Source organism: Trichomycterus rosablanca, chromosome 4 (assembly GCF_030014385.1).
Source record: "Trichomycterus rosablanca isolate fTriRos1 chromosome 4, fTriRos1.hap1, whole genome shotgun sequence".
Classification (NCBI taxonomy): Eukaryota; Metazoa; Chordata; class Actinopteri; order Siluriformes; family Trichomycteridae; genus Trichomycterus; species Trichomycterus rosablanca.
Window position 1 is genome coordinate 21,373,714 of NC_085991.1, and position 144,179 is coordinate 21,517,892.

General features: G+C 36.1%; 4 protein-coding genes across 5 annotated transcripts; 1 reads left to right on the top strand and 3 right to left on the bottom strand.

Moving 5' to 3' along the window:
• Positions 1–4,201: 4,201 nt before the first annotated feature.
• myom1a (myomesin 1a (skelemin)) lies at positions 4,202–62,956 on the bottom strand. 2 transcript variants are annotated; one of them, XM_062993953.1, is made up of 38 exons: positions 62,846–62,956; positions 62,638–62,651; positions 61,237–61,454; positions 53,480–53,614; positions 50,955–51,132; positions 49,802–49,959; positions 47,152–47,244; positions 46,938–47,026; positions 45,234–45,266; positions 44,925–45,086; positions 43,960–44,121; positions 43,048–43,189; positions 41,975–42,174; positions 41,817–41,873; positions 41,352–41,476; positions 40,511–40,694; positions 37,324–37,498; positions 37,111–37,232; positions 33,496–33,692; positions 31,727–31,853; positions 30,744–30,919; positions 29,066–29,180; positions 28,812–28,968; positions 28,375–28,481; positions 27,336–27,380; positions 24,157–24,293; positions 23,932–24,076; positions 21,913–21,972; positions 21,746–21,813; positions 21,502–21,627; positions 19,218–19,305; positions 19,071–19,109; positions 17,653–17,758; positions 14,884–15,047; positions 14,675–14,711; positions 13,562–13,584; positions 5,990–6,045; positions 4,202–5,814 (listed from the first exon to the last, which is right to left on the bottom strand). In XM_062993953.1, the coding sequence occupies exons 3-38, from the start codon at positions 61,383–61,385 to the stop codon at positions 5,554–5,556; spliced, it is 4,398 nt and encodes a 1,465-aa protein (XP_062850023.1). In that variant the 5' UTR covers positions 61,386–61,454; positions 62,638–62,651; positions 62,846–62,956; the 3' UTR covers positions 4,202–5,553. The 2 variants fall into 2 exon arrangements, with proteins under 2 accessions (XP_062850023.1, XP_062850024.1); XM_062993954.1 differs by lacking the exon at positions 62,638–62,651.
• Positions 62,957–66,561: 3,605 nt separating this feature from the next.
• Positions 66,562–74,494, bottom strand: bag1 (BCL2 associated athanogene 1). The gene is made up of 7 exons (XM_062993080.1): positions 74,443–74,494; positions 70,047–70,172; positions 69,660–69,742; positions 69,453–69,566; positions 67,381–67,488; positions 67,222–67,284; positions 66,562–67,127 (listed from the first exon to the last, which is right to left on the bottom strand). Exons 1-7 carry the CDS (start codon positions 74,477–74,479, stop codon positions 67,038–67,040), a joined length of 621 nt encoding a protein of 206 aa, XP_062849150.1. The 5' UTR covers positions 74,480–74,494; the 3' UTR covers positions 66,562–67,037.
• Positions 74,495–104,916: 30,422 nt separating this feature from the next.
• On the bottom strand, positions 104,917–117,106 carry chmp5a (charged multivesicular body protein 5a). The gene is made up of 9 exons (XM_062993081.1): positions 117,074–117,106; positions 110,221–110,286; positions 110,024–110,128; positions 109,838–109,884; positions 108,029–108,122; positions 107,470–107,541; positions 105,711–105,819; positions 105,507–105,622; positions 104,917–104,967 (listed from the first exon to the last, which is right to left on the bottom strand). The coding sequence occupies exons 2-9, from the start codon at positions 110,284–110,286 to the stop codon at positions 104,917–104,919; spliced, it is 660 nt and encodes a 219-aa protein (XP_062849151.1). The 5' UTR covers positions 117,074–117,106.
• Positions 117,107–135,941: 18,835 nt separating this feature from the next.
• LOC134311873 (synaptonemal complex protein 3-like) lies at positions 135,942–137,441 on the top strand. The gene is made up of 7 exons (XM_062993520.1): positions 135,942–136,074; positions 136,369–136,447; positions 136,522–136,556; positions 136,685–136,793; positions 136,883–136,961; positions 137,126–137,224; positions 137,298–137,441. Exons 1-7 carry the CDS (start codon positions 135,942–135,944, stop codon positions 137,439–137,441), a joined length of 678 nt encoding a protein of 225 aa, XP_062849590.1.
• Positions 137,442–144,179: the final 6,738 nt, after the last annotated feature.

Below are 144,179 nucleotides of genomic sequence, written 5' to 3' on the forward strand. Positions count from 1 at the left end.
ATAAGTGCAGTGGGGGGGGGGTTCATGTCGTGGAGGCCCCCCCCCCCCACACACACACACCATGGGCCCCAGTGCACCTGCCCCCCCTACACCCCCGGTAGTTACGCCCCTGATGTTCACATACTTTTGGCCATTATACACTACACACACCTATACCCACATTACATAACATAACATTTGGGGACTAACATTCAACTAGAGACTACATGACATGTGTACAGGTGAGTTGTAGCTCCCAGTGCAGATACATAGTAGCGTCTGGTTATAGCCAACATTCATTCATTTATTCATTCATTGTCTGTTTTACCAACACTTTATCTTGGTCATGGTCACTGTGGGTACAATTCACTGGGTGAAAGGCAAAAAACAGTGACAGTGCTACCCATCAAGCCATTGTTGTAGCCGGCATGCTGATACAATATACGCTATCTGGTTAGTAATGCAAATGTAGATGGTGTTAAACTGTTAATAAACTCTCTCAGCTACACCGAAGTGGAAGATAAGTTTTGCTTGTCTCTCTTCACATTTCACCCACAGTTTACATTACTACCTTTATACTACCTTTGGGGACACAGTTTTTTAGAAGATGGTTCAGGACCTGACGGTTACATTGGGCACATGTTCACTACAAATTGCCCCAGAATAATCTGTATGATATTTATGTCTGAATTTAAAATGTCTTTATCATTAAATGAATGTAAATAAAAAATAAAGTAGAAAATAACAAAATAAACAATAAAAAAACAACAGTCTGGGTTTTAGAAAGGATGCTTCATTTAATTTGTTTATTTCATGAATTTCTTTCTGTTCTGTTTTGAAGGGTAGCGTGCAGATACAAGATATTTTTAACAGTTACTTTGCAAACCCTTACAAATTTCATAAGGTCTCTTTTGAACGCTTTTACCTCCTCTGCATCTGATCTCTATGCCATTGCTGAAGGTAAAAAAAAAACAGAGTTCACAATGGAGTCATGTAAAATAGAAGCATAATTTAATAGAAGGTATTTAACACACAGGGCAACTAAACAGTAGCATAAATATCTGTGCTAGTGTATACAATTTGATTATCTTATATTTCAGTTACTGTTGTTTTAAATGTGCTACAGGATAAGATGATCTCGGCATGGCATCAGTATCATCTTTTTCCTCTTCATTAATGGATGATATCAAGTCAGCTGTTGTATCAAGTTTGTATAACAATTAAACTAATACTATAATATGATTATATAAAAACCACATTTACAACCCACCTTCTATTTTGATTTCATTTAGTTTTTTCCTTTAAAATCTGTTAAGAGTTCCTCTCTCCATTGCCATCAATAATTTACTCATTTTAGCAGGCTGAAGTGTTCCCTCTGGCAGCCTGTAATCTGCCAGCTAGTCCACTTTATTTTCCTCTAGATTTAAAACCTTGGACATATAGTGACAATATGCTTTCTCAGTCTTTTAAAAAGACTGGCACCTTTCATTCTCTTTTGCCTTTAATTTGACATTTGTAAAGTGATTACATCGCTTTATTTTGACCCCTGATAGGTATATGGCTATATCTTTATGGAGTGGAGTTTAGTCTCTTGATGTGAATGCAGTTGCATGCATCTGGGACACCTCCACTTTCGCCTGATAAAGAGTATAACATGTTGCTTGTGCTAGGTCAAAGTAAGCATCTCTAGTGGGGCAAATCTTGAACACTCTTTGTGTTGGTATCTGTTTTTTTCCTAGCATAGTTAAAGCTGTTTGTAATCAAGGGCAATAGCTGTGGTACATTTAATTATCTTTCTTTTAATGTGCTTATAGCTCCTGCAGAGATGCATTCATTCTATTTAGCCAGACTCTTCTAGGTTATGATTTGCATCAATTATGGCATTTGATTTCACACATTTTACATTTTTTTGATGTGAATGACCTATTTGAGTGCCAGTGATGAAATGCATTATGAGTTTTTCTGTTCATCGTATGCACAAAAGCTTTCTGAAAGTTGGTAGGGACAATGAGGTCTTCCATCCCTATCAGTGGGATCCTCTTTCTTGTTTCTTGGAAAAGTCTGGCAAGTTCTCTTAATTTTTTGCCAGATATATGTTTACTCTGATCGAATCCAATTCACCAAAATAAATGTTCACCCACTTGCCAAATGTATTTGTTATTTTTACAGTAAGAGAGACTTCATCACAGGTCATACGACAGAGTATATCCTTTAAGCCTTTACCCAAGTTTTGACTTATTGGTGTTGAAAAAGTGCAGAGGGATCATACTTAAAAAGTACTTACATACTTATACTGCTTTATATTCCCCTTGGCATCTTGGTCATCCTTTGGATTCACTGGTATAAGGCTGACCAAGCAACTCAATAACAAACATCCATCGACCTAGATCCTTCTCAGCCTACCTCTGTATTGTGTGCAGTTTTCTCGCTTTTGGATTCATTGGTTCATTTTTATGAACGGTGACTAAATGTCTTGCAATTTTTGTTCATTTTTTAACAGCTGCTTTTATGAAGACCACAACTTCCTCTCTAGGCCAAAGCTTTCTGTCACACTGGTTTGTGGCCCTCTGTAAAAATCAGAATAAAGGAACTTACCAATTTGTTCTGGTGCACCACCAGAACCACTAGCCGAACAGGTGGAGCCCACATGCTAGGGGTGCTCATATTGCTGTCAATTTGGGAAAATGCTATCTGAATAATGTACAAAAGCTGTTTATGATATAAGGATTGTGGGCACTGTGCTAACAGAAGCTTACACTGGGTAAGCGTGGCAAACAAAAAAGGTCAGTGCTAACAATGTTATTTTACCTTAAATTATTAAAGTTCTGAATTTAAGACATTAAACAAATGAAATATTAAGAAGTTAAAATCCTGTTGCGAATTACCTCTAGTCTTAAAGTTCTGTTTTTCTGCTCATTGCACCGCCGCTTGTGTCCGAAGCGTGTTGATTAATTGCAGATGTGCACAATTACTTCAGTAATCATGATATATTGCACTTCAAGTTGATGAAAAACAAACGGTGTTTAGGTAAAAAAAAACCAATTGATTAATTAGAATAAAAATTATTTAATAAATAATAAATCCTTTTTATCATAACAATTGGAGATGAGTGTTTGTCTCCATGTCAAGAGGTACCCATTTTACTGCTGTTTACTCATTTGTCCCCAAAATATGCTGTGCAAGTGCGCACACACACACACACACATTGTTTAGAAGGTATCATAACATTTTGGTAGCCAGCTGATTTTTTTTAAGAAGGATAAATGCACTCAGTGTAGTAAAAGACCTGACGTAGCACCCGGACCAAAGACAAAAGAGACCATCCAGTCCAAAAAAACAGGGTCTGTCATGGTATGGGGCTGTGTAAGTGCCCTTGGCAAAGGTAATTTACACTTCTGTGATGGCAGCATTAAATGCAGAAAATCACATGAAATTGAAAATTTTAAGTAACATATGCTGCTGTAAGTTGACATTTTCTCCAGGGACATCCTGTTTTACAAAACAATGCAAAACCACATGCTGCACACATTACCAAGGCATGGCTGTGAAGAAGAGGGTATGGGTGCCTGCCTGCAGTCCTGACCTGTCCCTAATTGAGAGATTGTGGAGAATTTTGAAATAAAAACATAACAATGACTTCATATTGCACAGCTTAAAATGTGTGCATGAAGAATAAAAGAAAATAACACCAGAAACACTTTAACGCTTGCTATCCTCAGTGCCAAAAAGTGTGAGAATGAATAGAAACAAGTGGTAAATGCTTTACTGTCCAAACTTTTTTCGCAATATGGTAAAGGCCTGAAATGCAGGAATGGATTACTAACATTGATATATTAACAATTGAAATGAAGTTAACCAGACAAACAATCCTGAAAATAATGAAATAATCCTGAGGTTTTACTGCAATAAATTAAAAGTTAATGTATGAAACACTGCATTGTCCGTACTTTCCCAACTTTTTCTTATTTGGTGTTATATACAGTGGCAGTTTGGTATAGTATAGTAACAGCATTAGGTGTGCTGTACAAGAGCAGTACAAAACATTTAAATAGTAAATAAGTAGTTCAGTTTTTACTATAAGATTGTTCTCTTTGAGCAGATTTATGAGTAGACATAACTTAACACATTTAATTTAAATATAACATTTTGTACATATGTAATGCCTGTAGGGTCAACAAGCCCTTTAAACCTGGCGAACTGGTTTTCTGAACAAGAGAGCACATTTTCTGCATTGCTTGTCTTTATTATCGATTGTTGCATCACACTTTGCTTCTTGGAGTCGGTCATTAGAACACACGCAAGGTGACTTTAGACCATCAGTATTACAAACAGATACAGCTTATACATACATTTACATCCAACATCACACTGAAAAAGGTTTCTCACACAAATTGCTGTTGGATTGAAACACAGATTTACAGTGCTGATCTGATTCTACAATGCAGTTACAGAGTTACAAGGCTACACTACTACAGTGTTCTCGCTTTTTTTAACATAATGCAACTGTTTCTAACAACAATATAATAAAACATGTAAGCAAACAGGGTAAGACCTTCCGAGTTGAAATACCGGGGACCTATTAAGTATTTCTGTATTATAAGAAATAAATGGAAAAGATAAGTCTTGATGTCCAGGTTATATTTTTAGTCAGAGCATTTGATGTTTAACTATTTCAGTTATTTTTTTAAAGGTTATTTTCATAAAACCATAAGTAAGAGAAAATAGCTGAGAGTATTATTAAATAAAAATATTTTATTACAATTTGTTCCTGTTTAGATTTATCACACTAACAAATCTGAGTATGAATTGTGTTAAATGGGTGTAAATGCATTAGCAATAATTTGTAATGTGTTCATTCTTTAAATTACAGGTTTTATGCACATGGATTTCTGGGGAATTTCCAGCTGACAGTTTTAACCAACCTAACTAATGTAATGTTGTTGTGACTTCACTAATTCTTAAAATCATATCAAAAAGATGCTTTATTTTGCTGCATTATGTTTAAAATCAAACAGTAATTTTAATGAACTTGTTGCCCAATTAATCGGACCCAGCATGATCTTAACCAGAATGAAGCAGTGGTAAAACAATGTATGTATAAATTAGTAATTTAAATACCTTTCAAATCTTGTTCTCTTCTGTTATTTTAAAGGATTCTGAAATAAAGCCATGATCAATTTAATTTAGAATTTTATCTAACCTAATTACCTTATTGAATAGATAGCAATATGTTTGGATGATTATGGCACCTTGCATTTTAAAATTGAAAAAAAAAAATCTTAAAATAAATGTTTTGATGCAATAAAGTGTTTTTACAAAAAGATTGTATTGTTCAACAATGTGGTGTATGTTAATAATTCCCTACATTATTTTAAGGTAAAATGGTTTAATTAAAAAACAAAAAATGTTTGCCATAATGTTGATCCTGCTATTACAAGGCAATTTGTTGTTTTGATTTAGTGTGTTTATGGCATTCTAAAGCTAAACATTTTTGGAGTAAAATGCTATGGGACATAATTCTTAACTTTTTTTTTTTTTACACATTGGAACCCTTCTTTTCCCCTTAGTCTTCTTTTACTCCTTCTTCTCATTCTCATCCTCTGGGATGTAGACGCTGACTGTAAACTCGCCAGCCTCTGTGCCATACTTGTTCTTCACCAGTAGGGCGTACTTGCCCGAGTCAGTTGTGCTGACTGCAGCGATAGTGATGCTGGCAAACTTGCCATGCTCGAACTTGAGTGTGATGTGATCATCAGCTCTCAGCTCCTTGACATTTTTCAGCCAGCTGACTTCAGGCGTAGGATCGCCCCACACATTTCCGGTGAGGTTCAGAGACTAAACAGGAATTAAGGGGGAATAAATATGAAGCAAATGTGCAAAATGTGCCATGCCATTATTATACACACTGCAATATCTTTCACCATCCTGACTGATGATAAGGCACAATGAAATAATAAACTATAATTTGATATTGAGACTTTGTCATATTGGCTAGTCAGAGGTTTATTACCTTGCCCTCCTGGATAGTCACTACATCTGGCAGACCTCCAATCACACGAGCCCGGTCTGTAAGACAAATGAAGCAGTAATGTCAAATGCATGGCACTAGATAAATCAGTGTCATCTGAAAAAAAAAAAATCCTGCTCCTCATTCTGTCTCATTGTTTTGCCTAAAATAAACATTGTAGTTCCTGTATAAAGACTACTAGAGTGGTATTCAAACTTGACAAAATTTACTAATTCGTGTTTTTTTAGATTTAGTTAGTTTAGGTTTTTCTGATTTTTAACTAGTGGCAAGAAATATAAACAGGCCCTAAAATGTGGTTTTATCACCTTCAAATACCTCTGCTTTATAAATAACTATGTACCAAGCTATGCCTTAAGATCATTCAGTACTGTAATGAACTGCAATTCCCAGTGGTCACCTTCTCTTACCTGGCTGACCATCTACAGCATTAAAAATACCTAAACGCTAATGCCTGAAACTCATGAGAACATAATCAGGGTGCTACTTAAGCTGTCCAATCCTGTCATTAATTTCACAGCATTATCTTTCAATGTATTCTTGGAAGATGTATCCCCCAAGTATTACTTATATTAGTACTTATTTCCACATCTGGTGTTTGTGTAGTTTTGGGGGTGTTGTCTGGTGATGGTTTGTCTTTGTATTCAGTACTGTATTGTTTTGTGTTTACTTTGTTAATAAATACTTGCACTAGTCTTCTTAAACCATGTCTCAGTGTCCTTTGTTCCAGTATGCTGTGCCAAGATGTGACAAACACTGTGAGTATGAAGGACAATACACTGGTTAAAACTGTTGGGTAAGAAACCATTCTGTCTAACAAGAAGCAACAAAAATTACTGCTTCAACAATAAAATGCCCAGATTGTGCAAATGCTGACGAATCTCAACCAGCAATTGCAACCAACCAATCAACCGACAAAGTCCAATACTACAAATTCAGGTGAGGTAAATCAACTCCCTGTTTTTTCCCACTCCTCAATTTTATTTAAACCAGAGAACTATGACGGGACCTTCAACTCCTGCAGATGCCTTTTGCCTCATGTTTCCCTTTTCCTTTCCCTTTACAGGCCCTGCTTCCCCCAATTAAAGAGCCAGTCTGTAGATGGGAGACAACTGAGGTTAGGGTAGGTTCTAGCACCAACACAATAAATCCATGTCCCTATTTGTCATTCAGTCATCTAGATTTCATGGTCTTTAGACTCTCCTTCCTTAAACAGCACAACCCTGACATCTCCTAATCAAAGGGCAAAATAATGGGATGGTTGGAGAAGTTCCTGTGTGACTCTGCAGCAATAGAAAGTCCTGCCAGCTCAGATCTCAGTCATGTTCCTGAAACATACAATGAGTTATTTGCAGTGGTGTATAGTAACGAAGTAATAATACTTCGTTACAGTACTTAAGTAGTTTTTTGAAGTATTTGTACTTTACTGGAGTATAAAAATTTTCGGCAACTTTCACTTTTACTCCACTACATTTTCTAAAGAAATTGTGTACTTTTACTCCGTTACATTCGCTGTATGTAAATTCGTTACTCGTTACTACAAAGTGAAAGTTAAATGATGTGAGATGTGTGTGACGCTGGTTTGGTGACTCTGCGCCTGTAAGTTAGACAGTGGTTAAACACATTAATGCGCATGTGCAAACGTTCTCTAAAGGCTATCGGAGTTTTCTAAAAGTGCGTCGTTCACCCAAAGACCCGCAAATATGGACATTTCAGAAGCTCCAACACACTGATGTAAGTTAACAATGATTAACAAAGTAAAGCTGCAGCATCAGCGGTTTTTGAATATTATTAGCATTAACATTGTTCAGATATCTACCTATATAATCTATATCTACCGATAATTAGTGCTGGACAATAATTCGATATCGATATATATCGCGATAGAAAATGTTTCAATAACGGTGATATGATTTTTAAACAAATTCGATCGATATGCATACGCCACAGTGCGTGATGACGTACGCCACAGGCACGAAGCCAGAGTTAGCGCTCTGATTACACCACCTACAACACGGTGGATATTAGCGGCTAAATGAGTTCAGCAGCTGTGATGAACGAGCATCCACAGTTTAAAAAGAAGCAGTAGAAATAGTTGATAAGAGAGGAAAAGACTCTTTTTTTTTCTGTATTCTTCAAGCACAACACCTGATATAGCAAATTCTGCAGCAACTCTTAAGCACTTTTTTATATTTTTTATCCTGGTTGAGCACTTTTGTTCAAAAAGGTTAACATACAAATAATAATCAGTCCATGTTGTGGACTAAAGTTGGTTAAGACCAGAGGTAGAAAGTAACGAATTACATTTACTCGCGTTACTGTAATTGAGTAGTTTTTTTGTTTACTTGTACTTTTTAAAATAGCTTTCACAGCCTGTAATTTTACTTTTACTTAAGTATGTTTTGTATTAGAAATTGTAATTCGCTACATTTTAAATAAGATCCGTTACTGAGTAAAATAATAAACGCTAAAGAAATCGCGGCTGGGAAACTGCTGCAGTAAATTCTGCAATGGGGAGTCGGATCTTTTGTCTCGGTTCCTTTTAAAGAGCCGTATATATACATAAAGACTCCCAGAATCGCGAATCGGTTCCTTCATTTCAGTTTAAAGGGCCGTTCAATAGATTCGAATCATTCTACGACACATCACTGGTGGTTATACAGTTTGAAAAAGTTTTATGGGACTAAAATGACATTACACATCCCTAAATGTTTTAAATGTTATATCAACATGTTTCTTCTATTATATCTGAATTAAAAACAACTATTGTGAGATTTATATCCACTTGTCCTGTTTGCATTACACAGAAGAGACCGCCCCCCCCCTGTTAAACAAGTAACTAAGTAACGTTTACTCTGAGTAAATTTTAAACGAGTTACTTTTTACTTTAATAGATTTTTAGACTAGTAACTTTACTTGTACTAAAAATTCATTAAAGTAATAGTACTTTTACTTGAGTACAATATTTTAGTACTCTTTCCACCTCTGGTTAAGACATATGTTAATATATTATATTATATATTGTCAAAGCTTATGTTTATTTGAGAATGATGTTGTGTTTTTGATGCTGAATACAAGTAAAAGGTGAAAGCTAATTTATTTGTATTATTATTATTATTATTTCTAAAATATTATGTAGTTGTAAAGGGTGAGATTTCATAGACTTTGCAAATAATTTTTTCAGAGTTTTGCAGTTACAGCCTTCCAATGTTGGTGTTCTTGGCAGTTTTTCTGACATTTGTATTATTCATATCGTTATCGGAATTATATCGTATCGACCGAAATTAGGAGTTATATCGTGATATAAATTTTAGCCATATCGTCCAGCCCTACCGATAATCTATTTTTACCGATTACATTCGAACCACAAATAAAACGTTTCACTAAATTTGTTTGGAATTCATTGACTGCAAAACTCATGAAGACACATCCATTATTTTTAAAAACTCTGCGGACAAATATTTCCTCAGATAACTTCTGTATTAGACCGGCAGAGGAGAGATTCATGATGCTGAGGATAATGCAGCACGTCTTTAACCCTTTAATCATCTCAAGAAAATCAACTTATCCAACTTATTATTAATGATTTTTCAGCTGTTGGCTTCAAGTTAGAAATGGTGTTTTCTTAAAGTAAGAATACCAATATTTTTTTAGTTTAACACATGCCAATCAGGTAGTAGATACAGCCCAAAGAATTGTATTTAAATACAGCTTATTTTACCCAAATATTTTGATTTAAAATAATGGTTGAAGAGATCATTAAAAATAAAAGTGCCACACGTTTTGTTAAACTCTCTTGAGCTTTGCTTTAAATTAATTATGCCAAAATTATTTTTTTCTTATTGAAATATACTACCCAAATAAGAAAATGGGACAGTGTAGAAAATGCAAATAAAATAGATGCAGTGTTTCTAACATTTACATCTAGCTAGTAATAAGTTAAAAAAACAACTAAATAATGTCATGATTTCAAACAGGTGATGTCAACAATGATTATGATCATGAATTGGCACAAATCAGATGAAAGGAAGAAAACAGGTTAATTGTTAAGGTGGTTTACAGGCTTAAAAGAACAATCTTTATATTTAAAATGACCGCTTCCATTTATACTAACAGCATTTACTTTTACTTCTACTTTTAATACTTAAGTACATTGAATATCAAATTACTTTTGATACTTAAGTACAATAAACATCAGATACTTTTAGACTTTTACTCAAGTAATATTCTAAAAGGTGACTTTTACTTCTATCAAAGTAAATTTCTGGTAAGATACTTGTACTTTTACTCAAGTATGGCCTTCCGGTACTTTATACACCACTGGTTATTTGAGGTGTTCAGTTAACAAAGAGCTTCTCAGCTTTCACCTTACAATCCCTGGGATTGTGCCATAGATCTCCTATTTGGAGCTTCTCTTCTCAGATCCTGAGTATACCCTCTTTCTCTAAATGAGACATCTGCCATGAATAAGTACAACTAAGAGGAATTTTTGCATAGGGATGTTTTCAACCTTACTTCAAGTTCCTTACTTTAACCGGCTTCTTCTTCATGGAAAAAAATTAAGGAGGTCTGAGACTACCAAGCAATGAAGTAGTGCTTTTTCCATGACCACCGGCCACTATGAATATCTGGTTATGTCATATGGTCTTGCTAATGCCCCAGCCTTATTTCAGTCCTCTTTGCCCTACTCTATAGGTTTGTTGTATTTTACATCAATGTCACTGTTGGTCATCTGAAGGCGGTACTGAGAAGACTCCAGTTATCACTTCTACATAAAAGCAGAAAAATGCCAGTTCCAGAACTTGCAGGCAGTCCAAGATCTACAGAGATTCCTTTGCTAACTGTTTTCAGTGTTTCGTCCATGACTTCAGCACTGTCACTCTTATCTCCCTCCTCAAGGGTTCTCCATGCCAACTCATCTAGTCATCTGATCTGACCAAGCATTCACATCCCTTAAACAATGACTACCACTCAAATCCTTTACCAGTCTCATCTGAAACTTCTATTTGCTGTTGAGATGGATGCTTTAGAGCAGGGGTGTTAAACTCACGGCCCGCGGGCCAGATCCGGCCCGCCGCATCATTTGATCCGGCCCGCGAGAGCTTAAACGACTGTATGATTGTTGTGATGGTTCGAGTCGTTACAGAGACGCGCTTATAATTTAATGCGCTCCTGCGCCTTTAAGAGACAACGTGACATCGTAGTCATGGCAACTAACTTTAACCTTCGCTAAGAAGCCATGTGACTTTTACGGCAAAGAGAACGCGGGGTAGCGTAGTCAGTAACGTAAACAATAATAAATAAATACAAATAATTATATTGCAATATAATACCCAAGCATTGTCTGTAAGTAGTGGCGTTTATATTCTCAGTTGTTAGTAAATGTTTAGTGAGTATATCACAGCGTTTTAGTTACAAATTTACCGTAATTAAATACTGTTGTTACGTTACTATAGCAATTAGTATCTTTACACACAATTTTAACTCGTTATTTTACGTTTGGTTAAATCTCATATTGTACCAGATGTAACACTTGACTACAGCTGTGTGCTTTTACTGTATTAGGTTCTTTATTGTTTTTATTGTTTGTATTTTTACTTCATTTTAAGTAAAATTTACTTTACCCTTACTTCTCAAAGAAGCTGTCTCATGCTGAGAGAAATTGTGTGGGTAATCAGGAGTTGCTTGCCATCAAGCTGACCCTACAGGAGAGGCATTATTGGTTAAAAAGGTTCCATCATCTGTTTGTAGTACTTACTGATCATTAAAGATACATTAAGAAAGCCCAACACCTTATTCCTTGCCAAGCATGGTGGGGTTTCCTCCTACAGAACCAAAGCCAAAAATGGAAAAAACAACACACTGTTCCTCACACAAGACATTTACATTTTTGGCAAGTAAGGGTAAGGGCCTTGCTCAAGAGCCCAAAAGCAACCAGCGACCTTTTGATTACTAGTCCAGTACCTTACCTGCTAGGCTACAATTGCTCTAAAGACAAATGCTTTGTTTTTGGTTCATCTGTTATAATTGTCCACCTCATTATGCACCAACATCTGTGACTGTCAAATTCTGTGACTTCACAAAATACACGATTATGTGTGTTATTTCTATTTATAAAATGCCTTTGTTTGTCATATATACATATACAGGTATACAGTACAACAACATTTTTTTTCACATATCCCTGCTTGTTTGAAAGTTGGGGTCAAAACGCAGGGTCAGCCAATGTACGGTGCCCCTGGAGCAGAGTGGGTTAATGGCCTTGCTCATAGGCCCAACAGTGGCTGCACAATTTCCAGTGGCTTTTAATTGATAACCCAAAGCTCTACCAACTAGGCTACCACCATCCCATTTACTTTGTAAATATCTTGGGTCACTCTAGGCAAGTCATCAAATTTCAAGTTGGTGTTTTTTCCAACAAGGCAAAACATGGTTCTGCCTTGTTGGAAAAACACAGATCAGCCATAACATTAAAACCACCTCATTGTTTCCACACACATTGTCCATTTTATTGGCTTGACTTACCATATATGAGCATTTTGTACAATTACTGACTGTAATCCATCTGTTTCTCTGCATGCTTTGTTAGCCCTTTCATGCTGTTTTTCAATGGTCAGGACTCTCACAGGACCACTACAGAGTAGGTATTATTTGGTTGGTGGGTCATTCTCAGCACTGCAGTGACACTGACATGGTGGTGTGTTAGTGTGTGTTGTGCTGGTATGAGTGGATAAGACACAGCAGCGCTGCTGGAGTTTTTAAACACCTCACTGTCACTGCTGGACTGAGAATAGTCCACCAACCAAAAATATCCAGCCAACAGTGCCCTACAGGCAGCGTCCTGTGACCACTGATGAAGGTCTAGAAGGTCTAGATGACCAACTCAAACAGCGGCAATAGATGATCGATCGTCTCTGACCTTACTTTATCTACAAGGTGGACCAACTAGGTAGGAGTGTCTAAGAGAATGGACAGTAAATGGACATGGTATTTAAAAACTCCAGCAGCACTGCTGTGTCTGATCCACTCATACCAGCACAACACACACTAACACACCACCACATCATTGTCACTGCAGTGCTGAGAATGATCCACCACCTAAATAATGCCTGCTCTGTGGTGGTCCTGTGGGGGTCCTGACCATTGAAGTACAGGGTGAAAGCAGGCTAAAAAAGTATGTAGAACAGATGGACTTCAGTCAGTAATTGTAGAACTTAAAAGTGCCTCTACAGTATATAGTAAGTGGAGCTGATAAAACGGACAGTGAGTGTAGAAACAAGGAGGTGGTTTTAATGTTAAGACAAGGATTGTTGTGAGGATGTTATTTGTCACATTTATGGGGGTGCTTTGCCAAAACAAGTTTGAATACCACTAAAGTATTTCCAAAACATTAAGACAGGAGACTTATCCCTTATTAATGAACCAGTCTAATAATATCCTATGCAGATGGAACAGTAAAACAGTCTAATATAGCATCTGTATTACGTGACATTATATTTTTGAACAGATCTGTTTTCAGGAAAGAACACCACAATGACGACACAGACAATCACTTACTTCTCTCTGCGATGGCTGCAGCCCTAAGAAAGGAAGCGGATAAGCACACTGTTAGTGGAGGCTGTAAATAGCATTAGAGCCTGCTAAAAATAACACAATGTACTTTCACACTGCAGTGTCAGGAAAGCTCAGAGTCCAGGCTTTCAGAATGATGGAGTATTTTAAGATATTTTTTAATAATATGACTCACATTGTACAGTCTGTTCCAGGATTTTTTCACATACTTGATAAAGTTTGGTGTAACAGTGTACCAATAATTAAAGCAAGTGGTTATGTTCACAACATTTTATTTACAAGTTTATTACTGATAGTAGTTTTAATTTCATTTTTAAATGTTCAGTGTGTTCTTCTGCTAATTAATCAAACAAATAGTTGTATAAGTCTTCTGACCCATCTTTACAAAAAGTGCCAATAAATCTAGAACTAAAGAACTAAATTTACATTAAGCTTCTTTTAAGCTTCATGTGATGGACCACTACCCTGTTCCAGCTCTGAGGCAGCAAAACAGCCCCAAACCATGCTGCTCTTCACAACGCTTTACAATATAAATGAGCTTTTGATGTTGTTGTGCACCCCAACCCCCAAGACTAACATTGTGCAGTTATGTCCCACCACATTTTTTTGTTGTGGAAAATCCAGCTGGTGTTTTGCAAATGTATGTTTTGGAAAAGTGAATAATGTTTTTTCATGCTGTCCCTCCATAAAGATTATTTTTATTCAATTTTTTCCAACATGGTTTACAAGTACAGATCTGTGTTTAGAAATGTTTTATTATTATATTATTATTATCATATTTTAATGTTATATTATTATTTGTCTCTACAATTTGGGTTATAGGTCCTCCTAATTTTAATTAAGACATGGATCACATGAACGAAACATTCTTGAGAAAAGATACTAGAGAGATTCTAGAGAAACTTAGATGCTCACAACTCCAGCCTAGACCACAAATGACTAATTGGTGTGTTTAATAAACACATTAAGTACAGCTGTTTGTGTTTTAGTTTTTAGGCGTAGATTAAAATTAGACAACATGTTTTGGTAATTAAGGCAGAACATCATAATTCCTAGGGCTTCATCTATAATAGATCATCTGTTATAATTAATACTTACTTCAGCCTCTGAAACTCTGCATACGCCTCTTCCCATACTTGAAAAAAAAAAAAAAAAAAGACATTTTAGGTAAATCGTTTATAAAAAATTAAAAATGTTTTAAAAAGGATAATAGTAATTCCATTCAGTCAAAAAAAATAAAGTTACAGAAGAGTGATCCTAACTTGCTACCTTACTTTAAAGTATGCTTGAAACACCTGAGGTCTTACCTTGTCCAGTAAGGTCAAGAACTCTCCTGACGCTGCCTTTTCCATCAAAGATGTCGACAGCATACTTGCCCTTGTCTTTCTCTGTAGGCTCATTGATTTTCAGCCACAGCTGCTCTCCCGTGACTCCACATTTCACTCTTTCTGAGTAGGAGATCTTGGACTCTCTAAAGGGACACAAAATAGCTGTAATACTCAAAGGAGACTACAGAAGCAACCGACCAATTAATACAATTTATAAATCAAATAATAAAAACTGATACAAAATACAGTTTTCATATTAATAATATTATCAGTAACTACATCCAAAATCGCATATTTCCATACTGAAGAGTATGCAAAAGCAGTACACGAGAGCTGTTAGTGTGTCTGAATACATGAAAAAGTATGCGAAAAGTACCCAGATGACCTACTGCATGGGCAGCCATTTTTGAGTATGCAAGCGATGCACACTTACGGACTGATAATCTATCCCATAATGCAACTGGAGCTGCAAAGGCATTCATAGCGAAGAAAAGTGATGTGGAAAGTGGAGTAAGACAAACATTAAACATGTAATGATTTAGTACAACCCTGAATAATGTTATCAGTACCTTTGTAGAGAACGACAACACTAATTTTGTCCGATTTAAAAATGGTTATAACTGTGGCGACGTCATGCATCACATGACGTTGGTAAGATGGCGAACGTAGTATGTATGTGGTTGCGTGCATACTGCACACTTGCGTACTGAAAGAGCATACTGCTTCACCTTGCTTTTATACATATTTGTATTTGTTTGTACCTGGTTTTAAACATATTTTGTTTGTATTTATTTTAGTCTTTAGGTTTTATTTTTAGTCATTTAGAACTGGGGAGAAACTGTGGCCCTGATAAACCAAGGGCTCGTATGTGCAAAATAAAAAAAAGCCTTTCTACCTTACAGCTTAAAAATACAAATAAATGCCATAGCAATATGACTCATTTAGCAGCGCAGCATGATTTATTTTCACTAACCACTTCATCCTGGCTTGGGATGCATTGGGCTTCACAAAACCCATAAACCGTGAGTGCAAGGCAGAAATGCATCCAGGGTGCCAATTTATCACAGGGCACCACACATTCACTCACTTACATCTGTGAGCAATTAAAGAGCAGGCAATCCATCTTCTTTTTATTTTTGGTGGGTAGGAGGAAACCCACACTAACACAATTACTACATGGGAGAACATACATAACCCCTTACAGTTTCCTGAGGTGAGGTTTGAACATGGGTCTTCAGTACGCAGTGCACGGCACTGCTAAGTTGCAATCGCTCTGTTGTGCTAACCTCAGAGAATACAGACAATAAATGTAAATAATTCCAGCTGAAGGGCAATGACTAGTCTGATGTACATTTTACATTTATTTAAAAACAACCTACTATACACCGATCAGCCATAACATTAAAACCACCTCCTTGTTTCTGCACTCACTGTCCATTTATCAGCTCCACTTACCATATAGGAGCACTTTGTAGTTCTACATTTACTGACTGTAGTCCATTTGTTTCTCTGCATGCTTTGTTAGCCCCCTCTCACGCTGTTCTTCAATGGTCAGGACCCCCACCGGACCACCACAGAGCAGGTACTATTTAGGTGGTGGATGATTCTCAGCACTCCAGTGACACTGACATGGTGGTGGTGTGTTAGTGTGTGTTGTGCTGGTATGAGTGGATCAGACACAGCAGCGCTGCTGGAATTTTTAAATACTGTGTCCACTCATTGTCCACTCTATTAGACACTTCTACCTAGTTGGTTCACCTTGTAGATGTAAAGTCAGAGACGATCGCTCATCTATTGCAAATGTAAATGTAAATATTGCTGCTGTTTGAGTTGGTCATCTTCTAGACCTTCATCATAGATCACAGGATGCTGCACACGGGGCGCTGTTGGCTGGATGTTTTTGGTTGGTGGACTATTCTCAGTCCACCAGTGACAGTGAGGTGTTTAAAAACAAACTCTAGCAGTGCTGCTGTGTCTGATCCACTCATACCAGCACAACACACACTAACACACCACCACCATGTCAGTGTCACTGCAGTGCTGAGAATGATCCACCACCCAAATAATACCAGCTCTGTGTGGGTCCTGACCATTGAAGAACAGCATGAAAGGGGGTTAACAAGGCATGCAGAGAAACAGATGGACTACAGTCAGTAATTGTAGAACTACAAAGTGCTTCTATGTGGTAAGTGAAGCTGATAAAATGGACAGTGAGTGTAGAAACAAGGAGGTGGTTATGGCTGATTGGTGTACGTACAATATGAAATGCATGGACAATGTTTTTATTAAAATCCAAATTCAATCTAGTAAACTAATCACTCAACATTCAACAATGAATTTTGAACTAAAGACTAATGTGATTTAATATAGAATGTAATTTCATATGCTGTAATTAGACATCTATTCAAGAGAGATTAACCATTTTAAAAACCTGTTTTGAGATCAGGAAACATTTGATAGACGATTAAACTAAAAGGCATATCATGTTCTCTAAGATGTAGCATGTATCTTCAGGCAGGTTGTGCTGATGTTCATTCTCCGATTATTTTTAGCTTTGTGAGTAAATGTACAGAAACAGTGGCAGTTCATTGTGTATCAGCAAAAACTCAAGCACTCAATGCTAGCAGATGTTTCTGGGATAAGTTAAATGTATCCTGTCTGCAGCCTAGAACTGACAGCAATATTTCAGTAATGAAAGATGATGTCCAAAAATCAGGGAGAAATGAGTAAAACAAGGAAAGAACTTACTTGTGGAGCCAGCCAACAGGAAGCTCCTCAGTGTGGTACACAACAAATGAATGGAGAATAATTCCATGCTCGGTGCTCTGAACCTTCAGCTCAGTAGAAGAGTTGGCTGTAAGGAAGAGAAAGACATGAACAACAATGTCTGTATTAAAAAATCCCGAAACTATGTGGACACCCCTACAACTGACTTTAATATTAAATTAAATAATGTGCTTCAAACTTTGCATTAAAGTTTGGGGAAGACCCTTTCCTCTTCGAGCATGACTGTGCCCCTGTGCACAAAGGAAGATTCATAAAGACATGCAAACCTCATTTATGTAAAAGTTAAAACCGGTGGAACCTTTGTTTAACTGACAAAAATACAAAGAAAATATTTTCAGCATTTTACTGACCATCTTAAATGTACGTAAATATAAACAAATGTATAATTTGATGCCTGCAACACACTCAAAAAAGTTGGGACAGAGCCATTTTTATCACTGGGTTACATTGCCTTTTCTAATAATTCCACATTAATCTTTTAGAAACTGAGAATACTAATTCTTGCAGTTGTCTAATTCTTTTCTAATGAGCAGTACATTTTAGATAGGCATGGGCATGGATGCATTCCCGTACCATAACAGATTTTGGCTTTTGCACCTGTCACTAATAACAAAAATGGTCCTGTTTGTTTTTGACGCTGACATCGTTTGTTTTCTTTTAAAACAATCTAAAATGTAAACTCTGATCACAGCACACATCTGAAATTACCTCGGGTCCAAAACTGTCAGAAGTGTTTCTGCATAGAATTGATGTATAGCTTACTTTGTGTAATAGAGATTTATGTGGGATCTCTTGATGCAGCGGTAGACACCTAGTGACAACACCTGCATACTGTTTTTTGTACCATATAAGACTTTAAACTACATATATATTTTGGAGGGAAAACAACTGTGGAAGATGAGTGGCTAACTCCTCATTTTAATGTTGTTTTTTCCACATTTTATCCTAAAAGTCTTATATGGTCAACCATAACATGTCCACCCTGTTATGTGATATATAAGAAAAAGCAGTACGATTTGATAATTTTATACTTTCATAATTTCATACTAAAAAGCAGAAAATTCTTTTTAAGTTTTAAGGTCCAAAAGGCACCCAATCCCAAGAATGACCCTTGTACATAGCATAACAAGGAGGAATTTGGAGGGCATGCCACAAAGTTTAAATACTACTATATGACTTTCAACCCCACCAAATTGTAATTCTTTAATACCTTTATAGAAACTACTTGTACACTGTCATATGTTTAGAAAAGTTAGTGTTAGCTGTAATACTGTTGAAGTGGTAAAGAAAGAAATTTCTACACATTTCTACCATCACAGAGCATATACTGTCATACCAACCAACACAATGAAAAAAATTAGAAATAGAAATCAACTCACCTATAACTCTGAACATTTCATTGAGCACAGCCTGATACCCTGTTTAAAGAAGTCAAGAGACAACATATAGAACAATTCATAAAACATCATTCTACAGAGGAGATTTTTGCATTGTTAGAACAATAATGAATCAAAAAAATCTTCTACCTTCATTAGTCAGATTCAACAAGGTCTTATCCTTTCCTCTCTCGTCCTGCAGTGTGACCTCATAGACACCTGCATCCTTCTTTGAAAGCTATAAAGAGAATTGGGAGCTGAGTTAGATAAAGACATTGACTATGATCAGATATGGAATCAATACAAATAATTTACAACAACAGAAACAACAATCAGAAAAGTCAAGCTTTTCTCCTGCGCTGGATGCTGCAGGCAAACAGGGACACTAGAGAAGTAGAAAACGACAGCACCACAGATAAAAACACACGTAACGCAACATGGAACTCGGCGATAACTTATAAAGGAAAAGCTTCAGACTTTGGGTTTCTTTGGGCTTCCTTCAGCAGCAGGTTTCTTTTTCACTTCTTTTTCATTCTTTTTAACAAGCTGTGAATTAGACAGATATTGCAGTTAATGCCAGATGTTACTTGCAGGTGTGGCAAATGAGGCTTACCTGCTGTGTTACTACATGCAACATTAATATTGTTTAATTTGTTTTATTGTTTGTGATGGGTAATAGAAATCAATACAACCTAGATGGCATCTGGATCAATCATTAAATGCCTAACCATGGCTATGTAACAGTACATTAAAGACACATTGTATATCAATTTGTATGCCATCAAATGTTGACTGATTTCGGAAAACTGATTTGCTTATAAATCAAAGCAAGGTCCACACACGGAGAAAGCATTTATGTGTAATATATTAAAATGGAAATGGGAAATTAAAGTGCCTTTAAAAAGTAGCAAGCCACCTACATTAATTCTATATTTCATTTTCATATTGCACATTTACAAAACACTAAAATGTGCATTATGTCAAATGATAAACACTTTAACTTTTTAATGTTAACAGTTTACATTTTTAAAATAATAATAAAAAAAAACTATTTTATACTCTGTTTAGACTAGCTTTGATCTCATGGATACCAATTCGCTAAATTGGTTAATAATGAACACCGATGTAAGAAATGTAGTTAGGTCTATCAGTAGAGTAGTCCCCATGCATCAGAATGAAGGGAGCATCAAAAACAATGCAGGGATCAAATAATAGAAAATCATCTGGAAAGAGATACAAGATCTTATAGCCATATAGTCGTAAATAAAAGAAAAAGCTACATTCACACTGCCTTGTTTAGGCCAACATTCCAAACTAATTTACTGAAGTAGAAGGATGCCTGTTAGAAAGGGAATTGTGACACTAACTCTGACAGTGCTGCGTATATCAGGCAACACTTGGATTAACCCCAGTCAAGGTACAAGGGCAAAGCACAAAGCAAAAGAATTACTTGTAACAGGCCCACTTACTTTATAGTTTGGCAGGGAGGTGCGGATAACAGTATCATGCCCACCTGCCCTGCCACTCATAGCTGACAGGCAGGCATGCAGGCACAGATGACTGACAATGCCAGTTTCTTTAACTGATGGTCCATTAAGCATTAATTGTCTTTAGCTGGAAAACTTCCTTTTAAATCATAGTCTTATTGCCATTGTGCTGGTTTTGTTGATCTTGTTGATCTCTCACTGAGGCTGTGATGTTGGGCTTGATTTTTGTTGGGCCAGATTTTTCTAACTGTGAGTATCTTGGCATTTTGGGACAGCTGCCCCCAGGGTTGGTGTAATGACACCATATTTAGTGGACCCCACATAGGAAACCAAGTTGGATGTAAGCAACCTTAGTTAACAAAGTGGCTGTTTCACTCTCTCTTTTGGTTTTCTTATGATACTTCATAACTTTTTTTTTTTCGATTTTGTAATTTAATTTGAGTTTCTTTCTTTTATTTTGTGCCTTGGTTAAGCATCCTGCAAATCGGATTCATTTTCCAAATATTGCAGGTGGCTCTATATTGTGCCTTTGTAGCAAGGCATTACCTGCCCCAGTTACATCAGTAAAGTGGTTTAATATAAGATAAAATCAGTCAGACCCCAAATCTTAACACTATTTAATTAAAATGGCTTTTTTGATGTAAACAAGTTTATGATAAAAGTTTCTAGTTAAACCGAAAGCATTTCTTGGTTTGTAACAAACAATGTAAAACAGGTGGGAGTTAATACTTTTTAAAGCACTGTAAATGTAAACCCTTTAAACTTTAAAAATGATGTAGTACACCAAGGGTAACAAAAGTTTTAAAAATGAATAAACTCTGCTTCTTATAATTTTTAATCCATGTGGTGGAATGAGAGTCAACTTTAGCATTGCAAAGCCTGGAGCATAGCCCCTATCAAAGCTGCTTCCCCCCAAACCCTCTCACAACACCCAGTGACAGCCTGACCTTGCCAATGTTGAAGGACAGCACTCCATCAGCAATGCCAATTTTCTTAGCATCTTCGTCACCCTCTTCGATCTCGATTCCATCTTTAAACCAGATTATCTCTGTGTTAGCTCTAATATTTCCAACCTGTACATGAAAGAGCAAGAGGAGTTCAGTGGAAGAGCAAAAAATAAAATATTAATCAGTCTGACCTGAGTGAAAGTGAGTTGAGATCATTATTCCTCACACCAAAGCTCAGCCTTACCTTGCATTTCAGGTAAACGTCACATTCGGAGGTGACTTCGAAGCTGAGGTAGTCCACAAAGTGGGGACCTGGATGTGAGAACCTAATTGTTAGGGTAGGGCAGCCTAATTGTTTAAGGCATTATGCTTTAATTGTAACAATTTGAATATAAAGAGCAATCGACGCACCTTGTCTCCTGACCCACTCAGCTCTCTCAAACTCAGATTTCTTCTGAAGCTCAGCAAACTCTTCAAAAAACATGAGTACATTACAAATTAATGCAGAATACAGTCAAAGTATAAAGTTAACGCTAAAGCCAGACAGTGCAGGTGGAAAATCTTTATTTTTATGTTTAAATGTTAAAAATGGCATTACAATAAAAGTAGGTGGATCCAGTACGTAGGGTGGTACAGCACAGCATTAGGTTCCTGGAAACCTAAGTTTGAACCAATTTAGAGATCCTCTTGTTATCTTACAGGGAAGGGTTAATAAAATGTATTAGTTACTCTCACTAATTACCTGAACAAATAAATTTTATCCAGGAGTTTTTTTTCATGGTGGTGGTATATTACTGGTAATTGGTGGATTAATGTTGTTTAAAAATATTTTATAAAAAAACATGAATTAATTAATTGTTAATTTAATCAACTGTGTAATTAAGACATTTTAGAAAACTACATGTTATAATGCCAGCAATAAACTGACTAGGGTTGCCAACCGTCCCGTAAAATACGGAATTGTTCCTTATTTGGAAACTAAACCTGGTGTTCCGTACTGAACTGATACGGGACACGCTTTATTCCGTATTTTTATCAATGGGAGAGAAGAAAATATCTGTGGAAGAAAATATCAAATTGACAGTGTACATGTGATATGAAATTCTAACAAAATATAATACAAAAAAGTAACATGCCAGCAAAAGATGCCACACAGTAAAGTTTATTCCAAACAGTGACCACTGTAAACTAAACAAGAATAATACCCAAGTATTTATGAAAAAAGTGTGAGAAATGTTCAGCATTTTTTTATAATACCAGGTCTGTTTTATTTTTTTAAAGTAAAATTGCAAGAATTCATGAAGGAGTAGATGCCCGTGTGAAGATGGATTATGTAAAAATGTTGTTTGTACTATTGAGAAAAAATGTTACATGATGTTCTTCATGCATGTTGTTTTGCCAAAAATATGGTTTTGATTTATTATTATAAAGATTGCAAATAATAGATGTTAAACAGCCTAAATTATGACGGTGTAAGACCCATAATATATTTATAGGTGCAACCCTATCCGCCAACTTGCCAGCCCAGGGTGTTCCTTATTTCCAGTTCTGAAAGTTGGCAACCCTAAAACTGACATCGCCGTGCTTTTACAGTCTGCATAATAGTGAATTTTCATCCTTTTCCAACCATGCCTGTGTGGGCACCTGGCCGTTGGATACACAGCTGAGATTCGAACTCACTGGTAGATTAGTGCATTAGACCAGAGTACAACCCAAGCACCCCAAGACAATTACATTTTGATCAGTTCTGCCTTGGTTAAGCCTCCTCACCTTCAATAATCCAGGGTTACATCTAGTGTCTCTGTCACGAGGGCCACTTTTTCACCTGTTGTGTTTTGGTTTTTGTGCCTGGCTCATGTGGCCTGCTCCAGCCCCACATCTCATATACTTTCAATATGTAGCACAAACTGCTGAACTGCTTCTGTTCCCAATGATTAGAGATAGCTTGTTGCAAAGCTACCCAAAATTCAAACTGAGGGCCTATTATCAGTCAATGTTCCACCACTTAGCTGTAATACCACTAAATACCACTAATGTGGAGAACATCCATTATTGTTTCTCTTTTATGCTGATAATGACCTCAGACCTTAATCCGTTCAGGAAGTAGCAGAAACTTACAGTGAAGGTGGATGATCAATAAAAAGCCTGAAAAAATTCCTTGTTCAATTATCTGTTAATTAAATAATGGGCATTCCTATGGCCATTAAACAGCAAGCCGTCATTATAAGCCCTCACTTCCCGTTGTAAGACTTCTCGTTATAAAAGTTCTTATGATCTTTTCCTGCCATCTAAAGGACATATAGAGTACAGCAATCTCGTCACATGGATATCAAAGGTGTAATTACTATATTAAATAATAATAATATGACTAACGGATAACAATAGTGTGATTGCCTATAGCGATCACACTAACTAGAGAGCTTTGATTACCTTCTCCAATAAGCACCAGGCTGGTTCGACCTGTAGCTTTGCCATCAACAAGGTCAAACGTGAAAGTTCCTTCATCAGTGACCTCCAATGAGTCCATGAACAGCTCAATTATACCGGTGTTCTTGTCAAAGTTCATTGTGTATTTCTGTTAAAGTAGAAACATGAAATGAGTGTTTTGTGTGGAGGAGAAAGTGTTTAGAATCCATGTGAATTTAGTTGCTATACCTTTCCTTGAGTGATGATGTTTTCATTGAAGACGTAATTCACATGACAATTGGAAGTAAACTTGCCAACATGGGCCCAGAAACGCACACGACCCTTCTCCTGAAGCTCAACGGCCATTTCAGTCTTGAAAGGAATAACTGTAAAGAAGAAAGATGTGTTTAACAAGAACATCTGCTTTTTTGTAAGCCATTGATTGTGGAATTTTGCATATACGTCATGAACATATGTTTTTTTAATGGTCTGGTGTCATTAGCTGGAAAAAAAACAATGAAATACCATGACAAATTAGCCTATTTAGCTTGCATACTCCATAAATATCAATACTCCATAAATTTAAAATGAAGCACCTTGTACAAACTAAAATCTGTTATGCCACAGACTGGCCATGGAACTAGCAGTATTTTAGTTACCTAGCATTTTAATAGTTAATAGTTTATAGTTATAGTTAATAGTTAATAGTTTAATAGTTAATAGTAAATAGTTTTAATAGTGCTGTGTCTATAAATCATTTATAAGTGTGTTTTTCCACATGGTATGTACTGGTCTGGTGGTGTCTGCCAGTAAAGCAGAAGAATAACATGTCCTTCACTCAGTGTACATTTACGTTTGTTTTTACAACTTAACTGTCCAAGTCTTATGTGAACACATCCCTGCTGTGCAAACATACAGTGGGGCCAAAAAGTATTTAGTCAGCCACTGATTGTGCAGGTTCTCCTACTTAGAAAGATGAGAGAGGTCTGTAATTTTCATCATAGGTACACTTCAACTATGAGAGACAAAATGAGAAAAAAAAATCCAGGAAATCACATTGTAGGATTTTTAAACAATTTATTTGTAAATTATGGTGGAAAATAAGTATTTGGTCAATAACAAAAGTTCAACTCAATACTTTGTAACATAACCTTTGTTGGCAATGACGGAGGTCAAACGTTTCCTGTAAATCTTTACCAGGTTTGCACACACTGTAGCTGGTATTTTGGCCCATTCCTCCATGCAGATCTCCTCTAGAGCAGTGATGTTTTGGGGCTGTCGCTGGGCAACACGGACTCCACAAATTTTCTATGGGGTTGAGGTCTGGAGACTGGCTAGGCCACTCCAGGACCTTGAAATGCTTTTTACGGAGCCACTCCTTCATTGCCCGAGCGGTGTGTTTGGGATCATTGTCATGCTGGAAGACCCAGCCACGTTCCATCTTCAATGCTCTCACTGATGGAAGGAGGTTTTGGCTTAAAATCTCACGATACATGGCCCCGTTCATTCTTCCCTTAACACGGATCAGTCGTCCTGTCCCCTTTGCAGAAAAACAGCCCCAAAGCATGATGTTTCCACCCCCATGCTTCACAGTAGGTATGGTGTTCTTGGGTTCTTCTTCTTCCTCCAAACACGACGAGTTGAGTTTTTATCAAAAAGTTCCATTTTGGTTTCATCTGACCACATGATATTCTCCCAATCCTCTTCTGGATCATCAATATGCTCTCTGGCATACTTCAGACGGGCCTGGACATGTACTGGCTTAAGCAGGGGGACACGCCTGGCACTGCAGGATTTGAGTCCCTCTCGGCGTAGTGCGTTACTGATGGTCCCTTTGTTACTTTGGTCCCAGCTCTCTGCAGGTCATTCATCAGGTCCCTCCGTGTAGTTCTGGGATTTTTGCTCACCGTTCTCATGATCATTTTGACCCCACGGGATGAGATCTTGACCCCAAGGGAGATTATCAATGGTCTTGTATGTCTTCCATTTTCTTACAATTGCTCCCACAGTTGATTTATTCACACCAACTTGCTTGCCTATTGTAGATTCACTCTTCCCAGCCTGGTGCAGGTCTACAATTTTCTTCCTGGTGTCCTTCGACAGCTCTTTGGTCTTGGCCATGGTTGAGTTTTGAGTCTGACTGTTTGAGGCTGTGGACAGGTGTCTTTTATACAGATAACGAGGTCAAACAGGTGCCATTAATACAGGTAACGAGTGGAGGACAGAAGAGCTTCTTAAAGAAGAAGTTACAGGTCTGTGAGAGCCAGAAATCGTGCTTGTTTGTTATTGACCAAATACTTATTTTCCACCATAATTTACGAATAAATTCTTTAAAAATCCTACAATGTGATTTCCTGGATTTTTTTTCTCATTTTGTCTCTCATAGTTGAAGTGTACCTATGATGAAAATTACAGACCTCTCTCATCTTTCTAAGTAGGAGAACCTGCACAATCAGTGGCTGACTAAATACTTTTTGACACCACTGTATATTTCTGAAAAGACTAACTCAAGCTCTGTTATGGAGAGATTTGAACTAGAAAATTTTAATGTTCAGGTTAACATACAGTGTGTAGAGTGCTTTGCAAAAATCTGGCAACTTTTATCCTTGCATCAGAGATGTATCTGCAGGCACGACATATCTTTACTACTCTTACCGAATACTAAAATCTGTATAAGAAAAAAATGGATTGGAGCATTCACAGAAAATTATTAGGACTGTGCACCGTGGCAATATCATGACAAAAAGATTTAGACAAACTCGACCAATTCTCACAATATCTGCAGGATTCTAAATTCTGGCTGACCACTGAACAATTTTACACTAAATGTGTTAAGTTGGCTGGAAGTGCTTTTACAAATAAAGGTGCAGCTAAATCATAAATAATGGATATATTTGCCAAAAATGTTGCAGAATAATGGTATACATTTTGAGAAATGCAACATCACCTGTATCATGTTGTACCGCCTTATTTGTTTTGTGTTTTTATGCAGTGCTATCAGCCATCATGTTTTTTATTCAATATTCCTCAAAGTGTAATTAATATTTTGTAATTAAAAGACATGCAGTCAGGCCAACTAAAGCTACAAAAAATTGCTGTAAATGAGTATATGCGTGTGTAAATGTGTGTCTGCCATGTGATGGACTGGTGACCCGTCTGGTGTTTTCTGCATTTCGCCCAATGAATCAGACCTAGGATAACCCCGACCAGGATAAAGCGGTGGTAAAACAGACAATGAGAAAATGAATGAATGAGTACTGTAATGAATAAATAGATGAATGAATGAATGAATGAATGTGTACTGAAATGAATAAATGAATGAATGGGTACTGTAATTAATAAATAGATGAATGATCAGAGTGGAAGAGCAGTAACCTGAAAGCTACTTTTAATTTAGAACATATTGAATTACTTAAGAGGATACTTACTGGGAAACTTATGGTCATGGCTGATCTCCAGCAAGCGCTTCAGTTCTATAAAATCATAAAATCACACAATCAGTATTGGGACACCCCCTGCTAATTATTGCATTCATGTGTTTCATCTACAAGAGTTGCTAGGAGAAGTAATAAATCAGTTATATAAAGGTAATTATGTTTCCAGCTTTTTAGCAAGTTTAGGGAAGACCCTTTTCTGTTGCAGCATGACCGTGCTCTTGTGCACAAAGCAAAGTCTATAAGGACATGAAAAAAGCTTAATTTAAAGAAACTTTACAGGCCTGCACAAAGCCCTGACCTCAGCCCCAAAGAACAGCTTTGGAATAAACCTGAACATCAGTTGAGGCTTTCTTGACCAACATTAGTGGCCAGCCATACAAACGCTGTTTTGACTAAAGGGCCACAAATTCCCACAGACATACTGTACTTCAGTATTGTGCCAAGCCTTCAGAAGAGTGGCTGTTGTTTTAGCTGTTATTACATTTATATAAAACAACTATTAAATTGCCACTCCTCTTAAGGCTTTTTTTATTTACATTTTTTCAATTTATTTTAAATTACATTTTTTACACCATTTTGGAATCAAATTTACTGACCCCCTTTAAATAATGGGTCTCAGAAGATTTTAATTTACTGTACCATAATTATGGAGTTCATATTTTTTTTTTAGCTCTGGCTTTCTTCAATGCAAAGCTACTTATACTATTACAGCTAATATTCTGTAAAATATGCACTTATTTCGAGTAGTGCACTGGAAAAATTGAAGTGGAAGTTGTGTTGGGGTCCCAAAAATATTAGGCTGTTGAAATAATATAATTGGTTAAATGTTGGGAACTCCTGTGCTATTTTACAAGACATTATAGAAAACATGTGAAACACATTATGTATGTGCATACGAGTCCTTGACCTATGCAAATTTAAAAGAAGACATGACACACTGGCTTCTAGGAAGGATTACAAGTGCTTCTCTCAAAAGACAGAGGATGGAATATCACTGTCATTAGCCAGAGAGCTGAGGAAAGTGACTCACCCTCCTCTGTTAGTGTGTAGCTGGCAGAAACCCCATCTGTGTTTGTGACCACACAGGAGTAGATGCCCAAGTCCTCAAGTGAAGGGTCATTAAAGATGGCTCTTGATCTGTGGACATATATGACAAAGCAACATAGTACCACTGTCATACTTTACTTGTTCTAATTCAGGTAAGCTATTCTCAATTTAACAGAGATTTTTAAGTAACCACAATAATTAGACTTTCTTCAGCGTTCTTCTTTTATCCTGTCTTTGCAATCGCAGCACATCTGTCAAAACAAAGGTGGCACACGCCTCCTCCGACAGACAGCCTGCCATCACACGTCTTCACACTAGCGCCCACACGACATTGTCCAAACGCGCAAACAAATTGCAAAAACCTACAGCTACCACAAGGCCAGACTTTCTTCAGAAAATAAAGGAACAACTCAAACTCACTTTCCGCCGACTGTCTCGATGGTGAGACGAGAGCTATCGGTAAAGGCCTTGTAGTTCTTGGACCACACAAATTGAGAATCTGCAGCCAGCTTGGAGCACTCAAAGATCAGTGAGATCACGCCATCATCATCAACATCCACAACAATCTCATTAGTGCCTGAGGAAAAAAGTGTGCCATAAAAAAGCATAAACAAAAGCTAGACTGGCACTAAAGACCACAGAAAATGTCATTGCGCCTTTCTCTGGTTACCCACCTGGACGGGTTTGAGTGAGAATGGGTTCTGTAGATTTGGAGGGTCCACCAACACCTGATATATTCTTGGCATGAACACGCAGAAGGTAGGACACACCTTCCTTTAGCCCAGAGATCTGTAGGAGATTTGTAATATTAATAATGCACTTGGTAACCTCTTACCACATAATTAATGTAAAAAAACAACAACAACAACAACAACACTGTAATCAGTAAATAATAATAAAAAATAACTCTGAAACCAAGCGTGGGATACACATGCTGACAGAAGTACTCAAAACAGAGTACTTTAATTCAGCAGTTAGCAGTACTACATTGTCCTGCACTTGTTTTTTTTGTTTTTTTTCCACACTTTTTTCCCCCAATTTTCTTCCCTAATCAAGTCGTGTCCAATTACCCTCTATACTGACTCGACCCTTCACTGCTGACTGAGGACGCCTCTCAACTGACATACACGTACAGTCAGTACAGACTGCATTTTTCACCTGCACGAGTCGAGTTCATACACTGACGGGCACTGTGTACAGAGGGCCACACCCCCATCAGTATTATTCCTCAGCCCTGTGCAGGTGCCATCAGTCAGCCAGCAGGGGCCGCAGTTGCACCAGTTATGAGGACCTGTGATCTGACTTTTTACCCCTATGAACAACAGCCATTCGTTGTTCATGCAGCCGCCCAGCCCAGTCGGAAGGCAGAGCTGAGATTCTATACGATGTATTCGAAACCACAACCCTGGTGTGCTAGCAAACTTTTTACCGCTGCGCCACCTGAGTGGCTGTCCTGCACTTTCTGACAATGTGTTATACAACATAAAACCCACGTGTAGTTAAATATTAATTTACTGTTTCATTTTAGCACCTTCTCATTAAAAGGGGGAAAGGATTACAGTGCCTAAGTAAAAGCAGAAGCAAGGAACCTCTTTCATGCACGGTTTTTAAGCCCATGGCAATTTAAAGCTTGCGTGACGCCATGAGAGCGAAATGTTTAACTTATTTTAAGAAATTGCTGTGTAGCACGCTAAAAGAGCTACACAAATGTGCAGAAAATGGCAGTCACATGCACAGGACTAAAACCTATCTGGATTTATTTAACAGGGAGAGAAAAGCTCCAAGGTCCCCGGCAGATGTTTTTTCTTATACATACAAACCTATCATGAAGTTTAATGTAGAAATTAGTCACTAAAGATTAAGAATAATCATTTTTATAATATTATGGTGATACAACATTCTAGCAACCATTTTTTTTCTTTCTGTATTGAGTTTTTATCTGCCAGTTTATACATCTCATTGACTAAGCTGAATTGTCAGCATCACTACTTTTGTGCTTTGAGGCTGTATTGACTAAAATAAAAGTTATTTGAACATTTCAGGACTGCAATACCGCAACAGTTGATCTCAACACCAATACGGCTACTATATGACTAACGTAGCTTATGGAGATTATTCTTGTCCATGGTTACTCCACGGTAACTGGAACCAATAAAAAGGTGAAAGACCTAGTTTCAGCATAGTTTTTAGACTGCAGATACAGATAAAAAAAGGTGAAAGACCTAGTTTCAGCATAGTTTTTAGACTGCAGATACAGATAGACAGGAAAACTGGGCCTGAGCTTCAAACCATATCAGTGTACTATACTGTAATATTTAATTGCCCTAGCATTACACAAGCACATGCATTAACCTGCAAGAAGGTGTCTTTGGTGGACCGGTCCTGAACACCTCTCCATCTGCCTTTCTCCTCCTTGATGTCCACATAGTAACCAGTAACAGGACTGCGGCCGTCGAATGTAGGCGGCTCCCACAACAGCACCATTGAGTCCTTTCGTACCTCCAGAACATGAAGACCATGAGGAGGTCCTGCATTACAAATCCAAAACACACATCCATAGAATGAAATCCTAAGTGCATATGAATGTATAATTCCTTTTTAAGAAAAAGAAAACATTCACCTCTTTATATTTACCAGATAAGTGGTTTGCCAACAAGGGATTAAGTGTGAACTTATCTTAGAATCCAAGTTTAGAAATTCAGAATTGAAAGTACAGTTTTCAGGTAGCTACCAGGTCAGCCTAAATTATAGAGCACCTTGAGGTATAAACACCCACCAAGTAAACAACCAACACAGAAATAAAGAAGATGCAGTGATTAAAAAAATCAAAGGGTTTACAGTGTAAAATTTATTTTAATTTATTCACTGTGGGATTTGATTCATGCCAAATGTGTAACAGTGTGTCACATTTTTAATAGCAAATGTAATGATGTTGAACCTGCTTAATTGCAGTGTCATTCTAACATATATGCATAAGAACCCACTGTTAAAACAACATCAGTAATGGTAAACCAGTGATGTCCAATGTTTTTAGTGTGAAAAGATATTAAATATGATGAGGACCAGCTGCCATGACTGATTTCATTTGTTAAAATTATTGTATCTTTCTATAACGTGACATTTACAGTCTACCACTGCCATTGCACAATACAATGCTTAATCAGTACAATGATTTTTTTATATTTATACAATTTATACAAGACTTGTTTTGTTTACAGTCATCACTGGAAATATCATAATGTTTTAGATCAATTACCTGTTAAAGGCTGAAATGAAATAATATGTACTACAATAACCAGACTGTTGTTGGTTACAGTTTTGGTTCACTGATTTACCTGGCACGGCGACCGTCCATTCTTTACACTCAAAGGCAACACTGGCTACAGAGGCCTCGCTTATACCAGCCTGGTTAACTGCACGTACTTGAAACTGGTACAGTGTATTCTCCTTCAGGTCCTCTACCTAAACACAGGGAGAGAAATCAGCAAGAGAAAAAGTCATTTTAATTTGATGATTATTGTTTTTGGTTAATTAAATGTTATTATCTTGATGGATTTATTTTAAATTGAATACATAAATATTATCAGAATCCAAAAGAGTCAATATGGAACAGAAGCTTTGACTGTATATCTCAAAAGTTTTTTTAAAAAAGCAACAATATTTAAAGAAAAAATGATTAATTCAGGATTTGTAAGAGTTTAAATCACAAATTGTACTTAAACTTTGTTAATACACATATACTGATCGACCATAACATTAAAACCACCTCCTTGTTTCTACACTCACTGTCCATTTTATCAGCTCCACTTACCATATAGAATCACTTTGTAGTTGTACATTTACTGACTGTAGTCCATCTGTTTCTCTGCATACTTTTTTTTTACCTGCTTTCACTCTGTTCTTTAATGGTCAGGACCCCCACAGAGCAGGTATTATTTAGGTGGTGGATCATTCTCAGCACTGCAGTAACACTGACATAGTGTTAGTGTGTGTTGTGCTGGTATGAGTGGATCAGACACAGCAGCGCTGCTGGAGTTTTTAAATACCGTGTCCACTCACTGTCCACTCTATTAGACATTTCTACCTAGTTGGTCCACCTTGTAGATCAGAGACGATCGCTCATCTGTTGCTGCTGTTTGAATTGGTCATCTTTAAGACCTTCATCACTAGTCACAGGACGCTGCCCATGAGGCGCTGTTGGCTGGACATTTTTGGTTGGAGGACAATTCTCAGTTTAGCAGTGACAGTGAGGTGTTTAAAAACTCAAGAGTTGTTTAAAAATGGTGTGTGTGTGTGTGTGTGTGTGTGTGTGTGCGCGTGCGTGTGTGGGTGTGTGTGTTTTAAACAGCTTGTGACAAAAAAAAACCCTTAAAATATATGTCATATTATTTATTAAGAATATTAGATGAAATTTAATGTCAAACAACTAAAGTTAAAAGTATTAGTGCATATATTATTAATTGTTTTTGGCCTTAAATTTAAAAAGCATAATATTTAAAATTAGACTAGATTATTTGTGTAAAATGAATTAGTAATAACACACCATCCAAGGGCACCCCTGAATGGATGGCATACCATCCACTTTTGGAACCACTGCCTTATACAAAAAGGTCATTGCAAATCAATAGATAAATGTCTGACTAATCACTTTTTAAGATTAAGATAAAAGAGAAATGTTATCCTAATATGATTCCTAATTCTATTCCTGATCAATTTTTTTAGCTTTAATATAAAAAAGCTCTGAGACAATCAAGTTTCAATAATGCTGTTTAATATAATATAGTTAATAATAATAAAATATTAATGAGGATATTAATAATAACAATAATACTGGGCTGCATTCTTGGTGGCCAAAGTATTCCTTTGGTGCAATTGTTTATCATTTAACCCAACCCAAGCAAGAATTCCCTTGTAATATTAGCTTTTGGCACCATCTAGTGGTGGAATATGAAAATACATGTCCTATATAAAATGTTTACTTTTCTGTAGTAGACGGGTGCTGCAGTGCCACCATGATTCCGCCTTAAATTCCACAACCACAAAAAAGTAAAACACCAAATACTTTCATTAGCTTTTATGTATTAATATTAGTAGATAAATTCACCTTATAGGATGTTCCAGTAATGGCCTTGGTGTTGATTTCATGCCACCTGCTAGTGACTTTGCCCTTAACAGTCCTGTAGTCCAAATAGTAGCCCCTGATATCAGCTCCACCGGTTTTAGCAGGAGACTGCCAGCTCAGCACCATGTAGTCACGAACACGCTCTACCAGAGTCAGTGCAGATGGTGGAGCTGGCACCTCTGGGCAAGGAACAGCTCAGGTTAACACTCCACTATAAATGACAGTAATTAAGTATCTCTACATAAAAGGTTTTATTTTTGCTTTGACAGGTTAGTATAATTGGCTAAATTTAGATCTAGTAAAAAAATCATTGTCAATGTTACAAAAATGTGATCTTGTGTGTTAAGTAGATGAAATCTACATTATGCTGCCAACGCTGCACCTAAGCAAATCTAGATGTTGTGTGAAAGGATAATCAGTACATTACTGCATGATTAAATGGCATGATAAGTTTACTGGTGCAGACAGTTTTTTGGACCCTGGTTTGTGCACATGTGCATTATTTTGCTAAAAAGGATAGAAGCTTTCCCAAGCTACTGAAACAAAGTTAAAAGCACAAACCTCTCCAGAATATCATTGCTTGTTTGACAATTAAGGTTTTCTCCTTAGTGAAACCAAAGACTACAGTGCAAACAATGATAAACAGCCACAGATCCTATTTCACCTCCACCACACTTTACAGTCGGTGGAATAGTATACAGCTGAAGCTTTTTTTTCTTTAAATGCTGAATCCAGATCCCTCTGGCCAAAATATCCAAAGTATCCACTGTTTTAGAGTTCAGTTTAGTGTGTGCTTTACACCACTCCAGTCAACTCTGGATGATTAGGGCTTGTTTCTGTGTAGGATGTACACATCAGCCATTTCTTTGAGATCAGTAAATAAATGGACAGTCCATGCATCAAGGGTTTTTATGTTGGTTTAAAATAGTTAAACACATGCACTGTGGTTACAAATCATTTTTCATTTCAAACAGAGACACACACTGATATCTCATCATCATGCTTGTACATACTGTGCTGTACCTGCCAGGATTTTGGGGCAGATCTGGAACCTTTCCCACAGGTTCTAACCATCAGCCAGGTGAAGCAAGGGCACACACCTCATGCCCTAAAGTCATTTATAAAACACAGCAAGATACACACAACGTGGACATACTGCACTGCAAACTGGCACAGTTACACTCTTTCAAAATGCTGTTACATCCTGAACATAAAGCAGGTTAGTTCCAAACTCTCTTAAGCAGTAAAGTTTAAAAAAAAAAAATACTTCAGACTTTAAGGCTTACTATGAATTACAAGTTTAATAAACAGTGGTACAGGATATGTTCCTAAAAATCCAAATTTAAGCACCTTTACAAGCTTATTTTGAGATGTTAAAAAATGTGCCGGATACAAACAAAATATTAACTTATAATAAAATCTTTTACATATAACTTTTATGTTTGTCACTGCCATGGCCTTTAAATTCCTCATTAATGAATTTGATTGACTACAGCCAGTGACTTGTACACAGGATAGTCTTCTCTCGCCAAAGTCACCTTACGCTGGAAGAAAATTTGTCTGCATGATCAGATTTAATTCAACCACCAAAATACGTCTGCCAGGATATAGAAGCTACTGGAACATGGTTTGTTATTGATCACAAGGACATGAAAAACACAGTCCAATAGGTTCTTTTTAGTTTGACAACCTTGTTTTTGCATTTCTTCTTTTTGAAATAATAATTATAAAGACATTATTTTTCTAGTGGATTGTTGGATTGATTCAAAATGTTAAACTCTTCAGTGCCATTTTTTCCATGGGCATTTATGAAAAATCCAAAACAAGTGGGTAATGTTAGTTCTTTATGAGCAGTTAAAGTCTTGGGTTAGATTTTGATGATAAAAAATCTGATTTAATGATGTTAGAGCATGCAGATGCAACTTTCCATGCAACAAACAGTCAAATATGGCTGATGAATATAGACAGTGAAACATTCAGAGTGCAAACAGCACTATTTTACTTCAATCCTTTTGTTTCTGAATGTGAATGTTTTCAAAAGAATAAATAATGAGATAAAAAAGTGCGGTGATACGTGATTAGGAAATGTGGAGGAAAGGGTAGCTCAAAAACAAGTCATGTAGGACAGGGATTCTCAGTCTTGCTTGGCCAGTGACTTAGCTGTTGCCCAACAACATGCCCCAACAGCTCTGTATACTAGTGCATAACTGTAAATTCCACAGAACGTTAGCTTTAGATTTCACATTTACAACATTTAGCAGACACTTTTATTATAAGTGACTTACGATGGTGACTGAATACAATGCAAGCAATTGAGAGTTAAGGGCATTGCTCAGGGGCCCAAAAGTGGTAATGTGGCAGTTGTGGGGCTTGAACCAGCAACCTTTTGATGGCTCATGAGCTAACAATCCCCTGATAAAACTGTATGATCTTATTTATGAGATAAATTAAACCAATTTATTATCATTGTTATTTGCATATGGCATCATATACGTTATGTTTTTCTGTACCTAAAGGTCAACAAGTCATATCAAAGACAGGAAGATTTCACACAAATGGAGGTTTAAATATAAACTAAGTTTAAGCTAATAAAACTCTGGACTAAATTAAACACTAAAATTGGAAAAAAGTTGTAATTGCTACAAAAAATAATATATACCAGCAACAATATAATAATATAAACAACAATGCAAAATAATGCAAAATAAAAAGCAGAACAAGAAGCACTTTGTCAGAAGCCTTACTCTGGAAGTGCTGTAATAATGTAAATTTTAGGCCAGATTTGCAATTTAAATATAACATTTAAATAAAATGTTTTGTTAACAACTTTTAAATAAATTAAAACAAAATTCAAGATTTAATATCTACAATAATATAGCTGACATGATTTTCATGTCCTTTAAAAAATGTAAGAAATGTATATGTATGACATCAGTGGATTACTGATGACACATGACAGAAAACACCTGAACAGGACAGTTAAACATACACACTTGGGGCAATTTAGACCACCATGTCTATGACAGGTGGGAGAAATCAGAAGTACCTGAAATAAACCCATTTCAGACATTGGGAAAAACATGCTGAATATTTTACATACAGTTACCAGAGGTAAGTTTTTTAAACAAAGGTCACTGGGACCGTGGTGCTAAGCAAAACTCACACTACCCGCTGCACCACCTGCTGCTCTCATAGTTGTGGTTAAACTACAAAGTACAAATTTTATTTATTTTTTATATTAATAGTTGCAATTGTTGTATGCTTTCACATGTCTTACAACGAGGGTGCTAAAATAATATTTTGCATTATTATCTGCAGCTGTCCTTGGTGTTATTGACTTTGGTGTTACCACATTTCAAAGTAGCACCAGAGAAATATCTAGATTGTTACAAATCTTACCACATTTTCAGGAGGACAATTTAGCCTATTATAATATGAAAAAACCCTGACTAGTAAATGTATATAAAAGCTATCCTTGTAATAAATAATAAATACATAACTGACACCAGTTAATAAAAATATCATTCTAAAAAAAACTTTTTTGTCAGTTCCCAACAGTAAAATATATCGACTAGATTAGACTCAGCTGAGACTCACCAATAGCAGCTACCACCAGGCAGGCTTCTGACTCGGAGGAGTGAGTGCTGTACCCTGCAGAGTTCACTGCTTTCACTCTGAACACACAGTTATCTCCAGTGTTCAGTCCATGACACACAAACCTGCAAATTAAAGGTTCAAAACAGATCAGTACAAGAGTTTCATACGTACATACGTAAATGTGAAAATAAACACTCAGAAGTTCTGATCTACCTGGTGCCCTTAACTGGTTTGTTGTTGCATGGAACCCACACATTGCTGCCCACCACGCTAACATCAATGTAGTAGCGCAGCAATTTTTGATCTCCTTTAGAGGCCCCCCAGATCACCGTGACAGAAGTGGCAGTGTTCCTGATCGCCACAACAGGCCCTGGTGCTGATGGCAGGTCTAAAAGACACAGATTGGGGGACACAGTGAGGACATCTAAAGACAAACCTGAAGAGTACAAAACCTAGGACCAAAAGTCTTTTAAAAAGTGCCACATTTCTTATTATTTACAATAAAAGTTTTACAGCTGTTTAAATTTCATAAAACAACATTAAGAACTATAATACTTGTGCATTGGTGGTGCAGCAGTCTAATGCGCTAGCCCTTTACTGAAGAAACAGGAGTTCGAATCTCAGCTGTGCTACTGATCGGCCGGGTGTCTACATGGACATGATTGGCTATGTCTGTTTGGTGGTTGGTTAGAGAGATTCCTCATTACTGTTGCAATTATAGCCCTTTGCTGGCTGGATGACAGGGCATGCACAGAGATGCTGAAAAAAGATGGTTGGCAACTGCACACGTGTCAGAGGAGGCATGTGTTAAATAAGGCCCACCTCAGAGGTATTGGGAGAGGCATGTGGATTACACTATATGGCCAAAAGCATGTTGATGCCTCTCCTAATTACTGAGTTAAGGTGTATAAAATCAACTCTATATAATAAATTATATACTTTTTACTTTGTGGCAACAGTTTGGTGAAAGCCCTTCTCTATCCCAGACATCATAAATAGTATACAGTGGATGTATATATATACAGTGTATCACAAAAGTGAGTACACCCCTCACATTTCTGCAAATATTGTATTATATCTTTTCATGGGACAACACTATAGAAATAAAACTTGGATATAAGTTAGAGTAGTCAGTGTACAATTTGTATAGCAGTGTAGATTTACTGTCTTCTGAAAATAACTCAACACACAGCCATTAATGTCTAAATGGCTGGCAACATAAGTGAGTACACCCCACAGTGAACATGTCCAAATTGTGCCCAAAGTGTCAATATTTTGTGTGACCACCATTATTATCCAGCACTGCCTTAACCCTCCTGGGCATGGAATTCACCAGAGCTGCACAGGTTGCTACTGGAATCCTCTTCCACTCCTCCATGATGACATCACGGAGCTGGTGGATGTTGGACATCTTGAACTCCTCCACCTTCCACTTCAGGATGCGCCACAGGTGCTCAATTGGGTTTAGTCCATCACCTTTACCTTCAGCTTCCTCAGCAAGGCAGTTGTCATCTTGGAGGTTGTGTTTGGGGTCGTTATCCTGTTGGAAAACTGCCATGAGGCCCAGTTTTCGAAGGGAGGGGATCATGCTCTGTTTCAGAATGTCACAGTACATGTTGGAATTCATGTTTCCCTCAATGAACTGCAGCTCCCCAGTGCCAGCAACACTCATGCAGCCCAAGACCATGATGCTACCACCACCATGCTTGACTGTAGGCAAGATACAGTTGTCTTGGTACTTCTCACCAGGGCGCCGCCACACATGCTGGACACCATCTGAGCCAAACAAGTTTATCTTGGTCTCGTCAGACCACAGGGCATTCCAGTAATCCATGTTTTTGGACTGCTTGTCTTCAGCAAACTGTTTGCGGGCTTTCTTGTGCGTCAGCTTCCTTCTGGGATGACGACCATGCAGACCGAGTTGATGCAGTGTGCGGCGTATGGTCTGAGCACTGACAGGCTGACCTCCCACATCTTCAACCTCTGCAGCAATGCTGGCAGCACTCATGTGTCTATTTTTTAAAGCCAACCTCTGGATATGACGCCGAACACGTGGACTCAACTTCTTTGGTCGACCCTGGCAAAGCCTGTTCCGAGTGGAACCTGTCCTGGAAAACCGCTGTATGACCTTGGCAACCATGCTGTAGCTCAGTTTCAGGGTGTTAGCAATCTTCTTATAGCCCAGGCCATCTTTGTGGAGAGCAACAATTCTATTTCTCACATCCTCAGAGAGTTCTTTGCCATGAGGTGCCATGTTGAATATCCAGTGGCCAGTATGAGAGAATTGTACCCAAAACACCAAATTTAACAGCCCTGCTCCCCATTTACACCTGGGACCTTGACACATGACACCAGGGAGGGACAACGACACATTTGGGCACAATTTGGACATGTTCACTGTGGGGTGTACTCACTTATGTTGCCAGCTATTTAGACATTAATGGCTGTGTGTTGAGTTATTTTCAGAAGACAGTAAATCTACACTGCTATACAAGCTGTACACTGACTACTCTAAGTTATATCCAAGTTTCATGTCTATAGTGTTGTCCCATGAAAAGATATAATGAAATATTTGCAGAAATGTGAGGGGTGTACTCACTTTTGTGATACACTGTATATGCTGCCTGAACCACAATAAACATCTTTGGCATAACTTGGAATCCCCCAGATGAGTAAAAGCTGTTATAGCTGTAATATAGCTGTCTACTCCAGTTAATGACCATGGATTTGAAATGTCCAACAAGCTCAAGGTCAGGTGTCTATATACTTTTAGCCATATGGTGCTGTGAGAATTAAACATTAAAGATATAACCATGCACATTATTTGTTTTTCAATGTTTTATTATTATTATTTTTAAACTTTTACTTAATTCCTAGTTACGCCATCACATAACGGCTACCAGTTTAACAGGTTGGGGCTAGCAACACCATTTGGCAGCTCAACATACTAGTATGAGCCCTAACTGCCCCATTTATTACACTTAAGTTTAAAGTCCCAAGATTTGAAAGTCCTGACTGTTGCATTCATTCACATTAATGCTGGGGCGGCACGGTGGCTAAGTGGGTAGTACTGTCGCCTCACAGCAAGAAGGTCCTGGGTTCGATCCCCGAGAGGGGCGGTCCGGATCCTTTCTGTGTGGAGTTTGTATGTTCTCCCCGTGTCAGCGTGGGTTTACTCCGGGTGCTCCGGTTTCCTCCCACAGTCCAAAAACATGCTAGTGAGGTGACTTGGAGATACAAAATTGTCCATGACTGTGTTTGATATAAACTTGTGAACTGATGAATCTTGTGTGAAGAGTAACTACCGTTTCCTCTCATGAATGTAACCAAAAGTGTCAAACGTGACGTTAAAATCCTAATTAACAAACAAACAAACATTAACACTAATTCACAATCTTACCCAGTCTGTCTCCGACAGTTGTGGGTTCAGTTTCCTCTGATGGCTCACTAACACCTGCAGAGTTGCAGCAGCGTACACGGAAGCTGTAGGATTTGCCCTCAGCCAGGTCAAACAGGGCATAGCGAGGAGACTTCACAGGCATCCCAGTGTTTACCCTCTGCCAGGTGTCTGCGCCAACCATACACTGAAAGTAGACAGTACATTAGGTATGAGGCTAATGACGATCTCTAAAGATTTTCGTGTATATTGCCTTCATCTTTTTGTTTAACCTACAGACCTGTACATGTTTACTGTCAACTATTTTCATTGACTTGAATTTTCATTGAAAAAACTCTAGCTGACTGAAATTTAGAGAACCATTTATAGTTTGAGGTGTTACTCATAAAAACAACAATTTGAATGTTCAGTGTCTGAGGATTGGGAATGGTCAAAACCCTCTGATGAATTGGTGCCCTGTCCACTTTCTTGACCTCAGTTCACCCTAAATGCTGGTCCTAAGCCCGGATAAAAAGGAGGGTTGCATCAGGAAAGGTAACTGGTGTGACAACTGTGCCACATCAAACATACAGACGAATGATCCAGTGTGGCAGAAATCGTTTATTCATATTTGCAGATTCTGCCGCTTGCCAGATAAAACAATTCATAGTGAGTTTTAAAAGATCCTTTAAGCCAGGATATTATCTGGGTAAGCCAGGGTATTATCAGGGTAATATACATTTTGGTAACACAAAGTGTACAGTAAAAGGGCAGGGATGTTAATGACTTGTTTTTTTAAAATGTTGTTAGACTGAATAGCTCAAAGCTTGTTTAGGACCAAGTACACAGTTTTATATTTGGTTACCTTCTCCACATAGTACATGATCCCCTCATGTCCCCTCTGCACAGGGGGCTTCCAGCTGAGCACCACATAGCTCTTAGTGGCCTCGGTCACAGCCAGATCAGTAGGAGACCCAGGGATGACACCAACTGTGTGAGAGAGGAAAGGTTTATTTATGTTATAACCTCTATTTGCCTTTAGTGCAGTTGCGATTACTTTTATGTTTAAAAACCCTGTACCTCTATTGACAAAATGTGCAAATATTTTGGTGTCTCACATTAGTAATATTGAAAATGAACTAACACATCTATCATCTGCACCCCCATGCCCCCTTTTCCAGACGAAAATGGCAATGCAGATGAACCACATTACAGATGTTGATGACAAAGACAATTTTATATAGAAAAATAAAGTTTATTGAGCATATGACCCAAAATGCCAAGCTGACTATAACAGCCCTTATTGAATCTAACCTTTTTGATTCCTTACCTGTGGGATCCTCCTCAGTGAATTTAATCATACCAGTCCATGGAGCAGAAGGACCAGCTGTGAAACAGGAATACAGATTTGTACACAGGTGTATAAACACAAGGTAACATTTAGTAACATAGTAACATTTATTCTGTTCAGACTCTAATCTGAATCACCTCTCAGACGGGCTCGGTCGGACGGGTCCATGGCAACTACAGGGTCAGACACACGAGAAGGGTGGCTCACCCCAAACATGTTGATAGCACTAACCCGGAAGATGTAGGAGCGCCCCTCGATGAGCCCAGTAACTGGAAAACGGGCATATTTCACTGGGGTGTCATTACACTGGGTCCAGTGATGAGTACCAACCTCACACCTGCAAACAAGTTTTGGTCACATTTCTTTAAATTGCACCCCGCCACAATACTTGTCAAAATGTAATTAATCATCACCCCTGCCCCAATGTTTAATGTAACCCTTGTTCACTATTCAAATCAGTTCTTAGCATTTGAATTATTTGGAATTAACCTGGATTTAGAAAAAGAAGAAGAATGCTTATATTCGTCATATATACATACAGTATACACGTATACAGTACAATGACTTTCTTTTTCTGCATATCCCAGCTTCTTGGGTTAGAGCACAGGGTCATCAATTGTATAGCACCCCTCAAGCAGATAGGGTTAAGGGCCCAACAGTGGCTGCATGGCAGAGCCAGGATATCAACCCACAACCTTTCGATTGATAGCCCAAAGCTCTTCCCACTAGGCTACCACTGTACCATTTCTGAATTACTAAGCTTTTAAATAAGGTTCTATATTCAAGTCTAATTGAAATAATTGACAAATGGTAGTAAACAAACACATTCTGCCACATCTAACAACTAATGATCAGACTTGTTGGAGTTTTGGAATGCTTCTTAGGCTACTTCATAATATCTTAATGGGGTTAAAACCTGGACTCTGACTTTACCATCTTGAAAGAGACTAGCTATTAGACTGCTACTCTGACACTCTACCCTGACATTTTGTGACAAACCCATGTTTTAGGAAATTTTCTAGTTAATTTAAACAATTATTATTTATCATAAAGAGTGAGAATGGTTTGTAATTAACACATAAATTTTACACCCTGAAACCTAAATTATCAATATTTGATTCAACAAAGACATTAAAAGTCTCTTTAACAAAGAAATGGCTCATAGAAATATGCATATACTTAAACTACTTAACAGTACAGAGGCACTAACCTGTCAATAAAATAGCCGAGAATGGGGCTGCTGCCCTCTACTGCAGGCTGTCTCCAGGTCACTACCACATAATCCTTATTAGCATCATGGCATCTCACATCAAGAGGAGCAACAGGGACCCCTTCTATGTCCAGGTCAGCATCTGGCACACACATATTCCATATTCAGGAGTTTGATCATTTGGTGACAGATTTAATTATGGCACTGTACAAGACACATATAGAAGCTTCTCTCTATCATACTCACCCCTGCTCTTCTCAGTTTAAAGTTTCTTCAGACATTACTGACACATTTACAAAATCATTTCATCAGTGCAATCACTAAAGCGTAAGACTACATTTCTTAAATCCAAATATTAAAACATTTTAGCTTTGGACTTCAGCCTGGTTTAGAATCAGCATTTCCCAAAAAAGCGGTATACAGGGTATAAGCCACAGCTTAAAAAAAAGTAATAAATTCCCCACACACCTTATATCTATTTTTAATCCTTCACTGATTTATTAAATACTAATATTGCCTAATAATGCGCTTCCTGACGCAACCCTCCTGTCTCTGTCCATGACTAGGACCAGCCCTGAGAGTGCACTGATATGCGCACCTCCCAATAGCTAGGCTGTTTTGGCCATGTCCAAGCAGATGCATAACTAGCCAACAGCACCACTGAGATTCAAACCCAGGATCCCTGAATCTCAGTGGTAACAGTTAATGCTGCACCACATGAGCACCCTTGACAACTATTAATAAATCCACGTAAATAACTAAAAACATGAGGATGTAAATGAAAGAATTCTGATACTGAAACGCCACTTGTTTCAACCTCTCATAAATGCAGGCTAACACAGTTTATTATCAGTTTGCCAGACAGCGTGCTATCAGAGAAGACAAGCAGACATGACTTTTCCTCAGTCTTACCTCTGACAAACACATAGGCAGAGTAAGATTCAAAGCCTGACTTGGTGTTAACACGCAGTGTGTACAGTCCTTCATCCTCTTTGTTGAGATGGACAAGTGTGAGGGTAGCCCGTGTGCCACTCCAGTGCATCTGTACCCATTTGGAGGGTGCCAGGGCAACATCTGGTAAAAAAAAAAAAAGGGGAAAACAAGAATTGACAGAAGTATGCATTTTAATGAATACATATGTAAGGGTGAATTTGATAACAAGATAAGCTGTTGAGATACCCTTTGAATGGCATTAAATGTTTAAAACTTCTGAAACTAAATAAATATTTATAATTAAATTACATCAAGAGTAATTTAACTTGGTTACAAAAAATAGATACTTACAGCTGATACAGAAGTGTAAAATGACAAACAAGATGTCTAAAGCCAGGTTCACACTGTGTAACCATTTGCCGTCACAATCAAAATTGTTTATTGTATAAGATTTACAGTCTAGGATCTGTGGTCTTAAAATATAGCATTCTCTTCCAGTAGTTAATTTTAATCAAAATCTCACAATGTGATCACTGAGATTAGGCTTATCTAAAATCCACCAATAGGAGGATGACATAAAACTAATGTATGGATTGCTGACTTTGTTTGCTTGACAGTTTTTCCAATGGCATAGCAGCTAACACAATGCCATCAGATGGGACAATATCCTTTCTTACCAAAAGAATGGGCACTGCATGTTGTCCTCTTTTAACCAGCCACAAATGGCTCTTTACATTTCAAATCGTGTTTTATTAAAGCATAACACTGACACTGTTAAAGAATCTTTGTGTACCCTGGGTACATATAATACTGTGTCAAATATCAAACATGATATTTCTGAATAATGTCATATAGTGTGACTAGTTATCTTAGACCATGAGAATATTTGCACATCTACACACCTAAAAACATTATCAACAATTTTGGGAAAAGCTCCTACTCACCGTTTCTGTACCAGACCACCTCAGGTTGGTAGCGTTTCACAGTAGGGTACACAATGACTAAGCAGCCCAAACTCATGGTATCTCCCTCGCTGCCGAAAGCAACTTCAAACTTATCAACTATGGTGGTTCTAAAGGTGACACCATATTCAGGACTGTAACCATCTAGCAATGCAAAATAATTAAGAATGAGGTTTTTTAGCAAGAAGAAAAATTGGTGCATGCAGCTATACAATATGATGTTCCATCAGTTGTAAAAAATCATTCACATCTATGTATATATGTTGGATCTAGATAATAGGGCAAACTTACGTGGTCTGTCAGTTACTTCATCTTCCCTAAATCCTTCAAAACATAAAGGCAAATAATGATCAAACTTATGGAGTCATGCTGACTACAATATGCTAGACTTAAATGTACCACACAACACTGAGGCCACAATCAACAATGCGGTGAACATGTTTTAATCTATCTGATAAAACAAAAGCTGAAGTGCTGTCTAATAACTCTTGCTTGCAATCTTACACCCATTGTTTGTGCATGCCTATTGGGGCTGAGTCTTCTGACCTCTTGACTTTATGACTCCTTGTTTGTTGGTTCTGATGCGATTTGTTTGGTGGATATGCCAAGCCACAGTAAAGACTTAACAACCTGACTGGCTTCTCCTGCTGGCCTTTTATTGATCTTTTCAGAAACTGCAGTTGGATAATGATAGCTTTCTGGTTTTGCAACAGCCTGCACCTCCACCTGCACGAGGTAGGTTCACACAAGGATCCATATTGCGTATGGAAATTCCTCCACACCTCCATCTTCATTATTCTCCATTATTAGTCTCTGTGCAGGCACCATTGACCAGCCAGCAGAGGCCACAGTTGCAGCAGCAATAAATTCCTAAATCTCTCGGCCCGCTCACCCCTCAGACATATCCAATCATGTCTGTTTGGGTGCCCAGTCAGCCAATATTAGAGACGAAATTTGAACTTGCGAACTCATGATCTCAGAAGTGGTGGGCAGGCATGTTTTACTGCTACGCCACCAGAGTGGCCCAAATGACATTTTTAAAGCTAACATTTTAGCATACTGTGGTAGGGTTTTAAAACTAGATAACTAAATAGATAAAAAAATTAATTACATGAATAACTAATTCTAAGTTCCTTGATTTAATACCTACTAAAACTACTTCCTCACTCTTGAAAAGTAATCTAACAGCCCTAATCCTTGTAGCCTTCCTACTGACACAGTGTTTCAATTATTCTATACATCTATACATTTGTCTTATATTCCACAGCTTCATTTTGGATATTATCAAATGTTTGTCCAGTTCTTACAAAAAACTTTAAATACTGCATCACAGCCTGAAAAAAGAACTACATTGATGTAGTCTGAAAAATGACCCTGGTGACCTCTGAATGCAGGGTGCTAAAGGCCTAAAATAGTTGTAAGGTGTCAGCTGTTTGTTCACTTCAGGATCTACTTCAGTCTAATGTCTGTCTGTTTCAAAATAAACTTATCTGGTACATGTAGAAATAAAAACAATAGTGTATCTAAATGACCAGTCATGGTCACAGTCTGGTCAGAGTGTCAGTGAAACCTCTTTATGAAATTTAATTATGTCTTAGATTTAGCACCGTTACATTGCAAATTGTTGTGACAGCAATGGTAAAACTTAGCTCTTAATAAGTTATAATTGTGTCATTTAATACTTACAGTATATCTTACTGTTGCTACAGGCTTCAGTCAATAATTAGCTCTTCTCAAACTGAAATTTGTTTTCATAAATATCGCCAGAAGTACAGTTCTTATTAATTAATGCAGCACTATTTACCAAACACACTTTCAAGTCCTGTCACAAAGTCCTATTGCTCTGTTAATAACATGATAACACCCTAAATTTGGTCTTCCTGAAGTGCTTATAATGTCTTAAGTGTTTTGGGTAAGATGGTAGGCAGCTAAAGTTTCATAACAAAGGCATGTACAAAGCATGACAAGTTTGGATACTAGGATCAGAAAACTTACTTTTAATGATGACAGAGGAAAAGGCAGAGCTCTCGCCTTTCACATTGAGAGCTGAGATACGATACTCAGCCGTATCATTGAAATCACAACTGCAGACCAATAATAAAAGCAATATTACACATCTGAATCTGCAAAATGACTGTCAAAGCAATTTAAATGTCAAGTCTATGTACAAAGAAAATATTAGCACTGATGCTTATGCCAGTAGTCTTACTTCTTAATCTCCAGAGAGTGCATGTTGTAATTGCTTTCGGTGGTGTATTTTTCTGGGTGAGCCTTGGCATCGATGAGCACATTATTTTTGTACCTGGTCATTGAGGAGCAAATAAAGAAAATCAAAGCAAATCCATATTAAAATATCAGAGTCTATGAATATCACAACACAGTAGACCATATTTTAAACTGCTAATTCACCCAGTCATGCATTTGAAAAGCTGAATTTTAGTATGTGAATGTCAGTTTATTGCCTTTTCTTTTAAAAGCTTTTTTAAAGAATTGAATGTAAGTAATTTATTTTCTTTCCCACAGATATTAAAGCCATAGGTGCACAAAGTTAAGATGAATAAATTATATGACATAAAACTGTCCTTGCGCTTATAAGCCTCACCAGTCACCAGGTGACCTGTTTATGGTGTTAGAGGAATATGGGAATATTGGTGATGCTGACTTGTGTATAAAGGCCACTAATGCTACCCTCTTTTGCTAATGTTTGTACACACTTTCAAGTTTAAGGTCTATCTTTTAGTGATTTTTTTATTTCAAGTAAAAACAAGTCACATTTTCAATATAAAACAAACTTAATAGTGGCATTTTTCTGGAAGAGCTTTTCTACATACAACCTCAAATCAGAAAAAGTTGGGACAGTATGGAAAATGCAAATAAAATAAAAATGCAGTGTTTCTTACATTTACTTTGACTTTTATTTGATTGCAGACAGTTTGAACCCAAGATATTTCATGTTTTGTCTGCTTAACTTCATTTCATTTGGTAATATACCTCCATTCCTGCATTTGAGGCCTGGAATACATTCCAAAAAAAGTTGGGACGGGGGCAGTTTAGGGCTAGTAATGAGGTGAAAAAACTAAATAATGATGTGATTCCAAACAGATGATGTCAACAGGTGATTGTAATCATGGTTTGGTACAAAAGCAGCATCCAGGAAAGGCTGAGTCTTTGATGAGCAAAGATGATCAGAGGATCTCCAGTTTGTCAACAAATGTGTGAGAAAATGATTAAAATGTTTAAAAACAATGTACCTCAAAGAAAGATTGGAAGGGATTTGCATATTTCTCCCTGTACAGTGCAAAATATAATTCCTCCAGATTCCTTGAATCGTTTAAATTCAGTCCAGGGGCGCAAGTTTCAGCTGAACACACATGATCTTTGATCCCTCAGACGGCACTGCATCAAGAACCGCCACTCAACAATAGCTGATATAACCACATGGGCAAGGGATTACTTTGGCAAACCTTTGTCAAGCACTACAATACAGAGTTACATGCACAAATGCCACTTAAAACTTTACTGTGCAAAAAACAAGCCTTATGTTAACCAGAAGCGGCGTCGACTTCTCTGGGCTCGGAGGCATCTAGGATGGACCATCACACAGTGGAAACGTGTATTGTGGTCAGATGAATCAGCATTACAGGTATTTTTTGGAAAAAAAAATGGACGCCGTGTGCTCTGGACCAAAGACGGAAAGGACCATACAGACTGTTATCAGCAACAAGTCCAAAAGCCAGGGTCTGTCATGGTATTAGGCTGTATCAGTGCCCTTGGCAAAGGTCATTTACACTTCTGTAATGGCAGCATTAATTCAGAAAAGTACCTTAAGATCTTAGAGCCACATGTGTTGTCTTTAAGTTTTTTTATTATTTGCATTTTCCATGCTGTCCCAACTTTCTGATTTGGGGTTGTAAATAGCTATTACTATTAAGTTTCTTGGATACGTCATTCAAACACATTCAGATAATCACAATGAATAAAACAATCTCAATAAAGTTATTTTGTACACAACATATACAGGTATGTTTTTAATACACATTTTACTGTTCATGTATACAATACAATAATAAGTTTCTCTGTTTCTCAGATTTTAATGTGCAGTGTTGGTTAAATGTATTTGTTTTTAGGCATATTTATATTGAGGGGGGCATTTCCAAAATCTAACCTAAAGCCTTAAAGGCTGGCTCTGTGTCACATGTACACAACTGTAATGGAAATGGGTTTTGTAATTGCAATATTGCAGGTGACAACCATCATACTCGCACACATATGCTTAAAGTACAAATTAAATATTTGCTACTAGTTACTAAAAAGATTAAAATAAAAGTTTTGTCATCCTCAGCTCAGTTGTAATACATGTATGTACAGTATGTTTATAACATTTTTCATAGTGTTTTGACCCAAAACTACCATGTTAAAATGTCAAAAAACTGATTCATTGATGACATTCACTTTATTATTCACATTTAAATCTACACTCAAATAAAAAGATCTTTAAGCATCTCAAGTAATTTAGTGCCTACTTCTATAATTCTATTTATGGGTCGCCACATTTGATCTTGTCAGTGTGCCAGACTTGGCACAGTTTTACAGCAGATGCCCTTCTGACTCAACCCTATTTTTATCCAAGCTTGGGACCAGCACTAAAAGCACACTGACAAGCACACCTCCCAATGGCTAGGAAGTTTCAGCCATCTCCCACCTCAGACATTAGCCAATCAGATGCCTGACAGGCCAATAGCACCACTGAAATTACAGTGTATAATTATAATACTATAGAATAAATGATGATGGTTTGGATGTAAAAGCAAGCTGTGCTAAAATAGAAAAAAAAACCTAATAAAAGAAAGGTCTCTTACCAAGCGGCACGGGGTTTGGGCCAACCGGCTACAGTGCAGTGCAGGGTAACACTCTTGCCTTCCCAGATGGTCTGACCGCGAGGCTTTACCATGAATTCAGGAGGATGAGTTAGACTGTCCCTGTTCATCTTCTTATGGAACTCCTGCTTCTCTACAATCTGCAGTGAAGGTCAATAGATCAAAAGCATGGCACAGCACCTCTATCAAATATTTTGCATTGTTTGCAATACAATTACAGTGCTGCACATTATCAATCAATACATGCATTTCTTCATATGTAGTAACCACTTCAACTCGCTCCAGCTTGAAGTTTTTCTATATATCTCACACTTGCCAGCTAATCTATCGGCAAACCTGTTATTTTTCTGTAATACTGGGCTAGCTCCGGTTTGGTTTTCCACTGGCATACTGCTTTTTGCTCCAGAGGTCATGCGATGTACCTTTTCTAGAGCGGATCATGCCCATAAATCCCTATCTTTCCTTTTTTTTCCCGAAAACTGAGTTGCACATGGTCGGAGCAACCAGTCATATTGTGACAACCAATTCTCTGTTCTGCGCTATCCCTGGTCTACCCACTTTCTCTGTTGCGGAGGTTTTTGTTAGTTGCTTTTTAGCCACAGTCTTAGTTAGTTACTATTAGCTGACCACCAAGTAGTTGAATCAGCTCTACCCCATAACAGACACCAATCCGGAGGGTTAAGGCTCATTCTCAAGTTTCAGTAGAGCTCTAACTACTGGTCCACAAAAGATGCTCAATTTTGCTACTATTACATAAATCCATAAGCCAGGGGTATCCTTGGGAAATGCAGTATATGCACCTGTCAGGGCAAGAATCTAAAGGAACACCAATCTGTCAGAACTTCAGATGTACTGAAGCTTCACTCAAATTCACACTTAAATTCAGAAATAAGGGATGCTTATTTACATTTGGTCAAATAGTATACAGCATATATATTTTCCACATGCAATGAGAGAATTGTGGACTAATGTGTAAACCTTAATAAAAATACATGCACTCGTACATGTCTTAGACAGACAGACACAGATATAAAATCAGACAGATAGACTGAAAAGCAGACAGGCAGATAGTCAGAAAGGTAGATAGACAGACAGGCAATCAGACAGACATACAAAAAAAGTATAGAAGTATAACCTTTTTGCTCAGCGTAAGTTTCTCAGCAGACTCCCTTATGATCTTACTGTGGCTCTTCTTCACTAGTTTAATTTCATATTCAGAGTCTCTGGAGAAGAGGTTCTTCATGACCACGTAGCCCACACCCTCTTCTTTTTTCTCCTGCTGGCTCTCCATCAGCTCCTTTGTGGCTAAATGACTGATCAGACAAAATAACTTGCTTAAGGGTTGCAAAATGAGCACATTACTGTTTTTATGTTACTCCATTTAAATTTTTTGAAGGGTACTTTTTAATGAGGACCTATTTTGTCTCGGTTTAGTCACTGCCAATTTCTACTTATTACCTGTGTCTCCATTACACAGCATCTACAAATCTGAGAGTGTGTTCAAGTGCTTCTTAAACAGTTAAAGCCAGAGACTATTATTTTTTAAAAATAATCAAAATAGGTCAGATGAAACTCACTGGTTTTACACCAGATGTGATGCATGTTTTAAATTAAATTAGCACCATATATCAAGTTTCACCTTTAACAATCTGATAACACATTAACAAATGAAGAACAAATATAAGTTAATAGTAATTTATAGCCAAATGTAATAAATAAAGCAATTATTGGCATAATTAGCAGAGTAATGTATCTTATTAGTGGTGGCCCAGTAGCTTTGGTACCTAGCTACTGATCTTAAGGTCGATGGTTTAAGCCTTACACTGCCACTGTTGGGGCTTTAAGCAAGGCAATTAATCTATTGGTTGTTTGGATTGTATACTGTCTCAGTTGTAAGTTGCTTTGAATATAAAAAAAGTCCTTAGTAAATAAAGAATTGTAATTTTTATTGTATTTGTATTGTAATTTTTTTTTTCTATTTTATTTATGCATTTTCTCCCATTTTCTCCCAATTTAGCGTAGTCAGTTTGTCTTCCGCTGCTGGGGGATCCCTGATTGCATTCGAGGTGGGTATATTGCTGCTCACGTCTCCTCCGACCCACGTGCAGCCCTTAGTGGAACCCTTTTTCACCCATGCATTCTGTACAGGCACCTCTCTATCTGCTAATCAGGGTCCTTACACAGCGTTTGAAGGCCCCACCCACATAGTCTGGTCATCCCGCCCTAGCAGTAACGTGTCTGCTGCAGGCACTGTCAATTATGCCCGCTAGATGGCGCCCAGTCAACCATTGGCAATGCCGAGTTTCGAACCAAGGAGTTCCGAATCTTAGCGCTTTGTATTGTAATTTGTTAATGTATCTTATTTACATTTACATTTTTGGCATTTAGCAGACGCTTTTATCCAAAGTGACTTACAGTACCATGACAGTATATTGTCTAAGCAATTGAAGGTTAAGGGCCTTGCTCAAGGGCTCAACAGTGGCAACCTGGCAGTGGTGGGGCTTGAACCAGCGACCTTTCGATTACTAGTCGAGTACCTTAACTGCTAGGCTACAACTGCCTATTTAAAAGTATAATTTCCATGAAGACCGGCGTCTCAGCAGTGGCACCAACCTGGTCGAGTACCTTACATCACAAATGTTCCTCTGAATTAAATAACACAAATTTACATAGACACACTCCTAATGTGTCTAAATATGATCTTGTTTGTTGTGTATGCTATATGGACAAAAGTATTGGGACACCCCTTCTAATTATTAAATGTATGTGTTTTAGCCACAACAATTGCAAACCGGTGTAATAAATCAATTATATAAAATAATTATATGCATCCAACGTTGAAGCAAGAGTTTAGGGAAGGTCCTTTCCTGTTCCATCATGACTGTGCCTCTGAACAAAGCAAGGTCTAAAAAGACATGAAAAAAAGCTTGGTTTAAAGAAACTCCACTGAACAGCTTTGGAATGAACTGGACCATTAGTTGTAGCTTTCTTGTCCAACATTAGTGACCAGTCATAAAAATGCTCTTTTGGCTGACTGGACACAAATTCCCACATACTTCAAAGTCTTCTTGTAAGAGTGGCTGTTGTTATAGCTGAAAAGATCACCTAGAGGTCACAATGTTTTAATACCATTTGTTTGTGAAATGGGATGTCCAGAAAGCTTATGGTCAGATGTCCAAATACTTTCAGCCATATATTGTATGTGTGTGAAAGTAAAAGTAGCTTTTTACCACTGTTGCAGCCCAGTGTGGTTAAGCTGATTAAAAGATTAAAAATCACCAATTTAATTACTAAAAAGGTTTTTCCATGACATCACACATTAGTGTGTTGTTGTGTTGACCATGGTTGTGCAAAGCTCATTTTATTTTTATATACCAGACCATGGATGACTATCAGTGCATTAAAGTTTGTGTTTAGATGACTAATTAATTTTAACATAATAGGAAATAAACCAAAAGCTTTGACAATTAAATTATATATTGCAACCACTGCTGACAAAATATGACAAATGTGTGTGGATTTACCAAAACATTATCTGAATATTATAAAGTAATACAAACACTTTTTTGTGTTTTAAAATACATTAGGATGTACTAATGTAATTGGCCCATTTTTGTTACTTTTCTGTCAGGTATAGAAAGGAAAAATATAGAAAGTCACCTGCTTTTACAAACAGGTACCACGTATCCTATGACCGCGTCCATTTCATCCAGTGCCAGGCAGGCACACTTGTGAGTCTTGGGTAGAGAGCTAAGTTTCTTCTCCTGCTTCTTAGTGGATGCCTTCACCTTTACCCTAAACAACAGCCACCAGCAGTTAACCTAGACACAGTCTGGTCATCACTTTTATCATACACTGTATCATTATTTAAAATGCACTGGTTATTGTTACTTCGGTTGTTGTTATTTGAATAGAGTGTTAAGGATTTAACATTACATTGCACGTTACATGGTATGTAAGTGTCTTAGTGTTAGCTGGAGCATACATATGATTAATGTTAATTAATATAAAAACAATAAATGGGAAAGTATGAAAAAGCAGTACTAAAAAGCAATAAACACAATTAACAATGCAACATCTAGTAAATGGATTAATACAGCCTATCAAACAGCACATTTATTATAAGCTGCTATAAGCTGGCATTAAAGAAAAATTCAACCCAAATTACTTGCAATGTTAATATGTCCAATATGTATTTCATGACAGATTTCTTTATTTTAATCATTCAGTTTAACCATAATTTATAGGTCTGTTTCAACTTTTGAATACAGTTCCACACATTACCTCAAAAGGAAGCAGTCAAGCTTGCTAAACACCAAAATTGGTTGCAGGCCATGTCTACTAATTAATTTCAACTTCAAAATCTAAATTTGTTGTCTCTTTACTGTATCTCTACATTAGATCTTTGCCGATCACTGGAAACTAGTAAGGAAGAAACTGTTATTATATTTAAAATGTAATGCAATATTTACTGTACTTAAATGTAATACAATATTCATGTTACTTAATTACTTTATTTTAGTTTCCATTTTTGTCATATATTTGAAGATTGAATTTAAAGTACAACTTTAAAAATCAGACCATCAGAAATGTAGGTATTAAAATGTTCTCTTACTTATCACTGACGTGGTGTTTTGTACCTTACATTCTTAACCATTTAACTAAAAATTTATTAATAAATAAAAATGAATAGGCAGAATTGCAGCAGCAATGTCACACAACTGCAGTCTTCATGTGGGAATAACAAAAGCAGCATTAAGCAAGAAATTACAATAAAGTACATCACATTTCAGTAACAAGAATAATTTCAGTACTAATATACAAATGTATTTTAAAAAGTAAACTGCAGGAGGCAAGAAGCTGTTCAGCTCTTTTCATCCATTGCAGTTTTTATAAAATACCTTAAATAATAAGCATTGTATAAAATACATATCAGCTTTTGCCATGGTTCGAAGTTCCTGATTTTTTTTTCAAATGTATTCCAACTCCTGGTGTCCATATGGACGCTGTTCTTCCTATAATCCTGTCTTCTGTTTGGGTCTTTAGGCTTCTTAATGGCCAGTGTTCCTCTGAATGCATCTGTCCATTTAGTTGCTGGCAGTCCTCCTCCACTTTTATCTGAACTCTTCTAGGCATAATTGTCTTTTTCAATGAATTGGTTGTTCTCATCTGGGTTTTGTTGGTCATCTGGGTTTTAGTGACAGATTTGGATCCATTTGTTTGTCTTCTTTGCCAGCACCATAGTTCAAAGGCATCAAAATCCCTAGAGTCAGGTTTTTTTTATTGTCCAGATTTTACATCCTTATAGAACAACAGCAAATACTTTGTTTTGTGATTTGTTTAGTTGGGGAAAACAAATCATTACTTCTGTACATCTTTTAAAGTTCCTTCATTCTTTTTTTGCCGAGTGCTAGTCTGTGTTATATTTTCTGACTGCTGGATCCTTTGCTGGTCATTGATTCAAGTAGACAAAAGCTGTCCACCACTTCTACGTCTTCTTTATCAATGAAAAAGTTAGTGGTTTTTCATATTGTCATGACCTAAGTCCTCATTATATTGACCAAAAGGTTGTTGTTTCTGCCGCCAGTCTTTATGGTTGAACAGAAATAGTGACAGAATACACCCTTGTCTACTTTGCCAATATGAAACCAGTTTGTTTATCCATTTTCTGTTATGACTGTGGCTTGTTGATTGTAGAGATTCCTCATGATAACAATGAGATGCTGTAGTATTTATATATTTCTGAGGACACAATTTTGTGTTGTCAATAAAATTGCAAGCTTTGCTGAAATCAATGAAACACATGTTGACATCTGTCTTGAATTCCTTGGCTTTTTGTCAGCATACATCTGTGATGATTGTGTTATCTTTCAATGTAAGGTACTAGTCTTCTATCTTCAGCATAATTTCACTGCTGTCATATAAAGAACATTTGCTGGCATAGCTGATCAGCAGTGTAACTGAATCTCTTTCAGAATCTCGAAATAGGTTAAAACAATAGGTTGAAATACCTTGAAATAGTCAATGTTCAAGCTGTAATTGTTTTGTTTGCTTGAAAGTTGTGAAAGTAGTGAAAAACTCATTAGATCAAGATTAAGTTAGTCATTCTCCGCCATCATTCCTGTTTCCAACGATGCGTTGTTCAGTTGAATTCTGATTGATGTCAGTCAGTCATTCACAGCACGTTATCCTTCTGTCTTCTTGACATCCTTGTTTAATTTGGCCTAGGATCAATTTGTTCATCTTCTTTGCTGTCCAAAGTACTTGCACCAAAGTTCAAAGGCATCAACATTTCTTTTTTACTGTCCAGATTTCACATCCATGTAGAATGACAGTGAAGACCATAGTCTGGACAATTCTAAACTTCACAAATCATTACTGATTTACTAAACAACTACTGAAGATCTTTTAGTTCCTTTTCTTGTTTTCCCAAATGCTAGTCTCTGTTGTACTTCCTGACTGCTGGATCAGTCATTCACAGAACTGTACTCAATAACAGCTTTCTTGACATCCTTGTTCATGATGAAAGCCTTTTCATTTCTTCTTTTTGTTTTTGAGTAGTAGACAGAGTGTTCCTTTCAATTTTATTTGTGCAGGTTTTAGTCCTTTTTTCTTTCTTGTCAACCTAGAAACTAGGCTTTGCCAGGTCATACACACATGCTGTAGTCTGACAAATCTTAAGCTCTTCATCAATAGCAAGTTAAGTGCCTTCCAACCTAAGTGTCCCTCCATCTGGCACCATTTTGTCATTCTGTTGTTTCTTTCCAATTTTTTTTTTTGGTAGAGTACCATTAACAGTACCATTAAATTACCATTTATGTTATTGCCAGTGCCACCTCTGTGTCCATCTGTTTCTGACATCATTTTATTTTGCTGCTGCCCAATATAGGTGGTAGGTTTATTCTGGCACCTCTGCTAAGACATTTCTGCCATGGAAGACTTTGGCAGGAAATAAAACTGCAAACAGCATAGATCTTTGCTTCTCTAAAGCCCACAAGCCTTCTTGCCAAGTTGTAATCATGTAATATCAAATATAAGAAGTCACAAAATATCAAGACAACAATTTAAGAGCTTAGATCATAGTTGTCTGCTCCAGGTACATTAAATATCTCACTAAAAAAAGAAAAAGACATACTAAAAGACTGTAGAATGTAATGAGGCTACATACAGAGCTTTAGTGATATGAAGATAAAAACAAAAGATCATCTAAACTGGACAGCAGCAGGAGATAAACCTGTGGCATGCAAATGGCTCTGACCAGGCACGTGCACAGATAGACCCCTAGTGGTGCTCAAGCACCTGCCCTTTTGCCCTGGATGAGAAAAGTGCCCTTTCTGTTGGAACCCAATTTTTTTCTACAATCATTAATATTTAAAAATAAAAATTACCCTCTCTGTCATCAATTCCCCCAAAAGTGTTTTACTGTTTTACAAATTAGACAAGGTCACTAGTTTTGTTTAATTTAAATTCTTACTTATTTTGATGTAAAAGCCTGAAGAAAAAAAAGTATGAGCAAAAATATTTTGCAGGAAAATGTCAAGTAGCTCTCTCAGTAAAGTGTTGAAAATAAATACAAACATACAATATTTTATAATTACAGCATCCTGGACAAAACGCTGTGTAGGAAAAGTCACCTTTAGTCAAGGAGTTGTTTTCATGCAAGCATTTATACTAACATTTACATTTTTAGCATTTAGCAGACACTTTTATCCACAATGAGCGGAACATGATGAGCAAGTGAGGGTTAATGACCTTGCTCAGGGACCCAACAGTGGCAGCTTGGTGGTGGCAGGGCTTGAACTGGCAACTTTGTGTTTACTAGTCAGTACCTTAACCACTGAGCTATCACTGGCCTAGACCAATATACAGTGTATCACAAAAGTGAGTACACCCCTCACATTTCTGCAGATATTTAAGTATATCTTTTCATGGGACAACACTGACAAAATGACACTTTGAAAAGTAGTCTGTGTGCAGCTTATATAACAGTGTAAATTTATTCCTCCCTCAAAATAACTCAATATACAGCCATTAATGTCTAAACCACCGGCAACAAAAGTGAGTACACCCCTAAGAGACTACACCCCTAAATGTCCAAATTGAGCACTGCTTGTCATTTTCCCTCCCAAATGTCATGTGATTTGTTAGTGTTACTAGGTCTCAGGTGTGCATAGGGAGCAGGTGTGTTCAATTTAGTAGTACAGCTCTCACACTCTCTCATACTGGTCACTGAAAGTTCCAACTTGGCACCTCATGGCAGAGAACTCTCTGAGGATCTTAAAAGACGAATTGTTGCGCTACATGAAGATGGCCAAGGCTACAAGAAGATTGCCAACACCCTGAAACTGAGCTGCAGCACAGTGGCCAAGATCATCCAGCGTTTTAAAAGAGCAGGGTCCACTCAGAACAGACCTCGCGTTGGTCGTCCAAAGAAGCTGAGTGCACGTGCTCAGCGTCACATCCAACTGCTGTCTTTTAAAGATAGGCGCAGGAGTGCTGTCAGCATTGCTGCAGAGATTGAAAAGGTGGGGGGTCAGCCTGTCAGTGCTCAGACCATACGCTGCACACTACATCAAATTGGTCTGCATGGCTGTCACCCCAGAAGGAAGCCTCTTCTGAAGTCTCTACACAAGAAAGCCCGCAAACAGTTTGCTGAAGACATGTCAACAAAGGACATGGATTACTGGAACCATGTCCTATGGTCTGATGAGACCAAGATTAATTTGTTTGGTTCAGATGGTCTCAAGCATGTGTGGCGGCAATCAGGTGAGGAGTACAAAGATAAGTGTGTCATGCCTACAGTCAAGCATGGTGGTGGGAATGCCATGGTCTGGGGCTGCATGAGTGCAGCAGGTGTTGGGGAGTTACATTTCATTGAGGGACACATGAACTCCAATATGTACTGTGAAATACTGAAGCAGAGCATGATCCCCTCCCTCCGGAAACTGGGTCGCAGGGCAGTGTTCCAGCATGATAATGACCCCAAACACACCTCTAAGACGACCACTGCTTTATTGAAGAGGCTGAGGGTAAAGGTGATGGACTGGCCAAGCATGTCTCCAGACCTAAACCCAATAGAACATCTTTGGGGCATCCTCAAGCGGAAGGTGGAGGAGCGCAAAGTCTCGAATATCCGCCAGCTCCGTGATGTCGTCATGGAGGAGTGGAAAAGCATTCCAGTGGCAACCTGTGAAGCTCTGGTAAACTCCATGCCCAGGAGAGTTAAGGCAGTTCTGGAATGGTGGCCACACAAAATATTGACACTTCAGGAACTTTCACTAAGGGGTGTACTCACTTTTGTTGCCGGTGGTTTAGACATTAATGGCTGTATATTGAGTTATTTTGAGGGAACAATAAATTTACACTGTTATATAAGCTGCACACAGACTACTTTTCATTGTGTCAAAGTGTCATTTTGTCAGCGTTGTCCCATGAAAAGATATACTTAAATATCTGCAGAAATGTGAGGGGTGTACTCACTTTTGTGATACACTGTATGTAGAAGGCTAAATATAATGCTCTATAATATAGAAAAGCATACAAAAAATGATGAATAAATAGGAAAATGTTATTTAGCTGTCTATTTGATTTTATTGGCAGAATAATAGGCCCATTGTTAACATTAACTACCTAAAGTGGGTTTCTGATTTGAAATCAAAGGTAGATCTTAAGTTGAGCTATTTTTTGATGATTATTTAATATATTGTTTGATTATTAAAAAGCGTGCACAGTATGGCCTTGTTTTTGCCTGTTTTTCATTTATTTATGCAATTTGATAATTTGAGTTATTTGATTAGATGTGTAGTGATTGTGATAACAAAAATACAAATATCCTACTGTGTTTTTTTTAAATTATTTTATTACTAATTTTGGCAATGGGTGCCCTTTTTTTGGCTTGAGCACCTGCCCCCAAAAATGTCTGTGCACGTGCCTGGCTCTGACACATTTTCTCAACTGCCTGAGGAATTAGGCTTCTTGTTGATGACATGGTTAACAAATAGGAGCCTGTAATGCACAAAGCTCTGCTCTGTGGGGGAGATTTATTATTCATTTCTTGTATTGTCACAGCTTATCTTTGGAATACAACAGCATTTGGATTTAGTTTTCTTACTGAGCAGGATCAAAGTAGTATTTTTTAAGTGATTAAGGTTTAAATGTAGGGATTAACCACAGAGAAGACCAAATTAAATAGAATAAACTATACATATACTGTAAATATTCAGCAATGGTTCAAGCTATGATGTAGATATATAATGTTACAGAAGAAGAAAAGAAGTAAAGACCATGTGTTTAAAGTAAATACAACAACTGTTTCTGTGATGTTCCTACCCTAACAGTCATATAACACATTATAAGATGAGTAGTTACTTTAATTAAGGCAGTAAGGGCAGAAAACTTCACGTATTCTGCTTAGTACACAGCCAGACTGTACAGTTCCAGTACAGTAACAGGCCTCTGACCCCCTATATTCTGTGTCTCTGCAGCCATAAATACACTGGAAACCATTTATAACCTTGGCGCTTTACAGCAGAGAGGTTAAATTTCTTCTTCCAACAGGGTCATATGGAACAGTGCCCAACAAGCCAAGCTGTTGACTTTTGAGACACTGTAGCTTACATTAACACTTTACACTTAACAAAATTTCACCAAACCTTTCATTTAAAAAAAACATTAATCCAATCCATTTATCATAACAAAGCTATTTATCTTTAGTAACCACTTATTCTTAGACTTAGTAATGTTAGTATTAGTTGGTCTAAAAACAATAAGTCCCTGGACAGGGTGCCAATTCATCACCGGGCATAATATCAGAATTACAAACATTATTGCATCTACAGGATTGTAGCCACATATTAAAATTTGTTTTAGACCATGAAGCATTTTTGTGTGCCTGCTGGCTGTGACACAATAACAACCTGGTTTTCCTGCAACTCAATGTTTAAGATTTTGTCCTAGAATGTTTCATTACAGTGATTTAGGTCCAAAGCTTAAAAACAAGCAAGCAAGACTAGTGTGACAAAGATCCAAAAAACTAAAGAAGAACTACACCCATAAACCATAATTCCAGTAGTACGACTGCACTTAAAAAACAAACCAAAAACATTTGTTAAAATATTTGATTATAGGATTATAGGCAATATATGTATATTCGTTTCAATCTTTGATTAGGGAAACACGTCATACAGCACTACGACAAGTTAGGTATTTTGTATACACAGCATGTCAGGGATAAGGTGTTATTAGGAAAGCAGAATTTAGGTACACTGGCTTGAGCCATTATGAGGCAGGTTAAAGCAACATGATTAAAGGCACTGGCAGTGTAAGATGGCTTTCCAGGATCCTTTGAATAAGTAACTATGGGCTGCATGCTTCATCATAGAAGAGCACAGTGCCAGCTCCTCACTGGCTCTCCTTACCCCTTGCTGGTCATTTGAGTGGCGTAAGACAGGTGGCTAAAGGATGACAGTGAGCTTTGGTGATAGCTGCTCTCATAGTGTGTCTCCAGAGTCTGCCGCTGCTGCAGCTGCTGCTGCTGCTCCTGGTGCACTTTGGTAGATCCTGACATCCTGAGAGGATTGTGGCCAGTCGTTTGATTTCTAATATCCTGTTGGCCCCTTGCCCCCTCGATTTGTGGCTTCAGGTGTAATCACAATTAAAGATTAATTACTTTGTATAAACTGTTATATGTAAAGATGTTATAATTGCACTGTTTTAGGCTATTTCTAAGCTTTAAATATTTTAATATTTTGAAGTCAAATATACATAACCACAAAAAAGGTAGCAGCTCTTGTTTTAAAGTGATAAAATAATGGAAAAATAATATAGACAAATGATTAAAATTATTATTATGTTTAACAAATAGTGCAATGATTTTACTATAAAATGTTACAATGCATTAAAATAAAAATTATCTTTGAGAATTTTGCAAAGTTTAAAAATGTTGTGCACCTAACAACCACATATTCAATGAAAGCAAACATTTAAAAAAGATAAGTGAATTAGGTTAGCTTTAAATACATTTGATTGCTTAATTTTAATTTGAAAACAATATAATAACATGGCAACCTTGAAATTATGTCAATTATTAAGAAACTTCTGTATATTCTAATATTTACAGTATTTTGGTATATTTAAAATAGATGGCAAGGTATTTATTCATGCCAAGGAACACAAGACTTTGATGGTCAGGTTGTATAATCATGTGCATAATATTAAACTTATATTTACAATGTCAATGCATGTGGTAAACATTTGTAAGACGGGTATTTTTGGTTCTTAAATCAAAAGATGCTAGCTGTTTAACAAGCAGGTATGTCATGCTTCTATTTGTATGCAGTAAAATGATGCTGGAGTAATGGGCCTCTGTGAGCATGGTGTAATTTTCTAAACAGGTGAAAGGGAAACAAGTCAGCTCACCTTGTTTTTTTTTGCCAGCTGTTGTTTTTATGTCTTACATGTAATTTAATCCAATTGTATATACCTTTTTGTTATTAAGCTTTTTTAACCTTTAAATTTAGATAATGTGTAAATACACCGCCAGATATTTTATTCTTTAAAAGTTTTGGGTCTTTGACCCAAACATTCACTTAGTTCGCAAAAAGACTGTGGTTTTAAAATAGTGTAACTAACCACTTTAAAAAGGAACATCAATCTTAATGTATAATACAACTTTTATAAGCAGTGATTATAAGTACATTATCCTCACATAATATTGAAAGTACCACTACAATAACAAAAATAGTCCAGTGCTTGATACTGATTGAGCTTCAGCTGTCAATTTAAAAGCAACATTAAGTTATTACTTTATAAAAACTTACCTAAAGATTCCAATCTACAGATAACAAAAAACATATTTGATTATTTTAGAGATTGGGATCTTAAAACCATTTTGGAAAACATCAGACACCTTCAGACAACTTTTGTAATTTACAAAACATTAAACTAAGAAAGCAATTATTCATTCAGTTTCTTTACCCAATTTACAATTATCCAATCGTTCCAATGAATTTAAATGCTTTCTCTTACCAATCTCCAACTTTTGCAGGAGGAAAAAAAGGAGAGAAGTCCAGAAGAGGCTTTAATCCAGGCGGATGGTTGATGAGGAGCAGAGGAGCACAGTGCGCTACTACAGAGGATAAAAATACCGCTGGCACTCAGCAGTACTCGGACAGCCGCACTGAGACCTTGTATGGAGAGCAGCACGTTAAATTTAGCCCCCAGGCTACAGTTGTACACAGGGTTGCCATATTCACCCCCAACAATTTTAAGACAATAAAACTGTTCAAATTGCCTGCATTATGTAGATTTGCATTTAGTACGTTTTAATAACCTGCTTGAGATCCTATTTTCAATACCAAAGCACCTACTTCGAGTCACTGACTCGACTCACCAATGAGAGTCGGTTGTTTCTGCTCCAAAATTGCTTTTAGACCAGTAGTGTCGTCTGTTTGTACACTAATATTATGACTTATAAGCGATTAAAATTCAATGTATAGTAGTTTTTGGTAATGTGGTGTGAAAATCACAGAACCATCACAGAGAATAAGAACCATTCCAGCCTCTGAGAAGCTAACTAGCTATGTGGAAATCCCAAGGAGAAGTATGTCTGCAGTAAAATAAATGTTTCACTACTGAAATCTGGTGACCCAATTAATTATTCATTATGATTTTAACATCATGTCTTACACTTTGGTTTGATTATTATCAGTTCAGGTGGTTACAGGTTACACATGATTTATCATAACTTGCATGTCTTTTGACTGTGGGAGGAAACTGGACCTCCCAGAGGAAACCCACGCAGACACAGGGAGAACATGAAAACTCTATAAAGAAAGGACCCAGACTGCTCCACCTGGGAACCCTACATTAATTTCTACATGATACAGGTAATGACAGAAATTGCTTTGGCCAAAGCCTAAGCATGATTGGTCTTTCTGTGATGCAGTATGCAATATCTTTTATGATTAAATAGAAGCCCTCAGATGCTGAAATGATACTAAAATTATTCAAGCCAATTTAGTGCGACCTGTTTTTTGTGTATAGTTTTTTTTTTTTTATTAGGCCTAATTAGACCTATTTTTAGATCTTCATCTACTTCGTCCATTAACTATCAATATACTGCTTGTAATAATAAAAAAATAAAAAAACAAGAGACTTTAGTAGGGGTGTCTTTAGCCTCTAGAGTGCCCCAAGAATAAAAAAATTTAAATGACTATAATGCAATATCAAAAAATCTAAAACGCAAAGTGGACAATACTACAACAGATAATTAAACAACGAGTTTATTAATTTACTTATTAAGAATAATAACACTGCCACACGTATGAGGATACCAGACCATGAGCTAGTTGGACGCTAGTATGTGCTTTGAATACTGCCCGAAATACTAAAACCCTACGTTACAGTCTTTTTAAGCCAGGACAGTGCTAGCTGGCAGTCACTGGTGTTAGTATTTATATAAAGTCTGATCAGTTTGGCTCTTTAAAACCAAACTGCTATATCCTGCCATATTTAGCTACAAGTAAGTTTTACACTCAGTTTATAAACTCTACAAATTAAGCCCCTTCCTCTTGTTTCCTCTGGAGCCATGACTTAAAATCACATTTATTTATGCATTTAAAATAATGTAGGTTAAATCTTGCCTGGCACAGTAAGGACACAGCTGTTCTGCATCACAACAGATTGTAAAATATAAATAAAACAATAAGTACATATTCAGTTAATGTCAATATATAGCTCACAGATAGTTTATTTGATCTCAAAGCAAAATAATTCACACAAACATGATGCAATGTTTAGGGACCCTTAGTATTGTATCTCATTGTAGTTTCAATGTAAACCGACCTCACAGGTTTCTAGAGGTAATGTTTTAAATATGTTTACATCTCTATGTGATAAAAGTCTTGCATCAGGGTAACAATAAACCTACTACAGGACAAACAAGTTTCCAATAGGTTGTTTTTCCTACAAGCCTGGATGTTTTGCTAGTGCAGCATCAATAGTTATATTTATTCATTTTACACAAAACCATTATACGTTTAAGGATCTGTAAATAATACAACTGCTTATAAAATATTTTAAATGATGTGCCATGTGAATAGAAAGTAAAACTCTGTTTAATAAGTAATTATGGCATTCCCTATTTAACTGGTGATTTGAATATGAAGACAATTAATTTAATAAATGATAATTAACTCATTTTAAAAATAATCATATATGGATGGAAGAAATAGCACAAAATAGCACCTATAATGGATACAATTACTGTTGAAGATTTTCAGCATCTATCCACACACCATGGACATTCAGTGGACGTTCAGCAGTCTAATGTGCTAGCCCATTACCGCTCTTGAGCTTGTGACCGAGTTGTGCTATTGACCTGGCCGGGTGTCGCTTGAGTGTTGACGAGGTTCCTCATTGCTGCTGCAAGTGAGACCTGTGCTTGCTGGTTGCCTGCACAATAGGTAGATGATGCACTATGGTTCGCTGTGAGACTACACCTCTGGCAGGTAAAAACAAGACTTGCAAATGAGAACCAGGAATAACTAGCTTGGACAAATGGAGAAAAGAATATTTGAGGAATGTCTACAATCCGCTAAGCACGACAAAAATTTCAAATTTCCTTGCAAAAGCACCCAGGCCCAAACATTAACATTATAGCTGTTGATCAATGCTGGAACTGGAAATCAAAGATATTTTTTATTACCACACACCAGAATGCTGACACTCCACACACAAGCAAGTGGATTATAAGGATAATACAACTACGATTACATGTGTAATGATACTAGGACGGTGTTTATTCCTACACAAAATCTTTAAAATAACTGCAATCATTGTTGTAATGTTAAGTTTCAAGTCATTTAAATCCGAGAACAAAACTGGCATGAAATATCAGTAAAGCTGCACCGATCAGCCATAACATTAAAACCACCTCCTGGTTTCTACACTCACTGTCCATTTTATCAGCTCCACTTACCATATAGAAGCATCTTGTAGTTCTACAATTACTGACTGTAGTCCTTCTGTTTCTCTACATACCTTTTGTAACCTGCTTTCACCCTGTTCTTCAATGGTCAGGACCCTCACAGGACCACCACAGAGCAGGTATTATTTAGGTGGTGGATGATTTCCAGCACTGCAGTGACAATGACAGGTGTGTGTTAGTGTGTGTTGTGCTGGTATGAGTGGATCAGACACAGCAGCGCTGCTGGAGTTTTTAAATACCGTGTCCACTCACTGTCCACTCTATTAGACACTCCTACCTAGTTGGTCCACCTTGTAGATGTAAAGTCAGAGACGATCGCTCATCTATTGCTGCTGTTTGAGTTGGTCAACTTCTGGACCTTCATCAGTGGTCACAGGATGCTGCCCATGGGGCGCTGTTGGCTGGATATTTTTGGTTGGTGGACTATTCTCAGTCCAGACGTGACAGTAAGGTGTTTAAAAACTCCATCAGCACTGCTGTGTCTGATCCACTCATACCAGCACAACACACACTAACACACCACCACCTTGTCAGTGTCACTGCAGTGCTGAGAATGATCCACCACCCAAATAATACCTGCTCTGTAGTGGTCCTGGATGAGTCCTGACCATTGAAGGGCAGCATAAAAGGGGGCTAACAAAGCATGCAGAGAAACAGATGGACTACAGTCAGTAATTGTAGAACTACAAAGTGCTTCTATATGGTAAGTGGAGCTGATAAAATGGACAGTGAGTGTTGAAACAAAGAGGTGGTTTTAATGTTATGGTTGATCGATGTATATCGTTGCTGCCAACCTCTACAGGAATCAGAATAAAAAAACCTTTATGAAAAAACTTAAGCACCACAAGCTCTTGACCATGCTAAATTGCTATGCTGTTAACATATTCTAAGTGTAATTGTATGGGTAACAAAGTCCTTATAAAGACATTACCTGAGCAGTAATTTTGCAAGGTTAAAATCAATAATTTATGTTTTAGATGAGGTGCTTGGTTCTACCAACTAATATTTATCAACAAGATAGAACATTGCATTGCAGTGCACTGTACGCTGCTGCATTTACTTCCAGCATCTGATGTTCTAATATACTGCAAACATTTCTAGATTGCACATTGTAGGACAGACAGGATAAATAAACCCAGCTGAATCGGCTCCATCATTGAAGCTCAGTGTGATTCTTTATCAGTCGCTCACAGAGCAAATCTTAAAGTAACCACCCGTGTTAGCTTGTCACTAATCTGTCAGGGCTAAATTCTTAGTCTGAATCTTTGCCAAATGATCTGAAATTCCAGCTTCAATCTTGTCACACTGGGCAAGAAACCCCTGTAAAAATACAAGAACATTCATAGTGAGATTTGCCATAATAAAACTGTATCACAAATCAACATATAATTTAAATAAAGATGTACAACTTTACCTGCACACTTTTTACAAGTCCTTTTTTCTTCATTCGACAATCACTGAAATTCTCCGGCACACTCTGCAGATAGTCAGAAAATAGTCCTACTATTGTTAATCCATTAAATCAAATGGAGAATGGTTTGATTAACTATTAATATGGTTTGAACATAATCACAATTGCATCAATCTGCTCAAGAATCTTCATGAGCTGCTCTGCAGCAACCTTCACTCTTTGGTCGAGTTTGTTAAGAGCTTCAGCCTGTAAATCCTTTGCTAAAAAGCCCTGAAAAGATAGAAGCTATTTTAAATAGGGGTGTACAAGCTGGTCATTTTAATATCCTAAAAACTTTAATTCAAAAGTAGGGTGTGACTTTCTATAGCCAATAAAACTGACAAGTAAAATTTACCTAATAATGTCTGAACCTGACAAGACTAACATTTTATTTATTATTATTTATAAATAAATAATAATACATAGTTTAAAAAGTTTTTAATTATTTTTTTAAAAGTCACAGAGCCACTAGTGGGGCTAAATCTTTGTAATAATTCCCATATACAGGGGTTGGACAATGAAACTGAAACACCTGGTTTTAGACCACAGTAATTTATTAGTATGGTGTAGGGCCTCCTTTTGCGGCCAATACAGCGTCAATTCGTCTTGGAAATGATATATACAAGTCCTGCACAGTGGTCAGAGGGATTTTAAGCCATTCTTCTTGCAGGATAGTGGCCAGGTCACTACGTGATGCTGGTGGAGGAAAACGTTTCCTGACTCGCTTCTCCAAAACACCCCAAAGTGGCTCAATAATATTTAGATCTGGTGACTGTGCAGGCCATGGGAGATGTTCAACTTCACTTTCATGTTCATCAAACCAATCTTTCACCAGTCTTGCTGTGTGTATTGGTGCATTGTCATCCTGATACACGGCACCGCCTTCAGGATACAATGTTTGAACCATTGGATGCACATGGTCCTCCAGAATGGTTCGGTAGTCCTTGGCAGTGACGCGCCCATCTAGCACAAGTATTGGGCCAAGGGAATGCCATGATATGGCAGCCCAAACCATCACTGATCCACCCCCATGCTTCACTCTGGGCATGCAACAGTCTGGGTGGTACGCTTCTTTGGGGCTTCTCCACACCGTAACTCTCCCGGATGTGGGGAAAACAGTAAAGGTGGACTCATCAGAGAACAATACATGTTTCACATTGTCCACAGCCCAAGATTTGCGCTCCTTGCACCATTGAAACCGACGTTTGGCATTGGCACGAGTGACCAAAGGTTTGGCTATAGCAGCCCGGCCGTGTATATTGACCCTGTGGAGCTCCCGACGGACAGTTCTGGTGGAAACAGGAGAGTTGAGGTGCACATTTAATTCTGCCGTGATTTGGGCAGCCGTGGTTTTATGTTTTTTGCATACAATCCGGGTTAGCACCCGAACATCTCTTTCAGACAGCTTCCTCTTGCGTCCACAGTTAATCCTGTTGGATGTGGTTTGTCCTTCTTGGTGGTATGCTGACATTACCCTGGATACCGTGGCTCTTGATACATCACAAAGACTTGCTGTCTTGGTCACAGATGCGCCAGCAAGACATGCACCAACAATTTGTCCTTTTTTGAACTCTGGTATGTCACCCATAATGTTGTGTGCATTGCAATATTTTAAGCAAAACTGTGCTCTTACCCTGCTAATTGAACCTTCACACTCTGCTCTTACTGGTGCAATGTGCAATTAATGAAGATTGGCCACCAGACAGTCCAATTTAGCCATGAAACCTCCCACACTAAAATGACAGGTGTTTCAGTTTCATTGTCCAACCCCTGTATATTCTTATATAGAAAGATTAAAGTCACATACAGATATCTGAGGTATTTACATTTTTGGCATTTAGCAGAAACTTTTATCCAAAGCAACTTACAATTGGGACTGAATACAGTGCAAGCAATTGGGGGTTAGGAGCCATGCTCATGCTTTAAAGGTGGCAACTTGGCATTCGTGGGGCTTGAATCAGGGACCTTCTGACCACTAATCCAGTATCTCAATTGCTGAGCTGCCACTGCACCGATAGTAAGGCTGTATTGCATATTTGTGGTTCCTGTTAGCCGAAGGTGGTGTTAAGTTTTTCTGTAATCTGAATTTGCTTTAATATAAATCTAAGTTTTAAAATAAAAGTAAAAAGGTATAAATCAATGCACCTACTTTTTGTAAAAACAGGAACATTTAATATAACTGAATGCATACTTACATTTTTTAGTCCTGTCAATTCACCATCCACTTTTTCAAGCTTCTTGGCGGTCTGTTCCACCGACTTCTCGATTTCTTTAAGCTTTTTTAGTTCAACCTCCTCCTCTGGACTATTCTGGCAAGTAACAGGTTAGATCATACACATTTTTATTACCACTGGTGAAAACTAAATGATAAATAATTGAAAAACTGATTCACACTGTCTTACCCTCTTCCCAATCATCATAAGTTTACAGCCTTGCTTGATTCCCAAACTGGACAGACATTCATCCAACTCCTTTAAGGATTTTCCTAGAGCATAAAAACAAAAGAAAAGCACAATTAATTTAATCAATTATGATGAACTAATTTTTTAAATAATCCAATATGGATGGAAGAAATATCACAAAATAGCACCTATAATAGATATAATTACTGTTGAAGCATTCATCCACACACCATTAAAGTGAGGTTTGTTTGTAGGCATTCTTTTTAAATCGAGTTATTTAAATGTATTACAATTATGTACTCAAATTCATAAAATACTATTTAAGACTGAGACTTAAAAAGCCATGAACACCTGAAGTGCATTATGTTTTATGTCAGAGTGTGTTACCTTTAAAAATGATTTTCTGTGTAGGCACTGGAACTCCTGTTGCTTGTGCCAAAGCTTCAGATAAATGCTTAAGTAAAGGTTCATGTCCATCCTGTCCTGATACTGTGATGTTGTGTTTAATAGCACCTAAGAACAATATAGAAGCACTGTTACTATACATCATGCAAGTACAGATGCAATAGGAAACATTTAACCCTCTAGAAAAAACAAGGATTAATAACTTTTGTCCCAATTACAATTACAATCACCTGTTGACATCACCTGTCTAAAATCACATTATTTTATTAACCTCGTTACTAGCCCTAAATTGCCCCTATCCCAGACAAATATGAAATATTTTGGATTTATACTGTCTGTAAATGTAAGACATGTAAGAAGCTCTTTATTTTTTATTTGCATTTTCCATACTGTCCCAACTTTTTTGTGATTTGGGGTTGTAACATTGGTAACTTAATAACCACCCTTAATTTGCTTCAGCTGTGATATATAAACTGCACACAGAGATTCAAGTGCTTAAGGTGTGTGTAAATCGTCGGGTTTCTGTGAGACTCAGTTGTTCTACTAGACCATTTTTCTAATTGTAAATTTCTGGTGGGATGAAATGGGAGAAATGTGTTTGTGATTGAATCCGGTAAAGTTTATCCAGCTTATGTAATAAGTGCAAAAGGCCTTCTTTGCTAACTAGGGATGTCAATGAAAAACGGTTACCAACAAAATAAGTCAAAGTCTGATTAATGCTGTTGGTTAGATACGTCTTTCCCAACAGATGTGGCTTGATTTCAATTAATAGAGCAGCAAAAGACCTCAAATAGAAAGAGTGCTGATTTGAAACACACCCAATCCACCCACAGTGTGCATGCGCCAGTTTTGCGCCACATTAAAACATTTTAATCCCATCAGGGAAGCTTTATGAATTTACATTATTTAAATCATGAACGATGAACGTGTTAATCTCTGCACATGTGTACCTTGTGTGTAATGTTTAAAAAAAGTTTATATACCCACTGTATCTCATTTTGTGATTAGCATGTTTAATTACCTTCTGCAATGAACTGTAATGATTTGTAAATTGTGGGTCCTTATACGTCCAGTTTTGTGTCCTTCAAACTAGGGCTGGGCGATTTTGCCAAAAAAAAAAAAAAAAAAAAAAAAAAAAAACTCGATTATTTTAAAATTATACCCGATTGTCGATTACGATTTCGATTTTTTTTGTTCTTGTATAATGCAATTAAAATAAGACTCAAATTTCTTTTTTTGCATTGTAATTAAAGGCTGCAGAAGGCAAAAATAGTAACAGCACCACCTATAATTATCCTTTTAAGGGACTCAAACTTTAACAATAACGATATCACAATAATTAACAATAATTAGAACAAAATAGATCTAAATTATCTATATCCTTATCTATCTATATCTAAGAATAGCTCACAAATAACTTTTATTTTAAATAATGTTCAGCAGAACCTCCTTACATTAGGAAAAATACTACAAAAAGTTCTTTACAGGTTTCTTAAAAGGAACACGAGCCTGTACTGTGCTGCTTCCACCACTGAGTGAGTCTGTATCAGTATCTACACTGGGGGGGCATCAAGTGATCACTCAGCTCAGCTTTGATTTTATCCTCTTGTGATTTGGAGGGTGGATACAACATTTTAAACATTTAAGGATGTGTAATGTGTCATTTTAGTCCCATAAAACCTTCAAACTGTATTAACCACTATTATGTGTCGTAGAATGATTCGATTCTATTGAACGGCCCTTTAAGCCAAAATAAAGGAACCGATTCGCGCATTTGGGAGTCGTTACATACATACGGCTCTTTAAAAGGAACCGAGACAAAAGATCCGACTCCCTATCGCAGAATTCACTGCAGCAGTTTCCCAGACGCGATTTTTTTACTCAGTAACAGATGTGATTTAAAATGTAGCGAATTACAATTCTTAGTACAAAACTTACTTAAGTAAAATTACAGGCTGTTATATCTACTTTAAAAAGTACAAGTACACAAAACAACGACTCAATCACAGTAACGCGAGTAAATGTAATTCGTTACTTTCCTGATCGCGCTCATCGGCTCCGTATTTTGATTCAGTTCAGCGGTGTTTGATTCAGTGAATCTTAATTAAACTCTTCTGTTTGTGTCTCGTTTTGCCGATCGTGTTTGCGCTCCTTATTACTGAATCTAACCGTTACCGTGTATAATCCTTGTTGTCTTCCGTTTACTGTTTTGGGTTACGCTGGTTTTGGACTCTACCTGATTTTGTACACTGTTTTCGCCCTTTTTATATTACACTTTCCCACTTTCCTTAATTCATGCGAATTAACCGAATTAATCGTTAAAATCGCCCAGCCCTACTTCAAACTATGTTCAATCAGTGTAAAAAGCAACAGGTGAACTCCAATTAAGTTCCAGACTTATCTCAAAGATAAAGCAAACATGATGCACCTGACCATTTGGAGTGCCACAGCAAAGTGTCTAAATACCTTTGTCAATAAGAAATTTTTGTATTTTGGAAAAACTACAACATGTTTTACCTGGGTGAGTAAATCATTATAGGTGGCCAAATGTAGATTGATAGGTAAGACTGGCAACTATGTTTATCCAAAATCAAACCCAGAACACAAATTGTGCAAAAAGTCAGAGGTTCTGAATACTTGATGAATCCATTGCATATACAAAATAATACAATTGATTAGTTAAAAAAAATAAACAGTTTTAAAATGGTTAGAAGTCTTTTTTTATTTACAATTTTCGTAATTAGGCTTGTGGGTTATTATTTTTTTAAGCGAATATGCCAAAAAAGAAGACAAACCCCAAGCCATCTTGGAAAAAGTTGGTAAACCCGGTCATTCAAATCCAGACTTATCCAGGATCTTCAGTACATGGCGTCTAGAAAATTGCAGCTATACACCGATCAACCATAACATTAAAACCACCTCCTTGTTTCTACACTCACTGTCCATTTTATCAGCTCCACCTACCATATAGAAGCACTTTGTAGTTCTACAATTACTGACTGTGACTTCTCTGCATGCTTTGTTAGCTGCTTTCACCCTGTTCTTCAATGGTCAGGGCCACTACATAGTAGGTATTATTTGGGTGGTGGATCATTCTCAGCACTGCAGTGACACTGACATGGAGGTGGTGTGTTAGTGTGTGTTGTGCTGGTATGAGTGGATCAGACACAGCAGTGCTGATGGAGTTTTTAAACACCTCACTGTCACTGCTAGACTGAGAATAGTCCACCAACCAAAAATATATCCAGCCAACAGCGCCCCATGGGCAGGGTCCTGTGACCACTGATGAAGGTCTAGAAGATGACCAACTCAAACAGCAGCAATAGATGAGCGATCGTCTCTGACTTTACATCTACACGGTGGAACAACTAGGTAGGAGTGTCTAATAGAGTGGACATTGAGTGGACACGGTATTTAAAAACTCCAGCAGCGCTGCTGGTCAATGAAGCTGATAAAATGGACAGTGAGTGTAGAAACAAGGAGGTGGTTTTAATGTTATGGCTGATCGGTGTATAACTAAAGCATTTAATAATTGCATATGATAATTACCCACCTCTTTACTAAGCACTTAAGCTGACTTGTACTTATTTACTAACATCTTGTTCCATCCTTTTCCATTTCCCAAAAAAAAAAAAAAAAAAAAAAAAAAAAAAAAAAAAAAACACTTTGGTTCTAACAGGTTTTAGCAGATTTGTGTTCTTCGACTGTTGTTTACCTAAACTTGAGAAATGAAATGTTTACTTTGGAAGCACTTCTGTAAGTCGCTCTGGATAAGAGCGTCTGCTAAATGCTGAAAATGTAAATTACATATAATAATTACATATAATTAACCTTTATTATTAAAATAAAAATATTTAAACGCAAATCAGTTAACAAGTAAACACCGTGTGTATCTCTTAACATTCAAATACGATCCGCTCTTATTTACCGGTGTAATGTAAGTAAATACAGAAGAAAGTAAAAAACAGTAGTTGGTGAGTGAAGTGAAGATGAACATGCGCTGTATGGATTACTGTTAACTGCATCCTCAGTCCTGATGTCAAACGGGGGTATTGTTTTTATTATTGCAGATTTTACAGGATTAAACAAGTTTGCGTTTAAAATGCAAGTAAGCAATTTTTTCTAGCGATTGAAGCTATGCTGTGTCCTCACACTGACGTACAGATGCAAAAAGAAAAATGTACGGAATATCGTGATCTTAAATCAACACATACTAAAATACAAAACACAAGCTGGTATGTAGGATAATCCAGGTTCAAAAAGCAAGCTAGCACTTAGCGAACACTCGCTTCTTAATATTTTTGTTTACGAATGAACAAACAAAACAACTATATTGTATTAATGTGTAGGAAGACATGAAAGAGTTTACGTTATTTACCATGAGTTACTGTCACTGTAACCGAGCTGTCCGCCATGTTTGTAAAGCCTAGGAAAGGTTGTGACGTAAGAAGGGTTGCTCGCTATCGTTTTCTTCGACACTGCCACTCAGTGGAGAAAACGGGAATATATACATTCAACTACGTCATTTTAACTATTTTTTCATCCTGGTCAGGGTCGTGGTGGCCTTAGGCCACCTGGAAACGGCGCAAGGCTGGAATATATGGAGCTAATTTTGTGCCAAAACTTCGCAAATAAACAGAACGTATTCTGTAAATATGATACGATTTGCAAACAAACACAACACGATCTACAAATAAAAAACACTATTTGCAAACAAACACAACACGATCTACAAATAAAAAACGCTATTTGTAAACAAACACAACACGATCTACAAATAAAAAACACGACTATCTAACGCACACAATGTGATTTACAAATACAAAAGCTGTTCCGCAAATGCCGTTCGTGAATCACGTGACTTTTGGCTGCACTGTTCTGGCGCTTGTGTCACAGTGTCAGATTTTCTCACAAATACATCCAGACTCGTACAAATGCGTCGCACCTGAGCAGTAGGGGCCGCTGTGGGTCCACGTTACAACATGTGAATGAGCGAGAAGAAGCCACTGTTAATTTATCCGAGCATTTGTCTATAATTCTGTGCTACTTTTGCCTGCTTTATTTCTGCTAGCGGTTAGTTAGTTTTAATTTTTATGGTTATAGTTAAAGTGTTTTTCATACAACTAGGGAAGCCAATCGTTTTTAAATAGCTATCTGTGACCTTAACATCACGGAACATTGCAGTTAAGTAGAAGGTTGGGTCTAATAAAGTTCATTACTGACTAAATGTGTTGAGCATTTTTTACGTTATCTTGTACTTAACTGTTTTTATAAGTAAAACTATTTTTGTTGCTGCTCCCTTGCCAGTTCTGTTCTAATTATTTTTCCTTATATCTATCTATCTCTCTCTCTCTCTCTCTCTCTCTCTCAATTCAATTCAATTCAAAAAGTGCTTTATTAGCATGACAAATATTCACATTTGTATTGCCAAAGCGCATTTACAAACTAGATAATAAATGAAAAAAAAAATAATAATAATTGCATACGTAAACATTCATATTAATTTAAAGGATGTTCAATAACCTTAGTAATTAGCCTTAAAAAATTAACATAAACAAATTAGAACAAGTATATAAAGTGTGTATATGTATGTGTGGAAAAAGTATTTGTAAGTGTGTGTGTGTGTGTGCCCGTGTGCGTGCATTTGATGGTGTGTGCGTGCATTTGATGGTGTGTGTGTATGGTGTGTGTATGATGAAGTGTGTGTGCGAGTTTGTGTGAGTGTGTATGGGATACAGTATAAGGTCACTCACTGTCCCTCACCTGGTGGCAGGTGTGTAAGTAGAGAGCTGCGAGTGTGCAGCTCGCTCTGTGCTCCCCCAGTAGGTAGGGCAGCTTGTCAGGGTTTGAGAGAGAATTAAAATTGGGGATAATTTTGTTGATTTTGGTAAAAAATTGTTTTCGAATTTGTGTGTATTTTGTACATTCAGTGAGGAAGTGCAGCTCTGTCTCTATTTGGTTTGAAGAGCAGTGTTGACACACTCTCTCCTCTCTGGGCATCCAGGACTGTCTGTGTCGTCCCGTCTCGATGGCCAGGCTGTGTTCGCTGAGTCTGTACCTTGTCAAGGTGTTTCTGAGTTTTGGATCAGTTATAGTGCTGAGATAATCTGCCACACTATACTGTCTATTTAGAGCCAAATAACATTGTAGTTTAGTTTGTGTTTCCCAATAGGCCAAATAGTTTATCTTTAATTCATGTGTAATTTGATCAGTTCTGATTAGGTTCTGGTCTTGAGTCTTAATAGTGTTAGTCTGTGTTAGTGGTGTGTTAGTATGTGTTAATGGTGTGTTAATGCAGTGACTCAGGACCAGTTGGATGAGGGGACTGGTATCTTTGCTCAGCTCTTGGTATTGCAGAGCTTTGTAATGATACGAGTGTGGGTCGCTCTCTTTGAGATGATTCCAGAATTTTATTGCCCTTTTTTGTATATTAATAATAAGTGGGTATCGGCCTAATTCTGCCCTGCACACATTGTTGGTGGTGTGTCTGTGCACCTTTAATATTGTTTTACAAAATTCTGTGTGCAGGGTCTCAATTGGATGTTGTTCCCATTTGTTAAATTGTTGGTGTGTAAGCGGGCCCCACACTTCACTGCCATACAGGGCAATTGGTTCAATTATTGCGCCAAATATTTTGAGCCAAATTTTGATTGGGATTTCTACAGAAGTTTGTTTTTTTATGGCATAGAAAGCTCTGCGTGCTTTTTCTCTCAGTTCATTCACTGCCAGGTTGTAGTTTCCTGATGAACTAATGTTTAGTCCAAGGTAGGTATAGTTTTTAGAGTGTTCAATTTCATGATGTCCTAATTATTAACTTGATTAGACTCTCTCTCTCTCTCTCTCTATATATATATATATATATATATATAGTTTAAGTTATTATGTCCACATTGAAACTGACAGTGTGGCCAAATATTTTAGCTGTGTTTATGGTCTTATTTAAGTCTAATTTACTATAAAATATGTTTAAGATTATCATGATGTTGAAAAAACAGTAACACTTGTTGACCCAGTCAGGAATGAAGAACATAACAAGCGAAAAATATCTAGAATTTTGCGCTAAATTGTGCTAAATTATAGTTGCTAAACTATGCCTATGTGTTTATGAATTAATATGAATTTTTGTAAAGACAAGGGAACCTTATGACAGCAGGGCTGAGTGGTAATTTAGGACAATGCAGAGAATTTAATCTCATTGTAACTTTATTATTATAACGTTATTGTGGACATTATTTACTGATTTTTTTTTAAAAGAGTGTTACCCCGTGTGACCTCTGCAGTAGATGGGTACATTTTAATGTGCAGAATGTACACCCAAACTACATATGTTAAAATGTAGACACGTCCTCCAGAGACTCAGGATGTGTTGTTGTTAATAAAGCAGTTAATGGACGGGAATGTATTGACATGCGTGGGTTTCCTCCTACAGTCCAAAGACATGTAAGTGAGGTGAACTGGAGACACTAAATTGTTCATGACTGTGTTTGATATTAAACTTGTAAACTGTTAAACCTCGTGTAATGAGTAACTACCGTTCCTGTCATTATGGTACCAAAGTTTAAAACATGACGGTAAAATCCTAATAAATAAATAAACTTGAGATATATGACTGAGATACAGATCAGTGGCTCTATCGAGATCCTATAGTATAAAATAATAATTCATTCAAGAAGGCAAAGCGCTGCATCCACCTAGACTCACAAGCCGGCTGGAGTGGCTTCTTCTCGCTCATTCACATGTTGTAACGTGGACCCACAGCGGCCCCTACTGCTCAGGTGCGACGCATTTGTACGAGTCTGGATGTATTTGTGAGAAAATCTGACACTGTGACACAAGCGCCAGAACAGTGCAGCCAAAAGTCACGTGATTCACGAACGGCATTTGCGGAACAGCTTTTGTATTTGTAAAACGTGTTCTATTTGTTTGTAGATCGTGTTGTGTTTGTTTACAAATAGCGTTTTTCATTTGTAGATCGTGTTGTGTTTGTTTTCAAATAGTTTTTTTATTTGTAGATCGTGTTGTGTTTGTTTGCAAATCGTATCATATTTACAGAATACGTTCTGTTTATTTGCGAAGTTTTGGCACTAAATTAGCACTGCGGTAAAGTTGGTTTTATATTCGACATTCGTTTAACATTCGCCATTCCGATCTATATAAATGGTTGAAAAAACACCTAACACCTACTTATTTTACGAAATCTTGCACAGATTTAAGTAGGCTACATACTACAAAAATTATTTTATAATAATTTTGAGGTTAAATGTGTTTATTTAAAGAAAGATTAAAATGAAACCGCTGATCAAGCGTTAACTTCAGCTAAAGCGTTTAGGGAGCGTCATAAAACTAACAGAAAAACGTAGGAAACATTTACTCTGCACTTATTACAGAGAAAAAAATCCATTAAAGTCTTGTAATGTATTAATGGATTCATGTCAATCTATTTCTTATGAACACAAATTAATGTATCTCACAACCTACAAACCTTGTTTTATAGATAATACATTTATTTTTATTTTCTTTTAATTTAGAATTAAGATCAATAAAACCATGATATTTTGATATTGGAGACAAATGAATCTATTAAACTCTGATATAATTTAATATAATAAACCCAAACTATTTTTAAAATACACATATTAATGTCTCTCACATCCTACAAAAGTTGTTTTTTAAATTATACTTTTATTTTTATTTCATTTTAATTTAAAGTTAGGATCAATAAATCTATAATACTTTTATTTTGGAACGAAAGAAATCTATTAAACTCTGATATCATTTAATATAGAAAACCCAAACAAATTTTAGTATACACATATTAATGTCCCTCACATCCTACAAAAGTTGTTTTTTAAATAATTCTTTTATTTTTAATTTATTGTAATTTATACTTATGATCAATGAATCTATAATACTTTTATATTGGAACTAAACAAATCTATTAAACTCTGATATCATTTAACATAATAAACCCAAACTATTTTTAATATACACATATTAATGTCCTTCACAACCTACAAAAGTTGTTTTTTAAATTATACTTTTATTTTTAATTTCTTTTAATTTAAACTTAAGATCAATGAATCCATAAAACTTTTATATTGGAATTAAAGAAATCTATTAAACTCTAATATCATTTAATATAATAAACCCAAACTATTTTTAATATACACATATTAATGTCCCTCACATCCTACAAAACTTGTTTTTTAAATAATACTTTTATTTTTCATTTATTTTAATTTATAGTTAAGAACAATGAATCTATAATACTTTTATATTGGAACTAAACAAATCTATTAAACTCATTCATGATTTAATATAAGAAACTCAAACTATTTTTAATATACACATATTAATGTCCCTCACATCCTACAAAACTTGTTTTTTAAATAAGACTTTTATTTTTCATTTATTTTAATTTATAGTTAAGAACAATGAATCTATAATACTTTTATATTGGAACTAAACAAATCTATTAAACTCATTCATGATTTAATATAAGAAACTCAAACTATTTTTAATATACACATATTAATGTCCCTCACATCCTACAAAACTTGTTTTTTAAATAATACTTTTATTTTTCATTTATTTTAATTAATAGTTAGAATCAATGAATCCATAATATTTTTATATTGGAACTAAAGAAATCTATTAAACTCATACATGATTTAATATAATAAACCCAAACTATTTTTAATATACACATATTAATGTCCCTCACATCCTACAAACCTTGTTTTTTAAATAAGACTTATTTTTCATTTATTTTAATTAATAGTTAGAATCAATGAATCCATAATATTTTTATATTGGAACTAAAGAAATCTATTAAACTCATACATGATTTAATATAATAAACCCAAACTATTTTTAATATACACATATTAATGTCCCTCACATCCTACAAAACTTGTTTTTTAAATAAGACTTTTATTTTTCATTTATTTTAATTTATAGTTAAGAACAATGAATCTATAATACTTTGATATTGGAACTAAACAAATCTATTAAACTCATACATGATTTAATATAATAAACCCAAACTATTTTTAATATACACATATTAATGTCCCTCACATCCTACAAAACTTGTTTTTTAAATAAGACTTTTATTTTTATTTTATTTTAATTTATAATTAGAATCAGTAAACCCATAATACTTTTATATTGGAACTAAACAAATCTATTAAACTCTGATATCATTTAACATAATAAACCCAAACTATTTTTAATATACACATATTAATGTCCTTCACAACCTACAAAAGTTGTTTTTTAAATTATACTTTTATTTTTAATTTCTTTTAATTTATACTTAAGATCAATGAATCCATAATACTTTTATATTGGAATTAAAGAAATCTATTAAACTCTAATATCATTTAATATAATAAACCCAAACTATTTTTATTATACACATATTAATGTCCCTCACATCCTACAAAAGTTGTTTTTTAAATTATACTTTTATTTTTAATTTATTTTAATTTATACTTATGATCAATGAATCTATAATACTTTTATATTGGAATTAAAGAAATCTATTAAACTCTAATATCATTTAATATAATAAACCCAAACTATTTTTAATATACACATATTAATGTCCCTCACATCCTACAAAACTTGTTTTTTAAATAAGACTTTTATTTTTCATTTATTTTAATTAATAGTTAGAATCAATGGATCCATTATATTTTTATATTGGAACTAAATAAATCTATAAAACTCTTACATGATTTAATATAATAAACTCAAACTATTTTTAATATACACATATTAATGTCCCTCACAACCTACAAACCTTGTTTTTTAAATAATACTTTTATTTTTAATGTACTTTAATTTATAGTTAAGATCAATGAATACGTAATAAGTGTGTATAAGAGATACATCTATTAAACTCTTACATTATTTAATATAATAAGCCCAAACTATTTTTAATATACACATATTAATGTCCCTCACATCCTACAAAACTTGTTTTTTAAATAATACTTTTATTTTTCATTTATTTTAATTTATAGTTAAGAACAATGAATCTATAATACTTTTATATTGGAACTAAACAAATCTATTAAACTCATTCATGATTTAATATAAGAAACTCAAACTATTTTTAATATACACATATTAATGTCCCTCACATCCTACAAAACTTGTTTTTTAAATAATACTTTTATTTTTCATTTATTTTAATTTATAGTTAAGAACAATGAATCTATAATACTTTTATATTGGAACTAAACAAATCTATTAAACTCATTCATGATTTAATATAAGAAACTCAAACTATTTTTAATATACACATATTAATGTCCCTCACATCCTACAAAACTTGTTTTTTAAATAAGACTTTTATTTTTCATTTATTTTAATTTATAGTTAAGAACAATGAATCTATAATACTTTTATATTGGAACTAAACAAATCTATTAAACTCATTCATGATTTAATATAAGAAACTCAAACTATTTTTAATATACACATATTAATGTCCCTCACATCCTACAAAACTTGTTTTTTAAATAATACTTTTATTTTTCATTTATTTTAATTTATACTTATGATCAATGGATCCATTATATTTTTATATTGGAACTAAATAAATCTATTAAACTCATACATGATTTAATATAATAAACCCAAACTATTTTTAATATACACATATTAATGTCCCTCACATCCTACAAGAGTTGTTTTTTAAATAATACTTTTATTTTTATTTTATTTTAATTTATACTTATGATCAATGGATCCATTATATTTCTATATTGGAACTAAATAAATCTATAAAACTCTTACATGATTTAATATAATAAATTCAAACTATTTTTAATATACACATATTAATGTCCCTCACATCCTACAAAACTTGTTTTTTAAATTATACTTTTATTTTTAATTTATTTTAATTTATACTTAAGATCAATGAATCCATAATACTTTTATATTGGAATTAAAGAAATCTATTAAACTCTAATATCATTTAATATAATAAACCCAAACTATTTTTAATATACACATATTAATGTCCCTCACATCCTACAAAACTTGTTTTTTAAATAATACTTTTATTTTTCATTTATTTTAATTTATAGTTAAGAACAATGAATCTATAATACTTTTATATTGGAACTAAACAAATCTATTAAACTCATTCATGATTTAATATAAGAAACTCAAACTATTTTTAATATACACATATTAATGTCCCTCACATCCTACAAAACTTGTTTTTTAAATAATACTTTTATTTTTCATTTATTTTAATTAATAGTTAGAATCAATGAATCCATAATATTTTTATATTGGAACTAAAGAAATCTATTAAACTCATACATGATTTAATATAATAAACCCAAACTATTTTTAATATACACATATTAATGTCCCTCACATCCTACAAACCTTGTTTTTTAAATAAGACTTATTTTTCATTTATTTTAATTAATAGTTAGAATCAATGAATCCATAATATTTTTATATTGGAACTAAAGAAATCTATTAAACTCATACATGATTTAATATAATAAACCCAAACTATTTTTAATATACACATATTAATGTCCCTCACATCCTACAAAACTTGTTTTTTAAATAAGACTTTTATTTTTCATTTATTTTAATTTATAGTTAAGAACAATGAATCTATAATACTTTGATATTGGAACTAAACAAATCTATTAAACTCATACATGATTTAATATAATAAACCCAAACTATTTTTAATATACACATATTAATGTCCCTCACATCCTACAAAACTTGTTTTTTAAATAAGACTTTTATTTTTATTTTATTTTAATTTATAATTAGAATCAGTAAACCCATAATACTTTTATATTGGAACTAAACAAATCTATTAAACTCTGATATCATTTAACATAATAAACCCAAACTATTTTTAATATACACATATTAATGTCCTTCACAACCTACAAAAGTTGTTTTTTAAATTATACTTTTATTTTTAATTTCTTTTAATTTATACTTAAGATCAATGAATCCATAATACTTTTATATTGGAATTAAAGAAATCTATTAAACTCTAATATCATTTAATATAATAAACCCAAACTATTTTTATTATACACATATTAATGTCCCTCACATCCTACAAAAGTTGTTTTTTAAATTATACTTTTATTTTTAATTTATTTTAATTTATACTTATGATCAATGAATCTATAATACTTTTATATTGGAATTAAAGAAATCTATTAAACTCTAATATCATTTAATATAATAAACCCAAACTATTTTTAATATACACATATTAATGTCCCTCACATCCTACAAAACTTGTTTTTTAAATAAGACTTTTATTTTTCATTTATTTTAATTAATAGTTAGAATCAATGGATCCATTATATTTTTATATTGGAACTAAATAAATCTATAAAACTCTTACATGATTTAATATAATAAACTCAAACTATTTTTAATATACACATATTAATGTCCCTCACAACCTACAAACCTTGTTTTTTAAATAATACTTTTATTTTTAATGTACTTTAATTTATAGTTAAGATCAATGAATACGTAATAAGTGTGTATAAGAGATACATCTATTAAACTCTTACATTATTTAATATAATAAGCCCAAACTATTTTTAATATACACATATTAATGTCCCTCACATCCTACAAAACTTGTTTTTTAAATAATACTTTTATTTTTCATTTATTTTAATTTATAGTTAAGAACAATGAATCTATAATACTTTTATATTGGAACTAAACAAATCTATTAAACTCATTCATGATTTAATATAATAAACCCAAACTATTTTTAATATACACATATTAATGTCCCTCACAACCTACAAACCTTGTTTTTTAAATAAGACTTTTATTTTTCATTTATTTTAATTAATAGTTAGAATCAATGAATGTATAATACTTTTATATTGGAACTAAAGAAATCTATTAAACTCTAATTTCGTTTAATATAGTAAACCCAAACTATTTTTAATATACACATATTAATGTCCCTCACAACCTACAAACTTTGTGTTTTAAATAATGCTTTTATTTTTATTTTATTTTAATTAATAGTTTAAATTCATAGTAATAAATATGTAGTAAGTGTGTATCAGAGATAAATCTTTTAAACTCTTACATGATTTAATATAATAAACCCTAACTATTGTTATGAGCACATATTAATGTCCCTCACATCCTACAAAAGTTGTTTTATAGATACTGTTTTTTCTTATTTTATATTAATTTATAGTTAAAATATATTGTAATAAATCTGTAATAAGTGTGTATCAGAGATAAATATATTGCACTCTGATATGATTTAATATGATTAACACAAACTATTTTTAATATACACATATTCATGTCCCTCACATCCTACAAACCTTGTTTTATAGATACTGCTTTTAGTTTTAATTTATTTTAATTTAAAGTTAGAATCAATAAATCCAGAGTAAGTGTGTATCAGAAATAAATCTTTCAAATTCTGATATGATTTAATGTAATAAAGTACAACTTTTTTTTCGTAAACATATTAAATTCTCTGACGTAATACATACTTTGTTTTTAATCTATTTAATAAAAATGATTAAATACTACTAATAAATACTTAATTTTGTACAATATTTTTTGGGTTGATTTCATTCCAAAGTGTGATTTCATTTAATAATGACAATCTATTTTATACACACATCAATATGTCTTACTTACAAAAAATCTACTACATACCTTCTTACCTACTACAATTGTTTTTTAAATAAATCTTTTACTTTTACTCTATGTGATGCTGTCATTTAAAAAAAAAAGAATTGCATCTCAAAGTGTAATACAATACTAGTATTTAAGTTTTTGTCCCATACAACAATAGCAAAGACTGTTATGCACTGAATGAAAATATGTTAAATGTATTAAAACACGAATTTTTATTTCAAAGTTTAAAAACTTTTTACAACAATAAATATAGCTACACATTTTACAAATTTATATATACAAACATACTCATACAATTATTGTCTATGACAATGAACCTGATGATTGTAACATCTGTTATATATGCACACACATACACATTTTTTTTTGTGTGTGCGTAGTCTGTGTAGTCTGTGTCAAGACTTTTATGAGTTTGTGTCCTTTTTTTTTTTTTTTTTACAAAGATTGCAGTGCCATTTATTGCGATTGTTGATTTGCATGCAGGAATCGTGGTACCACCTTTCACAGTGATCACACTGAGTCTGAAAATAATACACAATATAATTATATTTAAAAACACAAACCAGTTTCTACGTACATGGTAATAAACAATTAGACACAAAAAAAAAAAAACTGGTGTAAAAACTTAATTTATTCTTTTTACAAAGCAAATCTAGAGAACTGGACTAAGAGGCATGTGAGAAATAGGATACCAACTTGTAGAGCACCTACTCCATGTTTCAATAAATACTTAAAAAGTTAAAAAGTACAAACCTGGAAACCGCCTTAAGTAATTCAATTACACACAGTATTTGTGATGTAAAAAGAATTCAAAAAATACAACAACAATAACTGTTCACGTTTGTAATAAATGTAACATATCATTTAAAAGATAATGTAATATACCCAGTCAATAAATGTGTCCACTGTCTCTGTGGTTCTATGTAGTTCCTTAAGTCCACAGGATGCACAGTATTCATCTTTTGATACTTAAAAATAAATATAATAAGTACATTATAAAAAAATGTAAACCAAGACAATATTGCACTTTAGGGATATACATTCTCTCTCTCTCTCTCTCTCTCACACACACACACACACACACACACACACACACACACACACACACACACACAGCAACAAAAACAACCGTTATAATACTTTTGTTGTAGTGCAGTACCTGATGCAGTTAGCACTGTCTGTGCAATTTTCTCCCGTAGATTCTTGATGAAGCCTTTACTGGGATCAATATTAAAGCAAACTGGAATTTCAGGTAACTGTTCTATAGTCTCTTTTGCCATCTGTTAGATTAAAATTGTTAATTTCATGTAGATGATTTAAAATATACAGTACTTTTAAAACCACTTTTAGTGTTGTTAGTACCTGCATCACAAATACTCCACAACTTGTTCCATCTTTTTGAACAGTGTGCTGAATTATTCCAGGCTTCCATTTAACGTTGACCCATCCTTGTTTGCCTAGTCTATTTAGACGCATTCTGAAGTAATCTCTGCAAATATTAGGCACTATGAGAGACAGTTCTGACCAACAATTTATAATCATTTAAATAATAAGTAAGAAATATTTTACTGAAATTTTTGAGCTGCATTTCTTGAACCTTCCAAGTCATTCGCAGCAAAAGCTGGATCAATCACAAACACATGGCCCGACAGTGCATGAAGATACTGTTAAGAAGTAATGAACAGTACAGTGTTATGCAAATGTCTAAATTACTTTGGTAAAACTTTATTTTACATAAATTTAAAAAAATATATTGAAAATTTAAAGAATTGTCAATCTTCTGCACCCTCAAGAAAAACAGCCATTGTTTTACAGTTTTTTATTGAGCTGATATTAGTGGAACACATGAGGCCCTTTAAAATTTTGGTTTTCAGCAACCTAAGGCTGGACACCTCTTCACACAGCTAGACTCTCTCTTCACAGAGTGCACTGAAATTTAAAGCTGTGACGCATGGTGAGGGATCTGTGCGTGTGTGTTGAATAGAAAAGTTTTACTTTATTAGGTATTGTAATTTGTAATAGATAGCCACAAACTCACCACAAACTTCCAGTGATTATTATTTATGTTGACAAATGACACAGCACCATCATAAGCACCAAAGTTCACCTGTAATACATTGTTTTATTAATTCCTTAAACTGCTAGTCTTTAATTTAAAATGCACTGACACAGTACTTTCAGTAAGTAAATTTAAACTCACATTTTTTAAACCTTGACGTGCTACCTGTTCTCTTGTCCCATGAAGAATTACACCAGTGATGTAGTGATTTAGTAGAAGTAGCTGCCCAGTCTTGTTGAATTTATTGAGATTAGCTTGAATGTAGCATTCAATTGTCTAAAACAAATGTGATTTAATCCAATTAAAAATGTTAATGCAGTTGGTTAATATTGGTTGATAAACATATTATTTAATAACATTCTTTATATTTAAAAACTTACTTCTCCATTCAACCATTCATGAGGCCGTAGCGTCACAAAGTCTGTGTGTCTCAAAGTGTAGGTCAACTTTCCATCGGGGGATTTTATAACTGAAACGACAGTTTCTGTGATGGCAGTTTTCCATAGGTCCTTTACCTGTAGAAGGAAGTATTTACTTATAATTGTAGATTTACTTAATGTGTACAAGTTATTATGACTGAAATAGTATTACTTACTAACATACAATTTTTAAGAGATCTGTGGTTTGTGTTTCCTTAATCTTGGACTTGTGGGTGTGGACAGTCCCTCTTGCAGTTTGTTTTGGTATTGGATCTTTTTTTGGAGCGTCATAGAATTTTGTTTTCCGGACAATATGTTTTGGTGCTGGTTCTGCCCTTTTAGCCCACTGCTCTTCTGTAATGGCCACTTCCTTCATGGGTCTCACAGGTTTAACCAGGAGGTCTGCAGGCAGGTTGTGCGACATTATGTGTTCAAAGTATCTTCCTTTGAGTGAAGAGTACATAATTCTAATAAATTCTGCAGGTCTAACATTTCTTTTTTTCAGAAGAATGGAATTCTTTACTATGCCAAACCACTTCTCAACGTGACGGTGTCCCTTGTTTCACCAGAAGTAGGGTTGTCGTCTGTTCTTTTATCAGATGCATATTTTTTAAGATCCCCTAGCATTGTCCCACTCCACAGAGGAAAAATTCCAAGGTAATTGTCCAAAAGAACTTTCAGGATTTCAGGACAATGATAGGCATTTTCCTCATCGTTTTCAGAATCCTCCATTTCCACTGAGGTTTTGACATCTTCATAAACTTTTCTGAATACTTTGGAGTATGGAGATCTGCCCACAATTGTCTTTGCTGACATCCTCTCAGTTTCATCATCCCAGACTTCAGGCTTGTCTTCATCTGTGTGATACTCAAGGAGTTGTGATTTTTCCTTGAATATAAGGGACTTGAGAATTTCAAGACTGTTCTTCACTCTTGCATTCAGCTGCTTTGCCAACAAAACAGTACTGAAGTGCTTGAAAATCTCACAGGCTTCATCCAAAGTGACTGTATTCTGCATTCTGGCAAAAACATAAGTGGCGAAATCTTTAAGTCCCCGGTCATCAGTTTTCTTTGCAATAACAGAAACAACTGACTTGATAATGTGGGCAGAGCAAAGATGCAAAACTGTAAATGACTTTATTTCTGCCCATGTCTTGCACTTCTTGGTGATTGCATAAGTTTTATCCAGGTACACATCAATGCGCTCTCTGTTAAAAGCCAAAATAACAGCCTGCATCAAAGCCCAGCTGTAATCAGTCTCTACCTTATGAACTCTAAGGCTGGTATACTTGGACAATTTGAGTACAAACTGCATCAACCAAAATGTTAATGGTGGAATTGAGTGCTCATTTGTAAGCAGTTCACAAACTGGCAGAGGAGGAGCATCTCGACCTTTTCCAGGTAAGGTAAGGGAGTAATACAGGATTCTTCGATTTTGTTTTGGTATTTTAGACACCACACCTCCTGTTGCATCCAAGTACAGCAATACAGGTGTTTTTCTTCTAAGATGATGTACCAAGATGCTGATACCCTTTTCTGTGTAAAGGTGAACTCCAAAGGGGTTGACCTGCAAATGTTGTATGTAACCTGGTGTACTACAAAAACTGGTCTCGCACTCATTCATTACTTGCTGTGTGAGGTGCAATTCCATCAGAATGTTGTCATGTATCTGGATGGATTTTCTTAATTCTGCAGCAATTGTCTTCATGATATTTTTATTGAGGCTTTGTGTTACATTTCCAGACACCAGTTCTTCTACTGGTGTTGTTCTTAGTTGTTTGTAGTACTCCTGGCTAACTCCATGAAGCACTGCTCTTCCAATTTTACCTCTACGAATGTTGCTTGCTGGCCTAAATTTTGTCTCTCTTCTTAGATGTCGAATCGGTCCATGACGGCGAACAGTTACTTTAATGCTTGTCTGAAGTGGGTTGGGCTTATTTCTTATTATAAATAAATACCGAGCTTTGCAGGATGAGAATTTGCATATGGCATGCACTCTCATGTAGGGGGCATGCTTTTTTCTGCTGCCTGCAAGACGTAGATGTTGATATGTGAAATGAAGTGCACATGATGGATTGTCCTTTTTAAATTTGTTATAAAAAATGTGGGTCCATGGCTGTCGTAATTTATTGACACTTCCTTTCGGTGCAATTCTCCTCCACTGTTTTCGATCAATAAAAAAGACAAATTTCTTTGGGGTAGTAGGTACATTTCTATATGTGCTGCTGGAGGTTTGTCTTTTTTCTTCTTCCAAGTAGTCCTCTTGTTTAATTTTTTTTCTCCTTTTCGAGATTTCATGAAAAACTGGTTCCTCAACAGAAAACGATTCCAATGAGTCACTCTTTTTTTCCTCTGATGGTTCTTCAGATGGTTCTTCAGATGGTTCTTGTATGTCTTCAGTGTATACTAAATTTTCTTCAGAAACTTTTGTTTCTGTAACTTTTTCTTCATCCAACATTGCTTCTTTTAACCGGCTTTGTTCCATGACCTTTCTTTTCACATTTCTTCGATTGTAGCTCCATGAAACATGCAACCAATCCTTGTTTTTCTGTCTGTCATTTCCAAAAATGTCCACACTCAATCTTGTCCAAACAGCAGAACTGTATGAGGTGTCTTGATTTAAAATATCAACTGACATGAATCTTTTAGCAACAGATTCTATTCCTCCAGCTAGTGTCCATAGGTCTGCTCTTGCAGCTCCTTTTCCTTTACGGGACTTCGGCATTGTTCTAATGTGAATATGACAGACAGATACAAAAATTATTACATTAATAGTGACTAAGAGGTTAAAAGTACAAAAGCATTTGCAGCATTATTGTTTTGCAAATTGTTTAAAATGAATAGAAATCAAACATTATAAATATATTTATATAGGAATAGCAAATTATTGAATGTATATAAATATTGACACATGAGCTGTAAATTAATTGGAAAGTGTGTGTGACATTTATACCAACAGGTATAATGCTTATATAAGAAGCATTATTCCCTGTAAATCTAATAGCAGTGTGTGTAACAGACAAACCACATTTATTTGCTAACACAGAAAGGATAGGGTAGGGAAGAAATAAACCCACCCCCACACACAAACACTAAAAGACCCTGGTACACATTACCCACAATCCCCCACCAAGCAACTTCACACCTACATGTGAGCTGCAACTAGGCCAATAGTGGAAGCCTTAAGTTGTCATGTCATGTATAATTAATGTGTATTTTGTTTAAAATATTTAATTATCTGATTAAAACAAAATATAAACTGTAATGCCATTTCAATTTATTAAAGAGTAAATGATTTTATATCATTTGTGGCTACAAAGTGTGCAACCTAGAGTAATCTTACTTTTTACTTTTTTATAAATAAATATTAAACTAAATATTTGCAATTTCATTTAAATAAAAAAACAAAACAAAGAACAATAGTGCAATATTACCTTTATCCTTATTCTACGTAATAGAAATGCACTTTAATTTATTTTTACATTTTTTGCTGGCAACTGAAGCAGCCAATCCATTTATTATTCTAGCGTTAGATTATCAATCTTGATATAAACATGCAATTATGATGATTCATAGCTACTTATTCAATTGCAATAATTTATATTTATATTGTCAAAGTATTTATGTTATGTATGTATTACATTTATTTATCTAATATTTATATTGTTTCTTTACTAAAAGTTTTGACCAGGCCAAAATACATTGCAATAGTGTAAGCTGCACCGCAAAGAAAAAAAAATACTATAAAAAAACAATTATGAAAAGTAATAACACATAAATAATCGTTATCAAAATTTTCCTTACCTGCAATGTATTTCTTAAGTTAGCGAGCTTTTTTTGAAGATTCAGCTGTCCTTTATACTTCTGTCACCAAGTCACGCTTCCCAACTCTGTGTTTACTTACAAATCATCAACATTTACTAGTACAGCGACACCTACTAGTTGAAATAAAAAAAAAAACACTTGTAAAGTATCAAAAGCTTACCTCAAAGCGCACCCTGGTGGTTATGAAATTACTTCCCAATGCGCCAGAACAATAGTAGGAAAGTAAATGTCAATAAAATAAATCTAACTAGACTTATTTAGAACGAGATTTAGACATATACATTGTACAATAGTCATAAGTATGTTGATCTTTATTATGAATTTATATAAGGTTTAGGTGTAGGTGAAGAACAATGATGTGTGTATGTAAATATATTTTAATATTAATGAATTATTTTATGAATTTATATAAAATAAATGTAGAACACAGGAGCTGAGGGACATTAATGTGGTGATAGCTCAGTGGTTAAGGTACTGGACTATTAAATAGAAGTTTGCCGCTTTAAGCACCGCGGCCAGCTTTGGGTCCCTGAGCAAGGCCCTTAACCCTCAAATGGTCATCGTGTTCAGCTCATGGTGTAAGCTGATTTAAATAAAAGCATCTGCTAAATACTGAAAATGTAAATGTAATCTTAAAAATATGTAATAGATTTATTTATTCACACAATAATTATTTAAAAAAAAATTATTATAAAAGGACATTAATGTGTGTATATAAATGGTTTTTGCATCAATAAATATGATCACACAAGGTTTTAATAGATGTAATTGTATGTACAACATCATACATTCTTTAATTTTGACAAAAAATTAATAAAAAACCTTTTTTTTCTTTCACAAGGTTTGTAGGAGATGAATGACATTGATGTGTATAAATAAAATAAGTTTGACTTAAAGAAAGCAAATTAAACAAGAGATTATTTATTTTATTTATATGTAATAAATTAATTAATAAAAAAATGTCTTTATAGAATTTTTAATAAATGAGAAACATTGATGTACAGTGTATCACAAAAGTGAGTACACCCCTCACATTTCTGCAGATATTTAAGTATATCTTTTCATGGGACAACACTGACAAAATGACACTTTGACACAATGAAAAGTAGTCTGTGTGCAGCTTATATAACAGTGTAAATTTATTCTTCCCTCAAAATAACTCAATATACAGCCATTAATGTCTAAACCACCGGCAACAAAAGTGAGTACACCCCTTAGTGAAAGTTCCTGAAGTGTCAATATTTTGTGTGGCCACCATTATTTCCCAGAACTGCCTTAACTCTCCTGGGCATGGAGTTTACCAGAGCTTCACAGGTTGCCACTGGAATGCTTTTCCACTCCTCCATGACGACATCACGGAGCTGGCGGATATTCGAGACTTTGCGCTCCTCCACCTTCCGCTTGAGGATGCCCCAAAAATGTTCTATTGGGTTTAGGTCTGGAGACATGCTTGGCCAGTCCATCACCTTTACCCTCAGCCTCTTCAATAAAGCAGTGGTCGTCTTAGAGGTGTGTTTGGGGTCATTATCATGCTGGAACACTGCCCTGTGACCCAGTTTCCGGAGGGAGGGGATCATGCTCTGCTTCAGTATTTCACAGTACATATCGGAGATCGTGTGTCCCTCAATGAAATGTAACTCCCCAACACCTGCTGCACTCATGCAGCCCCAGACCATGGCATTCCCACCACCATGCTTGACTGTAGGCATGACACACTTATCTTTGTACTCCTCACCTGATTGCCGCCACACATGCTTGAGACCATCTGAACCAAACAAATTAATCTTGGTCTCATCAGACCATAGGACATGGTTCCAGTAATCCATGTCCTTTGTTGACATGTCTTCAGCAAACTGTTTGTGGGCTTTCTTGTGTAGAGACTTCAGAAGAGGCTTCCTTCTGGGGTGACAGCCATGCAGACCAATTTGATGTAGTGTGCGGCGTATGGTCTGAGCACTGACAGGCTGACCCCCCACCTTTTCAATCTCTGCAGCAATGCTGACAGCACTCCTGCGCCTATCTTTCAAAGACAGCAGTTGGATGTGACGCTGAGCACGTGCACTCAGCTTCTTTGGACGACAAACGCGAGGTCTGTTCTGAGTGGACCCTGCTCTTTTAAAACGCTGGATGATCTTGGCCACTGTGCTGCAGCTCAGTTTCAGGGTGTTGGCATCTTCTTGTAGCCTTGGCCATCTTCATGTAGCGCAACAATTCGTCTTTTAAGATCCTCAGAGAGTTCTTTGCCATGAGGTGCCATGTTGGAACTTTCAGTGACCAGTATGAGAGAGTGTGAGAGCTGTACTACTAAATTGAACACACCTGCTCCCTATGCACACCTGAGACCTAGTAACACTAACAAATCACATGACATTTTGGAGGGAAAATGACAAGCAGTGCTCAATTTGGACATTTAGGGGTGTAGTCTCTTAGGGGTGTACTCACTTTTGTTGCCGGTGGTTTAGACATTAATGGCTGTATATTGAGTTATTTTGAGGGAAGAATAAATTTACACTGTTATATAAGCTGCACACAGACTACTTTTCATTGTGTCAAAGTGTCATTTTGTCAGTGTTGTCCCATGAAAAGATATACTTAAATATCTGCAGAAATGTGAGGGGTGTACTCACTTTTGTGATACACTGTATGTGTATATAAAACGTTTTACATCAATAAATTAAATCACACAAGGTTTTAATAGATTTATTTACCAGCACTGTACAATTACCAATGATTGATTATCTTTATTAAACCTTTATATAAAATAAATGCAAAAACAATATTTAAAAAAACAAGGATTGTCGTAGGTGAGGAACATTGATCTGTGTATATATAAATAGCCTGACAGTAATACATCAAATCAAATGAGGCTTTATTAGATTTATTGTTAGAATTATCACACATTTTTGAATTATTAAAAAAATATTTAAAAAATAATATAAAAAACGTTTTATGACGTGAGGGACATCAATGTGTATGTAGATAGATAGATGGATGGATGGACGGATAGATAGATATCTTTATTAATCCCATATGGAAAGTCAGTTATTACAGCAGCTCCAGGTACATTGAAGCAAAAAGTATTAAAGTACAAAGAATTAAAGTACACAAGTAAAGTTGTACACACTATGTAATTGAATAAATAAAATAAAAAAAATAAAATAAAAAAAGTAGTCATATAAAAAACTTAACAGATATGTAGTATAGTCTTTATAAACAGTGCTAGAACATGCTCCATGAGTCTGTCCAGATAGTAGTTTAGTGTTCAATAATGTCCCGAACCAGTGAAGAATTATACAGCGTGATCGCTGTATATATATATATATATATATATATACATTTATATACATTTATATATATATATATATATATATATATAAATGTATATATATATATATATATATATATATATATATATATATATATATATATACAACACTTCAATAAATGTAATTACATCAGTGATACAGTTACATTCAGTTATCATACATTTAGTGATCATGACTAGAAATTATTACAAAATAAATTTAACATTTTTATTTAAAAAAAAAACAATTAGTAGTATGTGTAATATGTGTATATACAAATAATTTGGCATTTTTTAAAAAAAATTTTAGTAAATGAGAAACATTATTGTGTGTGTATTACATGGTTTTCCATCAATAAAATAAATCACACAAAGTTTTAATATATTTATTTATGAGCACTGTACAATTATCACAATTATCATATTTATTAACGTTCACTACAAATAAATATATAAAATGCATTTAAAAAAAAAGGTTTGTAGTAGGTGAGAGAAAAGAATGTGTGGTTTCACCAAAATTAAAACATCATATCTGACTTTAATATATTTATTTATCTCCAATATACAAGACAAAAGATTTATTGATATTTACTGTAAATTAATAAAAAAAGGTTATTTAATAAAATAAAAATAAAAGTATTATTTAAAAAACAAGGTTTGTAGGTTGTGAGGGACATTAATATGTGTATATTAAAAATAGTTTGGGTTTATTATATTAAATCATGAATGAGTTTAATAGATTTGTTTAGTTCCAATATAAAAATATTATGGATTCATTGATTCTAACTATTAATTAAAATAAATGAAAAATAAAAGTCTTATTTAAAAAACAAGTTTTGTAGGATGTGAGGGACATTAATATGTGTATATTAAAAATAGTTTTAGTTTATTATATTAAATGATATCAGAGTTTAATAGATTTATTTAGTTCCAATATAAAAGTATTATAGATTCATTGTTCTTAACTATAAATTAAAATAAATGAAAAATAAAAGTATTATTTAAAAAACAAGTTTTGTAGGATGTGAGGGACATTAATATGTGTATAATAAAAATAGTTTGGGTTTCTTATATTAAATCATGAATGAGTTTAATAGATTTGTTTAGTTCCAATATAAAAGTATTATAGATTCATTGTTCTTAACTATAAATTAAAATAAATGAAAAATAAAAGTATAATTTAAAAAACAAGTTTTGTAGGATGTGAGGGACATTAATATGTGTATAATAAAAATAGTTTGGGTTTATTATATTAAATCATGAATGAGTTTAATAGATGTATCTCTTATACACACTTATTACGTATTCATTGATCTTAACTATAAATTAAAGTACATTAAAAATAAAAGTATTATTTAAAAAACAAGGTTTGTAGGTTGTGAGGGACATTAATATGTGTATATTAAAAATAGTTTGAGTTTATTATATTAAATCATGTAAGAGTTTTATAGATTTATTTAGTTCCAATATAAAAATATAATGGATCCATTGATCATAAGTTTAAATTAAAATAAAATAAAAATAAAAGTATTATTTAAAAAACAACTCTTGTAGGATGTGAGGGACATTAATATGTGTATATTAAAAATAGTTTGGGTTTATTATATTAAATCATGTATGAGTTTAATAGATTTATTTAGTTCCAATATTAAAGTATTATGGGTTTACTGATTTTGACTATAAAGTAAAATAAAATAAAAGTATTATTTAAAAAACAAGGTTTGTAGGATGTGAGGGACATTAATATGTGTATATTAAAAATAGTTTGGGTTTATTATATTAAATCATGTATGAGTTTAATAGATTTCTTTAGTTCCAATATAAAAATATTATGGATTCATTGATTCTAACTATTAATTAAAATAAATGAAAAATAAAAGTCTTATTTAAAAAACAAGTTTTGTAGGATGTGAGGGACATTAATATGTGTATATTAAAAATAGTTTTAGTTTATTATATTAAATGATATCAGAGTTTAATAGATTTATTTAGTTCCAATATAAAAGTATTATAGATTCATTGTTCTTAACTATAAATTAAAATAAATGAAAAATAAAAGTATTATTTAAAAAACAAGTTTTGTAGGATGTGAGGGACATTAATATGTGTATATTAAAAATAGTTTGGGTTTATTATATTAAATCATGTATGAGTTTAATAGATTTATTTAGTTCCAATATAAAAATATAATGGATTCATTGTTCTTAACTATAAATTAAAATAAATGAAAAATAAAAGTATTATTTAAAAAACAAGTTTTGTAGGATGTGAGGGACATTAATATGTGTATATTAAAAATAGTTTGAGTTTCTTATATTAAATCATGAATGAGTTTAATAGATTTGTTTAGTTCCAATATAAAAGTATTATAGATTCATTGTTCTTAACTATAAATTAAAATAAATGAAAAATAAAAGTATTATTTAAAAAACAAGGTTTGTAGGATGTGAGGGACATTAATATGTGTATATTAAAAATAGTTTGGGTTTATTATATTAAATCATGTATGAGTTTAATAGATTTCTTTAGTTCCAATATAAAAATATTATGGATTCATTGATTCTAACTATTAATTAAAATAAATGAAAAATAAAAGTCTTATTTAAAAAACAAGTTTTGTAGGATGTGAGGGACATTAATATGTGTATATTAAAAATAGTTTTAGTTTATTATATTAAATGATATCAGAGTTTAATAGATTTATTTAGTTCCAATATAAAAGTATTATAGATTCATTGTTCTTAACTATAAATTAAAATAAATGAAAAATAAAAGTATTATTTAAAAAACAAGTTTTGTAGGATGTGAGGGACATTAATATGTGTATATTAAAAATAGTTTGGGTTTATTATATTAAATCATGTATGAGTTTAATAGATTTATTTAGTTCCAATATAAAAATATAATGGATCCATTGATCATAAGTATAAATAAAAATAAAATAAAAATAAAAGTCTTATTTAAAAAACAAGTTTTGTAGGATGTGAGGGACATTAATATGTGTATAATAAAAATAGTTTGGGTTTCTTATATTAAATCATGAATGAGTTTAATAGATTTGTTTAGTTCCAATATAAAAGTATTATAGATTCATTGTTCTTAACTATAAATTAAAATAAATGAAAAATAAAAGTATTATTTAAAAAACAAGTTTTGTAGGATGTGAGGGACATTAATATGTGTATAATAAAAATAGTTTGGGTTTATTATATTAAATCATGAATGAGTTTAATAGATGTATCTCTTATACACACTTATTACGTATTCATTGATCTTAACTATAAATTAAAGTACATTAAAAATAAAAGTATTATTTAAAAAACAAGGTTTGTAGGTTGTGAGGGACATTAATATGTGTATATTAAAAATAGTTTGAGTTTATTATATTAAATCATGTAAGAGTTTTATAGATTTATTTAGTTCCAATATAAAAATATAATGGATCCATTGATCATAAGTTTAAATTAAAATAAAATAAAAATAAAAGTATTATTTAAAAAACAACTCTTGTAGGATGTGAGGGACATTAATATGTGTATATTAAAAATAGTTTGGGTTTATTATATTAAATCATGTATGAGTTTAATAGATTTATTTAGTTCCAATATTAAAGTATTATGGGTTTACTGATTTTGACTATAAAGTAAAATAAAATAAAAGTATTATTTAAAAAACAAGGTTTGTAGGATGTGAGGGACATTAATATGTGTATATTAAAAATAGTTTGGGTTTATTATATTAAATCATGTATGAGTTTAATAGATTTCTTTAGTTCCAATATAAAAATATTATGGATTCATTGATTCTAACTATTAATTAAAATAAATGAAAAATAAAAGTCTTATTTAAAAAACAAGTTTTGTAGGATGTGAGGGACATTAATATGTGTATATTAAAAATAGTTTTAGTTTATTATATTAAATGATATCAGAGTTTAATAGATTTATTTAGTTCCAATATAAAAGTATTATAGATTCATTGTTCTTAACTATAAATTAAAATAAATGAAAAATAAAAGTATTATTTAAAAAACAAGTTTTGTAGGATGTGAGGGACATTAATATGTGTATATTAAAAATAGTTTGGGTTTATTATATTAAATCATGTATGAGTTTAATAGATTTATTTAGTTCCAATATAAAAATATAATGGATTCATTGTTCTTAACTATAAATTAAAATAAATGAAAAATAAAAGTATTATTTAAAAAACAAGTTTTGTAGGATGTGAGGGACATTAATATGTGTATATTAAAAATAGTTTGAGTTTCTTATATTAAATCATGAATGAGTTTAATAGATTTGTTTAGTTCCAATATAAAAGTATTATAGATTCATTGTTCTTAACTATAAATTAAAATAAATGAAAAATAAAAGTATTATTTAAAAAACAAGGTTTGTAGGATGTGAGGGACATTAATATGTGTATATTAAAAATAGTTTGGGTTTATTATATTAAATCATGTATGAGTTTAATAGATTTCTTTAGTTCCAATATAAAAATATTATGGATTCATTGATTCTAACTATTAATTAAAATAAATGAAAAATAAAAGTCTTATTTAAAAAACAAGTTTTGTAGGATGTGAGGGACATTAATATGTGTATATTAAAAATAGTTTTAGTTTATTATATTAAATGATATCAGAGTTTAATAGATTTATTTAGTTCCAATATAAAAGTATTATAGATTCATTGTTCTTAACTATAAATTAAAATAAATGAAAAATAAAAGTATTATTTAAAAAACAAGTTTTGTAGGATGTGAGGGACATTAATATGTGTATATTAAAAATAGTTTGGGTTTATTATATTAAATCATGTATGAGTTTAATAGATTTATTTAGTTCCAATATAAAAATATAATGGATCCATTGATCATAAGTATAAATAAAAATAAAATAAAAATAAAAGTCTTATTTAAAAAACAAGTTTTGTAGGATGTGAGGGACATTAATATGTGTATAATAAAAATAGTTTGGGTTTCTTATATTAAATCATGAATGAGTTTAATAGATTTGTTTAGTTCCAATATAAAAGTATTATAGATTCATTGTTCTTAACTATAAATTAAAATAAATGAAAAATAAAAGTATTATTTAAAAAACAAGTTTTGTAGGATGTGAGGGACATTAATATGTGTATAATAAAAATAGTTTGGGTTTATTATATTAAATCATGAATGAGTTTAATAGATGTATCTCTTATACACACTTATTACGTATTCATTGATCTTAACTATAAATTAAAGTACATTAAAAATAAAAGTATTATTTAAAAAACAAGGTTTGTAGGTTGTGAGGGACATTAATATGTGTATATTAAAAATAGTTTGAGTTTATTATATTAAATCATGTAAGAGTTTTATAGATTTATTTAGTTCCAATATAAAAATATAATGGATCCATTGATCATAAGTTTAAATTAAAATAAAATAAAAATAAAAGTATTATTTAAAAAACAACTCTTGTAGGATGTGAGGGACATTAATATGTGTATATTAAAAATAGTTTGGGTTTATTATATTAAATCATGTATGAGTTTAATAGATTTATTTAGTTCCAATATTAAAGTATTATGGGTTTACTGATTTTGACTATAAAGTAAAATAAAATAAAAGTATTATTTAAAAAACAAGGTTTGTAGGATGTGAGGGACATTAATATGTGTATATTAAAAATAGTTTGGGTTTATTATATTAAATCATGTATGAGTTTAATAGATTTCTTTAGTTCCAATATAAAAATATTATGGATTCATTGATTCTAACTATTAATTAAAATAAATGAAAAATAAAAGTCTTATTTAAAAAACAAGTTTTGTAGGATGTGAGGGACATTAATATGTGTATATTAAAAATAGTTTGGGTTTATTATATTAAATCATGTATGAGTTTAATAGATGTCTTTAGTTCCAATATAAAAATATTATGGATTCATTGATTCTAACTATTAATTAAAATAAATGAAAAATAAAAGTCTTATTTAAAAAACAAGTTTTGTAGGATGTGAGGGACATTAATATGTGTATATTAAAAATAGTTTTAGTTTATTATATTAAATGATATCAGAGTTTAATAGATTTATTTAGTTCCAATATAAAAGTATTATATATTCATTGTTCTTAACTATAAATTAAAATAAATGAAAAATAAAAGTATTATTTAAAAAACAAGGTTTGTAGGATGTGAGGGACATTAATATGTGTATATTAAAAATAGTTTGGGTTTATTATATTAAATCATGAATGAGTTTAATAGATTTGTTTAGTTCCAATATAAAAGTATTATAGATTCATTGTTCTTAACTATAAATTAAAATAAAATAAAAATAAAAGTATTATTTAAAAAACAAGGTTTGTAGGATGTGAGGGACATTAATATGTGTATATTAAAAATAGTTTGGGTTTATTGTATTAAATCATGTATGAGTTTAATAGATTTATTTAGTTCCAATATAAAAATATAATGGATCCATTGATCATAAGTATAAATTAAAATAAATGAAAAATAAAAGTATTATTTAAAAAACAAGTTTTGTAGGATGTGAGGGACATTAATTTGTGTATATTAAAAATAGTTTGGGTTTATTATATTAAATCATGTATGAGTTTAATAGATTTATTTAGTTCCAATATAAAAATATAATGGATTCATTGTTCTTAACTATAAATTAAAATAAATGAAAAATAAAAGTATTATTTAAAAAACAAGTTTTGTAGGATGTGAGGGACATTAATATGTGTATATTAAAAATAGTTTGAGTTTCTTATATTAAATCATGAATGAGTTTAATAGATTTGTTTAGTTCCAATATAAAAGTATTATAGATTCATTGTTCTTAACTATAAATTAAAATAAATGAAAAATAAAAGTATTATTTAAAAAACAAGGTTTGTAGGATGTGAGGGGAGGGACATTAATATGTGTATATTAAAAATAGTTTGAGTTTCTTATATTAAATCATGAATGAGTTTAATAGATTTGTTTAGTTCCAATATAAAAGTATTATAGATTCATTGTTCTTAACTATAAATTAAAGTACATTAAAAATAAAAGTATTATTTAAAAAACAAGGTTTGTAGGTTGTGAGGGACATTAATATGTGTATATTAAAAATAGTTTGAGTTTATTATATTAAATCATGTAAGAGTTTTATAGATTTATTTAGTTCCAATATAAAAATATAATGGATCCATTGATCATAAGTTTAAATAAAAATAAAATAAAAATAAAAGTATTATTTAAAAAACAACTCTTGTAGGATGTGAGGGACATTAATATGTGTATATTAAAAATAGTTTGGGTTTATTATATTAAATCATGTATGAGTTTAATAGATTTATTTAGTTCCAATATTAAAGTATTATGGGTTTACTGATTTTGACTATAAAGTAAAATAAAATAAATGTATTATTTAAAAAACAACTTTTGTAGGATGTGAGGGACATTAATGTGTAAAAATAGTTTGGGTTCATTATATTAAATCATATCAGAGTTTAATAGATTTATTTGTCTCCAATATCAAAATATCATGGATTTATTGATCTCAATTCTAAATTAAAAGAAAATAAAAATAAATGTATTATCTATAAAACAAGGTTTGTAGGTTGTGAGATACATTAATTTGTGTTCATAAGAAATAGATTGACATGAATCCATTAATACATTACAAGACTTGAATGGATTTTTTTCTCTGTAATAAGTGCAGAGTAAATGTTTCCTACGTTTTTCTGTTAGTTTTATGACGCTCCCTAACGCTTTAGCTGAGGTTGGCGCTTGATCAGCGGTTTCATTTTAATCTTTCTTTAAATAAACACATTTAACCTTAAAATTATTATAAAATAGTTTTTGTAGTATGTAGCCTACTTAAATCTGTGTAAGAATTCGTAAAATTTGTACATGTCAGGTGTGTTTTCAACCATTTATATAGATCGGAATGGCGAATGTTAAACGAATGTCGAATATAAAACTAACTTTACCGCAGTAAATTAGCTCCATAGGAATACACCGTGGACAGAGCGCCAATCCAGCTCGGGGCAATGCACACTCACTCACTCCCTCAGTGTATAGCTGCCAATCCAGCGTCTGCATGATCCATGCAAAAATGGGGAGCATATAACAAACTCCTCAGACAGGGATCGGGTGCAAGGATTAAACTCACCATGATACTGTGCAGACTTACACCTCTGTTTGTCTCCTGACTCAATACACTTACCCACACCACATAATAATAAAAGGTTGGACAAAACACAAGCAGGCTACTGAATATTCATAGTTTTTAAAACTATGTTTATAAATTATCATTTTTAATTTCTACAATGCTTCCATTCATATAACCGTTCCCTCAGTACTACTTGATGCGTGCATGACCTAAGTCATATTTGGTCCAGTCACTGGTTGCCGGCAAGGACGGATTAAGGATAGTCTGGGCCCCTGGGCAAAGAGTTGCCTACCCATACCCATACCATACCCACACCTCATCCATTTTCATAAGGGGCCCAAAAGCATGGCTAGGGCCCAAAAGCATGGCTAGAGCCCCCAAAAGCATGGCTAGGGCCCAAAAGCATAGCTAGGGGCCCCAAAAGCATGGCTAGGGCCCCCAAGAGGCCCTGGGGTCAAAGTCCCTAATAGTCAGAGGATCCTTAAAATGGAGGGCCCTCGGAAATAAAAATATATTGTATCATAAATGTTAATAGGCATCGCAAAATGTTTTTGGCCAGGGCCCCCCCGGGGCCCCCTGACCTCAAGGGCCCCTGGGCGCTGGCCCCACTTGCCTGGTCAGTAATCCAGCCATGGTTGCCGGCATGAAGCGCAGTCCTAAAAAATGCAGTCTGCAGCGGAGTCAGAGGTCGATTGTAAAGAGCTTTGAAAGAAAAGCTAAAAGTTTTCCAAGACCCAAATCATCAGCAGCACTAGCGTGATGTTGCACATCTTGTTTCTTTAAACTTCTTAATCACGGAGATCCTAGAATACCGTATTCCTTAGCGAGTTCAGTTAGGGCACATTTTTACTTTTATATTGTTTCATTAAGCTTCTTAATCACCGAGATTCTAGAATACCGTATTCCTTAGCGAGTTCAGTTAGGGCACATTTTTACTTTTATATTGTTTCATTAAGCTTCTTAATCACCGAGATTCTAGAATACCGTATTCCTTAGCAAGTTCAGTTGGGGTGCATTTTTACTTCTATATTGTTTCATTAAGCTTCTTAATCGAGGAGATCTTGGAATACCGTATTTTCTTAGCGAGTTCAGTTAGGGCGTATACACATCGATCAAAGCACAAAAAGCTTCTCACATAATTGCGCCTTAACGCTTACCACTGTGTTTACATCACTTAGAATTTGAAGTAAGTTTTGAGTGAATGTGTAGGTTAGAATCTGGGCTCAATCTGTCGTTACTGTACGTTGGACTTAATGAGACGTGCCTACCTCTATTTTGTTTCTGCTATAAGTTTAAGCACATTGCTTTGTGTATGGAATGCCATAAATGCATGCTGCACTTTGTGTAATATGGAGCACTTGAGAATTTGATAATATGGACATAAACCTTGTTTACATTTGTTTTGTGGCATATTATTATGCCGTACAGTTTGTTGTTAAAATAAAAGAAGAGTAAATGAGATTCTAAATTAAATTTTTCGAAGGAAAATTAATTGTTAGATTAATCGACTAATCGATAAAATAGTCTTTAGATTAATCGATAGAAAAATAGTCGTTAGTGGCAACCCTACAATGTACATGAAGGAAACCCACAGAGATACAAGAAGAAATGAGAAAAACTTTACAGACAATGACTGAAGTCAGGAATTAAACCTAGGTACCCAGGTTACAAAGCAATGCTCACTTTACCTGTCACCTTGTTTTATTGACCTGGATACAATAATACATAAGTTTATTATAAACAAATGAATGAAATGCTATGACTGCACATTTTTTAAATTCTTGGCTGTAAGCCATGTCAGCCTCGCTCTATCTCTCATCAACTGACAAGAGGTACCAGAAATCACACAGCTGTGCTCACTGTAAACATTGTGAATATACAATTAAGCAGTTTACGCATTTATTTGTACATTCTTGTGCTTTATTCATAAATCTTTTGACAACACAATCAATACAAATGATTTATTTTATTTATTTATATTAATCATAATTTCACTAACCGTTTCATCCTGGATGCCAGTCAGTCACAGGGCATCACACAATCACACCTGGGGGCAATTAAGAGCAGCCAGTCCACCTTCAGTATGTTTTGGAAGGGGAGAAAAACAACAGAATACTCAGATAAGGCCCACAGGGACAGTATGGAAAACTCCTCATAGACAGTGACTGGAAGTGAGGATCAAACCCAGGTCCCCAAGGCCCATGTTAATGTGCTGCACCCCCTTAAACACCATGCTGCCCTATTATTATTATTGGTAGAATAATTAAACATTGTTATTTTGTGGCAATAATATCCGAAACACAATCATTAAAAAATTTATCATTACAAGACTACATTAGGCTGCAATAAGTAAAGCTTTGATCCTGCAGTGTTCACCCCGGTCTATGTGGCTGGAATTTTAGGTAATCCAAACTCATCAACCAGGACACCATCCTAAGAAACACACATTAACATATTTTAAATTTAAGAATGTACACTATATGGCCAAAAGTATAAGGACACCTGACCTAATGTGCTTGTTGGACATACTGTTTTAAAAAGGGTATTATTTTGGAGCTTATGTCCCTCTTATGGCTATAACATTTTCCACTTGTATTAAAGTGGAAGGGTTTGTGGGAACTTGTGCCAACTGTTCCAAAATAGCTTTTGTGAGGTCAGGTATGAGAAAGTCTGGCTCACAATTAACATTCCAGTTTAACCCAAAGGTGTTCAGTGAGGTTGAGTTCTGGGTTCTGTGCAAGCCACTAGAGTTCCTTGACACCAAACATGTCAAAATATGTCCTTATGGACCTCGCTTCATGCACAGGGGCATAGACATGCTGGAACTCTTTTAGCTATGGATGTGGTTAAAACACCTCAGTACACAACTCTACAATTGGGGTGGTGTCCATATACTTCATAATATATGTGTGTAAGCAATTTCATCAATGACTTTTTTTTTTTAGGAATATTTCAAATAATGTAAATATAACCTTAATGGTTTTGCTGTCGGTGGGCATTCCTTCTGGTATGGAGGGTGCAGACGAAGCTTCGTCCAAATAGGAGCTGTCATCATCCAGCAGTAACTCATCTCCAAGTGCATCCAACTCTACATCAGGGTGCGAAATACACACTGAGCTTTTCTCTGGAAAGTAACTATCAGTCATTCAGAAATGCTCTGCACATTTGTCATCTACCTGCTTCTAGTTCATCTTCATCAATATCTGGTGTACCATAGCTGCGACTCAGAGCTTCCTGCACTTCATCTGCTTCCTCCATCATGTCCTCAAGCTGGTCTTGTAGATCCTAATGGCCAGATATCATGACAAATCAGTAGTATGGGTTGCCGGGACAACCATATCTTGTGTGCAGAGTATCAGTAATTCAATGTATGACGAGTTATTCAGTGAGTATTAGTACAAAGCTGTATGGGTAGATCACCTGGGTTTCTATAAACAAGCAACCAATACACCCTTCTCATTATATGTCTCTGTTAAACATAATTTTTTCATTTTTATAGGTATTTTGAATGGCTGGTTTATGTATTTTTAAGTGGTGAATGAAAATTAGACAGCACTGTTATTTATATAGTGTTGTATATGTGCCTCAACAAAACAGAAGGCAATTCTTGGCTTACTTCAGCTAAGACATGGGTTAATTAAACTCCCATAGCATGGAAGCACACAAAATCTGTAATCAAACACATTATTCAAGTTTTCTCAGTGTCTACATTTCATTTAGCATTTGTCATCTCTACACTGGCTGCCAATTAAATTCCACATTGATTACAAAATACTTTTACTAACTTATAAAGCGCTACATGGTCCGGCTCCACAGTATCTGAGTGAACTTATTGATCACTACAGCCCAGCACATCCACTTCGCTCACAAGATGCAGGGTTACTTATAGTTCCTAGAATTTAAAAGATCACAGCTGGTGGAAGCTCCACAACTTTGGAATAATCTTCCTGCCTCTGTCCGGGACTCGGACACAGTCTCAATGTTCAAGTCTAGATTGAAAACATATTTATTTACTCAGGCTTTTGATTAGTATTTTCAAACTAGGGGTGTGTGGCTCCAGTCCTGGAGATCTGGGGTCTGGGCAGCATCTGGCTTCTCACCGGAGCTACCCACTCACTACAGACTTTATCACAGACAAATAATCAAGAACTCCAATTATATTTTGCTAGTTTTAAATTTTAGTTTAATTTAATTTTGTGTATGTATCATTTGTGTAAATTCCATCCTTTAGGCCACCCAAGAACGATGGGTCCCTGCTGAGTCTGGTTCCTCTCAAGGTTTCATCCTGTATATTTAAGGGAGTTTTTCCTTGCCACTGTCGCCCTCGGCTTGCTCAGTGGGGGTTTTTGGTCTGTGGGTCCTGGATTCTGTAAAGTTGCTTTGAGACAATGTTCATTGTAAAAAGCGCTATATAAATAAAATGGACTTGACTTGTCTTTAAATATTAATACATATTAATCCAGCACTCTAAAAACTTTCACTTCTATCTGTATAGTCAGAAACAAGTCCTTACAAAAAAAATAGTAAACCTTTAAGGGGTCTATTTTGTAGCTGTGCAGCCTCCAAGCCCATGTTAAAGTCTGTCTACGACACCATCATCCATGTTCAAAGGCCATTCAAAAGGCCCCTTTTTGGATTATACTGGAGCAAGTATAAGGTGACAGTCTGCATTTATATCCTGATCTTGGCAAGAGACACAGTTCATGAGCGTCTCAATGTGTCCACTCAAACCAACTCTATTTATATGGGTACAGAAAAGTCACCACTTGTAACCAATCATGATTTATCGAGCACACAATCACTTACACACAGCAAAATCTTATATTATCAAATAATCCACACAGTGTCCTCTATAAAAAAATATTTTTATTTTTATTATTATTTATAATAGTTTTTATTTTTATGTTTAATAGTACAAACATATATGTAACATACCTCAATTTGATCCATCTTCACTTGTTTATAGGCCTTTTTCATTTCTTTAGCTCCAATCTTCATAGCCTCAATCTACAAAAGAACAAATCATAACAAAATGCTAAACAAGCTGCTTATTTATATACTATATAGCCAAAAGTATGTTGACACCCTTCCTAATTATTAAGTTCAGGCATGTTAGTGACACTACTGTCTAACAGATTAGAACATTTTATAAAAAATTCCATTAAAATACAACCAACTTTGTGGCAAGGGGTTTGGGGAACCCCCTTACATTTGTTCAGAATCACATGATGTCCAAAAATGCACAGTTTAAACTCAAGTCTGACCGCTCCTGATGGCAAGCATATACACAAGAATAAAAATGGTAAAATCTGTAAAAGGAGGCTTCCACTGTTTTAAAATAGGATGTCCAACAAACTAATAGTCAAGTGTCCACATACTTTGGCTTTAAATCTTTTTATTTTATTTTATGTAAATGTGGTAACAGTACATTCTAGGGAGCTGAAAAAGTAATGTTTTATAGAAGATGTCAGTATCCAAGAAAACACAGACTTACAGTTGTCTTGGTGTCCTTTAAAGACTGAATAGTGTAGTTGGCCTGTTCCATGTTAAAGGACTGCTGTGCAAGCTGATCTCTTTGGCCCTCGTACCTGCATTACAGTAAGACACAGCAGGTAGCTTAGCAGACCACAAACTCTTGAGCAGTAGTGCTCAGCTCTAGTGCCTTGTCAGAGAAGTAACTGTATATACTGTTTGACTATATACACTCACCGACTATTTTATCAAAAGCACCTGTACACCTGCTTATTTGTATAACTATCTACTCAGCCAGTCATGTTGCAGCAACACAGTAAATCAAATAATACAAAAAATTGGGACAGTATGGAAAATGCAAATAAAATACAAAATGCAGTGTTCCTTACATTTACTTTGACTTTTGATTGATTGCAGACAGTTTGAACCTGAGATATTTCATGTTTTGTCTGCTCTTAATTTCATTTGTTAATATACCTCTATTCCTGCATTTCAGGCCTGCAACACATTCCAAAAAAAGTTGAAACGGGGTCAATTTAGGGCTAGTAATGAGGTGAAAAAACTAAATAATGATGCGATTCCAAACAGGTGATGTCAACAGGTGATTGTAATCATGGTTTGGTACAAAATCAGCATCTTTGATGCCTCAGACGGCACTGCATCAAGAACTGCCACTCAACAATAGCTGATTTAACCACATGGGCAAGGGACAATACAGCGTTACATGCACAAATGCCACTTAAACTTTACTCTGCAAAAAAGAAGCCATATGTTAACCATGTCCAGAAGCTGTGTCAACTTCTCTGGGCTCGGAGGCATCTAGGATGGACCATCAAACAGTGGAAACGTGTACTGTGTTCAGATGAATCAGTATTCCAGGTCTTTTTTGAAAAAAATGGACGCCGTGTGCTCCAGACCAAAGACCAAAAGGACCATCCAGACTGTTGTCAGCAACAAGTCCAAAAGCCAGGGTCTGTCATGGTATGGGGCTGTGTCAGTGCCCTTGGCAAAGGTAATTTACACTTCTGTGATGCAGAAAAGTACATTGAGATCAACATACGCTGCCTTCAAGAGGTCACGTTTTCCAGGGATGTCCATGCATTTTTCAGCAAGATGTACATTTTTGGGCAGACCCCAAAGCACACTCTAACACAGCTCTTAAAGTCCTGTGCAGAAAAAGGAGAACCTGTCGGACAAACAATCTCTGCAGCACTTCATAAATCAGGCCTTTATAGAAGAGAGGCAGGACTATTATTGAGTAAAAGGTATACAGTGGCCCGCTTAAAGTTTGCTAAACAGCATTTAAGGGACTCATGAGGAAAAATATCTGGTTTGACGAAATGAAAAACTCAGGACAGCTAGCACTTTGCAGATCATCAGGCTAATAACATTCCTACAGTAAAACATGGTGGTGGCAGCATCATGCTATTGGGATTCTAGAAGTGAGAGACAAAGACGTATGTACGTCTTGATGAAATCCTTATGTGTGCATACACATCTAGACTAGAGTGATTGTTAACCTTTAAAAAAAAGTGTATTAAGGCATACAGCCTAAACAACACTGACGTGTTGGGGCATTGGGGCAAATGGCCCAGCCAAAGCCCAGTCTTAAAATCCATCAGACCACCAATACATCCAACACAATAAAGCTTAAAAAGATCTGTTAGGAAGAATAGGACAAACTGCCCAAATCCACTAACTTTTTATAAATTAGAAATTTCAGGGTTATTTTAATTAATCTAATTAAAAACTCCACAAACAATAAAAAGTGAATAGGAATATAAATAAATATGGTGTGATTATTATACAGTAGATCTAACTGTTCACTCACAGTCTCTTCTGCTTGAGCACTCTCATTGCCTTCTGTTTTACTGCATCCTGAAAAATAATAATAATAATTATGATTTATTTACTCATAACCCCCTTGCAATCCCAATCCATCTCAGTAGTGCCTAACGGTATAGGCATGTTTTAGCACAATTGGTGACTGATGGTAACAGGGGTATTATGTATGCACCTTGGCAGGTCCTTCTCTCATCTTCTTCATCTGCTCTTTATACTTGATGAGCTCGGAGTCGATCCTAGCGATCTTCTTCTCGATCACCTCTGCGCGCCCATCAACCTGAAACGGCGGCCATCATGAGCGTGAGCGCCTTTCAGCACGAATCAAAACAGCGCACAAACACTCAAACAGCAATGCAAAACAAATCTCACATTTGATATACACTCCGAGAGGCTGGGAGGCGCCTGGATCCTGCTCCTACCGAAAAGCCGGTTCATCTTTACTCCCAAATAGATAATCTGTAGGCTAAGGATAAGAACCGATAATTCATATGAGCACGAATGATGTGATGGGAGGCTCGTAAATGAATCGATTCTAAACGACTCAGTAGAGTCGATTCGCAAATACAGACTCGACACACAGAATCAGGCACAAGCCCTACTTTCCGCTATGCTTTATGCACTGAACAACAACAGTACAAAAAATGACTTTTTGTACGTATTTAAGTTTTAATCACACCAACTGGCGAACACCATGCATAGCGTGTATTTACAGGTGGGGTCCATGAGAGGTGGGGTCATGCCACTGTGGGGCAATCCGTTCTTACAGGTGGTTCTGTTGTGAGGCTTAAAAATGTTCCCATAAGGGTCATTCTATAATTTGGGGTACATTTCACATCACCAAAAAAGTACAAAAACAATGTTCTCTCTCAATAAAACAATCAGTGGTTCAAGTTAATATATTCTTTAGTTTAACATATCCACTATTTGCAAAGCTTAAACATTAATTTTTTTTATTTTAATTTTAAAGGGACAGTAGATGTAGACTACTAGGTAACTTAGTTGACAGGTAACATAGTTGACAATTTCCCTATTTTGACCCATGACTTCAGTGGTAGACCTTGCCTGGCTGACCACATGTCATTTCTTGAACAGAATAATGTCTAATTTGAACATACGTTTGAATTAAAATTATAAAAAAAATTGTAACCATAACAATGTATGTAACATAGTTGACGGTCAATTAATATACTCATTGACAATGTTCTATTATAGATAAAATATTTTAAAAAATAAGAGAACATTCACCACAGTTTGTTCAATATACCCTCCACAGAGAAAAATGATATCATGTAATGCTGGTCACATAGTTTTAGAACAAACCATTTTTGAGTTGCTGAGTGGAGTTCTGTTAGTAACATAGTTGACAGAACTTTTGCGGACATTAATAAATAAAGATATTTAAATTATTTAAAAGAGAAACTCAATTTAAAAAATATTATTTTTCTTTGGTATTTAAACTTTTAAAATAAATAAAAAAATAGATGTTGTTGCCCTTAATGATTTTATTCATTATTTTAAAACCAAGGCACCCTCAACTTAAAAAACAGACACAGCAAAAACTGTTCATTTAGGAACATCATGACAAATTTCAAGTTAAATGAAGCATAGGATGCACATAATGTTTTTGTGATATTACAACATGTTTTCCATTAATAGGTAAAATATGACATTTTTAAAGAAAATAGTTAGAATAAATATAATTATTATCATTGGACATGGAATGTACCCCAAATTATAGAATGACCCATAAATAGATGGGCGATTCTTTAATTAGGGGCACTTTTATGTCCCCAGGTTATAAATAAATGTTTGAAATACTTTGGTACAAAATACATAGTGTAGGTATAAAAATGAGCATTTATTGTATCACCAAAAAACCTGTGCACCAAAATCAGAATCAGATTTATTGGCCAAGTATGTTGATACACACAAGGAATTAGGTTCCTGTTGATGGTATCTTTCTAGTATAAATATGGTATACAACCAATGTATACATTAAACATTAAACACAAAAATATACAAACTATGAGACTATATACAGGCAATACTGTACATAGAAAAATGTATGGACATGTGCATGTATGTATGTACAGTATTCAGTGACCAATGTATGTATGTACATATAAGCAGAGGTACACAATATATGGTAACATACCAATGGCAATATACATGTTTTTTTCAGCAATATGTTATTGTCCCCAACATTACTGTCATTACCGCAACAGCCTGTGATTTTTGTAGGGGCTTATTTAAGGCTAACACATTATAATCATTAAAACAAACACTGACAGGAGAGCACATATTGCCAATGAAAGAAGATGACATTTTGATCTCTGGAAATGTGAGAAATTTTAGCATGAATTCATCCTGATCATAGAGTATGTTTATTCAACGTCATTACCATTTACATTGTTACAGCAGTATTTTACAACAAAAAATGAAATGTTCACATTATTTATATGTATGTCAAGTGCATCTTATACAAGCTGTTGAATAGCATTAGCAAGTTCATGACCTAGCATTTTTTTCCAGAAAAAGTAAAAATTTTCATTACCACATGTCATTACCAACACATAACTTCTGATGGTAAAGACACTTAGTGATGGTAATGACAGGTTTTCAGTTTCACCATCACTATCTTTTTAACTGTTTAATAATTAAAGTTAAATAAGCATGATAGTTTGATTTTACAATAAAATACATTACTTCTTTCAACTACTTTACCATGTTTTTTAGTCAATATGGCCCATAAGACATCAGAAGAGAGGTGTAGAGAATACAGGAGCCTTTTTCCATTAATTATGGAATCAACAAAGGGACAAAACGCACTAAATACGTATACACACATCAAACTGCGTCTGAAATCGCATACTGAAATAGTGCATACTAAATTCGAGGCAGTGAGAGCAGTAGAGCAGTACGCTCTTTTAGTATGCAAGTACATGATTTATTATGGCTCTAATGTTTTATGATCATTTCTGTAACAAGACTCTTGATTAATCAACTCATTTTAGGTGAAAAGACTCTAGTGTCATTAATTAAGCTTAACTGAACTAAGCTAAATTCAGTTATACCTATTAATTAAGATAAACATGTAACATTTAGTGCTGAGCAAATGCTAAACAATAACAGTATTAAGTATATTAATGACATTAAATTCATTATTTTTTTAAAACAAAGCAACAAACAGCTAGAAATGCTTGATAAGTAGTGGAAATGAATGGGGCTCTATGGGTTGTTTGGAACTATACAGAGCTCCACAACCCGGAAGCTGCGCAGAAAAAATGTCCCGCCCCCTTTCCAACGGTTCCCTATGGGAGTGTCGCCACTCTGTTCTCTCTACCGCTCTGGTATCTACGGTGGCCGAGAAGTGCAAAACAAATTTACATTTCAGAAAACAAAATGACAAAAAAACAAAAACAACATTTACAATGAAAGCAAAAACACATTTACAAGTGCTTGGGTACCCAGTGTTTGTAAATTTGTTTTGGCATATGTAAAAGTGTTTCAGCACTTGTACATTTGTTTTCGGCATATGTAATTTTGTTTTCTAAAATGTAAATTTGTTTTGCACTTCTCGGCCGCACATTTCTGACGGAAAAGGTAGGGACAATAAACCGGAAGTGCGTGTTGCTTACCTGCTGTCAATCAAACTGTTTCTCAGCGGTAAAGTGAACGGAGTTTGTGATGGTGACGATAAACAAGGTTTTGTCTAGTTTGTGGAAATCATTTTATCCAGTTAACCCGCTATTGTTTTTCTTGTGGAAAGTTATTAGATTGTGCAGATGTTTAGACGTGGCGTGTGCATCTCTATTTACCGTCCGCTCTTCTAAACATCTAAGGAATTCCCACAAGAACAACAAAAGCGAAATAATTAAAGTAATTAACACAAAATGGACAAAACATTGTTTATTAGGGACGGAATATTTGATACCGAGGCTTTAAAGCTTGTTTCACTTTTGTAACACTGGACTCAGTGTATCGGAGCTTATATTAAAGCAGCATGTGCGGGACTGATGAAGCTTTGGTGCTGTGTTTTATCTCACTGATTATATACGTAAGAGACAATCAAACCAGGGTTACCCACCGTCCTGTAACATACAGAATCCTTCTTTATTTGGAGACTAAACGCCGCGTTCTGTATTGAACTGATACAGGACGCTTTGTTCCGTATTTTTATCAATGGGAGACTGTGGGAATTATATTAAGTAGTGTTCACTTTTATTCTTAGTAACGGTGTGTGTGCGCTGGTTATAGCAACATAACCTGTTTAATACACCGCTGTACGAGTAGCACAGTGGGCGGAGTGCAGATGAAGCCTCATTTAAGCTTTTGAAGCTCTTTTACTGATTGTGCTGAAAATACCTGGGGGAGGGGGGGGGGGGGCACCTTACACAGTCATGAGAACAAAGGTTTTATTTATGGTGTTTAACATTTATTATTTTTATTCTTTATAATAATAAGTCAGAACCATATTTTAGGCAAAACAACGCACTCTGCCCACTGCGCTGCTCATACAGCGGTGTATTAAACAGGTTATGTTGCTATAACCAGCGCACACACACCGTTACTAAGAATAAAAGTGAATACTACTTAATATAATTCCCACAGTCTCCCATTGATAAAAATACGGAACAAAGCGTCCTGTATCAGTTCAATACAGAATGCGGCGTTTAGTCTCCAAATAAAGAAGGATTCTGTATGTTACAGGACGGTGGGTAACCCTGGTTTGATTGTCTCTTATATAGTGAGTGAGATAAAACACAGCACCAAAGCTTCATCAGTCCCGCACATGCTGCTGCTTTAATATAAGCTCCGATACACTGAGTCCAGTGTTACAAAAGTGAAACAAGCTTTAAAGCCTCGGGATCAGATGTTCCGTCCCTAATAAACAATGTTTTGTCCATTTTGTGTTAATTACTTTCATTATTTCGCTTTTGTTGTTCTTGTGGGAATTCCTTGGTAAATAGAGATGCACACACCACGTCTAACCGTCTGCACAATCTAATAACTTTCCACAAGAAAAACAATAGCGGGTTAACTGGATAAAATGATTTCCACAAACTAGACAAAACCTTGTTTATCGTCACCATCACAAACTCCGTTCACTTTACCGCTGAGAAACAGTTTGATTGACAGCAGGTAAGCAACACGCACTTCCGGTTTATTGTCCCTACCTTTTCCGTCAGAAATGTGCGGCCGAGAAGTGCAAAACAAATTTACATTTTAGAAAACAAAATTACATATGCCGAAAACAAATGTACAAGTGCTGAAACACTTTTACATATGCCAAAACAAATTTACAAACACTGGGTACCCAAGCACTTGTAAATGTGTTTTTGCTTTCATTGTAAATGTTGTTTTTGTTTTTTTGTAATTTTGTTTTCTGAAATGTAAATTTGTTTTGCACTTCTCGGCCACCGTAGGTATCCTCCCACTTGCGGTATAAGCCCCTCTTACTCACGGTGACCCATCGCTAGTCAGTGAGCTTTACAGAACTGAGGAGAAACATCTGTGGTAATTCTTGAAGAATATTACTATATTGTTATACAGCAATAAAATATAATATAAAATTGTTTTACAACTAACATAATTGTTTAAAAACTAACGGCTTTTGACGACTTGAGTTGTGTAATATTCTACCAAATACAGAACTGCTAGCCACTTGCTATCAAGTTTTGTGGAGCTAAGTACAATCTGAGCTTGAATTATAAGATCACGGTGTTCCGCACAGTGTTCAAACTTTCTCAGCGTTTCATACGATTGACGCTTGCCAACATTATGTTTATATATTGTGTCGTGGTCAATAAAAACAGGTTTGAAGGTTTGAATCAGCCAAATCAGAACTTTAAAAACAGTCAGTACCGTACCATTTTGACTGAAACCACAATTATCGTTTCAAAGAGCAAAATATAAGAACACCATAACCTCACGATAGTTGTTTAAAATGTTAAACAATTATTTCTTTGTTTCATATATCATTTTTATCTAAACGCATCCTTATGGTGACATTGTAAATTTGGCACCTCTCAGAAATGCGTATATACGGAGGTCCCCACCCCCCCCCCAAATCATAATTCCAGTCAGTGATAGATGGTTTAGTGTGAAACCCACTTATTCCCGATCAGTCGAGGCGCCCGCGCTACTGATTTTGAAGCCTTAAAGCTAGGTTTATACTTCACGCATCGCAACTGGCGCGAGGGTGCGCGCGCCCAAAATGACGCAGTCGCGATGGCTCCGCCCATCTCCGTCGTGCACCTCCCGATTTTTGAAACTTTGCGCGTATCGCGCGCGCGCTGCGCTTCAGCAGAATGGGGTATTTCTTTGCACTGCCACCTGTCGTTCGGAGAAAACAGCAACGAATGACGCATCAAGTATAAATCCTTCTGCCGTTCTCACAGGTTCGCGCGCAGTGTGCTGAGTCGTGCGCTACGCTCAGATGCGAAAGTATAACTCAGGCTTAAGGCAGATTTCTTTGACTCTGGCCAGAGCGGTAGAGAGAACTATGGAGGTAAATATGTAGCAAAAGTTTTGCACCTGTAAAAAAAAATCTGTAACTGTGAAAAAGATTTGTACCTGTAAAAAATAAATGTGTAACTGTAAAAAAAATCTGTAAAATTTTTATCTGTAAAAATAAAATCTGTAACTGTAAAAAAGATTTGTACCTGTAAAAAATAAATTTGTACTTTTATTTTCGATGTGAGAATAAAAACATTGCAGCACAGTTTCAAATCTGCCCGCCACGAGTTTTGCAACAAATATCTCAGTCAGCGTGTTGCAAAACTGATCTGTACCTGTAGCTGCAGGGGCGGGGCTTAGGGGCGCAGGGGGCGGGACTACTGGGGAGATAGACGTAATTACCGACCAATCAAAAGAGCTTGTTTGTAGAGCAGCAAGAAGCCTGTCAATCACAAGTTTCATTGTAGTTGGATCAGAATATCATAACTCACGTTATAACTTCCTTATTAGTGTTGCTGTGGGTTTTATGTTGAATGTTGCCTGCGTGTTGTCTGCTAGTTAATGTGTTAATGCGTTTAACCCTGCTAGTTGTATAGTGGACATATTGGACATTCGTCTGACATTCGAGTTTCTTTCATCTCGTTCTCGGCTAATAAACATTCAAAAGCGAATAAACCTGCACGAACTGACTCTGCAGTAAACAAAGCACAAACTACAATCTAATATGTTCTTAAAAGTCTTTCTGTTTATTTTTATTTAACGCTATTTCGTGATTGTGAGCTTTATCTGCCTTGAAAAGCCAAGGGAGCCTCTCAAAAGTGCATAAAGCCAGGTTATAGTTCTGTATTACCTAATGACATGTACCATTCACCACAACTGTATTAAGTCTGTTACGACGAATCTTTTTGTCGAGAGGCCTTGAAGAAGCAGTCGGAGAATCCAGAAAGTACTCTTCAAAAACACTTTATTAAATGTAAGAAATGATCTGTGAATATATGTCAGAGCTAAGCCGATCGGCGCTCCTTTTCTCCTGCAATCCAGATGATCGCCAGCCAAAAAGAAAAGAGACCCTTGCGTCTGAGCGCGCGGTTTTTTAAACTAAGCTAGGCTCCTCCTCCTTCACTGCTGGTGGAGCCAATGAAATGTGCTAAAAAAGCCCAGGGCTCCGCCCCTCCCCCCTACGGCAGACATCTGGAGGGTCCCTAACAAGGGATCACAGTAGGCGCCATTTTGAGTGCACCTACCAGACAAAGAGCCACGTGGGGAAATGCCGTACAACTTCTCACATTGAATTTATGTTTAATAATGATGTTATGTTCCAAAAATCCTAACATTCCCCCCTTGAAAGCATCTTAATGCTTTCACATTAACTTTTCACTTTAGGTTAGGTGTTTCTAGATTCCAGGAGAAAAGGATAGCCGTCAGCAACCCCCAATTTAACCCCTTCTGACTACATGGCCACTGGGCTGAATTTTTTACAATAAAAGGTATCTAAAAAATAAAAAGGCTGCCAGTTAAACTAAAGGAACCGTACCTTTCGCAACAGCTCCTAACCCTAAAACAAACAAACAAAAAAAATAATAATAAAATAAAAAATAGAATAGGAAATCAAAATAAAGGAATTTAAAAATGGGAAATCAAAAAGAGAAGAGAAGAAAATAAAAACAATGGGTGCATAGCTTCTACAGGAAATCCGTTCCGGTTGCCCTCCACAGGACGGAGCTGCAGATATTCAGAAGGGGCCCATAGCCTCTGTTTCTCTGCATGGCTCTTACTGTCTCATGGATTCTCCCCTGTCGGTCTTACCTGTTTCCGCAGCAGCACAAACATTTAAACGATGAAGCACAGAGAATATCATTCATATAAATAGCAGAATATCAAACATATATACATCGTAAACAATCCTGAGCTACCCTTTGCGTTTTGTAGCTAAACTATGTGTGTTGCACTTAACTAGTCAAGTCAACTTTATTTATATAGCGCTTTTTACAATAGACATTGTCTCAAAGCAACTTTACAAAATCCAGGACCAACAGATACAAAAACCCCTGTTGAGCAAGCCGAGGGCGACTGTGGCAAGGAAAAACTCCCTGAAAATTACAGGAAGAAACCTTGAGAGGAACCAGACTCAGCAGGGCCCATCCTTCATGGGTGGCCTGGAGGATACTTTAAATAAATACACGATTTACACAAATCATACAAACACAGAATTAAATGATCTAAAAGTCATAACTGGTAATAAATAGATAAATAAACAATTAAATAATAATAGAGTTGTTATCCACTCTAGTCTTCAATAAAGTCTGTAGTGATTTCTTGTCGTTGCAATTACTCCAGACCAGTCACATCTGACAGGAGCAGCATCGTTGTCCCGGCAGTCTCGACTTCAATCCTTAACCTCGGCGGGTAAACAGGTTTCCATCAGAATGCCCTCGGGGTAAAACAACAGAGAATGTAGTTAATAATGTACAATGCTAGTTGACAAACAGTTTTACAGAGAGTTTTAGACTCCGGCAGCCCTAATTATTACAGCATAACTAAAAGGGAGAGCAAGCAGGTAACAAGGTCATGAAGGCTTTCACAGGACATCAGCGCCCATCTCCCCACCGTCACCAAACCTGAGTGATCGGACAAGAGAGGCAGAACGACAGCAACCCAACATCCCTGATCACCACAAGTTTCTATGACCAAGAACCCCCAAGCTCTGCGCCTTTGTCTATACTAATCAAAAGCCTGAGAAAATAAATATGTTTTCAGTCTAGACTTAAACATTGAGACTGTGTCCGAATCCCGAATAGAGGCAGGAAGATTATTCCAGAGTTGTGGAGCTTTGTAGGAAAATGCTCTTCCACCAGCCGTGATCTTTTTAATTTTAGGAACTATAAGTAACCCTGCATCTTGTGAACGAAGTGGACGCGCTGGGCTGTAGTGATTAATAAGTTCACTCAGATACTGTGGAGCCAGACCATGTAGCGCTTTATAAGTTAGTAAAAGTATTTTGTAATCAATGCGAAATTTAACTGGCAGCCAGTGTAGAGATGATAGAACAGGAGTAATATGGTCAAATTTTTTAGTTCTAGTTAGCACTCGAGCTGCTGCATTTTGAACTAACTGGAGTTTGTTTAAGGATCTACCAGAGCATCCAGTTAGAAGAGCATTACAATAATCTAACCGAGAAGTTATAAACGCATGGATCAGTTTTTCGGCGTCATTAACAGATAGTATATTTCTTATTTTAGAAATGTTACGCAAATGATAGAAAGCAACTCTAGTAATATTATTAACGTGTGTATCAAATGAGAGATCTGAATCTATTGTGACACCTAAGTTTTTTACATCTGGGCTGGGAGTAACAGAGAACGTGTTTAAGTTTAGCACCAGGTTAGACAATTTGTCTCTTGCAGCTTTAGAGCCAACAAGTAAAACCTCTGTTTTATCTGAATTAAGTAAAAGAAAATTACACAACATCCAGTTTTTTATGTCGTTTACACAATCTTCTATCTTACTGATTGTGTCAGTATCATTTGGTTTGGCTGATATATACAGCTGTGTGTCATCTGCATAGCAGTGAAAGTTTATGCCATGTTTATGAATAATTTCACCTAGTGGAAGCATATAGAGTGTAAATAATAGCGGTCCCAGTACCGACCCCTGTGGAACACCATACTTTACTTTTGTAGTTTCCGAGCATTTATTATTTACATAAACGAATTGAGAGCGGTCAGTCAGATATGATTTAAACCAAGAGAGTGCGAGTCCTTTAACACCTACTGTATTTTCTAGCCTCTCCAGTAAAATGTTATGATCGACCGTATCAAACGCTGCACTAAGATCTAATAGAACAAGAAAAGAGACACATCCATTATCAGAAGACATTAACAACTCGTTAACTACTCTAATTAATGCGGTTTCGGTACTATGATTGGGTCTAAATCCTGATTGAAATTTTTCATGAATACAATTTTCATTCAAATAAGAACATAACTGTTTGGAAACGACTTTTTCTAATATCTTTGAGACAAAAGGAAGGTTTGAAATTGGCCTATAATTAGCTAGTACATGTGGATCAAGATTAGGTTTTTTAATCAGGGGTTTAATAACAGCACTTTTAAACAATTTAGGTACATATCCAAGGCTAAGGGATGCATTGATTAATGTAAGCAGGGGCTCTACAATAGCTGGGAGTAAATCTTTAAGTAAACGAGTTGGAACAGGATCGAGTATACACGATGATGACTTCGATGATTTAATCAACACAGTTAGTTCATTTTGGGAGATTGGATTAAAGGAATTTAGTTGGATTAACTCGTTACTATTATCACCACTGTTATCACCAATGCTGCTCGGAGTGAGTCCATACTTAACATTGGCAAGTGACACACTCTGACTCTGAAGTCGTATTTTTTCTATCTTGTCATTAAAGAATTTTAAAAAATCATCGCTGGTACAGTCAGGCGGTATATTAGATTCAGTTTCATTAACGTTTTTAGTTAATTTGGACACTGTCTCAAAAAGGAATCTGGGATTGTTTTTATTTTTCTCTATTAGGGATGAATAATATAAAGATTTAGCTTTTATAAGTGCATGTTTATACTCAGTTAGAGCATCTTTCCAAGCAATCTTATACACTTCTAGTGTAGTGTGACGCCACTTGCGTTCTAATTTTCGTGCTGCTTGTTTAAGTGCGCATGTGTGGTCATTGTACCAAGGAGCAAGTTTTTTCTCCCTAATCAGTTTAGTTTTGAGTGGGGCTACGTTATCTAAGGTTGTGCGCAGTACGGTCTCTAGGTTTTGAGTTGCCTGATCTAGTTCTTTAGGTTCTGATGCTGATATATTTGGTAATTCTGGTAGGCAGTTTATGAACGCTGCTGCAGTTGCAGATGTAATAGTGCGCTTATATTTAAAACGATTTGGTTGCTGTATATTATTGGACAGGGACACTTCATAAATTAGTAGAGAGTGATCAGAGATTAAGTCATTCTGTGGTATAATTTCCAGGTTGTCTATGTTTATACCATAAGGAAGTATTAAATCTAAGGTATGTTTACAGCGGTGAGTGGGTCCTGTTACATTTTGGGTGATGCCTAAGGATTCTAAAATAGAGTCAAACGCAATTTTGAGTGGATTACACTTATCCTCATAATGAATATTAAAGTCACCAACAATTAAAGCTTTCTTAGTTGATAAAACTAATTTAGAAAGAAAATCGGCAAATTCGTTAAGAAATTCTGAGTAAGGACCAGGGGGTCGATAAACAGTAACCAGTTTAAACATACTATTTTTATCAGATGAACATTTATTGGTTATGTCAGAGATAAGAACTTCAAACGAGTTTGTTATGGGAGATGATTTTACAGTAAGACCTATGTCTTTATCATAAATTGCGGCTATTCCTCCACCACGACCGCTAAGACGTGGCTTATGTTCATAACTGTAACCCGGAGGAGATGCTTCATTTAAACCTAGATACTCATCAGGTCTAGCCCAGGTCTCGGTTAAACACAGGGCACTAAGACAATTATCTGTAATTATTTCATTTACAATTACTGTTTTGCATGCAAGTGACCTGATGTTTAGAAGTCCTAACTTTAGTTTAACTTTACTAGGGTTTTCATGATGCTCATTTAGATTAATTTTAATTAAGTTATTATGACATACTTTTTGATTTTGTTTTGGCTTACACCTGCCACGGTAAACAGACACAGTCTCAATGGTTTGTGACCTAAGGATTCCAGGTGACGTCCGATGGCGACTCGCAGACAGTCGGTTAGGCCTGTTAGTCTGCTGCATGGTCTTGGCTCTGGATAGTCATTTAACACTATCTGCCGCTACACTAACGCGGTGGTAAAGCCTGTCACCTATGCTGCAAGAAATGCGAGCAGCACCCTCCCACGTGGGGTGGACACCATCCCGCTTCAAAAGACCAGGCCTTCCCTCAAAGGTGGACCAGTTATCTACAAAATCAATGCAGTTTTCTGAGCACCATTTAGACATCCAGCGGTTCAGCGACAACAACCTGCTGTAGGTTTCGCCACTGGGTCGAATCGGTAAGGGGCCAGAGCACACTACTGCCTCAGACATCGACCTAGCTAACTCACACACCTCTTTAACATTACTCTTAGTAACCTCAGACTGCCGTAAACGAACATCATTAGTGCCGACGTGGATAACAATCTTCGAAAATCTACGATTAGCATTAGCCAGCACTTTTAGATTTGCTCTGATGTCAGGCGCCCTGGCCCCCGGAATACAAGTGACTATGGTTGCTGGTGTCTCTATGGGGGTTGCAATACGCACGTGTCGGAGCTGAGAATCTCCTATAACCAGAGCACTTACATTAACAGGCTTCTCAGCGGGTGGCTCACTGAGTGGGGAAAACCTGTTGGACACGTGCAACTGAGATGGTCGGTGCTTTTCCCTACGACTATGTCGCCGAGACGTCACCCAGTCACCCCGCTGTGAGGGCTCTAATGCCGGAGTCTGGGGTTCTACACCTGAACTGCTGCCATTCGGGACTGCTACAGCTGAATCTAAGCACTCACTAGTAGTAGTCTGTTCTAAAGCCCGAATGCGCCCTTCTAACACTGAGATCTTCTCCGTCAGACTAACAACTAATCTACACTTATCACATGTAAAGTTATCACTAAACACGGAGAAGGAATAACTGAACATATTACACTCGGAACATGGATATAATGCTCCTGCTGGGGCCATAGTAGCAAAGAAATGTACTTAGCTTTACAAGATGAGTTGGAGATGATGTTAATGTTGGATTCACCGGCGCTTCTGCTGGTAGTCACAGAAGAACGGCTTTAATTCCGGATGAAACAGGCGATGATGAGCTGGAATACAAAAACCACCAACCAAACAACACAACCGCGCTTCGTTCGGACAAAAGCGACTGTAATTCTAAAGGAGAACGGTGTTATGCGCTGGTGTACTAAACAAATAAACGCGCTTCCTACGAACAGAAACGGTTATAACTCCCCACAAAACAAAGGTGTTTTAAGAGCTGAAATACAGAACACAACCAAACACAAACGCGCTTCGTGCGGACCGAAAACGGTTTTAATTCTGGATAATTATGATGTTTATGCGCTGAAGTACAAAAACAAACAAAACCGGCTTCGTTCGGATGCCGGTAGCAGAAGTTTCCTAGTTTCCAACACAGCACGAATTTACGTTAGTAAACACAAGCGCTTTTTTTACGATAAACAAAATAAAACTAAATCAACAACACACGGAAGATTAACGTATAAATTATATGTTTAAAACATACGTATATAAAAAGTTATTTAGCTAAAGGCTACAAACAAACAACTAGGCTAGCGTACAAACAAATGCCGGTAGCAGAAGTTTCCTAGTTTCCAACACAGCACGAATTTACGTTAGTAAACACAAGCGCTTTTTTACGATAGACAAAATAAAACTAAATCAACAACACACGGAAGATTAACGTATAAATTATATGTTTAAAACATACGTATATAAAAAGTTATTTAGCTAAAGGCTACAAACAAACAACTAGGCTAGCGTCTCAGCGTGCGTACCACCCTGCAACTAGTGTTTTCAAAGATGGTCTATGTGTCTGCGAACTATATGTTTATGTTTTTCTCTCCTAGTCTGACTAAATCCTTCCTCATCTTCTTGTTTCGTTCCGTTGGCTCCACTGGACTCTTCTTCCACATAGTCGGCTTTGCCGGGCTTTTCTGCTGTGGTTTGTTCCCTGTAGGCAGGTCCAGTTGGTGGCACTTCTGTCCCTTGGAATGGGTCTCCCAGCCCCCACGGAGTCTGCCTCTGCCAGTCCTTCCAAGTCTCCTTCCTTCATCACGGTGTATGATCAGTAGTGCTGGTCCTCTCTCCTCATCTTGTCTGGTCGGTTTTATCTTTAATTAAGCAGAATTAGTAGCACTTATGCCACTTGAAATGGGTCTTCTGGCCCACCTTCAAGGGTATCCTCCACCTCATCATCTATATGATACTTAGACAAGTCTGCCAACACCATCTGGATGACTGGTGGATCCTGCCCCCCTCTGCTTCCTCTACTCACTACTTCTACTACAAATTTCTCTATTAATACCCTGATACACGGGACACAACAACAACCACATACCACTAAAATTGCCAATCCCACACACACTGACATCACCAAACTCGTAATAACTCCCTTCCATGGTCCAAACATCTTTTCTAGCCACTTGACCCATTCATTGTCTATCCCTGAATTTTCCTTCCATTCTCGTGACAAAGCCCTCAATCCTTCCAAAGCTCGTGTCACACTACCATCGGGTGCAGTATTACTAGGGATGAAGGTGCAACACGATGAACCCACAATCTGGCAAACTCCACCTTTCTCTGATAACAACATGTCTAATGCCATTCTATTCTGTATGGTCATAAGTGAAGTCTGGTCTAGCTGGTCTCTGTCCCTCAATGGCCTGAACACTGAAATTAACAAATCTCTGCTGATTGTAATAGAGATAGTTTATCCAGTCTACATTCTTATTGATAGTTACCCACCAAAAGAGTGCACTTTCAAACCCTGCAGCAATCTGGTTCCTAGCCTTAAATTCATCTGGGACCCCCCTTGGGACCCCTATACCATCAATCCACACGGTCTTGTCGAAGGATCCGCCAGGTTTGACCTCTCGGGTGTCTCTTCGATGGCTGTGGTGATTGGTCAGGACGTCCGCGGCATCCTCCACTCCGTGCTGCTTGTAAATTCTGAAAGGCATAATCAGAAAGACCAACGCACACCCCCCAGACCAATTCCCATGCAACCTTCGCCGGATTCTCATATCTCCACACAACCATACTAAATCCGCTACTCTACCAGGAAGTGTGCTGGTCATATTAGTGTAAACGCAGCTGAGATCAAGAATGCTACCACCCCATGCGATGTGTTGATTACCAAAGGATGACACATAACAATGTGGGCTGTTTTGTCCACTGCTGTGGCTAATGCTGCCAAATGTTTAGTACATTGTGGTTGTCCCTGTACTACAGGATCCAATTTTGAGCTATGGTATTGGAGAATTTGTCTTTCCCCATTCCTCCCCCCTCTCTGAAAAAGAACAGCATTTACAATGCCCTCTTTTTCAGAGACATCCAGATAAAAAGGTTTAGTGTAGTCAGGGGACTGCAAATGCTCTGCAAGTGCGAGTGCTTGTTTTACTTCTACAAAACTGGCTTCCAGGTTGGTATTCCACTCAATTAGAGCAGTGAGGTTACGTTGACCCAATCTGGTCACTTCAGACCTCAGTGGTGAGGTTAGGCCTGTGTAATTTGGGATGTAATTTCTACTATAGCCTGTCAGACCTAAAAAAGATAACATCTGGCTGACTGTTTTAGGTTTAGGGAAGGCTCGGATAGTTTGTACAGCTTTCAAAGTCAATGTGTGTCCCTTTGGAGAAATGCAACGACCTAAGAAGGTGACAACGGGTCGGCAAACCTGTAATTTGGATTTGTTGACTTTATATCCTGATTGTGCTAGCCTACAAAGGACCGTCTGTGTGTCTGTCAGGCAGGTGCGTGAGTCAGTGCAGGCAATGAGTAGGTCGTCTACATACTGGATTAGTGCTGTGTCAGTGTCCAGCAATTGGTCAGTCAGCAGCTGGGAAAGATCTTGTTTCAGACACTTGTTAAAAATACCGGGACTGTCCTTGTAACCTTGTGGTAATCTAGTGTAGGTGTATTGTTGTCCCTGATATGAGAAAGCAAAAATATTTGCCAAATGCGATGGTACTAATATACAGAAAAAAACATTAGCTAAGTCAATAACTGTGAAGAACTTGTGCTCAAAAATCAAGTTCTGTAGTGATCTGTAGAAATCCAAAACGAGTATATTTTCAGTGACAGTCACCTGATTAATCAGTCTCAAGTCATGCACCATCCTGTATTCATCCTTGTCCGACTTTTTAACTAAAAGTATAAATATATTTCAATTTAATTGAATTGGGACTAAAACCCCGATATCCAATAGGCCCTGTATTATAGAGGCAATACCAGTCTCGGCCTCAGCAAAGAGTGAGTATTATCTTCTATACACGACCTCCGCATCAGGTTTCAGAGAAATAGGGGCGACATGATATTTTACATGCCCCACGTCTATCTTGAAGATAGTCCATAAAGAAGTAGAAACAGTCCTTAGCATCTGATCAACCAAATAGTAATCTGTGTGTTCTCGTCCATAATAACGTGGAAGGGAAACCTGCTCATAATGTACATTGTCCACACACTTACAGTCAATTTTCCAATACTTGCTGTTCTAAGTTCGTGACAGATATGGAAAGTCCGTCGATGCATATATCAGGATCTGTGCAAGACATACCATAGGACCAAGGGATCTAGCTTCAAAACCTTTAGCCAACAGCAAGGAGACATGTAATGCCTGCGAGGTGTCTGGATCCATTCTGAAATACTCTATCTGCTCCTGATTTAGCTGCACCGCTGCTGCTACTCCCTCTGGTCCTAAGAAAATAGTTGCACTACATAATCGATTATTTAATCCCTCCATATTTTGTTTCCATAGATCATCGTAAAGATCATCCGGGTCTCTGATATAGTACAAGGTACAATAATATAAATCCTGGGGCGAAATCAAGCAGACTTGTGCCATCAACCAAGATTTCCACATATTAAATACATATATTAAATTAGATGGGGTACCTTGTTTGTCAGGTGCGATCAGTCTAGCCCAATAGATATCGCAGAACTGAGATTTTAGCTCAGTAATAGGCTGCATTACACAAATTCTGGCCTCTAAAAGAGGCTCCTGGCCTAATAAAACTAACTTTGTACCTTATAAGGTACAATAGACAGTGGCCGATAACTTGCACAATACATCTCTACCCAACAGACAAATAGAACAATTTGAAGAATATAAAAAAATAAGTTAGTCGTAGCTTTCCAATTTCCAGAACCATTAGAGTAGTAAAATATTAAGTTTACGCTGTTCCTGAGTATCCAACAGTGGTGATTGTGTTTGAGGTAAGCGAAGAAATCCAATTAAGCTTACCAGTGATGACCGAAGCTATAGCTCCAGTGTCAATCAAAAAATCAAACTGCTCACCACCTATACCACAGGTTACAATTAATTCTAAAAAAAATCGTATCACGACCTGTGGAGGACACTGGACAGCATCAGTAAGGGCCTCCGGAATTTCCAGGGCCCTAAGACTGATAGACAGATACTAGAGTTTAATTTAGAACTTCGAGTTGTGTTTATAGTCCCTATGTAAACTACAGTTACGATATCCCCGCAGACTGACTAAAGTAGAGACAATATTTTGCCCAGTGGTTTAATTCACCACAGTTAAAGCATCCTGCCCTATCTAATCGTCTAAGCTAAAAGTGTGGCCTACATAGACCTCCCTTTCGTCTATTATATAAAGTTACCCACTGCTATACAGAAAAGTTAAAATAATATTATAGCTGATACTAATACTAATATTAAACAGGGACAGGTTGTTATATATACTGCTGTGGCATCTACAATATCAACAGCTGGACGAAAGTTATGATTTAAACCAGTTATTCATTATTATTAATAAATACCTCACTTACTACCAATTACTTCTTTTTACCCTTAGTATCCTTTTCTGCCAGTTCTAACTTAACCAGGCGTTGTTACATATATTATAAAAAATCCGCCTGGTCTGACTCCTTTTTATTATATTTGATGATGCAATGAACCACAATGACTGTCCACTCGTCCTCTAGTTTATTCAGCAGTCCCACTACATCATCTAGTTTGTCCTATATAGCAGTTAAAAATACTTTGACAACTTGCGTCTTAAATAATAACGATTTTACTGAATTATGATCATGTCGCTCTCCCGTGCACTGTCTCCAGGTCTTCTGAGCTCACCTCAAAAATTCACCTCCCTCTTCACCCTTATTCATAGTCATACCATCTAACGCCTGTAGGTTCTGTTGTGTGGGATACATGCTGCGTAACGCATCCCAAACATCTCCTCTATGGCGTGAAAAAGGGGTACGAGAAGACAATGCGGTGTTTCTTAGCTGCGTTTCTATTCGCCCAAAGGGTTCCTTGTAATCCATTCTCAGCATTATGGCTCTAAGATCACCCATACATAAATTGTACTCAGAGATGGGGAGTCGCAGATAATGTCAGTCACTCGTGATGTCACTTTAGCTCCGCCCCTTGAGGGTCGTCCAGGGCCCCCAGTGGGATTCCTCCAATTCACTACCAACTACAGAGGGGAGCACATACAGTATTTCTAAAGTTTATCATCAACACTACAATGGAGGCCTTAAACTTTTGGATCACGTAGACATGTGTTCCTAACTTCACAACCCCCACACATTAGAACAAAGAAACAATAGAACAATCTCTCAACAATACATGCACCAACACACCCAGCAAATCTCTTATCACAATCAACAAGCACTGTGTTACTCTCAAATAATTTTAATCTTATTCACTATAACAACCCTGATTAAGGAGATTTTCCTTAATTACTTGTGAAAATGTTTTACTCTTTTCAGTTGTGAGGGATAATACTTTTCACAAATGGATGAATTCTACTCTAAGTGCCCCCCTTCCTAGTTTAAGAATTAAAACCTATTGTTCAAATACAATTCACCAGGGCTTGTAAGTCAATGGATTCTTTCAGACGCTACCCACATTAAAACACACTTAATAAGGTACCATAACAAATACTTCATCTTAACTCACAGTTTGCGCAAAATTATCTGCAACAACTTACACACCCCAGGCACACACAAAGACAAGATGGCCGATAAACCAAAGATAACAAAGCACACTGCACACACAAAGACAAGATGGCCGACAAACCAAAGATAATAAAGCACACTGCACACACAAAGACAAGATGGCCGACAAACCAAAGATAATAAAGCACACTGCACACACAAAGACAAGATGGCCGACAAACCAAAGATAATAAAGCACACTGCACAGACAAAGACAAGATGGCCGACAAACCAAAGATAATAAAGCACACTGCACAGACAAAGACAAGATGGCCAACAGACAAAAATAACGCAAAGCACACACAAAGACAAGATGGCCGACAGAGAAAAGATAACAGACAAAGCAAACTGTACACACACGGTTTCACCCGCGGTTCGCAGACAAATATACACAGAAATTTACTGACAAACAAAACTCCTGATGTACTATTTTTCGAACCGAATTTAGAATTTAGAATAATCAAATTAATCGGGCCCCGCTACCAAAACAGACAGGCTCGTTAAAAATTAGAACAATCAAATTAATCGAGCCCCGCTACCAAAACAGACAGGCTCGTTGAATTTTAGAACAATCAAATTAATCGAGCCCCGCTACCAAAACAGACAGGCTCGTTGAATTTAGAACAATCAAATTAATCGAGCCCCGCTACCAAAACAGACAGGCTCGTTAAAATTTAGAACAATCAAATTAATCGAGCCCCGCTACCAAAACAGACAGGCTCGTTAAAATTTAGAACAATCAAATTAATCGAGCCCCGCTACCAAAACAGACAGGCTCGTTGAATTTAGAACAATCAAATTAATTGAGCCCCGCTACCAAAACAGACAGGCTCGTTAAAATTTAGAACAATCAAATTAATCGAGTCCCGCTACCAAAACAGACAGGCTCTCATTTCGCTCCAATGGTGTCCGCGAGCTCCGACCCAGCTGAACACAATGGCGCCCTGTATAGTTTATTTAGGTTCAAAATAAACTATAATGAACTCTGGTTCAAATTCAGCAATCAGGAAACATACATTTTAGCTCCAGCATATATTCACAGTTTTAAACTATCTAATGATACTTTAGTAATTTAATCAGACACTTACGGATTCTGAGATTCAATTTCACACTCACTACGCTAAATAATAAGTGCAGCTAATCTATACAGAGAACGTCTGTTTACCTTGTGTAGGCGCGCCTTGTACTGAGTACAAAAGATTCCCAGAATCCAGGTCTTAGCTCAGTCAGCTGAATCAATTTGATGCTATTTCAGGCCTCTTCGAACCATCCTCTGCTACCATCTGTTACGACGAATCTTTTTGTCGAGAGGCCTTGAAGAAGCAGTCGGAGAATCCAGAAAGTACTCTTCAAAAACACTTTATTAAATGTAAGAAATGATCTGTGAATATATGTCAGAGCTAAGCCGATCGGCGCTCCTTTTCTCCTGCAATCCAGATGATCGCCAGCCAAAAAGAAAAGAGACCCTTGCGTCTGAGCGCGCGGTTTTTTAAACTAAGCTAAGCTCCTCCTCCTTTACTGCTGGTGGAGCCAATGAAATGTGCTAAAAAAAGCCCAGGGCTCCGCCCCTCCCCCCTACGGCAGACATCTGGAGGGTCCCTAACAAGGGATCACGGTAGGCGCCATTTTGAATGCACCTACCAGACAAAGAGCCACGTGGGGAAATGCCGTACAACTTCTCACATTGAATTTATGTTTAATAATGATGTTATGTTCCAAAAATCCTAACAAGTCCTAAAGAAATCTAAACAAACATTTTAATGTAATGAGCAATGTAGTGACATGCACCACCTACTACCCCTAAATTACAGAAAAAATCTCTACAGTGTGGGTATAGTAATGAAGAATAAAATAAAAACGTACATTTTTATACAAAAAAGGTTGTAGTAGTTACCATGTCACTTGCACTACTCACTATTTTACATAATAGTCTTACAGCAGTGATAAATCATACAAAGTCCTATAGTATAATAATAAAGAATGAAATATAGAAATTTTTCATTGCAATTTACATTGCTTATTACATTAAAATGTTTGTTTAGATTTCTTTAGGACTTAATACAGTTGTGGTGAATGGTACATGTTATGGTGGGGTCGTAGCCCACCAAGAACCAGGGGGGGGGAACCCAAAAGGCGAATGCACAAACAACCAACCCCAAACGTAAAAACCAACGTTTATTAAACAATATTAAATGAAGACAAAACAACAACCAAAAGGATAACCGAAACGAGAGGGGAGCGGCAGGAGCGGTACTGGTAGCGCCGGGGAACTGCAGGGCGGACAGGTGACCAGGAGCGATGAACCGGGATGCAGGGAACGAACGATGAGTAGTGGAGCCGGAGTGCAGGGCACAGGTGGAGAATGGATGCAGAAGGACGGCAGGAACACAGGAAGACCAGGAACGGGGGGACCAGAAAACAGGAAGCCGCAGGAACACAGGAGAACCAGGAGCGGCGGAACCAGGAGCGGGGAGAAGGTCGTATGGCGAGCAGACAATCTGGCGAGGAGTGAAGGAAAAGCCGGCGTTTAAATGCAGTAGTTGATGAGACGGAGAATGAGGCGCAGGTGTGTGTGGAGTCCGCCCTCCAGCGATCTATAGGCTGGTTTCCGCAGCAACCTCTGAAAACAGTACCGCTCCAGGCCGCTAGGGGGAGAAGGGAGCAAAAACGGGAAACAAACGCAAAACCCCACCAAGAACAAAAGCGATCGGGGGAAACTAAAGAAAACAGAGAAAAACAAAATGCAACCCGGAATAAAAACAAAACGCTGGGAACCCCGAAAATAAAAGGTAAGCGCCGGTGGAATCCTAACAGTACATGTCATTAGGTAATACAGAACTATAACCTGGCTTTATGCACTTTTGAGAGGCTCCCTTGGCTTTTCAAGGCAGATAAAGCTCACAATCACGAAATAGCGTTAAATAAAAATAAACAGAAAGACTTTTAAGAACATATTAGATTGTAGTTTGTGCTTTGTTTACTGCAGAGTCAGTTCGTGCAGGTTTATTCGCTTTTGAATGTTTATTAGCCGAGAACGAGATGAAAGAAACTCGAATGTCAGACGAATGTCCAATATGTCCACTATACAACTAGCAGGGTTAAACGCATTAACACATTAACTAGCAGACAACACACAGGCAACATCCAACATAAAACCCACAGCAACACTAATAAGGAAGTTATAACGTGAGTTATGATATTCTGATCCAACTACAATGAAACTTGTGATTGACAGGCTTCTTGCTGCTCTACAAACAAGCTCTTTTGATTGGTCGGTAATTACGTCTATCTCCCCAGTAGTCCCGCCCCCTGCGCCCCTAAGCCCCGCCCCTGCAGCTACAGGTACAGATCAGTTTTGCAGCACGCTGACTGAGATATTTGTTGCAAAACTCGTGGCGGGCAGATTTGAAACTGTGCTGCAATGTTTTTATTCTCACATCGAAAATAAAAGTACAAATTTATTTTTTACAGGTACAAATCGTTTTTACAGTTACAGATTTTATTTTTACAGGTACAAATCTTTTTTACAGTTACAGATTTTATTTTTACAGATAAAAATTTTACAGATTTTTTTTTACAGTTACACATTTATTTTTTACAGGTACAGATTTTTTTTTTACAGGTGCAAAACTTTTGCTACATATTTACCTCCATAGAGAACAGAGTGGCGACACTCCCATAGGGAACCGTTGGAAAGGGGGCGGGACATTTTTTCTGTGCAGCTTCCGGGTTGTGGAGCTCTGTATAGTTCCAAACATCCCATAGAGCCCCATTCATTTCCACTACTTATCAAGCATTTCTAGCTGTTTGTTGCTTTGTTTTAAAAAAAATAATGAATTTAATGTCATTAATATACTTAATACTGTTATTGTTTAGCATTTGCTCAGCACTAAATGTTACATGTTTATCTTAATTAATAGGTATAACTGAATTTAGCTTAGTCAGTTAAGCTTAATTAATGACACTAGAGTCTTTTCACCTAAAATGAGTTGATTAATCAAGAGTCTTGTTACAGAAATGATCATAAAACATTAGAGCCATAATAAATCATGCTACTTTTACTTTCATACTTACGTACATTTGAAGGTAAATTTAGTTTAGTACTTTAGTGGAGGTAAAGAGTATTTTTACTTTTACTACTACTTTTACTGGAGTAATATTTCACCTTGGATATCTCTACTTTAACTCAACTACATGGTTTGTGTACCTTGTCCACCACTTACATTAGACAAAATGAACTAGAGCATATTAATTATGAATTAATTCATGTATTACATGTAGGAAATAAGACATAAATGAATGCTATTTCATGTACCTGCACTATAATGTTAAAGGTACGGTAGTGTGTTTATGAATCTGTTCATTTAGTGCAGGTAAACCTTATGAATCCAGCCACATGGCTTAGTGTTTAACCAAAATTATTATTATTATTATTATGAATCCTCAGGAAAGTGAAGGGAGAGTTTATGCAAAAAACAAAACATAAAAAAACTTTAATCTCTGTACTGTATATTGTCTCTTCTACTTAATGATATCGCATTATGTAATGTATGCTAATATAATGTACTGTGTTAACAAGAACGACCTATTAACATCATTATAAACATCAATCTTCCACTTCATATACCAGATTGACATTAAAGCAGATGCAGTAAATGTGAAGGCAGGTGAAAATACCCAGAAATTGTACAAATGTTTATTATTTAGCGTTTAATATTTCATTCACTGCTGCCTGTCCCATATGAGAACATGACAGCGCCGGGTTTGTTTGGAACTATTGGAGGGTTACATGAACCACGTGACCGCGTGGCGGCAAGATCAAGGAGTGTCGCAACTCTCTCTATCTACGGCTCTGACTCTGGCAACACATGATGACTGAAATATGATTGGATAATAGCTCTAGTATAAATATACACGCCGCCAATAGAAAATCTATGAAAGAAAGAAAACAGACTATTTGGAATTAATTCATAAATATTCATGGAAACATATATTAAAACATGTCAGTCATTCTGACAGTGTTTAGGCCAGCAGATAAGGCTAATAGATGTAGTTTCTAATAAAAGTACCTGGGTGCTAAACATAACCATTCACCGTAATGTAACTGTACGGTAACTTTCTTCACAACTAGAAAGCACATAAACCTGACGCTGACTACACAACGGTGCAACAGTTTACGATAAAATAATAATAAAATTTACTTACCAAATCAGTGTTCCACAAGTATCACGGTAATCGAAGTGCGCATGCAAAGTGCGCATGTCCAAATTAGGTTGAATAAAGAAACTACGGTTTACTAAACCGAGGGTACGGATTACTAAACCGAGGGTACGGATTACTAAACTGTGGGTACGGTTTACTAAACCGAGGGTACGGATTACTAAACCGAGGGTACGGATTACTAAACCGTGGGTACGGATTACTAAACCGAGGGTACGGATTACTAAACCGAGGGTACGGATTACTAAACCGTGGGTACGGATTACTAAACCGTGGGTACGGATTACTAAACCGTGGGTACGGTTTACTAAACCGAGGGTACGGATTACTAAACCGAGGGTACGGATTACTAAACCGTGGGTACGGATTACTAAACCGTGGGTACGGATTACTAAACCGAGGGTACGGATTACTAAACCGAGGGTACGGATTACTAAACCGAGGGTACGGTTTACTAAACCGTGGGTACGGATTACTAAACCGTGGGTACGGATTACTAAACCGTGGGTACGGATTACTAAACCGTGGGTACGGATTACTAAACCGAGGGTACGGATTACTAAACCGTGGGTACGGATTACTAAACCGTGGGTACGGATTACTAAACCGAGGGTACGGATTACTAAACCGTGGGTACGGATTACTAAACCGAGGGTACGGATTACTAAACCGTGGGTACGGATTACTAAACCGTGGGTACGGATTACTAAACCGTGGGTACGGATGACTAAACCGAGGGTACGGATTACTAAACCGAGGGTACGGATTACTAAACCGTGGGTACGGATTACTAAACCGTGGGTACGGATTACTAAACCGAGGGTACGGATTACTAAACCGTGGGTACGGATTACTAAACCGTGGGTACGGATTACTAAACCGAGGGTACGGATTACTAAACCGTGGGTACGGATTACTAAACCGAGGGTACGGATTACTAAACCGAGGGTACGGTTTACTAAACCGAGGGTACGGATTACTAAACCGAGGGTACGGATTACTAAACCGTGGGTACGGATTACTAAACCGTGGGTACGGATTACTAAACCGAGGGTACGGATTACTAAACCGTGGGTACGGATTACTAAACCGAGGGTACGGATTACTAAACCGAGGGTACGGTTTACTAAACCGAGGGTACGGATTTTGCTCTTCACATATTTTTTTGCTTAGTGACCCCTACGTATACATTCACTTAGAGAAAACTGATCTTACTGCACTTAATCCTTTCAGACCCTGTGTCCATTACAGCTGACTTTTCCACTAACGGCTCTTAAGTGTTTTTTAAATCCATGATCCCACATTCTATAGTTGTTGCCATTGCCAATTCACCCATACTGTACTCAGGTACCCATGTTAAATTTGGCTTCTTGACCAGAGACCTTGTGGGCGGTAAGGGTGGATGGAGCAAGAAACAGTGCAAACCAATCGGCAATAAAGTGAGACAATACTAGTTCCATATATAAAACCCAACAACAACACATTTTATTGGACTTTTTCTTATTGTAAAAAAAACAAGTAACCTGTATTGTACTGTAGGGTGCCGTGCATTGAAAAATTGGCATAGGAATTTAGCAATATAGCAATTTAGCTTTTTTACTGACATTTTATATAAATTACAATTACTGATATTTACGTTAGCAAAAGTAACAAGCTGTTTTTTTTATAGAACAATGGCATCATTAAGAAGAAAACTGAGCAAGAAAACCAAACAAGCAGAACACCCCACTGACCTGCAGGCCTTTGATTTCAATAAAGAGAAGGAAAAGAAAGGTCTTCGCGGCTCTGAGGATGAGGCTCAAGAAGGTGCAGTTTGCTAAGCCAGGGTGTTTCCTGTCTTTGTAACTTTTAGATTGACCTATAAGGTTTTTTCTCTCCAAGAACCCTTCTTCCAAAAGTCACCCATCACCTAAGCCCTATAAATGCTGGAAACACCTTATTATCTGCCTCAATACGTGGCAAGTAGTTGCTGGCTGTATTACATAGTCATTTATGGTTCTGAATCTGTTACCACCTATGGTATTATTGTGCTTATAGAGTTACATTACGTCATACTAACTATATTACATTTAGCCAAATGTGTATAATATGTATTATTAGGAACATCAATTGTTCACAAGCTGGGCAAGAAAAGGTATGCAAGTTTATTTGAGAAAGGAGACCTGATTGTAGGTGTAGGGTGAGTTGTTTCCATTAATAATATAGCACAGTATTGTGTTGACCGTCTAATAAAATTGGGGTTTTCCCCCACAGGAATGAAGTTCAGACCATTTTAGAAAAGTTTGAAGGTAAAGTTTTCTTTACTTCAGTAAATGTTGTTGGTTTTGTTTTGTACTCATACATTAGCTGCATTCACTAAATTCTTTTACAAACTAAACTGTTTTGTATTTTACTATACAATTAAAATTTCCTGCAGCTGACCTAAGCAAGGCAAAAAGAAAACGCGTACAAGCTTTTATCAAAAGCTCACTGAAAGGCAGCAACCAGAAAATAAAGCAGTTGTGGAAAACTCAACATAGCCAAAGGTATGTTTGTAGTTTAAAAGGGATCATGTTGTCAGATATCTTTCATTGTTTTATACCCACCTTCACTAATATTTTTATTTTCACTAAAGGCTGAAGCTAACACAGGAGTATTCACAGCAAGTGCTTTCAGTGCTGCAGCAATCTGAAGAGCAGGAGAAGAAACTACACGCTAGTGTTGCTAATTATAAAGTGAAACCAAAATGACAAATTTAATTCATTCATTTTTGAAATTTTTATTTTCATGTTTTGCAATCACTTGCAGTAACACAATAAGGAAAATAGTTGAATTAAAATAAAAACATGACTTTTTTTCATCCCTATTATCTCTGTAGAACTTGTTTCGGCAACAGCAGAAGCTCCTCCGACAAGCTCGAGTTGTGCAGACTCAGAAAATGAAAACCATTAAAGAGCTGTATGAGCAATTCATCAAGGTCAGTTCATCAGGTTTATTTATTGTAAACAACCATTGCATAACATCACTAAGTGTGTGCCTGTTTTTTCTAGAACATGGAGGAAATGGAGAAGACCCATGAGGGTTTCCTTCTGGGAGCACAATCGGAGCTGAGAAAGGAGATGGCGAGACAGAAAATCAGCAGTTACATTTTGGGAACCTTTTTTATACTGAATGTCAAAACGAAAGGGCTGTAGTGACAGGTACCAACGTGTGATTCTGGCATTGGAATCTTTCATCCGTCTGATCCACTGCAAAGCCCTGTGATCAGTCTCTAAGAGAAAGTCTTTCCCGATTAAGTAATACCTCAACGAGTCCATTTGATGGCAAGGGCCTCTTTCTCTATGGTGGAATACCTGACCTCTCTTGGAAACAGCTTCCTGCTTATGTACAGGATGGGCCTCCGATCCTCGCCCTCCTCCTGTAATAAGACCGCGCCCAACCCCAATCCTGACGCATCCGTCTGAACAACCCAGGGTTTGTCAAAGTCTGGGCTGGCTAAAACTGGTTTCCCACACATTGCATTTTTAAGTTCATTAAAAGCATGGTCACAGTTCTCAGTCCACTTGATTCTCTGTGGCATGTCCTTCTTTGTTAAGTCTGTCAGTGGAGCTGCCTTGGTCGAAAAATTGGGGATGAACCTGCGGTACCATCCCAGAAGACCCAAAAACGAGCGTACCCTCCTCTTTGTTGTAGGTTGTGGTGTCGCTCTCACAGCCTCCACCTTGTCAACTTGCGGCCGTATTTGTCCACCACCCAGGATGTAACCCAGGTATGAGACCTCCTTCTGGGCAAGATGACACTTATTTGGGTTTGCAGTAAGGCCAGCTTCATCGATCTTCTTCAGGACGACGTTTAGATGTTTCAGGTGTTCCTCCCAAGATGCACTAAAAATAACGACATCGTCGATATAGGCTGCCGTGAAGTTTTCAGTGTCCTTGAGGACCTTGTCCATCAACCTCTGAAAGGTTGCTGCGGCTCCATGTAATCCAAAAGGCATTGTACGGAAATGGTATAGTCCGGACGGTGTTCTGAACGCTGTCAATTTCATGGCGGACTTGCTGAGTGGCACCTGCCAGTACCCTTTGCACAGGTCCGGTGTGGACAAAAACTTGGCCTTTCCCAACCTCTCTATAAGTTCATCTGCCCGTGGCATAGGGTAGGGATCGAATGCTGACACAGCATTTAGCTTTGAAAAATCTATGCAGAAACGTAGCGCTCCATCCTTCTTTGGAACTAGGACGACAGGGCTGCACCATTCACTGTCCGATGGTTCAATGACCCCCATCCTCAGCATCTCCTCTACCTCCTTTTTCAGTTTAGGAACAAGTCGCGCTGGCACCCTGCAGGTGGTTTGTCGAATCGGCTCCTCCTCGGTGAGTCTGATGTTGTGCTGGGTCACTGTTGTCCGCCCTGGTTCCTCCGAGAAGAGCCTTGCTGGAACTACCTGAAGTAGCTCTTTTTGCTGCCGCGCAGTGAGGTGAGATACCAGTGGGAGAACTGCACCTCCGCTTTCTGTGGGGAAGTACTGCTCCATCACCTCCTCTTCATCATCCACCGCCCTTATCCACAGTTGTTCTGAGCATGTGGCATCCAGTTCACTCCACGGCCTCAGCATGTTTATGTGGAAGCGCATGAACTTCTTCCTCCGGTCTGGTGTGTGCAGTTCATATGTGGTTTCTCCGATCCGTCGGTGTACAACATATGGACCCTGCCATTTAGCCAAAAGTCCGGTGTCACTGGTGGGTAGGAGGATCAGTGCCTTCTGTCCTGGCTGCAGAACTCTTTTCCTCGCCACCTTGTCGTACCAGTGCTTTTGTTGTTCTCAGTCTGCAGTCAGCTGGCTCAGCTTCTCTCTCATCTTTAAAACATAGGTTAAAATGTTCAGCTTCTGCTCTCTGTTTTCTCCCTCCCAGGCTTCCTTTAAGACGTCCAGAGGGCCTCTAACCTGTCGTCCATAAAGAAGCTCGAATGGGGAAAAGCCGGTGGAAGCTTGTGGTACCTCCCGATACCCAAACAGAACATAGGGTAACCACATGTCCCAGTCTGTTCCATTGCTGTTTACAAATTTCTTCAGAGTCTGTTTCAGTGTCTTGTTGAAGCGCTCTACAAGGCCATCCGTTTGTGGGTGCCATGGGGTGGTATGGATACCTTTAATGCCTAATAAGCTGTACACATCTTTTATCTGTTTTGAGGTGAAATTTGTGCCCTGATCTGTCAAAATTTCTTTTGGGATGCCTACCCTGGAAATTAGCTGGATTAGAGCATTGACAACCTGGCGAGTTTTAACTTTTTTGAGTGCGAATGCCTCTGGATATTTTGTAGCATAGTCTACTATAACCAAGATATATCGGTTGCCATTTTTGGTTCTAGGTAATGGCCCTACCACATCCATAGCTATGCGTGAAAAAGGTACATCAATTATAGGCATATTCACCATAGGTACCCTGTCTGACTTTTTTTGAGCTGATGTAAGCTGACATTCTGGGCAATTTTTGCAAAATTCGATCACATCTCCGTACTGGCCTGGCCAGTAGAACCTTTGCGCAATTCGACTAAAGGTTCTGGCTTGGCCAAAATGACCTGCCCAAGGAGCTGCATGACCCATTTTGAGTACTTTTTCTCTAAGACCTAGTGGGAGTACAAGCTGCTCTCCCTGGTCAGAGACTCTGTACAATTTGTTTTCTTTAACAGCTAAGTGGCAACCTTCGTCACTGCTGTCACTGTAAGGTTTGCTTTTAGTAAAAAGTGGTTTTAGTGTCTCATCCTGACTCTGGAGTTGTTCAAAGTTAGTGGGTAAGCTGATATTATCAATAGCTGGATGTTGCAGATTTTCACTTACTTTAGTTCCTATAACTTTGTCTTTTCTTTTCTCCGTTTTGGACTTTTTCTGTTTAAGCGTTACAGCATAGGGTAGTTCTTTTAGCATTTCGACGGTCTCTTTAGTTGTACGTTTAGCTTGCTGCCTAGTTACAACCATAACCTCAGCTTTGCTTGTTTGTTTTTTGTTTAGCAGGTCAACCAGAATAGGAATATCTCTACCTAGTATCACCGCATACGGAGCATTCTGAATTATTCCTACTTTTACCAGGTAAGTTTGTCCCTTAATTGAGATGTTAATTTCTGTTGTTGGATAGACCTGTTCGTCACCATGAATGCATGTAACCCTTAATTTCCCTGTCAGATTGTACTGGAGGCTTTCTAGGCATGACTGGGTAACTAAAGTTTGACTTGCCCCAGTGTCTATCAAAGCTTTGTACTGTTTGCCTTTTATTTTAACCAGCACTGTAGTTTCATCACTATTCTCATGTGTAGTGAACAAATTTTCTTTCCTAGGGATGTAACAAAGTTGACTAGAGCTAGTAGGTGGATTTTGGCATTCACTACTTCTGTGCCCTATTTGGTTGCAGCTAAAACATCTGATTTTTGGCTTTACGGCTGGAGTTTTACTGCTATTACGCCACTGTGTGTTAGATAACCTATGCTGACCCAAACCACCGCCATAATCACGCTTTTCAAACTTACTGGCTTGTTTGGTGAAGTCTGGTTTTCCAAGGTGAAAGTCTCTGTCTGCCCGTCGAGCTGAAATAAAGGCTTCTGCCATTTCCACTGCCTGTCGAGGTGAAGCCGGGCTGCGTTCCATTATCCAGCTCTTCAGTTCAGGATTGATCATGTCCAGGAACTGCTCCAGCACAATGGCCTGTCCTATTTCTTCTTTTGATTTTTCAGTTGGCCGCATCCACCTCTCGTACAGTCCAGCAAGTCTTGTAAAAAGTTCCTTTGGTGTTTCGCCCTTCAAAACACTGTTCTTGCGGAAACGCTGCCTGTAAGTCTCTGGGTTAATTTCAAATTTCTTAAGAATAGCCTCTTTCACTGCATTAAAGTCATTTATGTCTTCCGTGCTCATAGCGACATACGCTGCTCTCGCTTTTCCCTCGAGCAGCGGGACAAGATGGAAAGCCAAATCCGCTCTCGGCCACCTAGCCGCTAGTGCTAGCCGCTCGAACATTACAAAATAGTGTTCGATATCATCGGTGTCTTTCAGCTGTGGGAGCCTTGGCCATGCCATCGGCGCTGTTCTTATGTGCTCTCCCTCCGTTTCGTATGTAAACTCCGCTGCTGCAACGGGTTTGTATATCCTCGTCCGCGCTGCTGCTGCTGTTGTTGTGGATTGTTGCGCTTCCGGTTCCTGCTGCATTCCCCTTTGAACTTTCCGTACCTCCTCCTGTAGAAGCCCGAACTGGTGCTGTAGCGAGCGCCACCTCTGATCCTGCCTCGTTGCTTCTTTCTGCTGCTCTCCATCTTTCCGATGCTGAATATCGATGAAGTCCTGGAGCATTTGCCGCAGGTTAGAGATCTCCGTTGCACTTCGGTCGGGTCCTTGTGCTGAGGACGGTTCACATTCCTCCTCCTCGCAGCTATCCGGATGAGCTTGTGTGACTGGGGGTTTCTTGGGAGCCATTACCTCCTTGTAGTGGTTCCCTGAGCTCTCTGCTTGGTTGTCATTTATGTGCCCCGTGGGTTAAAAAAAAAAAAAAAAAAAAAAAAAAAAGTTCCACTGCCACCATTTGTGATAAAGCGTGTTCCCAGACTACCACAAAACAAGTAGAAAAGGGCACTCTTTATGGGTAATGTAGGGCGAATGGTTGAAAGCACTGAAAAGAATTAGCAGGAGCACAGAAGTTGTTCTTTTTCCCCGTCACCTTTATTTTTGGCCACAACAATCAAAATATTTACAAGCGCACTATGAAAGAAAAAAAAAAAATAGAAAATTCAACCTCTACCACCAGAGGAAACAGACATGTGACTGCAAAGTCACTTAAGTCACATTCATTGAGGTATACAAGTCACAGGCCTAGCATAGCTTTTAGCCTTTTCTCCAGGAAAAAAAGAACCCCTTTACCCCTCTTCCAGAGCTGTATTTAAACAGGTAGCTCCTCCCCTGGATCATACCATACCTCATACAGGTAAAGACAAAATATATAAAAAAATACATATCTAGTTCACAGAGCATCAAATATGGCGAAATGTTATGAGTTACAAACAATACTCAAACCCATTCAGTAACAACATTTCCAATATTTACAGCATATGCTTATCTAACATTTCTTTTCTTTTACAGGTTCTTCACCCCTCCCCTTCTACAGAGGATGGACTCACCCAGGTAAGTAAAGCTAGGGAGTTTTCCCATAGTACTCTTTTAGGACCCCACTGGTGAGTGTGAGCAGTGCCAGAATACAACAGGTGAGTGTTTACTTCACAGTCCATGTTGGTAATGTGTCAGGGTACCTTACATCATTACATCTCCCATATGTTTATTTCACAGTATTGACATCTACGATCCGTTTTTTTTTCTCTAAAATAATTATAATTAAAAGAGGAATCAAATAAATGTGTATTTATTTAGTAGACCGTTCAGTCTCTGGTTTCAAAATATTTATTTTTAAATCTGTTTTCAAGCGCCATCTACTAAACCTGGACTTTACAAAAGAAATGTGGTTTAACACTGATATGTAGATTACGTGATAGAGTATAGATTTAAGGGTTAGATGTATTTTCAGTCTGCAGTTTTTAAACATGTTTATTTTTTAATGTAAATGCTCGAGTATGCTGCACTGTAAAAAATTTCAGGTCTCTCCAGCTTAAAAATTCTTAGTGACCCATTGCATCTAATTTTTTTAGTTGGCCTAATTTAAGTTATCTGAAATGCATAATTTAAGTTCTGCTGACAACCATAGAATTTAGGACCAACTAAAAAAAATAAGTTGTGTCAATGAAATTCATCAAATACATCTTGTTGGTCCAACAACATATTTTAAGTTTTGCTGACAATTCTACAATTTCGGACAAACTAAAAAAAATAGGTTGTGTCAATGAAATTCATCAAATACATCTTGTTGGTCCAACAATATATTTTAAGTTTTGCTATTGTGGTATTATGGTATTACATTACTTTTCTTCTCCCACCCGTTTTGCCACCCGTCCAATCAGAATCTGATTGGTATGTTTAGTGGCTATAAATAGAGGGGATCTAGTACGCTATGGGTCCGTTACCTGGGTGATCACTTCCGCCGAGGGGGTTCCATTCGAGGTTTGGTTCCTGTTTTTCCGGGTCGTGAAGTTGTGGCTGATTGTTTGTGCCGGTGGCTGGATTGGGAGCTAATAAACTGTCTTCAGGACTGGCGTCTGCACTTTCTGCGACTGACTGCTTTTAGGTGGGTTTTGCCATTATTCACGCTACGACACGAGGTCGGATGTTTGTCAGCGTTAGCTGAATTATCTTCGTGTTTTCTGCTGTTTTCCGTTTGGATAAACGGAGTAACAATAATCGACTGGCTCCTGCTGTTTTGTTTCCTTTATTGTTTGATATTGTTTTGTTTTTCTTATTGTTTTGTGTCTCTGTTTCGTATTGTTTTGTTTTTATCGTTTTGCTTCGCTGTCGTAATTGTTTTGTTTTGCTTTAATTGTTGTTTGTCTGCGTTGCTGAGAGTGTTAGTAGTAGTAGTAGATTTAAGTTATAATTGGTATTGTATTGTTTGTGGTTTGGTTATTCTATAATAATTGATTATTGGATTATTCTATTATTTGTAATCGGTATTGTGATTTAGATAGAGGGCCTACTGGGGCGGGTTAGACCACCATCTAGCTGGAGATGCATAGGTGTGTAGTGTGGGGTTTCTCACGGTGTGTGTGTTAGTTACTTGTGTGTCGTTGTCTCGTGTGTGTGTGTGTGTGTGTGTATGTGGAGCACGTGTATGTGTGGTTTGTGCTATGCTTTGCTTTTTTTTGATTAGCGTCTCCTTATAGGTGAGTGAGTCGGCCTCCTGACTGGTAAGTCCTTGAGTGTCACATCCGATTTAATTTTTTGTACTACTACTATTTTATTTTTCTCTGATTCTTGATTCTGGTTAAGTGATTCTGTGTGAATTATTTCT

Excerpts from the sequence above, each read along its gene's own strand:
- myom1a (XM_062993954.1), bottom strand. The coding sequence starts at position 61,385 with ATGTCAGGATCTACCAAAGTGCACCAGGAGCAGCAGCAGCAGCTGCAG. Across the intron at positions 41,874-41,974 it reads CGACCGAGCCCGTCTGAGAG|CTGGTCCTTCTGCTCCATGG; the intron begins GTGATTCAGATT and ends CCTGTTTCACAG. Across the intron at positions 28,482-28,811 it reads ATCGAGACAGTCGGCGGAAA|ATCAAGAGCCATCTTTAATG; the intron begins GTGAGTTTGAGT and ends ATATGTCCACAG.
- bag1 (XM_062993080.1), bottom strand. The coding sequence starts at position 74,479 with ATGGCGGACAGCTCGGTTACAGTGACAGTAACTCATG. Across the intron at positions 69,567-69,659 it reads TTATGATGATTGGGAAGAGG|AATAGTCCAGAGGAGGAGGT; the intron begins GTAAGACAGTGT and ends GTTACTTGCCAG. Across the intron at positions 67,489-69,452 it reads AATTGACAGGACTAAAAAAT|GGCTTTTTAGCAAAGGATTT; the intron begins GTAAGTATGCAT and ends CTATCTTTTCAG.
- chmp5a (XM_062993081.1), bottom strand. The coding sequence starts at position 110,286 with ATGAACCGGCTTTTCGGTAGGAGCAGGATCCAGGCGCCTCCCAGCCTC. Across the intron at positions 109,885-110,023 it reads TGAGAGAAGGACCTGCCAAG|GATGCAGTAAAACAGAAGGC; the intron begins GTGCATACATAA and ends ATTATTTTTCAG. Across the intron at positions 107,542-108,028 it reads TAAAGGACACCAAGACAACT|ATTGAGGCTATGAAGATTGG; the intron begins GTAAGTCTGTGT and ends GTTCTTTTGTAG.
- LOC134311873 (XM_062993520.1), top strand. The coding sequence starts at position 135,942 with ATGGCATCATTAAGAAGAAAACTGAGCAAGAAAACCAAACAAGCAGAA. Across the intron at positions 136,962-137,125 it reads AGCAGGAGAAGAAACTACAC|AACTTGTTTCGGCAACAGCA; the intron begins GCTAGTGTTGCT and ends TTATCTCTGTAG. Across the intron at positions 137,225-137,297 it reads TGTATGAGCAATTCATCAAG|AACATGGAGGAAATGGAGAA; the intron begins GTCAGTTCATCA and ends TGTTTTTTCTAG.